This window comes from Haematobia irritans, chromosome 5, assembly GCF_050003625.1.
Source record: "Haematobia irritans isolate KBUSLIRL chromosome 5, ASM5000362v1, whole genome shotgun sequence".
Lineage (NCBI taxonomy): Eukaryota > Metazoa > Arthropoda > Insecta > Diptera > Muscidae > Haematobia > Haematobia irritans.
In genome coordinates, this window is record NC_134401.1 from 53,099,979 (window position 1) to 53,240,884 (window position 140,906).

General features: G+C 28.5%; 1 protein-coding gene across 1 annotated transcript; it reads left to right on the forward strand.

Moving 5' to 3' along the window:
* Positions 1-19,859: 19,859 nt before the first annotated feature.
* LOC142238668 (transcription factor collier) lies at positions 19,860-116,330 on the forward strand. The gene is made up of 11 exons (XM_075310369.1): positions 19,860-20,751; positions 37,463-37,680; positions 39,884-39,939; positions 64,926-64,999; positions 71,071-71,139; positions 107,034-107,115; positions 107,217-107,334; positions 110,913-111,194; positions 111,264-111,408; positions 115,499-115,773; positions 116,132-116,330. The coding sequence occupies exons 1-11, from the start codon at positions 20,516-20,518 to the stop codon at positions 116,248-116,250; spliced, it is 1,674 nt and encodes a 557-aa protein (XP_075166484.1). The 5' UTR covers positions 19,860-20,515; the 3' UTR covers positions 116,251-116,330.
* Positions 116,331-140,906: the final 24,576 nt, after the last annotated feature.

A 140,906-nucleotide genomic window follows, 5' to 3' on the forward strand; every position in this document is an offset into this window, starting at 1 on the left:
ACATTTCAATTAAAAAATTAATTGGATCAATTAATTTGGTAATTGAATCAGAAAAATTTTTTTTGTGTGCAGCAAAGAAATTTTGACAAAATTTCCTAAATAAATGCAATTTTGCGAAAATTTCCTCTGGAAATGAAATCCTGGCAAAAAAATTGTATAGAAATGAAATTTTTACAAAATTCCCTTTAGAAATAAAATTTTTAGAAAATTTTCCTATAGAAATAAAATTTTTAGAAAAATTTCTTTTAGAAATGAAATTTTGACAAAATTTTCTATAGCCAAGAAATTTTGATAAAATTTCCTAAAATCAAAAAATTTTAATAAAATTTCCTATGGCAAAGAAATTTTGACAATTTTTCCTATAGCAAAGAAATTCTTACAGCAAAGAAATTTTGATAAAATTTCCTGTAGCAAAGCAACTTTGACAAAATTTCCTAAGGTCAAAAAATTTTGACAAAATTTCCTATAGTAAAAAAATTTTGACAAAATTTCCTATAGAAATGAAATTTTGATAAAATTTCCTATAGCAAAGAAATTTTGATAACATTTCCTAAAATCAAAAAATTTTGACAAAATTTCCTAAAATCAAAAAATTTTGACAAAATTACCTAAAATCAAAAAATATTGACAAAATTTCCTATAGCAAAGAAATTTTGACAAAATTTCCTATAGCAAAGAAATTTTGACAAAATTTCCTACAGCAAAGAAATTTTGACAAAATTTCCTACAGCAAAGAAATTTTGACAAAATTTCCTAACCAAATGCAATTTTGCGAAAATTTCCTCTGGAAATGAAATCCTGGCAAAAACTTTGCATAGAAAAGAAGTTTTTACAAAATTTCCTTTAGAAATAAAATTTTTAGAAAATTTTCCTATCGAAATGAAATTTTGACAAAATTTGCTAAAATCAAAAAATTTTGACAAAATTTCCTATAGCAAAGAAATTTTGACAAAATTTCCTACAGCAAAAAAAAATTTACAAAATTTCCTAAAGAAATGCAATTTGGAAAAATTTCCTCTGGAAATGAAATCATGGCAAAAAAAATTGTATAGAAATGAAATTTTTACAAAATTTCCTTTAGAAATGAAATTTTTACAAAATTTCCTTTAGAAATAAAATTTTTAAAACATTTTCCTATAGAAATGAAATTTTGACAAAATTTCCTACAACAAAGAAATTTTGAAAAAATTTCCTAACGAAATGCAATTTTCCTCTGGAAATGAAATCCGGGAAAAAATTTCCTTTATAGCAAAGACATTTTTACAAAATTTTCTATAGCAAAGAAATTTTGACAAAATTTCCTATAGCAAAGAAATTTTGACAAAATTTCTTACAGCAAAGCAACTTTGACAAAATTTCCTAAAATCAAAAAATTTTGATAAAATTTCCTAAAGTCAACAAATTTTTAAAAATTTCCTATAGCAAAGAAATTTTGCCAAAATTTCTTACAGCAAAGAAATTTTGATAAAATTTCCTGTAGCAAAGCAACTTTGCCAAAATTTCGTAAAGTCAAAAAATTTTGGTAAAATTTCCTAAATTTCTGATTAAACGTTATGACAAAATTTCCTATAGAAGTGAAATTTTGACAAAATTTCCTAAAAACTCAAAAAAAGTTTACTTTGATTCAAAGATTTTAACCTTCCCTTAAGGATTTTTGTATTGATTCCGAGCCAAAGATGCGGCTTCTTTCAAATAAAAACGTTTTTTAGCGACCTATCTGGCTTTAAATCTAGGACCAACAATATTAAAATTAGGATACAGATCTCATTTATCAAATTTTCATTCTCTTTTCGAGGTTTATTAATAAAATAATACGTGACTAACAAATAAATGCCAATTTAAAAATCCAAATTATAACGGATACCTCAAAGTAAAAAATGTTTTCTTAATTCCAAAAAAAAACTTTAAACCAAAGACGCTACATCCTCAAAATAAGTCTTAGCCTATATTTGAAGCGTTTTTATCTTAAATCTAAAGTTTCAATATTTCAGTTAATTAAAGGAAAATTTCTTTAAATCAAATATGTATTTCGTTTCTTTAAGGAAATTTAGCCTTAGTTCAAAGACATGCGACTTTAACGGAGGGACGCAGATTTACAAAATTTGTGTCCTAAGTTTAATGAAAAAAAATGTTGAAGCTAAGATTATAAACTTTATTTTAATTGAAATTTCATTATTTTAAAGAAATTTTTTCTTGCCTAATCTTTAAAATCACGTATATATTTTTTCTGTTTAGCAAAGAAATTTTGACAAAATTTACTATAGAAATGAAATTTTTACAACATTTCCTAAAATTAAAAAATTTTGACAAAATTTCCTATAGAAATGAAAATTTTACAAAATTTCCTATACAGATGATATTGTGACGAAATTTCCTATAGAAATAAAATGTTCACAAAATTTTCTAAAGAAATGAAATTTTGACAAAATTTGCTTAGAAATGAAAATTTGAGAAAATTTTCTAAAGACAAAAAATTTTGACAAAATTTCCAAAAGACAATAAAATTTGAGAAAATTTTCTAAAGACAACGGTTAGATTAGGTTACGTTATGTGACAGCCCGATGTATCCGGCTCACTTAGACTATTCAGTCCATTGTGATACCACAGTGGTGAACTTCTCTCTTATCACTAAGTGCTGCCCGATTCCATGTTAAGCTCAATGACAAGGGACCTCCTTTTTATAGCCGAGTCCGAACGGCGTTCCACATTGCAGTGAAACCACTTAGAGAAACTTTGAAACCCTCAGAAATGTCACCAGCATTACTGAGGTGGGATAATCCACCGCTGAAAAACTTTTTTGATGTTCGGTCGAAGCAGGAATCGAACTCACGACCTTGTGTATGCAAGGCGGGCATGTTAAACATTGCACCACGGTGGCTCTCGTGGAGAAAATTTGAGAAAATTTCCTATAGAAATGAATTTTTGAGAAAAGTTTCTCTATAAATAAAATTGTGACAAATTTTTCCTATAGAAATGAAATTGTGACAAAATTTCCTATAGCAACGAAATTTAACAAAATTTTCTATAGAAATGAAAATTTGACAAAATTTCCTATAGAAATGGAATTTTCACAAAATTTCCAAAAGAAAATAAAATTTGAGAAAATTTTCTAAAGACAATAAAATTTGAGAATATTTCCTATAGAAATGAAATTATGACAAAATTTCCTATAGAAATGAAATTTTGATAAAATTTTCTATGCAATTGAAATTTTGACAAAATTTCTTACCGAAATCAAATTTTTTTACAAAATTTTAAATTTTACAAAATCACGAAATAAATTGATTGATTTTTAATTGAAATGTTTTCAATCACGAAAATGATAGTATCTCAATCACAGTTTTAATTGGAGATTACAATTAATTAGCAAATTTCCATTAATTTTATAATTAGCAAATTTCCATTAATTTTTTAATTGATTCAATTAAAAATTTAATTGATATTGTTTGCAAACGTCAATTAAATTTTTCATTAAAAACGTAACTATTTTAAATTACTTTTTTAACTGACCCCCATTTTCAGGAAGCTCCGTTAGTGCTACGTTAGCTAACGAACTTTTAAACCATACTATGGACATGTCTGTCATCTTGTCTATATATTCCATATGCCAGTTAGGAACTTAACTGCTAAAAATTTTTCAGTTACAGTTAACCGGAGAGAAGATATTTGCAATTTACTTTCTGTTAACTGGGAGTTAAAGCCTAACGGAGCTACGTGAAATAGACCGTTAGAGTTTTTAGTCGATTGTTTGAAATAAATTTTTATTTAAAGATTAAAAAATTTCCATCACTTTTTATACCCTCCACCATAGGATGGGGGTATATTAACTTTGTCATTCCGTTTGTAACACATGGAAATATTGCTCTAAGACCCCATAAAGTATATATATTCTGGGTCGTGGTGAAATTCTGAGTCGATCTGAGCATGTCCGTCCGTTGAAATCACGCTAACTTCCGAACGAAACAAGCTATCGACTTGAAACTTGGCACAAGTAATTGTTATTGATGTAGGTCGGACGGTATTGAAAATGGGCTACATCGATTCACTTTTACGTATAGCCCCCATATAAACGGACCCCCAAATTCGGCTTGCGGATCCTCTAAGAGAAGCAAATTTCATCCGATCCGGCTGAAATTTGGTACATGATGTTAGTATATGGTTTTTAACAACCATGCAAAAATTGGTCCACATCGGTTCATAATTATATATGGCCCCCATATAAACCGATCCCCAGATTTGGCTTGCGGAGCCTCTAAGAGAAGCATATTTCATCCGATCTGGCTGAAATTTGGTACATGGTGTTGGTATATTGTCTCTAACTACCATGCATTGGTCGAAATCGGTCCATAATTATATATAGCCACCATATAAATCGATCACCAGATTTGACCGCCGGAGCCTCTTGTAAGACCAAAATTCATCTGATTCAGTTCACATTTGGTACGTGGCGTTAATATATGGCCTCAAACATCCATGCAAAAATTGGTCGAAATCGGTCCATAATTATATATAGGCCCCATATAAACCGATCCCCAGATCTGACCTCCGGAGCTCTTGAAGGAGCAAAATTCATCCGATTCGGTTGAAATTAGGTACGTTGTGAAATTTGGTACATTGCGCTAGTATATGGCCGCTAACAACCATGCCAAAATTGGTCCATATCGGTCTATAGTTATATATAGCCGATCCACGAAAAAGAATCTACCGAAATTGTATTTCTATAGAAAATTTTGTCAAAATTGTATTTCTATAGAAAATGTTGTCAAAATGTTATTACAATACAAAATTTTTTCAATATTTTATTTCTATAGTAAATTTTGTCAAAATTTTATTTCTATAGAAAAATTTATCAAAATTTTATTGCTATAGAAAATTTTGTCAAAATTTTATTGCTATAGAAAATTTTGTCAAAATTTTGTTGCAATAGAAAATTTTTCAAAATTTTATTTCTATAAAAAATTTTGTTAAAATTTTTTTTCCATAGAAAATTTTTTCAAACTGAATTACATATTACGTATTTAATCGTATACGTATTTAATCGGCCTTTACGTATACGTATTTAATCGGCCTTTTTTGTGTAATATATACCCCGTATGGACTAACTTACAATTGAGAAGGCGGTGTTAAGAAGTTTTAAGATACCTTGCCATCGGCAAGTGTTACCGCCACCCAATTAATTCGATTGTGGATGACAGTCTTTAGTACAAGTTTCTATGCAATCCATGGTGAAGGGTACATAAGATTCGGCCTGGCCGAACTTACGGCCGTATATACTTGTTTTATGTGTCGTAGACTCTCGAGTTTGATTAATTAATTGTAACAATTAATTTTTTAATTAAAATTTTCAAAATTTTCAATCATTGACTTAATTAATTTAATTTTTCTATATTGATTAAAAGGTTAATTGTATCAATTAATTTATTAATTGAAAAAAATTTTTAACTTCAATCATCTTTTTAATTGGAAATATTTTGTTAATATTTTTTTTTTCTGTGCAGCGACAATAAATGGTCGATGATCTACAATTAGATAAATTTCCTACCACATAAATGGTATTCTATCACAACAATGTCCCCTAATTTTTCCGCAGTGTATTTCAAGATCTTTTGAATTTCACTTCAGTAGTTTCTTGTATATCTTTTGTGGTGGTTTTTATGTCAATATATATCAGCGTTTAATTTACTTTTCGTGGTCCTTTGCAAACGCTAGCAAAAACTTTCCTACGAAAGTTTTATTTTTGTGTGATTTTTTGTTTTTCTTGTTTAACTCTTGTGGAACATTTGAAGCCACAAGATGCAAACATATTCACATGCTCAAGACATAAGAAAAACTTGCCCCCTTGAGTGTAGTTTTGCACGAGGTTAACCTTTTGTTTTTACTATATAAAGAGTCCCCATATCCCCTCGCCCCTCGCCCCATATTCTCTTTGCTACTGCTCAGTAAGTAAACATCATCTTTAAGTTGGGCGGAAAGTGATTGGGGGCTGCTGATATGACCAAAGAAATAAAAATTTGTTTAGTTAACTCCCCCCAGCCCTCATCCCACGAAAGAAATCAAACAATGGCTAACACTCGTACATATGAATCCATGAATACGACAAGACAAGACGGACACCTTCATATTTTGTATGAATGGGCAAAGTCAAATAACTGACTCACACAGGATTAATAAAGCAAAGATAAATACGAGTATACTATGTGATATGGGCTATTCATAACAATCACATTTTATACAAATATAAAGGATAAATAGACAAAACAAATATGTGTAATAAGGCCTCAAATGAATCCTAGGATGTTACAAAATAAATAGCCAATCCTCTATTGTTAAGGAATTCCTTTAGCTTCTTTGAAAACAAATCGTAAAAGTTTAAAGTATTAAAATAAACAATGGTTAATTTCAGAGAAATTGCTAATAAATATAAGTGATTACAACAAATGGTCTCATTTACCACATAATTGTAGTACTAAGGTACTAAGGTTTCATTTCAGATATTGCATTTTTTACGAACGCAGATATCAAAAATAAATATGGAGAGTCTAAAGTAGGCAGACTGCACAAAGAAAAAATTCACGAAAATTTTTCCATTCAAAATTTTAATTGAGTTTTAAAAAATATTCAATTAAAAATTTAATTGATTCGACAAATTTTTTAATTAAAACAAAAATTAATAGTATCAATTAATTTTTTAATTGGATCAATTTATTTTTTAATTGACCTTCAATTAATTTTTTAATTGATACTATCATTTCTATGATTGAAGACATTTCAATTTAAAAAATTAATTGAATCAATTAATTTCGTGATTGAATCAGAAACAAAATTTTGTGTGTGTATTCTATCCTAGAATGTTAATTCTATTCCCTGTGAAAAATATCACGTAAATCAGAATAAAACTATGGACTCTACGGTCATATGAGTGAAAATCGGGCGAAAGATATATATGTGAGCTATATCTAAATCTGAACCGATTTCTTCTTAATCAATAGGGTTATATTCTGACCCACAAACTACGAGTTTACTTGTGCCAAATTTCAAGTCAAGTGGACTCAAACTGCGTCCTAGACTTTGATTACAAAATGGTGTTCATAGACAGACGGACATGGCTATATCCACTCAGGGTCATGGTTGCCACTCGAGCCAAACATTGCCTACCAAAATTTCGAGAAAATGTTACCAAAAAACTAACATACAAAACAATCTTATCTTACAAAATATTATTTCTACACGCACAGAAAAAACATGTTTGGACATGGTTGCCGCATCCATTTAATGCTTATCTAGAGTATGTAACATAATTGTCGTGAAAACCATGTATTTTGTCTTTTTAAAAATAATTTTCGAGCGGAGAAAAATATATGTTGGCAATAAGCATTCAAATGGTTCCCAGATACCGCAAACATGTCCTATTATTTAAATGATAGAATTTGAGACCATTACCTGGTCGGGAAAATCATGTGCCTGACCATTCAAGTTTTTTACTTTTTTGCAGGGAAAAAAGTATTTTTATAAGTTACGTATAGACATATCTAGAACCATTATATGGCCATAGAGACCATGTACATTGTTTTCGTGACCATTTATTTTTTTTAATTTTTTTGCAGCGAAAAGAATTTTATAAAAACATTGAGCAGGTACACACGATTTTCATTTTGCGCGTCAGTCGTGTGTTGATTGTTTCTTGGAATGGACGGAGAATACGGAATTACTGTGTTTATTTATTTATTCAGAAGTGGCACATGGTTTTATGTGAATACAAAAAAGGAAAGTGTAATTGAAAAAATTTACCTGGTTTTTGTTATGCATTTTGATATATAGTATAATTTATTTTTATCTGTAGTTACATGATGTCTGCGTTGATACATTTGATGGGCATAAGTAAATATTGAATGATTTCTTATTATTGAAATTGTACCAAAATAGAGTGTGTAAAATATATGATGTTTGCTTGCACGACATTATAAATACAAATAAAACAATGATTTAATTTATAAATAAATAAAGACCAATAATTAAAATAATTTTGTGTTTTCTTTTCTCAAATGGCGTCCTTTTTTCGTCGACGAAAAAAGTTTTTTTTTCATAAAGATCAAAACATTTTAGATTGTGACCATGTTCTTTTAACTGGAAGAAACCCATTTTTAACGGAGACCATAACATTTTAGATCGTGACCATTTTCTTTTAATTCAAACAAACTTATTTGTATCAATATAATAACATTTTAGATGAGGACAATTTAATTCCTATAGAAAATATTGTCAAAATTTTATAGAAAATATAGTCAAAATTTTGTCACATTTTATTCCTATATAAAATTTTCTCAAGATTTCATTTCTAAAGAAAATTTTGTTAATATTTTTTTCCTATAGAAAATATTCTCAAGATTTTATTTCTATAGAAAATTTTGTCAAAAATTTACTTCTATAGCAAATTTTGCAAACTTTTATTTCTATTAAAAATATTCTCAAGATTTTATTTCTATAGAAAATTTTGTCAAAATTCTATTTTTATAAAAAATCTTGTCAAAAATGTACTTCTATACAAATTTTGCAAAATGTTATTTCTATAGAAAATTTTGTGAAATTTTATTTCTATAGAAAATTTTGTGAAAATTTTATTTCTAAAGAAAACTTTGTCTAAAATTTACTTCCATTGAAAATTTTGTGGAAATTTTATTTCTATAGAAAATTTTGTGAAAATTTTATTTCTATAGAAAATTTTGTGAAAATTTTATTTCTATAGAAAAATTTGTTGTCAAAATTTTAATTCTATAGTATTTGTTAAAATTTTATGTCTATAGAAAATTTCTTAAAGTTTTGGAATTTGTCTACCCAAAAAGAATAATAAATAAATAAAATTCTGTAAACTTTAGAAATTAACGTTATTTGTTGATGTTTTTTTAATTTTAACACATTTGCCTTTTTGCCATCTTAGCGCCACTTTGAGGACTTGTAACAAGAAATTATATCTCTGAATTTCTTTTCTTTTCATTTTTTGATTTTTTTTGTATTTGTTGTTAGTTTTTAATTCAAAAAAAAAAGTTTGCTAATTTTGAATAAGTAGCGATCTGCAACCGTTCCCAAATGACGGACAGTTTGCTATTTGTGTTATCTCACCCTTTTATGCATTCAGATATTTTTGACCCCTTTGTATGGGAGGTAACATACGTGAAGAAGTGCTCCGATCGGTACTAAAATTCACATTTTTCTTAGTTTCGACCATCAAAAAGGTCCTTCAAAGTTTCTTTTTCCTACGATACCTCCTTTTATTTTTGTCCATTCGTGGTATGGGATCGAAGCACTGTGGGACGGTTGGACGGACAGACGGACGTGGCTACATCGACCAAAGACACCCTGTGGCTATCTCGTCTCTTTCTGGATATTGCAAAAGTATGTACTATCTTATAATACCCTGTTCCACAGTGTGGTGTTATTAGAGTAACTGAAATTTTAAATTGGCTTTAGTGAGCTAGAGACTTCACTTTTTTTTGAGTGTACCCAACAAAAACGCTTACATTCTCTTTCGTTTTCCTTTTTGTAGTTTGCCAATTTTACACAAAATTAGAACGTTTATGACGCACCAGAGGATTTATAAATAAATTAATATATTAAAATTTCATGTTTGAACAAAAAATTGTGACCAAAACCGCGAAAATACGAAATTTAATTTTAAGCAGAATTGCTCTTCACGAATAACACAAACGAAAATGCACGAAAATTAATGTTTGGGACTGACTCTTTACGAAAAAATCAAAACGAAATGTCAGAAAATTAATTTTTGGAACTGACACATTTTTTTTTAAAGAGAATAGTGGATCATCTATATGTATTATATTGTCTATGAACTTGGTTAAATATTAGCATTTTTAAGAGAAAAAAGAGAAAACAAATAAATATGAATCTTTACGTAACTCATTTATGCATTTATTTCCATGTATGTGAGCTACTACTCAATTTCTCACTGCATACCAATATCACTATATAAATTAACCTGCCGTTATTTTCTCTTTGGCTTGTTGTTGTGTGGTTGGGGGATTTTCTAGTTGGTTACTCTCACCATCCGTGGTGTTGATAACGATAATGATGACCCCTTTTGTTGCCTTTGCCTACAATTCTAATTGTAGGGGTGTGTTAATCCCATTAGGGAATTTTAACGCTATACTCATGCATACACACATCAAGAGAACTTGAAAAAACCAACAACAACAACAAGAACTTGATACAATGAGAGTATAAAGCAAAAGGGCCAACGACAAAAACCACCAAAGCCACAAAGGCCAAAACAACAAGAAGAAGTCGAAGCATACAAAACAAAAACAAATACCACACTAATGTTGTTGATGTTGTTGTTTTTAATTTGTATACATTTAGCCATTGTGCATACGACACACACACACAAACAGTGACTTGTTCTGTTCAAATCAAGCAGCAGCAAAAGAGGGTACAGAGGAAAAATCTCTCGGTAAAAATCTTCTGTAAAACAAGGATCAAATAAAGACTTACACATTTTCACACCCTTTAAAGCCATGACACATCCCTTCACCGCAGTATGAACCCAAAAATCATCAGCGATGCGAGTGCTGCCGCCACTGTTTCACCATATTCGTTAGTTAAATCAGCAAGTCAGTTAGAGACCCTCCATTTCTTCGTCTGTCCATCAATCTATTCCGCTTCCTGGTGTGCTGTATTTCGTACTGGTTTTTGGGTGTGATTTTTCTTTGTAAAACCACAAATTTTAACTAAGCGAAACAATTCAATTTGTACGCTTATGATGTGGCTTGACTTTTTGCCTGTATTTTGGTTATTCCTTGAAATCCCCTTTCATCGATGAGAGTACAAGTCTTCAGTGGGTTAATGTGTGGTGTATCATCAAATAATCATGAGAGGCGTGAAACGCACTGTTTGGTATATTTTGAGAATTTAGAGTTTCACTCTAAAAGGATTAAAAAGGACAGTTATTTGAAAAACAAAAATCTCCAGTTCATTGAAAACTCCTGCGAGGGTGATCAATGGTTTGTTTGAAGTCATGTTTTTTGAGCGAATCCAAAGAAAGTGTCCAATAAGTTTTGAAACTGAAAAAAGGTCCAGGAGATTGATCCATAATTATTTTGTAAGCTACCAAGCAAAACAAAATTTGGAAGTTCTTCACAAGAAGTGGCTTTAGTGGCTATAAAACACAGCCAGAACTGAAATATCATCACATTTAAAGAATTAATGCGAAATGAATGCAGTGGACGCTTAAAAATATGACTTCTACTCTATAACAATCCCATGTGCAATTGATTGCTTCTGATTCTATTTGGCAGGACTTCTGGATCCAAACAGAACATTTCCATTACTTTTTTGGTGGCACTTTTTTGCTGGGTATCTCTATCTCGTCGCTGTTCTATATCCCTATATGTTTTATAGCCTATATCTATAACATACCTATCCTACCCCTAAAGCTTAGTTCTATCCAATTCCTATCCCTGTTCCTATCCAAATCTCCTCTTCCGAAGATCTGATTCTTTTTCATATTTTTATTGGAGTGTCTCAAAATTTCCTTCGGCCCATGTGACGTCAGTTTTCCGTGAATCATATTCAGCTTTTTCAACTTCCTTTTAATCATCAATTTCGTAATGCCGCATCTTGTCAGCAACGTCATGCTTTGTATTCTCTAACACGATGTTGTTAACTCTTTAATTTACAGCTGATCTGGAATCAAATTCCCGCTATCATCCCTATTCTTACCCTATACTTTCCCTGTACTATCCCTCTCCTATCCCTATCCTATCCCTATACTATCCCCACCCTATCCCCATTTAGGAGTAAGCTTTGATAAATAATTGGATTGGAAGTCATGAAGAGGGCATAGAAAAGCATCCAACGGACATGTTGTCAACTAGAACGGTAAAGGGTGATACGGTCAAAATTTGGTCAATATAAACTTGACGTATTTCTTTCAATTTCGCATTTAAAAAACCTGAACACCCCTCATTTTGAAGGTGTGTGTGTAGAATGTTGCTCCTATTTTGATTTTGGAATTCACTCTTCAGTTGTCAAAATGCCGTCCAAGCAAGAAGAGCAGCGTATCAAAATTTTGCTCGCGCATCGCGAAAATCCGGGCTACTCGCACGCAAAGCTGGCAAAATCGCTAAAAGTTGCCAAATCAACCGTTATAAATATAATTAAAGTGTTTGGGGAACGTTTGTCGACAGCCCGGAAGTCTTGATCGGGGGAAATTGAAAACCGGAAGCCGCTGAGACGACAAAGAGAGTTGCCGGTAGTTTCAAGCGAAACCCTAACCTCTCTCTCCGAGATGCCGCAAATAAGCTGGGTGTATCGTCTACAACCGTGCATCGAGCCAAAAACGAGCCGGACTATCGACTTACAAGAAGGTAGTGACTCCAAATCGCGATGATAAACAAAATACGACGGCCAACGCGCGATCCCGGAGGCTGTACACGACGATGCTGACGAAGTTTGACTGCGTGGTAATGGACGACGAAATCTACGTCAAAGCCGACTACAAGCAGCTTCCGAGACAGGAGTTTTATACGGCAAAAGGAAGGGGAAAGCTAGCAGATATTTTCAAGCACATAAAACTGTCAAAGTTCGCAAAGAAATATCTGGTTTGGCAAGCCATCTGTACCTGTGGCTTGAAAAGCAGCATTTTCATAGCTTCCGGGACTGTCAACCAAGAAATTTACGTGAAAGAGTGTTTGAATAAACGTCTGCTGCCTTTCCTGAAGAAACACGGTTGTTCCATACTGTTTTGGCCGGTTTTGGCATCTTGCCATTACGGTAAAAAGGCCATGGAGTGGTACGCCGTCAACAACGTGCAGAAGTTTCCCAAGGACAAGAACCCTCCCAACACGCCAGAGCTCCGCCCAATTGAGAAATACTGGGCTATTGTCAAGCGGAACCTAAAGAAGACCAAAACAAAACTGCTAAGGACGAGCAGCAGTTCAAGGCAAACTGGCTTTCTGCGGCGAAGAAGGTGGACAAGGTGGCTGTACAAAATCTGATGGCAGGTGTCAAGCGTGAGGCCCGGCAATTCGGATTTGGAAAAGCGAAAGCCTAACTCAATATTTTTCCTGAATTTTATACTAATTGAACTTGAAAAAGAAATTTAATTTGATTTTTTTAAATAAACGATTTCACCGATTTACGCGCGTTTTCCTTTGACCAAATTTTGACCATATCACCCTTTAGAAACGATTAACATTAATATTCAATCATTCATAACGACGATGAGCGTGATACCAAATGTGGAACAGATTAAACTATCAGAGGATAATAGGAGTAAAAATAGGAGACACATCTGATTTACGAGTGCTTCCAAGATCGTATACCTGTAGAAATGCTAGGGACCAAAACCGGAAATTCAGATACCGAAGGGACAATCATGGTTTAACTGAACCCTTATAGAAGCATCTTATATTAACAATTGCTACACAGACGGAGCGAAGTTTGGGGATAGAACGGGTAGACATAGACCATAATACAATTCTGCTACCCGAAATCCGAGGGATCACTGAATGTGTCAAATGGCTAAACACAAATACAAGGCCACTGAGTGTAAATATTCTCGCTGATAGCTAGATGGCTATAAGAGATATAGCATCCAATACAGTGAAATCATTAACCGTTTTGGAAATTTCTACACCAGAATGGTGAGATAGAAGGAGACGAGCGTGTTAATGACACAGCGATAAAAGCCAGGGATACTGGGAAATAAACTTGAGAAATAAAGGCATTGGCAAAGCGAGCACATGTGGAACAGTAAAGCGGTCGGAGAGACTACGAATATCATGTGGGGAGATCCCCTTGAGAACAAAACAAGAGAGCCACTGAAAGAGAATACGGGTACGCTCAGGAAAACTGTTTGAAGAAAAGAGAATAAAATAAGAGAGCTACTGAAAGAGAATAGGAGTACGATCAGCAGGACTGTTGGAGTCATGAGGGGATATTTGCCCCGTCTACGTGTAGTCAATAATATGGTAGTTTATGTGGCACATAGTGATAAGAGAGAAGTTCACTACTGTGGTATCACATTGGACTGAATAGTATAAGTGAGCCTAATACATCGGGCTACCACATAACCTAACCTAACCTAACCTTATGTGGCACATGCGGAGAGGACGACGAGACATTTGAACATTATTTATGTCACTGCCCGGTAGTGTACTGGTCCCAACATCTGGGAGTCGAAAACTCCCTTCTGGAGTAAAATGGAAATAAATCGAGAAATTCATCGAGAGCACTGAATTCTTAAGGGGTATAACCAGAAAAACAATAGTGCACAATAATCCAATTGCTGGCTTAGGTGTAGTCATAGGACATGGGACGGAGTCATATGACTCCTTCTCTAAACCTAACATATCCCCTTTTTTAAAGGATTCGAAGAAATCTCACATTTTTGTTTCAGACCATAGTGAGACGTCCGGGTTTCATGAATCTGATTAACCTACTTCAACTTCCTTTTGGTCGTTAATTATCGCCAAACTGGCCTTTACCTCCTTGGGCATCGTTTTGGTCTAATCATTCTTAGTGTTCTCTAAAACGTTGATAGTACCGCTTTCATTTACATCTGAGCCGAAATCAAAATTTTTCCCCTTAGGAAGTACTTAACCTATCTTATCCCATCCCTATCCTATTGCTACCATATCCCTATTTCTTTCTTTATCATATCCGTAGTCTTATCCAATCCTATATCTATCCTACTCACTTCATATCACTATCATATGCCTATCCCATCACTTTGCTATACCCACCCTATTCCAATCATATTCTCTTGTTCCATAGATCTGATTCTCTTTCCTATACAGGATTGGAAGGAGTCTCACATTTTTCCTTTAGAGCATACTGCGCGGTCAGCTTTTCATGGACCTGATTCACCCATTTCAACTTCCCTTTGATCATCAATTTCGCTATAATATAGGTTATTCCCTTGATTATTTTGTCATCCTTGTCATGTATTGTGTTCTCTAAGACGATGATGGTAACGTTTCCATTTACATCTGAGCAGGAATCATTTGTTTTGCTTCAGAAAAGACTTAGCCTATCTATCGTATCCCTATCCCATGCCTATAGCATTCCTATATTATTGCTATCATATCCCTATATCTTTCTTTATTCCATCCATATCGATATTCTTATCCTATTGCACTCCTATATCTATTGTGCTCACTTCCTATCCTTTACCATCATCTTAGCGCTATCTAATTCTCTTCTTCCGGAGGTCTTATTCCCTTTTATATGTTTACAGGATTGCTTGAAGTCTCAAATATTTCGTTCGGAGCATCCTATCCTATCTCTATCCATCTCCTATTCACTTCTTTCGTAGATCTAATACTCTTTCCTGGAAGAAGTCTTACATAGTCACTTCAGAGCACATTGCGCACTAGACTTTCCATGGTACTGATTCACCTACCATAATGACGCTTAAAGGGTGATACGGTCAAAATTTGGTGAAGGGAAAACGCGTGTAAATCGGTGAAATCGTTTATTTAAAAAATCAAATTAAATTTCTTTTTCAAGTTCAATTAGTATAAAATTCAGGAAAATATTCAGTTAGGCTTTCGCTTTTCCAAATCCGAATTGCCGGGCCTCACGCTTGACACCTGCCATCAGATTTTGTACAGCCACCTTGTCCACCTTCTTCGCCGCAGAAAGCCAGTTTGCCTTGAACTGCTGACATCTCAGAGTGTTTCAAAGCTTTTCTAAGTGGCTCCAGCGCAATATGGAACGCCATTCGGACTCGGCTATAAAAAGGAGGTCCCTTGTCGTTGAGCTAAACTTGGAATCGGCCAGAACTGAATCGTCTATGTGAGTCTAAAATACCGAAAAATTGCACAAAAGTCGAGGATTGTCCAACACCGCCAGATTTAAGACGATAGTGTAGTACATTCTTTAAAATTTTAGGATATAATTCACAAAATTTCAGGATCGTCGCCTTGGTTGCCGAACTTTCTCATTCCGGACAACAACCGAAACCCTGAGACTTTTTCAAAGTGCTTAACGCTGATTAAGTGCAATCCGAGGGATTTTGGGTGTCGTTTCGTGACAGTCGCCGAAACATGTATTCACTGGTTGGCAACCGAGATAACATGCAACGAAGAAGCCAAGAACTCTCTCAGCTGTCGGAAGGTCCATGCCCATCGTTTTATGAAATTTTCTGTGTTATTCGGCAAGTTGTGGGCAAGTTCCAACTGCTCTTCCCAATCCAATCTAAAAATGACAACGCTTTTAGTAGCGAAAGTTTGAACATTGTTGCAACCGCCCCAGATCACTACTCTTCATATATAATTATGATCTTGGGATATCACATCCAATAGCATTCAATAGGTTTTAGCATTTTGGTTCAAGGACCAACCAAACGTGAGGACATCTCAAAAGCATGCCCAATCTCAACGCAAGGTCAGAAGGGGCAAACACCTATTTCTAAATTGGCAATAACGTAGATATTGCTCGGAAACGGAACCAGGATTACTTATGGCAATTGTTCAGGTTCTATATTCATCTTCCGGGTATTTGTATATCAGGAACCTTATTGTAAGAGTATATTCACACTGAGAAAATATTTGACCAAAATGAGGGTCAAACATTTTTCCTTTTTGGCAAAATAATCGTATAACGAATTCGTTTTTGATTTCTGCCAAATATTTGCCCAGTGTGACAGTACGTAACTCACCTACACATACAATTTGTTTTTGACTCAATCTGACTCAATCAGGAAATTAATTGATCCAATTAATTTTTTAATCACGAAAATGATAGTATCAATCACCAAACTCAATGAAAAAAATTAATTGTCCCAATTAAAAATTCAATTGATACAATTAATTGTTGTGTTTGATTTTTCAATTAAAAAAATTTAAATATCTATTTAATTGAATATTTTTTAAAATTCAATTAAAATTTTAATTGGAAAAAATGTGGTGATATTTTTTTCTGTTTACGGTTCTTGCATCAGAACCACCTCTGTGCTCAAGTTCGATATCCACTTTCGAGAGTCCATTCTAGTTTCAGGATGCCATTTTATTTTTTAGTTCACATATGGACCTTGAATTAGAAATTTCTCTGTGCCCCCCTTTCCAACGATTTGCACCGGGCAACAATGGAATTTTGTAAAGATTCAATAGAAATACAATATGAAAAGGATTCATTTATTATTAAATTGAATGAAGAATCCATTAGTTATCATAGCAGTTTCACATAAAAAAAAATAATATTTTAATAAATATTTATTCCATTTCGTTTGTTTTTTTTTATAAATTCCCATGTTGCAATAAATCATACAAAAATATTTCAAAGAAATTCCATTGCAGACAAATGCATGTCTTTTAATCAAAATATATACAAAACAAAATCACTTAATCCTTATTAATACTGGTTCTTTGACTTTCGAATATGCATAGGAGTTTTGCCCAGATTAGTATGTGGTTTGTTCCGCTTAAGTCAACAATTATTTTGTGACTGAATGAATGAATGAAAGGATAATGAATATTTACTCGCCTCACATACCCACGCACACACATCGAGAGACACCCCACAACCCCTGATTATTAAAATTTCCCATATATTCAACTTAACTAACGGGGACATTTTGTGTGTATGTTTACCCAGTGATATGATGTGATCTGCCTTTCTACTCCCACCCCGTTAACTCTCTTTGAGTACACACATTTAATTAGATGTCTTTTGAATCCCAAAACACCAAGGCCCCATATAGCGCAAAGGTGGACAATGTGAAAGCATCTCTGCTTCTTGGGTTAGTCGGTCTATATCAAACGCACAGAAACAATGGCCTTTGCATTTTTAATACAAGCTCCACCCCATATAAGAAATCTTCATTATCTTAGGAATTATTATGGTTTTTGGTAACAAGAAAGGCGTCTTTTCTTGTTAAAATGTCACGGATCTCAAGAAAATCCACATATATATCTTAAAGATCTCAGTCTATGTAAAGAATATGCCTCTTTATTTTTCCCATATATGTGAGTAGGTCTATTTTATTCTCCCTCTCTCTAAGTTTATTGGCCAATGGGAACCAACTTTATGGTTGTTGTAAAATAACGGATTCCATTAGAAAAGGAGAAATAAAAGAAAAATTTCATTTCAAAAATTCCTTTACATGTACAAAAATAGTTTGAAAAAGGGGAAATACAGAAACTGTATTATCGACCTCCCTCCACCCAAAGGAAATATTTCAATTCCCATATTCCTTGCAAGTAAAGCGCATGCTTGTTTCATTTTCTTTTCTATTGGCCAATCACAAGGCTTTATGCCTATACACCAATACCAAGGGAGGTTTCATTATTCACATTGTTCCATGGGGAAATATGACAAAGTGTTAAGGGAATTTCCAGAAAGATTGTATTGGAATTGCAGAAGAAATTTAATTAACTAAATTTTTATAATTATTTATAAAAAAATTAGGTTTTGTTTTTTTTTGCTTCTGTTGATTAGAATTTGTCATAATACAATGGTTAGATTTCCCCTCTTTATAGTATTGTAGTAATATGAATGTCTCTCTTTCTCTTTCCCTCTCTTATACCCTACTCTATGTTGTTTACATTTTAATGCTATCTCTTTTTTTCGTTTTAGACACTTGTTTATTTATATTTCTATCTTAAGTCCCACCAGTTGATGTATTCTTGTTGTTGCCTTATTTAATACCCATGTTGTATGGCGTTTAACGTTTGTTGTAGTTGTTGCTCTGTCTCTTCGTTTAAGGTGGTTGAGAGACTTCGGTATCTTGTGTGTTATTGTTGTTGCTATGTTGCCTGCAAGTAGACACTAGCAATCGTTTTCATTGCGTTTTGTAGCTGTTGTTGCTACTTTCCTGTACTCACTTAGGGCGCATATCTATGGGGATTCATATCAACACGTTTGGTGACTTGGAGTATTGGGCATTGTTGATGTTGTTATAATCATTTGCAATAGGGGGCTAGGCTTTATACTAAACGGTTAATGAGAGGTGGGGTATAATAATCAAGAGTGCCATGGAGTGAGAGTGTGCGAGCTAGTGGTCATTCAAAATACTGTAATGCAGGCTCTATACAACTACAACAGCAAAACAATCTTAGACTATTGAGAATTAACTAAGATCTCATGAGATAGACAAAGAGACAGAGAGAAGAAAGGTCAATGATGATATTAAAAATACCCAAGAAATATGCTTAATGTAATAATGACATGGAAATACCGTTATTCATATTGCAAAACTAATTATAATATTTACTGTGGGTGAAGGGGTAAATGTAACTAGTGTAGTCTTGTCGTTTTTTTAAACTAAGGTCGATAAAAAGAAATTCAAATTCCATTTCGTTTCGTTACCAAGAGTCCTATAACGACCTACCCATAGAGTAGAAATAGTGCAGTCTAAGTAATAACTTTAGTATTACATGATATGGTCGTGGCTTAGTGGGCTACAAAAACACACATAAACCGTATTATCTTCTCTCGGTCTTCCCCTATACTCACCCCCTGTTTTGCTTTTGTTGTTGTTGTTGTTGTTGCCGTTACCATTGTTCATTTTCTACAACGCCTTTGCCTTGCCTTTTGCGCTTATGTGCCACATTTTGCCACTGTGTTCCACCTCTGTCACTGGGTTTTGTTGTTGGTTGTTGCTCTGGTGTGCTGCGCACTTTGGTGGTTGTACTGTATTGCCAAACGAACCAAGTGTGTATTACTTGTGTGTGTGTGTGCTAAAGTGTATGTGCGTGTAGAGTGCGCGCGGCGGCAATTGACCGACAGACCTAACGAGAAAACCAACCAACCTAGGAGTCAGCAAAGCAGCTAGCAGCAGACATATCATAAGATTGTCGTCGTTTCATAACATCATCGCATTGCGGGATTCAGTTGGGGTTTAAATGCCACTCGGGACGGTAGTTCGGCCGCGCTTACAATTGTGTTTTGTGACTCTTTAAACGGGAATTACCAAAAGTGTGTGTTTTGTTACCTCTACTACCATAAACCTATAAATGATTGCTCTCACACACACGCTCTTACAGAAATTGCAAAACCTATAGAGAGTGTGATATTGTTGTTTTGAGTTACCTACCAATACCATCAGCCATAGCAGACAAGTTGATTTGAAAATTCCCAAATTCTCCAAGGGGCATTGATAAATAAAAAACAACCAAACAATTATCCTATAGAGTTCTCCCCTGATCATCACCATTATCTCTCACCCACAACGGTAGTCGTGTAAAGAGACCCATCTTCAAAAGGCTTCAAATAGTGTCGATAATTCCCACAGCTATTAGATATAGTGTACGTGTGTGTTTGTGTTTAATAGTAAAAAACAAAAATTCCCATTAAATCGAAAATCAATCAAAACGAAAGTGTTACGACAACAACAACAATAAAATCATAATCAAATCCCTGGACTATCTCTAATTAATAGAAGAAGGAAACAAAAACAACAGCAAAACATTTAGTTCTCCCAAACTTTGCTCTTTGATCTTCTCTTAAATTTTTATTTATATCTGTGTTGTGTGATCTTAAACTGACAACGCTTTACAATATGCGTTCCGACGAACCTGTGCCGGGTTTTAGCTCGGCTTCACCCTGGCCTACATTAGATTTGGAATGGGGTCGCAAATTATATCCCACAGCGGCTCCTCGTACCGCCAGTGGCCTAATGTTTGGTTTGCCACCAACTGCTGCCGATTTAAATCAGCCCCGGGGACCAATGACTTCATTGAAGGAGGAACCTTTGGGCGCTAGAGCTTGGATGCAACCCGTTGTGGATCAAAGCAAGTATGTATGAGAAATTGATAGTTTGATAGATATTTGCAAAGTGAAATGATAGAACATTTTTATAAAATTAAAAATCGGTAAAAAATTCTTTTCTAAAATAAATAAGTGAATTTACATCGAAATAATTCGAGAGTACAATTTTCCCTTACAATAAAATCAAATATATACACAAAGAAAATTCTAATAAAATTGAACTAACAATTTAGGAACGTTTTCGTTAATATTATGAAGTGCTTGGTTATTAAATTTAATATTTCTTATAATAATATACCAACCTGCATTTTAATGTAAAGGAAATTTCTAGGAAATTTATAAATTATATCTAACGTGTCAAGGCCCCATTAAGATAGCAATAGGTCCATATTATAATAATACAAATATGGAAAAAATATAACAAAATTCTTAAGTATTACAAAATTGTTTTTTGTTTTAATTTTAATTCAAAATATAAAGAAATTAGTTCGGATATTCCATACACAAAGAAAATAGTATCAAAATTAAAAAAAAAAAAGATATGTTCGATTTCATTGAGCCTATGAAAGTATCCGTTAATAATACGAAATGTTTCACTATTAAAATATTTATAGAATATTCATTAGTTTATTGTGCTCAATTTTAATGAAATTCCATAAACAAAGAATATATGAAAAATTTGAAAAGCCACTGAAAATTAAAACTTTATAAGGGGAAAAATTAATAATTAAATATTTTGATTGTGGCAATGAAAATTCATTAATAACAAGAAATGTAACCACAAAAGAAATTTCCTTAAAATTGAGCCAACGAAAATTTTTAATTGACATAATTCTCATTGGCATAATGAAAATGTTCATTACTATTAGAAAATGTTTCGTTATTTAATTCGAAAATTCAAAATATAAAAAAATCTATTTAAAATATCAATTCAAAGAAAATATCAAAATTATGTTATAAAATTATTAAGCCAAAAAAAAATGTTCGCTTTCATTAAGCCAATGAAAATGTTCGTTAATAATACGAAATGTTTCATTATTGAGATATTAATAGAATATTCATTCGTTTATTTGTTCTCAATTATAATAAAATTCCATATAAAAATAATATTTGGTTAAAATTAGGCCAATACAAATTTAAAGAGCCAATAAAAATTTTTATAAGAAGAAAAAAAATAATTATTAAACATTTTGATTGTGAACAAAGAAAATTTCCTTAAAATTGAGCCAATGAAAATTTTCAATTGACATAATTCTCATTTGAAAAAGAAAATGTTCATTACTATTAGGAAATGTTTCTATTTAAAAAATCACTTCGCACTATACTCAAAGAAAATGTTATGAAACTTAAGACATTCGAAATGTTCACTTTCAACTAGCCATTGAAATTTTTCCTTAATAATACGAAATGTTTCACTATTTAGATCTTTATAGAATATTCATTAGTTTGCGGAATTTTTGCCCAATTTTAATGAAATTGCATACGCAAAGGCTATTGGTTAAAATTAAGTCAATAAAAATAAAAAAAAATTATATTATTTGTGCGAAAGGAAATAATATCAAATTCTTTAACAACAATAAATGTACACTTAAAAAATTCATTAAAATTTAGCCAACAACATTTTTTGTTTTTAATTTTACAATTTTTACATTTTTACAAGTTTTTGTTTTTATTGACATAACGAAAATGTCTTATGTTCATTAATGGAATGAAGTGTTTCGTTATTTAATACAAAAATCATTATTATAAAGAAATGTATAGTTGTATATATGAAATTTCGTTTCGAAATTTCGTTAATATTACAAATCTTTTATATCAGTGTATTACTATTTAAACACAGCGTTCCCAGAATTGTTTCACCAAACACCGCTAGATTTTCCCCAAAAAAAAACCTTAATATTTTTTGTACCAAAAATCACGGCGGGAATGGTTGTTAATATTTAAATTGAGCCTTAAAATATATGGAGGTTCATATATTGGTATCAAAGTTTAGAGAAAGCCCCAGATCCATATTTCTTTAAAAACATACCAAAAATAAAAGAAGATCTGAAGACCAGAAAAGCCAAATTGGCAACGCTGCTTAAAAGTAATCTCAAAACTTTAGCCACACAGTCCACAGTCCACAATTTTATTCAAACTCATTTAAATGAAGTCAAAGAAAAATTTCAAAAAATATTGAACGCAATAAAATTACCGTGCTTCTGTCACAATCATAATCGTGACAACATTTCATAGCTGCGTTTAAAGTTGTTAAAGAAGCGTCCAACTCCTATAAACCAGAGATCAATAAATCGTGGAAGCAGTGGACTGCAGCTATTGAATGGGCTCCAAATAAAGCGAAGACTATCCTAAGGAGCCACAATGGCAATGGCCATCGTTTTCGGAGATTTACAAGGTGTAATACCTATCGGCTACCTTCTATGCCGAATCATTGGGCCCTCTCGACCTTGAATTGAAGAAAATCAATCCCATTTGGGGAAGAAGCAAAGGATTTTTTATCTACGATATCTCAACACCTCTTGTCTTCAGCCCCGCCAGGATCAAATTGCTACAATTAGACTCTGAACTTATGCCCATCCACCGAATTCTTCTGATTTGGCGTCATGCGATTTCTTTAATATCAATGGGCGCAAATATCAATAGAATTAGAAGCGCTTATTATTATTATTATTTTTTTTTGATTGAGTTAAAAGTGTGCTATGTAGAATAACAACAACAAAAACAACCGGTAATCTGTTACGATAATTTTTTTTATCCGTTAAATACTTAACGCTTATGTCCATAATTTCTATTTCTTCAAAATTACCACTTTTGCAAGAACATTTTGTTCTTTTTTGTCCGCTTAATATTCAACGCTTATGTCCATAATTTCTAGTTTTTCGTTTGTAATTCCCTTGAAGGCAATCGGCACAACACATAGAGTGGGACCCAAAAAACAAAACGAAGCATTTTTGTCAATGTCTATAAATGCAATTACAATAAAACGCTAAAAAAATATAACGCCAATATTTTTCACAATCAAATAAATTAAAATTCCCAAATCTATAAATTTTAAGTTTCTAGTGCTCCACCTTAATATTTTCACGCCTATTTTAAATAGCTTGTCAAGTAGCTCATTACTTTCAATAAAATATCTTTGATGGTAATCATAACAAGAACTTCACCTACAGCAGTATTTTCCACTTGCTGCGTATACCTCCTAACATACACAAACACACACATAAAAAACTTCTTACCGGCTTTCTAAATATCCACAAAACAAAAAAAAACACGTGACTCTCTTAATCCAGACATCAACAAAAGTCAATGCCTTCTATCTCATAAATATCTCGTTTGAAGTTTCCCTCTTTGCCCTCTTAAGCAACACAAAAAAAATCCCGATTCTTGGGAAAAATCTTACATTCTGAAGTAGGGATTTTTTTCTTTTCGACGCTACAAAACAATTTCATGCTCTTAACAATCATGAGATGAGATGAGACCATTAATATAGACGTGCTAGCTTAAGGTGTTCTTATCAGTTACACAGTTTTTCAGAGTAGGCCTAAAGGCTTTTCTAACAGACTCCCTGTCAACACCATCTAAAAATATGAGACCAAATATTTGTTATATTTACATGGGATTTTTTTGCTCTCATTTCTCTTTTTTGCCAATGAGTGAATAAAAAATTTCATAGTCAAAAAAAAAATCACTCAAAATTACTAAATAAAATTACACTCTCACTCATTTTTTCTTCTTTGCATTCATTCATACCCCCCCAAAAAAAAAAAAACAAATAAACAAAAACTCTTCTTAAGTTTGATATTTGTTTTTATTTCTCGACCATGAAGTCCTTTTGGTTTTGTTGATTAACTTTAGAGAAACCCTTATGGAAAGTCGTAATGTTTATTTGCTTTGCTTCTGTAGAAAGACTCCAACCTTTTTCGAGAGGGAGCCTTCTAAGGAAAAAAGCTTCTTCCTTGAGTATTCAACCAAGCGTATAGCATCTCATGTCATCCCATCGGTATCGGTCGGTATAGCTAACCTAAACCAACCATCCCCCAAAAAGCCTAGACAATAAACGTAAAATGCGTAATACTGCGTGTAGAGAATAAGCGGTGGTGTCATACACTGAAATAAAATAATCACACAAAAATAACATTAAATTAAACAAAACTAAATTAAATTAAACTATATGAAATTGCGGTTTTTTAATTTAATTAAATTAACTTAAATTAAATTAAATTAAATTAAATTAAATTAAATTAAATTAAATTAAATTAAATTAAATTAAATTAAATTAAATTAAATTAAATTAAATTAAATTAAATTAAATTAAATTAAATTAAATTAAATTAAATTAACTTAACTTAAATTCAATTCAATTCAATTCAATTCAATTCAATTCAATTCAATTCAATTCAATTCAATTCAATTCAATTCAATTAAATTAAATTAAATTAAATTAAATTAAATTAAATTAAATTAAATTAAATTAAATTAAATTAAATTAAATTAAATTAAATTAAATTAAATTAAATTAAATTAAATTAAATTAAATTAAATTAAATTAAATTAAATTAAATTAAATTAAATTAAATTAAATTAAATTAAATTAAATTAAATTAAATTAAATTAAATTAAATTAAATTAAATTAAATTAAATTAAATTAAATTAAATTAAATTAAATTAAATTAAATTAAATTAAATTAAATTAAATTAAATTAAATTAAATTAAATTAAATTAAATTAAATTAAATTAAATTAAATTAAATTCAATTCAATTCAATTCAATTCAATTCAATTCAATTCAATTCAATTCAATTCAATTCAATTCAATTCAATTCAATTCAATTCAATTCAATTCAATTCAATTCAATTCAATTCAATTCAATTCAATTCAATTCAATTCAATTCAATTCAATTCAATTCAATTCAATTCAATTCAATTCAATTCAATTCAATTCAATTCAATTCAATTCAATTAAATTAAATTAAATTAAATTAAATTAAATTAAATTAAATTAAATTAAATTAAATTAAATTAAATTAAATTAAATTAAATTAAATTAAATTAAATTAAATTAAATTAAATTAAATTAAATTAAATTAAATTAAATTAAATTAAATTAAATTAAATTAAATTAAATTAAATTAAATTAAATTAAATTAAATTAAATTAAATTAAATTAAATTAAATTAAATTAAATTAAATTAAATTAAATTAAATTAAATTAAATTAAATTAAATTAAATTAAATTAAATTAAATTAAATTAAATTAAATTAAATTAAATTAAATTAAATTAAATTAAATTAAATTAAATTAAATTAAATTAAATTAAATTAAATTAAATTAAATTAAATTAAATTAAATTAAATTAAATTAAATTAAATTAAATTAAATTAAATTAAATTAAATTAAATTAAATTAAATTAAATTAAATTAAATTAAATTAAATTAAATTAAATTAAATTAAATTAAATTAAATTAAATTAAATTAAATTAAATTAAATTAAATTAAATTAAATTAAATTAAATTAAATTAAATTAAATTAAATTAAATTAAATTAAATTAAATTAAATTAAATTAAATTAAATTAAATTAAATTAAATTAAATTAAATTAAATTAAATTAAATTAAATTAAATTAAATTAAATTAAATTAAATTAAATTAAATTAAATTAAATTAAATTAAATTAAATTAAATTAAATTAAATTAAATTAAATTAAATTAAATTAAATTAAATTAAATTAAATTAAATTAAATTAAATTAAATTAAATTAAATTAAATTAAATTAAATTAAATTAAATTAAATTAAATTAAATTAAATTAAATTAAATTAAATTAAATTAAATTAAATTAAATTAAATTAAATTAAATTAAATTAAATTAAATTAAATTAAATTAAATTAAATTAAATTAAATTAAATTAAATTAAATTAAATTAAATTAAATTAAATTAAATTAAATTAAATTAAATTAAATTAAATTAAATTAAATTAAATTAAATTAAATTAAATTAAATTAAATTACATTAATTTAATTTAATTTAAATTAAATTAAATTAAATTAAATTAAATTAAATTAAATTTCTCTCTAAATTAAATAAAAAATATAACAAAAAGTTTTTCTTTAATTTCTCACAGTGCCTTCAGTCTTTTGGGATAAACATTTTATTTTGTTATTTTCTTTTGTGGGGGTGAATTTTGGGGGCTTATTTTATTTTGTGAACTTCATTCATTTCATCCACCCAGAGCGTTCGTTTTTAGCATCCTTAGGCTATCCAAAGAGTGGTGTTATTTGTGGGGGGAATTTCGAAGGCTTGAGAGCGCCAGTAAAGTCATCTTATTTAGCTTTCTTTGTTTTTATTCTGACATTTTTTCTATTTACTGTTTGTGTTCGGGGTTGATTTTTCAAGTTCAATGAAATGTTTTGTGTTCCAAAAATTATATTTCTTTCTATGACCAGCGGAGAGGGCTAACGGAAGGAGAGGATTCCTTGTTTTTTTTTTTTTTTGGTGGTGTTGTTTGGAGTTTATTGTACTCAAAAGCTTTAGGCCTCCTATTAGTAGAAGTAGAGATGTTTAGCCAGTGAGATGTTTGTATTAAGAAACGCTAAACATACAGAAAACGAAAGTGTAAGACGCGAAGAACATAGGCAATACGTAAAAATGACCGCGGGTTTTTTGCAAACGACTGGGCCCAATTCTAATAATACGAATAGGAATACAACCACAAGTGATAGTGTCAATGGGAAATTGTTAAGGTGAAGAAAAAGAAGAAAAACTAAACAAAAACTAAGGCATACAATTAAAAAAAAAAAAACTAAAAATATTATGCGATTGTTTGAAAAAATCCTAAAATTTAAAAATATTAAATTATTTTAAATAGGTTTTCTTTAATGAATCATAAAACAAAACGGTGAACAACAAAACATTTGAAATTTAAACATCACTAGAAAAAAGGAATCGACTCGACTGGTAGCTTTTCCGTTTCCGCTTCCGTTTTATAGATGTATAAAAGAAACGAAAAAAAACATCAACAAACATTTGTAAATGTCAATCCATTTAGCTAGGTTTTGTGCCTCATTGCTTACTCTACTATCCAATTTTTGTTTTTTTTTTTTATTTTGTATTCTTCCATGATATTTTATTTAATACTCTGGATGTCCATGGAAATGTCCTTCATGGTTGTATGAATGTACGTATGTATATATGTTTGTGTATGTTTTGGTGTATTTTTTTATTGTTTTACTTGATATTTGTATTTCATGGCTATAGTCCTTGCTTGAAATCTAACGTTTAATTGGCTTTTCATAAACGCCTTTTTTCCTTTGCCTCACATTGCCAACGTCAACGTCATCAACATTGTCGTCATCTTTATTGTATTTATATTGAAACTTGAAAATTGAATTGTTTTACTGCAAACTTTCAACCAATTCATAAGGAGGGGGCTCTCCAAAGTAACTACAAATCACTTGAAAACTTTCCTCTTTCTTCCTATCCTAAAATATCCTCAATGCAATCGAAAAGAAGGGACTTCGAATGGAAAACTTTTCTCGAATTGTTCTTAACGAGGGCGGCTCTTATGTTTGTTACCGTTATCAAAAAACAGCAAACAATGATGACACTATTGAAGTTATGCGGTTGTTGTTAGAGCATTGTGACTAACGAAGAGAGAAAGAGAGGTTTTATTGTCGAATATGAAGGGTTTCTCCCATTATTGTAGACAAGAAAATCTCGTTTACATAGTATCTCTTTCTATGTTAAGGATCGATCATATATTGAAAGTTAACTTTCATAACTTTGTAGAATTTTGATTTTTTTTCGTTTCGAAAATATAGATTTTCGTTGGTATGAAAATTCTATTCATTTTGATCTAGGAATACAATGATTATAATCAAAGAGAAATCATTCAAGTTCTCTTCTCAGCTCTTCTCTCAAAACAGAGTTGAAAAACATCTCCATGTAAAATGCGAAACGTATCGTCACACAACGTAGCTCAATGATACTACATGCAGTATTGCCAACAATGACTAAAAAATTAATAATGACGATTTTTGTCCCAAAAGCGATTTTTAATGATTTAAGGAATAAGAAGGAAGGCTGTATATAAAAAAGAAATGAATTCAGTCACCCCAGCACAAACGAAAAATATAAATTAAGATATAAATAATGATTGTGACGATTTTTAAATTTAAAAATTTCAGTTTTTGAAGATTTTAAGAACATGAAGGGAGACAGTATGTAAAATCAAATAGATTAAAGTACCCTAGCATAATCTGAAAATATAAATTAGGGAGGGGGATGGCAAATATTAAGGGGCATTGGGTCAGTAGTTTCTGGTTAGCCTCCCCATAGCTATGCCAATCTTAAATACATGTTTTTCAAAATTTAATTAGATTGTCCATCTTTATTGACTTCCCGTTTGTAACACATTGAATATGAGTGTGAGTGTGTGTGACCACAACTTTGATGCTCCAATTTTTTAAATCATTTGAATTAGACATTTATTTGAAGGCCGCAAAGGCCTCTACCGAATTGGGCCAAAATCAAGTTTTACTCTTCTCCAGATGGGCGATACTGATCACAACTAGCGAATCCAAGAAAACTGTAAACTTTCTTGACGATGGGTTAATCTTACCTTTTTGGCAGCACATTCGATAGTTGTTTTGTTCAAAATTTCTTAGATTCCTGGCGAAGGAAAACAATGCAGATCATTTTCTTCTTGCCCTTAAATAGCATCAACTACTGCTCTGAAGTATCACGCTTGTTCTTAATGCGGTACCCAACGTCATGTAGGATATGTCCACAACCATCATTTAAAATGCGTATTCGGCGCTTAAAAAGGGGACGAAACTTCTTAAACCAGTAACGACCGAAAGAGAAGAGTCAAAAAATCATAAAATTTCAAAGACCGTCTAAGAAATCTAGGGCATTTCCATAAACTTCCGGGGAATAGTTAATACCCATGCCAACAGCCCTTAGCCTCGCTAAAAATGAAACAATAACGACTAAAAATTAAAACAAAAAAAATGTCGAAGAGTTCTAAGGGGATCGCTGAATTTAACATGGACATGTCATAGGGCGGATGTCCACCGTTGCACTAAATTTGCATCACTTCTTAAGGTCTGATACTAATTCAGTATATCGGATGTGAATTAAAAAAAAATTATAATATTTTGCCAAATAAATAATTTTTATAACTTTTTATGATTTTTTCAAATATTTTCAACAATTCGCAATTTTTCTAGAATGGATTTATGCCCACAGATATTTAAACGTAAAAACAATGTTACTCATAATTTCTATTCAATTTCTATAAATGTTTGAAGTGATTTCTTTAAAAAAAATACAACTCTTTTTTAACGAATAAAATATCGAACCAAACACAAATAAATGTATCATGAAATAAGTGTTCAATAAATAAAATAAATAAATAAATAACATAAATATTTTTAAATAACAATCACTTACATATATGATTGAGATCATCCTTTTTTTAAATGATTTTTATTTAAATAAAAATAATTGATTTTTATTTAAATAAAAGATCAAAAAACACACAAAAATTAATGTAAATTTTTTAAAATAAAAATCAATTATATATTTGAGATTGAAAACATTCTTTTGTTATATTAAAATTATTATTTTTTAATTTTTATTAATTTATTTTTATTAATTTAATTTAATTTAATTTAATTTAATTTAATTTAATTTAATTTAATTTAATTTAATTTAATTTAATTTAATTTAATTTAATTTAATTTAATTTAATTTAATTTAATTTAATTTAATTTAATTTAATTTAATTTAATTTAATTTAATTTAATTTAATTTAATTTAATTTAATTTAATTTAATTTAATTTAATTTAATTTAATTTAATTTAATTTAATTTAATTTAATTTAATTTAATTTAATTTAATTTAATTTAATTTAATTTAATTTAATTTAATTTAATTTAATTTAATTTAATTTAATTTAATTTAATTTAATTTAATTTAATTTAATTTAATTTAATTTAATTTAATTTAATTTAATTTAATTTAATTTAATTTAATTTAATTTAATTTAATTTAATTTAATTTAATTTAATTTAATTTAATTTAATTTAATTTAATTTAATTTAATTTAATTTAATTTAATTTAATATAATTTAATTTAATTTAATTTAATTTAATTTAATTTAATTTAATTTAATTTAATTTAATTTAATTTAATTTAATTTAATTTAATTTAATTTAATTTAATTTAATTTAATTTAATTTAATTTAATTTAATTTAATTTAATTTAATTTAATTTAATTTAATTTAATTTAATTTAATTTAATTTAATTTAATTTAATTTAATTTAATTTAATTTAATTTAATTTAATTTAATTTAATTTAATTTAATTTAATTTAATTTAATTTAATTTAATTTAATTTAATTTAATTTAATTTAATTTAATTTAATTTACTTTAATTTAATTTAATTTAATTTAATTTAATTTAATTTAATTTAATTTAATTTAATTTAATTTAATTTAATTTAATTTAATTTAATTTAATTTAATTTAATTTAATTTAATTTAATTTAATTTAATTTAATTTAATTTAATTTAATTTAATTTAATTTAATTTAATTTAATTTAATTTAATTTAATTTAATTTAATTTAATTTAATTTAGTTTAATTTAATTTCATCATCAATTATATATTTGAGCTTGAGATCATTATTTTATGGTAAAAGTAATTGATTTTTATTTCAAATTTATTTCAGTTTTATTTAACACAGAAGGAACAAATAAAAGAAAACAATTTAAATATTGATAATTTTCCTATTTATTAAATTGTAGTTTTTTTGCAATATTTATTAATTTTATTGAAAATCACCTATAATTTTATGTATCAAAGAATTTTATGTACATTTCCTCGCCAATCGTAATACCCATAAAAATATTTAATATTGCATTTTATTCCCCACCATTTAAAAGGTGTTTAAATTGTATTTATTTATAGTCCTTTTACCACTTCCCTCCCTAGTCCCTTTGATCGAAATGTAATAAATGTAATTTATATTACAAAAGATAGCAAATACGTAGCAATAACTTTTTATTTAAAAGTTATAAACACAAAAGTGAACAACAGATCACATTTATTTATATGCGTTACGATACGAGTATGATACCGGTAGAATGGTGTAAATCTGTTTGCTTGCTTGCTTGCTATGATGACTGTAATAGTCCTTTATCCTTTACAATAACCTGAACAAAAAACAAAATGAACAAAAACAAAGAGAAAGAAATTTACACCAAAACTGGATGATTGGATGGGACTGCATTCAATTTTTGTTTGTCCATTTTTTTTTTTGTTGCGTCCCTGGTAGTCTTTATAATCTTTGGTGCAATGTATTTTCAATGTTGGAGTTGTTTTTTTTAATTTTTCACATTTTCACCATAGGTCCTCTGCTAGGTCTGTATGAGAAAAGCTTACAACTCTTTACTAATTGACAAGGTCGATAGGTAAATAAATCGTATGCAAAATATAATGAACGTGATTTATGCGAAAAAGAAAAGGGATGACTAAGGGGGGGGGGGGGGGGGGGAGTATTTTACAAAAGCTGTTTCGGTTTCCTTGGTTGCCCTTTATTTACGATGCCTTCACAAAGTTCAGACAACAAAAATATGGTTTAAAAACATTTAACAAACCAACAAAAGGGCATAGCATGCCTCCATTATACCTCGCTCATAGCATATTTCCATATATGACCAGAGTATAGGAACACTTTATGGTAGCACTTGTCTGTTTTCTTCTTCTTAAACATGGTGAACATGGTCCCCATAATAATGCTATTATATGTTTATGTAAATGTTCCTTCCATTTCTCACAATCCTCTGATTGTCTAGCAGGAACGACCCCGGGAACGACAAAGAGCAGCATATTTACATCCATTCACATGATTATAGGTGCCATGTACATACGAGTGTATTTGCCAACAAACATTACACCATCGAAATCTTCCAGAGGGGAAGGACATGTAAACAGGTCCTTTGTTAGCTTTTGTCTTGTCTCCTGGCCGTGTTTAATATCTCATACAGGTTATACAAGTGGACCATCTCCGTGGTAGCTTTGGTTGTCTGTTGGTGTTAATAACACCCTAGGAAAAGTCAATGTTAGCATTCAGAATTGAAAGGAGTTTCAAAAAACACAAACATGGAGTGCTATCATTCTCATTGACATATTCATATAACCTTTAAATTCACATAATTATATTCCAAATGAGTCATTATGTCTAGCAAATAATGTGTCAAATGGTAAAAAAAACATTATTTTTTACTTTCTTTAAAAAAAAATTTATTTAAAAAATCTAAAAACAAAAAATCTAAAAAATTAATAAAATTGTTGAGTGGCAAAAACTTTTTTTTTTATAATTTTAAAGTATAGTTAGTTCTTTTTGCATATTATATGGTATTGCATATTATATGCTATAACATTTTAGTAGAAAATATTATTTTACGTAAAAATAATTATTCTTAACATCAACATAAAAAGAAATAAAATATTGCCAGCATCAGTATTTCAGAAATAATAATAATAAACAAATAATATTTAAAATACAAAAGATAATAAATGCATTTTATAAAAAATATTAAACTTGGAAAAACAAAAATTCAAATAAATTTAGTTAATCTAAATTAATTTCACCAAGAAACAAACGTTTTTTTTTAACTAAGTAAAGTAAATTAGCGGAAGCAACGTTATCTCAGATAATAGTAAAATAAAAAATAATTTTTATTATAAAATAAAAATTAAATAGAAAAAATGTAACAAATTTATATCAGCAAATAGTAAAATAAAATTAAATTTAATTAAGAATATCAATATAAATTTCAACTCAGTTTAATTAATTTAAACTTATCTCAATTAAATTCACACAAAAAAGAAATTAAATTAGATTATTAGAACCAAATTATTTTTGTCAAATTTTTCTAGTTAAATGTTTTTATAATTTGGTGATTGAAAAAAGTGAAATTTAACTGTAATAAATTAATACAAGTAAAAATATAAATTTACTCTTGGCCAAATTAAATTAAAATTAATTATTTCATTATTAACATACCATACAAAAACAATTATTGAGCGACATTATTTCAAACAATTTTATACTTTTTTGAATTCAAAATTTAAAATTTATTGTAATAAAATCATATAAATAAATATATAAATTATTTTAAATGAAAAAAATGTATTGATAAAACCTATCAAAATTAATTTAATAACAATTAATTTTTTTTATATTAATTTTTCTATTAAACGTTTTTATATTTTGATGGAATTGGAATTAAAATATAAGTGAAATGAATAAATGACTAAAATCAATTACAATTAAATTAGTTTATATTATTTTTTTCTAGTAAATAGTTTATGAATTTGATTTGATGGATTTAAATTCATTCCATGTGGTATACATTGGTGAACTTCTCTCTTATCACTGAGTGCTGTCCGATTCCATGTTAAGCTCAATGACAAATGACAATTTTTATACCCTCCACCATAGGATGGGGGGTATATTAACTTTGTCATTCCGTTTGTAAGACATCGAAATATTGATCTAAGACCCCATAAAGTATATATATTCTGGGTCGTTGTGAAATTCTGAGTCGATCTGAGCATGTCCGTCCGTCCGTCTGTTGAAATCACGCTAACTTCCGAACGAAACAAGCTATCGACTTGAAACTTGGCACAAGTAGTTGTTATTGATGTAGGTCGGATGGTATTGCAAATGGGCCATATCGGTCCACTTTTACGTATAGCCCCCTCTAAGAGAAACAAATTTCATCCGATCCGGCTGAAATTTGGTACATGATGTTAGTATATGGTCTCTAGTGACCATGCAAAAATTGGTCCATAGCGGTCAATAATTATATATAGCCCCCATATAAACCGATCACTAGATTTCACCTCCGGAGCCTCTTGGAAGACCAAAATTCATCTGATTCAGTTGAAATTTGGTACGTGATGTTAATATATGGCCGCCAACACCCATGCAAAAATTGGTCGATATCGGTTCATAATTATATATAGGCCCCATATAAACCGATCCCCAGATTTGACCTCTGGAGCACCTTGGAAGAGCAAAATTCTTCCCATTCGGTTGAAATTTGGAACGTTAGTATATGGTATCCAACAACCATGCAGGAATTGGTTCCTATCAGTCCATAATTATATATAGCTCCCATATAAACCGATTGCCAGATTTGACCTCCGGTGCCTTTTGGAGAAGCAAAATTCATCCGATCTGGTTGAAATTTGGTACGTGGTTCTACTATATGATATTTAACAACCATGCCAAAAGTGGTCCATATCAGTCCATAATCATTTATAGCCCCCATATAAACCGATCCCGAGATTTGGTTTTGCAGCCTCTTGGAGTAGCAAATTTCATCCGAGTGAGTTGAAATTTGTGGATGACAGTCTTTCGTAGAAGTTTATACGCAATCCATGGTGGAGTGTACGTAAGATGAGTCTAAATCGGGCGAAAGATATATATGAGAGCTGTATCTAAATCTGAACCGATTTGGCTGATATTTTGCAAGTTTTTCGAGACTCATAAAATATTCGGATGTACAGAATTTGAAGAAGATCGCTTGATAAACACGCCAATTATGGCTAGATCATGGCAGCTATATCTAAATCTGAACCGATTTTAGTGATTGTCTTTGTCCCGAAAAAAGACGCTATGCCAAATTTGAAGACGATCGAACACAAACTGCGACCTGTACTTTGCACACAAAAATACATGAACAGACAGACAGACAGACGGACATAACTAAATAACTAAACTTTTCCTTCTAGGCGTTACAAACAAATGCCCAAAAATTGTTATATTAAATTAAAAGTAAATTTATGAATTTAAAATTAAAATTTAATTGTAACTAATTAATATAAATAAAAATGACTAAACCAATTAAAATAAAATTAATTTAAAAAAAAAACATAAATTAATTTATTTTAACGTTTCTGCTAAAAAGTTATTTTATATATATTTTTTTAAATAAAATTAAAACTTATTAATTAACTAATATAAATTAAGTTCATCTATATTATTTTAAGTGAAAATAATATAAATTGGCTAAACCAATTATAATTAATATATACTATAATATTATTTGGTCTTAAAAAGCTTTCATAATTTCATAGATTTAAAATTTAATTGTAATTAATATAAATAAAATAAAGTATCTATTAAATTTACCTAAATATATTGAACAAAAATAATATAAAGTGATTAAATTAATTAAAATTAATCATTTATATTTATTTGCCTAATAACAAGTTTTTATAAGTTTTTGGGTTTAAAATTTAAATAGCTTGCCAACTATTTTATTAAACATATATTTTTTTATAATTTTTTCCATGATATTTTTGTTATCAAATTTGTTTATTTATATAATATGAACTGTATATTAAATTAAAAAAAAATACTATAAATAAATGTATAGGGTGCTGAGGCTAAATTTGGAAATTTACTGCTTTACTGTAATAGAATTATTAGAGTTATAGCTTTTGCTAAGAACAAATCATATTGTCATAATTCCTCCTTAAAGTTCATTTCAATAAAGGACAATTATGAGATTCTTTATAAAAACCCCCAAAAAATAACAACAACAAATAAATACAAACATATGTATGACATACAAATAAACTCCAACCATGTTAAATTGTCTGCTAGATTTATGTTTGTTTATTTTTTGATATGACCAAGTACTGTGGCTTGATACATATCCGTGCTTGTTACAAACTCAGTATGCAAGTATCTTTACTAGAAAGGTTATGATCCTTGGTATTTAACATTCATTTTTTGATTCTATTTGTTTCTCTACCTTTGGATGACTTACATATGCTGCATTTTTTGTTTTCAGTTGTCTGTTGTCCTATCGAAAGATAGATGGTAATGTTTTCCCAGTTTAATTGTTAGTTAGTGAAAATGTTTAGTTAGTGGAGTAGCTAGGCAAACGTTTGATGTAATCTGGTTTGTTTTAGTAGGAGTTGGTTGTTTTTTTTTGGGAAGTCTAAAGTGTGTCTGCAATTATTTTTGGTTAAAAGGACAATGAGTGAATGAATGAATGAATGAATGGCAAGAAAGACAGACAAAATATTTGCTTAGCCCAGAAAACACACAAAAATAATGGCAAATCCACTAAAAATATAGAATAGTAGACAAAGGACATAACCATAGATGGTTTCACCACTCAACTGTATGTGTATGTTTATTTGTGATAATAAATTTCTTTTATTTGTATTTATTTTGGCCACCAATTGCCCATGCATTGTCAGCAGTTCTTGGTCTAATGTCAGTTTGTGGGGAAAAATTGTCCACAATTACAAAAAAAAACACACACACACAAAATAAAGGATATTATTCATTCATATAACCTTAAAGTATTAATTCATATGGCCTCATTGTTTCTAACTGATCCCAGGAAAGAGTCTTGTCATGTATGTAAAATATCACACTAAATAGGTTACATTCCTAGGTCCTCTTACTTTTGTTTTCATTGTTTGTAATTATTTCTCTATTAGTCACCAGGTTGTTGATTACATAGCCAGGACATCAACTTGAACTGACTACCAGTTTAAGTAATTATCCTGGAAAATAACTTCATTAGGCAGGCCTAACTATGATTATTAGGGCTAAAATGACATTAAATACATGATGATAAATTATTTTAATTGGATTTGTTTTTCTCTCTCTCGCACTCTCTCATTCCAGCCTTGGCATTGGTCGTGCCCATTTTGAGAAGCAGCCACCCAGCAATTTGAGAAAATCGAATTTTTTCCATTTTGTGATTGCCTTGTATGATCGTGCCGGTCAACCCATAGAGATTGAACGTACTGCATTTATAGGATTCATCGAAAAAGATTCAGAATCGGATACAACAAAAACAAATAATGGTATACAATATAGGCTGCAGCTGTTATATGCCAATGGTAAGTGTACAAAAATTTAAAAAAAAAAAAACACACCGGGATGAAGTACAAAATCGCTGGTATTTTTTTCTAATTTTTTCTTAATTTTTAAAAATTGTCCTCTTACATTTATTGAAGACATTTTTGTCACAAAATTTGTTTTGCCTTGAATGTTTGGGCAATTTTTTTTTAGAAAAGTTTTTTGAATACATTTTTGTGACAAAATGTACTACATGAGATTTTTCTCCCAAACATTTCAATATAAAATTTTTGTCACAAAATTATAAAATATTTGTCAAAAATTATTATCTCTATGAAATTTCGCTGGTATTTTTTTTCTCATTTTTTCTTAATTTATAAAAATTTTCCTCCTACATTTATTGAAGGCATTTTTGTCACAAAATTTGTTTTGCCATGAATGTTTGGGCAATTTTTTTTTAGAAAAATTTTTTGAATACATTTTTATGACAAAATGTTCTATATGAAATGTTTGTCCCAAACATTTCAATATAAAATTTTTGTCACAAAATTATAAAATATTTGTCAAAAATGATTTTCTCTATGAAATTTCGCTGGTATTTTTTGTCATTTTTTCTTACTTTATAAAAAAATTTCCTCTTACATTTATTGGAGATATTTTTGTCACAAAATTTGTTTTGCCATGAATGTTTGGGCAATTTTTTTAAAAAAAAATTTTTGAATACATTTTTGTGACAAAATGTTTTATATGAAATTTTTGTCTCAAATATTTCAATATAAAATTTTTGTCACAAAATTATAAAATATTTGTCAAAAATTATTTTCTCTATGTAATTTCGCTGGTATTTTTTTCTCATTTTTTCTTAATTTAAAAAAAATTTTCCTCTTATATTTATTGAAGGCAGTTTTCTCACAAAATTTGTTTTGCCATGAATGTTTGGGCAATTTTTTTTAGAAATATTTTTTTGAATACATTTTTGTGAAAAAATGTTTTATATGAAATTTTTGTCCCAAACATTTCAATATAAAATTTTTGTCACAAAATTATAAAAAATTTGTCAAAAATTATTTTCTCTGTTAAATTTTGCTGGTATTTTTTTCTAATTTTTTCTTAATTTATAAAAATTTTCCTCTTACATTTATTGAAGACATTTTTGTCACAAAATTTGTTTTAACATGAATGTTTGGCCAATTTTTTTTTTAGAAAAATTTTTTGAATACATTTTTGTGACAAAAAGTACTATATGAAATTTTTGTCCCAAACATTTCAATATAAATTTTTTGTCACAAAATTATAAAATATTCGTCAAAAATTATTTTCTCTATGAAATTTCGCTGGTATTTTTTCTCATTTTTTTCTTAATTTTTAAAAATTGTCTTGAAGACATTTTTGTCACAAAATTTGTTTTGGCATGAATGTTTGGCCAATTTTTTTTTAGAAAAATTTTTTAAATACATTTTTGTGACAAAATGTAACACATATGAAATTTTTGTCCCAAACATTTCAATATAAAATTTTTGTCACAAAATTATAAAATATTTGTCAAAAATTATTTTCTCTATGAAATTTCGCTGGTATTTTTTTCTCATTTTTTTCTTAATTTTTAAAAATTGTCCTCTTACATTTATTGAAGACATTTTTGTCACAAAATTTGTTTTGCCATGAATGTTTGGCCATTTTTTTTTTAGAAAAATTTTTTGAATACATTTTTATGACAAAATGTTCTATATGAAATTTTTGTCCCAAACATTTGAATATAAAATTTTGCCACAAAATTATGAAATATTTGTCAAAAACTATTTTCTCTATGAAATTTCGCTGGTATTTTTTTCTCATTTTTTCTTAATTTATAAAAATTATCCTTTTATATTTATTGGAGACATTTGTCAAAAATTATTTTCTCTATGAAATTTCGCTGGTATTTTTTTCTCATTTTTTTCTTAATTTTTAAAAATTTGTCCTCTTACATTTATTGAAGACATTTTTGTCACAAAATTTGTTTTGGCATGAATGTTTGGCCAATTTTTATTTTAAGAAAAATTTTTTGAATACATTTTTGTGAAAAAATGTTGTATATGAAATTTTTGTCCCAAACATTTTTGTCACAAAATTATAAAATATTTGTCAAAAATTATTTTCACTATAAAACTTCTTTGACAAAATATTTGTATATAAAATGATTGTTTGTTTGGAAATTCATTGCAAAAATATCTATAAAATCTACTTTTTTGTGTATTTTTCTAGGTGCCCGCCAAGAACAGGACATTTTTGTGCGTCTCATTGACTCCGTGACAAAACAAGTAAGTACCAGATAACAATGACCCCCATAAATCAGCGGAAAAACTAAAAGCAATTATCATCATCACAAAAACAAAAAGAAATTGCAACATTTTCTTTAGCTCACGTTTTGCAATCAAAGGATAATTTATAAAAATCCTAAGTACTTTTCCTTATGCGTTTTTTCCCGCCGAGGGCAAGAAAAACTCCAATAGGAAATAATTGAGCCATAAGTTGCATACGAAATTGATTGTCACAGTTAATTAAGTGCGTCCGGCACGCATCAAACTCCACTAAAAACCATTCGATGGCATGGAATAAATGGCAGCAGCATTACTACCAGTCGAAACTCTATCAATAAATTGAGTTGTCACACATAAAACAAGCAAACCCCAAAAACCTATAGGAAAAATCCCTGAGACTATCATCAAATACAAGAGGGTCTGATGCCTGTCGGTATGGTTAAAGGTTAGCCCAAAAAAGGCTATTGGTTTGGAAATTAAACCATTACCAATGGTGGAAGTTTCAAGGTAGCGCCCACTAAAAAGGATTAGATCCATTGACCATGCTGACATCTATCCTTTCCCGTTGTAGTACAATACTACTGGGGGTTATCTGCGTTCCATTCATTTTCCTCATTTTTTCCCTTCTATATAAAACTGCATACTCAGCTCTATTTCATGATGTAGAAACGAAGAATACAAGAAAATACAAAAAAACAACAGAAATATGCACTCCTTGTTAAACTTAGGCCATATGTCTTGTGTGGAAGTGTCTGTCCACACACATTTAACAAGGAATTTTTTTCTCTTCGTGAACGATGTGTGGTAATGTCAAGGACTAAATTACTTAGATCAATACACGGAGCAAAACAAATGGCAAATTTTCTGTAAAAAAAATTATAAAAATTTTTGGAAAAAATAATCTATAGAAAAAATTGTGGAAATGTTTCATTAAATGTTTTGATATTTTTTTTTTTTTTTGGAAATCTTGTGACAATTTTTTGAAGACATTTTTGTCACAAAATTGTTGTCCCAAATTTTTCTATAGAAAACTGTTGTCACATAATTTTCTATAGAAAATTGTTGCCACAAAATTTTCTATAGAAAATTGTTGTCACAAAATTTTCTATGGAAAATTGTTGTCACAAAATTTTCTATAGAAAATTGTTGTCACAAAATTTTTTATAGGAAATTGTTGTCACAAAATTTTCTATAGGAAATTGTTGTCACAAATTGTTGTCACAAAATTTTCTATAAAAAATTGTCACAAACTTTTGTATAGAAAATTTTCTAAGAATTTACTACAAATTTTCTGAACATTTTCTATTGAAAATTCTTAGAAAATTTTCTATAGACACTTCTTTGAAAATTTTCTGTGGAAAATTCTTAGAAAATATTTTATAGAAAATTCTTACAAAATTTCCAATAGAAGTTTCTTAAGAACTTCTTAGAAAATTTTCTATAGAAAATATTTTTAGAAAATTTTCTATGGAAAGTTCTTAGAATATTTTCAATAAAAAATAATAGAATATTTCAAATATAAAATGCTTAGAAATTTTTCTGTAAAAAATGATTCTAGAAAATTTTCTATAGCAAAAATTTTTAGAAGATTTTCTATACAAAAACATTTTGTCACAAAATTTTCTATAGAAAATTGATATCAAAAATTCTATATAGAAAATTGTTGTCACAAATTTTTCTATAGAAAATTTTCTAAGCATTTACTATACAAAATTTTCTAAGAATTTTCTATAAAAAAATTGTTGTCACAAAATTCGCTATAGAAAATTCTTTGATAATTTTTATATGAAAAATTATTCGAAAATATTCTATAGACACTTTTTACACATTTTTTTATTTAAAATTCTTAGAAAATGTTCCATAGACACTTCATTCAAAATTTTCTATATAAAATTCTTATAAAACATTCTATAGAAAATTCTTAGAAAATATTCTATATAAAATTCTTACAAAATTTCCTATAGAATTTTTTAAGAAACTTCTTAGTAATTTTTCTATAAAAAATACAAATTTACTATTGAAATTTTTTTTAGAAAATTTTCTATAGAAAATTCGTAAAACATTTTCTAAAGAAAATTCTAATAAAACTTCATATAGAAAATGTTTAAAAATTTTTCTTTAGAAAAAATTCTAGAAAATTTTATGTAGAAAAATATTTTAGAAGATTTTCTATAGAAACAAATTTTGTAAAAAAAATATTCTTTAGAAAATTGTTGCCACAAAATATTCTATAGACAATTGTTGTCACAAATTTTTTAAAGAAACTTGTTGTATAAAATTTGCTATAGAAAGTTGTCACAAAATTTTCTATAGAAAATTTTTGTCACAAAATTCGCTTAGAAAATTCTTAGAAAATTTTCTCTGGAAAATTGTTAGAAAATTCTATAGAAACTTTTTACAATTTTTTTTATTTAAAATTCTTAGAAAATGTTCCATAGGCACTTCTTTCAAATTTTTCTATAAAAAATTCTTAGAAAACTTTCTATATAAAGTTCTTATAAAACATTCTATAGAAAATTCTTAGAAAATATTCTATATAAAATTCTTTCAAAATTTCCTATAGAAAAAAAAAATAAAAATTTTCTATTGAAATTTATTTTAGAAATTTTTCTATAGAAAATTCTTAGCATATTTTCTAAAGAAAATTCTTATAATATTTTATATAGAAAATGCTTAGAAAATTTTCTATATAAAAAAATTTTAGAAGATTTTCTATAGAAACAAATTTTGTCACAAAATATTCTATAGAAAATTGTTGTCACAAAATTTTCTATAAAACATTGTTGTCACAAATTTTTAAAGAAAATTGTTGTATAAAATTTACTATAGAAAGTTGTCACAAAATTCGCTTTGAAAATTTTGTATGTTAGAAAATGTTCTATATTTTTACAAAATTTTTCTATTGAAAATTCTTGGAAAATTTTCTATAGACACTTCATTCAAAATTTTCTATAAAAATTCTTAGAAAATTTTCTATGAAAAATTCTTAGAAAATATTTTGTAGAAAATTCTTCGAAAATATTGTATAGAAATTTCTTAATAAACTTCTTAGAAAATTTTCTATTAAAGTACTTTGCAAATATTCTATTGAATTTTTTTAGAAAATTCTTAGAATATTTTCAATAAAAATCCTTAGAAAAAAATCTAGAAAATGTCCTTTAAAAAAAGAACATTTTAGAAGATTTTCTATAAAAAGAACATTTTGTCACAAAACTTTCTATAGAAAATTGTTGTCACAAAATTTTATATAGACAATTGTTGTCACATAGACAGCTGTCACAAAATTTTCTATAGAAAATTTAAGAATTTTCTAAACATTTTCTATAGAACATTTTTGTCACACAATTCGCTTTAGATAATATTCTATGGAAAATTGTTAGAAAATTCTATAGACACTTTTTACAAAATTTTCTATTGAAAATTCTTAGAAAAATTCTTTCAAAATTTTCTATAAAATATTCTTAGAACATTTTCTATAGAAAATTCATAGAAAATATTCTATAGAAAATTCTTAGAAAATATCCTATAGGTAATGCATAGAAAATATTCTATAGAAAATTCTTACAAAATTTTCTATAGAATTTTCTTAGGAAACTTCTTAGAAAATTTTCTAGAAAAAATATTTAGGAAATTATTTTATAGAAAATTATTAGAATATTTTCTATTGAAAATGCTTAGAAAATGTTGTGTAGAAAAAATTCTAGAAAATTTTAGAAAAATAGAAAAAAAATGTAGAAGATTTTCTAGAGAAAAACATTTTAGAAAATTTTCTTTAGAAAATACTCTATGAAAAATTCTTAAAAAATTTCTGTGGAAAATTCTTAAATAATTTTCTATGGAATATTTTTAAAATAATTTCGCTGGAAAATTCTTAGAAAATTTTCTATGGAAGATTCTTAGAAAATATTCTATAGAATCTTCCTATAGAAAATTCTTAGAAAATTTTCTAAAGAAAATTTTTCTAGATAATTGTTAGAAAATGTTCTATAGAAAATTTGCTAGAATTTTTTCTAATTATTGGGAATTTGTAAATAAGCATTTAGGATGTTTGTTTAAAAGCATAAAAACATAATTAATAATAATGAGAATGAAGAAAGGGAAAACATAAATGAAAAGGGGAATATAACAAATCGGAATTATACGGATTTTGGCAATTTCCATAATTTTGTAGATTTTTATAAACATATTGGGAATTTTTATATATGCTTTTAGTATGTTTGATATATTCTATATCTAATAAATTTCGGTAAATTTTTCATAAATACTAAGGAAACTCTATAAATTCTCCCAAAGTTTTGGATGGATTTGATCTGGATTCTTATAAAAAAATATTGGGAGTTTGTAATTTAGTATGTTAGAAATGTATAACCAATAATTTTTTTTTAATTTTTCATAAGTTTTGAAGTGTTTTCAATGTTTTGGAGGAGTAAGAGAGAAGTTAGGTTAGGTTAGGTTAGGTTAGGTGGCAGCCCGATGGATCAGGCTCACTTAGACTATTCAGTCCATTGTGATACCACATTGGTGAACTTTTCTCTTATCACTGAGTGCTGCCCGATTCCATATTAAGCTCAATGACAAGGGACCTCCTTTTTATAGCCGAGTCCGAACGGCGTTCCACATTGCCGTGAAACCACTTCGAGAAGCTTTGAAACCCTCAGAAATGTCACCAGCATTACTGAGGTGGGATAATCCACCGCTGAAAACTTTTTGGTGTTCGGTCGAAGCAGGAATCGAACCCACGACCTTGTGTATGCAAGGCGGGCATGCTAACCATTGCACCACGGTGGCTCCCAAAGAGAGAAGTTAACCACCTGTGGTATCACAAATTATCGCCACTATACCAAACCTAAACTTTTGAATGGATTTGGATTTTTCTAAAATTTGGGGGATTTGTAAAAATATTGGATATAAGTAGAAGTGATAACTCCACTATCCCTTAATTCTCTATAAATTTTGCATGGATATCAATTTTTCATAAACTCTGTAGAATTTGCAAAGTTTTGGGTGAATTGGAATTTTTCCAAATTTTGGGGATTTTTGTTCAAATACTGGGGAAAAGACGAAGTATGAGTAATATAATACACATATAATTCCAATTTTCATTAATTCATTAAGAATTTTGATTTTTCCATATTTTGGGTATTTTCAAAAAATTTTCTATAGAAAATTCTTAGAAAATTTTTAAAAAATTTTCTGTAGAAAATTCTTAGAAAAATTTCTAGGGAAAATTCTTTAAAATTTTTTCAATTGAAAATTATTACAAAATGTTCTATAGAAAATACAAATTTTCTTTTTCTGAATGTATTACTATTTACTATAACGAATAGCTTGTAATTTTTTTGTCTTTTCTGAACTACACATTTCATCGCCTAATGGTTATATGGATATGTTCCATGAACAAGTCATACAAGGACCGAATACAACATAGAACACATCATTCTAAATGGAATATAAACGCATATTTAACTCTAACCTGGCTCTACCTTCTTTTTTTGTGTATGTTTTGGGATATTTGCCTTTTGTTTTGGTGCATGTGTTTTTACAGGGGAATTATTATCATTCTTGAAGTCCTATTGTTTTCACTGTTGTTCAGTGTTTCAAGGGCAATTAATTTCCAGGGTGACAAATTTTTATAGACTCCCTCATGACATTCATAGAAGAATCATATGGACAAGTATATTTGTGGGTGGGCAAACGGAAGGTAAGGGCGGGGGGGTACATTAATATAGGAATGGGTGCACATGTGTTTTTCAGTTAGTTTTCTTATTGGAAGTGTCGAAGCTTGGACTATTAGATGGTGTAGATACCCCTTTTTTTTCGTGGACAAATGGTTTTTATCGAAAAGACCAAAAGACTCGGAATTGTTATTGATCATGTTTTGGGTGGTTGTCATTGTTATAAATCGATTAGACAACTGACTGGCCTGTGTGGGCTCCTCTGGCCATATAGATTCAATGAGCCATGTGGCTTTTTTCGTTGATAGCCAGAAGTAGGGAGTTCTTCTTTTTTTTTGTGGCAATAAATGGCAATGATTGCAAGATAATTTCGATGGCACAAAAACAATGTGCCAAAATGGGCAAAAAAGATTGACAACTAAAATTGTCGAGTTTAGATATTAAAACAATTTTGCTCTCATCTGGTTCCATTCACTTTTTTATGATGAGGAAAGATTTTAAAATTGTTTTTTTAGCTTATGCAGTCAATTAAAAAGTGATTCTTTTCTATCGTAAAGATAAGAGATTTTAAAAGCTATGATTTTGACATTGAATTTAAAAAAATGGAAATAAAAAATAATCAAAACAATAATATCTTTAAAATTGCAGTCCAAGGTATGTTATTTAAAATCCTCGCAATATCGTCAGTTCGTCCAAAATCCAAAAACAAAAAATGTCCCAAGCTTCCAAAAAGACTACAGTTTCGAATATGTGAAAATCATCCTCCTTGCCTTTTAGAATATCACATGGCTCGGCAATATTCTCTTTACAAAAATGAGCAACTATGTCTTGGAACCTTTCACCATAGCTAACATTGTTACATTTTCCCACATTTTAATTTGTATAAAGGCTTAAGCTTAAAAACACGCTCTACGTCAGGACATGAGGTCTACATGAATCCAAACCTACAAAAAAAAGAACAATCGCTTTATCGGATTACTTTAGATCAAAGTTATATCATTATGATAAGATAAAATAGAGCAATCTCCCATAGTTCTATACAATGGGAGTGTGCTACTTCTTTACTGGTGGTGTTTACTACAAAAATAAGGGTGATTTTGTAAAGTAAAGGGCGTTTGGGTAGTGATAGAAGGTAGGTTGGACGGTAATGGTTTTTAATTTAAAAACATAAAAACATTATTCATACTAATGAGGATGAAAACAAGGACAAAATAAATTAAGGGGGACAACAAAAAATTTGAAAAACAAAAATTTTGCGATTTTTCAAAATTTTGGGGATTTTTGTAAAAATATTGGGAATTTGTAAAAATCCATTTAGTATGTATGGATTTTTAAATTTTGTTACATTTTTCATAAATTCTAAAAAAAAATCCATAAGTACTCGCAAAGTTTTAGATGGAATTAAATTTCTTTACATTTTGGGATTTTTGTAAAAATAATGGGACAACAAAAAATTTGAAAAACAAAAATTTTGGGATTTTTCAAAATTTTGGGGATTTTTGTAAAAACATTGGGAATTTGTAAAAATCCATTTAGTATGTTATGGATTTTTAAATTTTGTTACATTTTTCATAAATTCTAAAAAAAATCCATAAGTTCTCGCAAAGTTTTAGATGGAATTGAATTTCTTTACATTTTGGGATTTTTGTAAAAATAATGGGAATTTGTAAATACCCATTTAGGATATTTGTATAAAAGCATAAAAAACATTATTCACACTAATGAAGATCAAGAAAAGGATAATATAAATTAAGAGGTAAGAAAATTACAAAATAAGGTTTGAGAAAATTTCGAAACTTTGGGGGATTTTTGTAACAATATTGATAAATATGTATTTGTATTTGTTAGAAATATATATCTAATAAATTTCGGTAATTTGTTTATAAATTCTAAATAATTTTCTTTAAAATCTAGCAAACATTTTGATGAATTTTGACTTATCTACATTATGGGGATTTTTGTAAAAATATTGGGAAATTGTAAATATAGATTTAGTAAGTTAGAAATATCCAATAATTTTTGGAAAATTTCTCATTATTTTTTCTGATTATTTTCCTATGAGTTCTCTCATAATTTCGGTAATTTGTTTATAAATTCTAAATAATTTTCTTTGAAATCTAGCAAACATTTTGATGAATTTTGACTTATCCACATTTTGGGGATTTTTGTACAAATATGGGGAATGTGTAAATATACATTTACTAAGCTAGAAATATCCAATAATTTTTGGTAAATTTCTCATTATTTTTTCTGACTATTTTCCTATGAGTTCTCTCAATATTTAGGATGGATTAGCATTTCTCCACATTTTTAGGGATTTTTGTAAAAATATTGGACCAACGAGGCGTTAACTAACTAAACAATTTAAAATGATTAGAAATGTATATAACACAGATATTACCCCAATTTCCATGGGTTATCGATAAATTTTATATGAATTTCGATTTTTCCCCATTTTGGGAATTCAAAAAAAAAAAATGTTGGAATCGGAAAATATTCAAAATTTTGGGGATTTTTAAAATTGTGGGAAATATAACACCTACACTGTCTCAAACAATTGTCCGTATACCAAACTGTTAAGGCTATATCTCACCGTATCTCAGAAACTAGATAATTTGATTTTATTCGTTCTTTTTTTGGTATCAAATAGAAAATAATTATTCAAGCTTGATCTTTAAGATATAGTTTACTTGAAACGAATTGGCCATATAGTTTCCGAGATACAATGAAATATAGCTTTGACAGTTTTGTGTACGGACAATAGTTTGAAATAGTGTATATAACTCCAATAAATCTTAATTTATAAAATTTCCCCAGATTTCTATGAATTCTCGATAAATTTTGTATGGATTTGAATTTTGGGAATTTGGAAAAAAATTTTTGGAAACGAAAAATATTCACAAAAAAAAACAATAATTGGGAATAAATAAGTTTTCGCATAATACATCATAGAGTTTCTTTTTTTGGGGATTTTTGTAAAACATATTGGGAATAAGTAGAAGTGTGGTAAAATTTTGGACCGATTCCAATTTTCTCACAGTTTGGGGATTTTTAAAACTTTGTTGGGATAGGAAAATGTTCATAAAAAATTATTGGTATTGAAAGTTGGTTAATCAAGCTGTCCAGAATTTATCATAAATGTTGCCAAAAAATCAAGAGTTTTCATTAAAACAAATCCTAGAAATTTTTTTATAAATTCCCAATATTTAGAGAACACCTAAATAGTTTTAAATTAATTTATTTAAATAAAATTTGTCATTAATATGAAATGGCATTCATGCCAGTGAAAAAATACAAAAAATACAAAATAATTTATTTAAATAAAATTTATCATTAATATGAAATGGCATTCATGCCAATGAAAAACAAAATAAAAAAGTTCTCCTATAAAAATAAATTGGGAAATTTTAAAAATTATGAGTATTAATGAATATGCTTGGAAAATAACAAGATTGTATCTATGAAATTCTCAGAAAATTTTCATAAATTCCTAAAAAATCACCTTGGATTTTTTGCACATTTTCTAATAATTCCTTGAAATTTGTCATAAATTCCTGGGAGAACATTCCAATATTTATGTTTCATTTATTCCTGTTATTATCAACAAATTTCATTGTCATTCATTGTTACTTGTTCATTGAAAGTATATCAATTTCCATAATTTTCCCAATTTTTGATAAATCCCTAAAAATTTTTAAAAATCCCAAAATTTTCCCGTATTATAAAATTGTGTTTAAAATCTGTCATTTTCTTTATTACTGTTATCACTATAAAAATTAATTGGACCAAATAAAAATTTCCCAAAGATGCCCAGTAATTTCACAAATCCCAGAAAATTTTCAAAAATCACCAAAAATCCTCATATAAAAAAAATTTAAATATCTATCTTTCATTCATTATGTTCTCCAAAAACTCCTTAGATTCCTAATACACCTTTCCTAACATTTTCCCGTCTTTTTTGACAAATCCCCAGTGTTTTCACAAATCCCACAAAATTTTCAAAAATCACCAAAAATCCCCATATAAAAAAATTTAAATACCTGTGTTTCATTCATTATGTTCTCCAAAAACTCCTTGAACTCCTAATAAACCTTTCCTAACATTTCCCCGTCTTTTTTTTTACAAATCCCCAGTGTTTTCACAAATCCCAGAAAATTTTCAAAAATTATCAAAAATCTCTATGTAACAAAAATTTTAAATATCTATCTTTCATTCATTATTTTCATCAAAAACTCCTTGAACTCCTAATAAACATTTCCCCGTCTTTTTTTTTTGACAAATCCCCAGTGTTTTCACAAATCCCAGAAAATTTTCAAAAATTACCAAAAATCTCTATGTAACAAAAATGTTAAATATCTATCTTTCATTCATTATTTTCATCAAAAACTCCTTGAACTCCTAATAAACCTTTCCTAACATTTCCCCGTCTTTTTTTTACAAATCCCCAGTGTTTTCACAAATCCCAGAAAATTTTAAAAAATTACCAAAAATCTATATGTAAAAAAAATTTAAATATCTATCTTTCATTCATTAGTTTCATCAAAAACTCCTTGAACTCCTAATAAACCTTCCCTAACATTTCTCAGTCTTTTTTGACAAATCCTAGGAATTTAAAATAAAATCCCCAAAATTTCCTAATAAGGGAATAATGATTTCTCTCGATTAAATTTAATTTTTCCAAAACAATTGAAACCAAATATTTACGTTTTAATTCTTGCTCCATGATTGCTCTCAATTTCTAAACTTTTCCCGTTTTTTGTTTTTATTTTATTTATTTATTTTTTTGACAAATCCCAGGAAATTAAAATATCCCCAAAATTTTAAATATTTTCCTGCGATTAAATTTCACTTTTCCAAACCAATTGAAACTATTCACCAATCACATTTCCAAAATAATTCCAAATCATATTTACGTTTTAATCCTTGCCACATGATTACTCTCAATTTCCCAAATGTATGGGTTGAAATTCAACACTCAAGGGTTAAATTGGTGGAGGTTTAATATGGCTGGTTTATAACTTAAGCTAGCAGCCAGCTACCGATTGTCACTTATACATTGTGTGACAATGTCCAAGCAATATGCACTCCATGCCCGAAAATGGGAACACTTTAACTACGATCCTGCGATAATAAAAGCGAATGAAAATCTTGTTTCTTTTTTGTGTGCTTGGAAATATTCATAATTACACTTGATCAGATAACATGTTACAAACGCTTTTAAAGCGCTTAATCTATACATAAATTTCTGGTTTTATGGAATGGTGTATAAGGGGGGGGGGGGAATACAGCAGCAGGAACAGGACAATACACAAGGACGGAAGGAAGGAAGGATGCAGTGAAACAAGAAACAACCAAAAAAGGCAAGGACGAACTAACAAAACGGAAGAACGGAAGGCATTTGTACCAATTGCTGTAATTTGAGGACACATGATGCCGCTGATGACGATGCCTTTGACGTAGTCGTTGCCACCACGTGCTGATATGCTACACAGATTATTGGCTACAATAGGATCATATTTCAAAAATTCAAACAAAAAAAAAAACAGAACATCTCTACTCTATCACTCCACCAAAAACCATGACCAGTAAAGTGAGAATGCAATGCCAAATGTTTTTCCAAGAGCAACAAACGACCAACAAACCTACCAACAGACTGATAGATAGACTCATTGCGCCTATTGCCAAATGCCATAAAAAGGGCAAGAGGAAAATCGTTAGCATCCCCACCAATTTATCGCGATTTTACGCATTATAATCATTGGAAAATATTGTATGTCGTCCTTTCATAAAAGAAATCAGCCGTTCTAAATATGAGCAATTCTTTCCCCTAGTATTTGGGCAAGTATTAAAATTGCATTCCACGGATATGAGATGCACAATGCAAACGTTTTATTTTTCCTATTTTGACAAGCTCCATTGTCTGCTGCATTGTATTGCGGTGGGTAGTTAGGTAAACTACTCTAGGATTTTGGCAATCCACATTGCCAGGATTAGCTCTGCGGGGAGGGGGGACATATATTGTCTCCCTTTTTGTTTGAATCCATATGCCATTATCATGCTAAAAACAATAACGATAATGATAGTTTTTGATTATAAGCTTGGCAGTATTTATGCGTAGTAGTTTATTGTATATTGCCCTGAAAAAATTTCTCATTATATTATTTAAAAATAAAGTAAATTAATTTAACTATAAAAATCAAATTAATTTGTATTAAATATTAAATATTTAATATTAAATATTGATTATAATCAATATTAATTAAATTAATATTTAAGAACAAATTTTTTAAAAAATGCATATATATACCAAAAAATATATTTCCAATTCCCCTGGAAACCATTAGTCAAGTCATCCTCAAATATGCAATTCAATAATGTCTACCCATTCTAACATAGACATCCCAAACTAACTGCAATGCATATGAACTATGGAAATTTACCCATTCAAAATTGTAGAAAAATTCAATTAACAAATATTTAAATTTTTGACACTCTACAGCAATTGGTTAAAATTCAAATTGAATTGAATGGCCATTCATCGTAACACAATTCAATTGACAACAATTACGAGGAGTTTGTTAGAAAGCCTATAAAAAAAAATAAAACTCCCCATAGCACAAAAAAATGGAAGAACATAAAAAAATCCTCAAAAAAATCTATACAATATTGTAACTAAAACTGGTGGGTTTTTTTTATCGCAAACCTTCAAATGTTTTTGGGATTTTTCCACCTTATTTTTGAGGGGGTTGGTGTTGGCATTTTTACTATTGCTGCCATTCTCAATGGCAGTTTTAGGCCTATGAATCTAATGGATTTATTGTGTATCAATCAAATTTGAATACTTGATTTTTTCCGCCCATTTCAAATTGGGATACATAGGAATGTAGTTTAATTTGAACTAGCTCTTAATTTTACTGACACTTTTTTCTCGATTGGAAAGTGGAAATTCGCGTTTTCTGTTTATTTTTTGGGGGGGCTACAGCAAAATTAGGTAAAAATTGTTAATCTCTTATTCGACAGCTTTTAGTTTTCATTGTCATGGTATATGCCCAAATTAACATCTATTTCTTTAGTATGGCCTAATGATAATTGACATATGTCCTCAATGTCACATAACAGTGGTTTAAGTTTAATATGAAAATAATATGGGTCGCTTTCATGTGAAATTTTTGATAATTTTATTTTGTACGATGATTCATAATTGACATTTTAATGTTCTCAACACTTTAATCGCGACATCAGTTAATGTAAATTCCGTTGATTTCAATCATGACAATGTATAAATAATAAAATAAAACATGCAATATAAACTATTTATAGAAATCATCATGACATTGTTTGGTATATATGTGAATAGCAATGGAGGAGAATTTGCTTATGGACACAGTGGGTTTTGTTTTTATGCAAGTTAATTTATATTTATTTTTATTTTTTAATTTTTCTTATTTAATTTAATTTAATTTAATTTAATTTAATTTAATTTAATTTAATTTAATTTAATTTAATTTAATTTAATTTAATTTAATTTAATTTAATTTAATTTAATTTAATTTAATTTAATTCAATTCAATTCAATTTAATTTAATTTAATTTAATTTAATTTAATTTAATTTAATTTAATTTAATTTAATTTAATTCAATTCAATTCAATTCAATTCAATTCAATTCAATTCAATTCAATTCAATTCAATTTAATTTAATTTAATTTAATTTAATTTAATTTAATTTAATTTAATTTAATTTAATTTAATTTAATTTAATTTAATTTAATTTAATTTAATTTAATTTAATTTAATTTAATTTAATTTAATTTAATTTAATTTAATTTAATTTAATTTAATTTAATTTAATTTAATTTAATTTAATTTAATTTAATTTAATTTAATTTAATTTAATTTAATTTAATTTAATTTAATTTAATTTAATTTAATTTAATTTAATTTAATTTAATTTAATTTAATTTAATTTAATTTAATTTAATTTAATTTAATTTAATTTAATTTAATTTAATTTAATTTAATTTAATTTAATTTAATTTAATTTAATTTAATTTAATTTAATTTAATTTAATTTAATTTAATTTAATTTAATTTAATTTAATTTAATTTAATTTAATTTAATTTAATTTAATTTAATTTAATTTAGTTTAAACTTAATTTAATTTAATTTAATTTTAAATTTAATTTAATTTAATTTAATTTAATTTAATTTAATTTAATTTAATTTAATTTAATTTAATTTAATTTAATTTAATTTAATTTAATTTAATTTAATTTAATTTAATTTAATTTAATTTAATTTAATTTAATTTAATTTAATTTAATTTAATTTAATTTAATTTAATTTAATTTAATTTAATTTAATTTAATTTAATTTAATTCAATTTAATTTAATTTAATTTAATTTAATTTAATTTAATTTAATTTAATTTAATTTAATTTAATTTAATTTAATTTAATTTAATTTAATTTAATTTAATTTAATTTAATTTAATTTAATTTAATTTAATTTAATTTAATTTAATTTAATTTAATTTAATTTAATTTAATTTAATTTAATTTAATTTAATTTAATTTAATTTAATTTAATTTAATTTAATTTAATTTAATTTAATTTAATTTAATTTAATTTAATTTAATTTAATTTAATTTAATTTAATTTAATTTAATTTAATTTAATTTAATTTAATTTAATTTAATTTAATTTAATTTAATTTAATTTAATTTAATTTAATTTAATTTAAATTTAATTTAATTAAATTTCAAAAAAAAAATAAATTTAATTAATTTCTACTCCTCAATTGCCCTACATTTTTTCACAAATTTTCCCCATTGTCTGCTAGCATCCATGCTATTATATCCATTTAACACAATCGACACACAATCACCCTGTCCTATCCACTTGGATTATTTGTTTATTTTTATTTTGACCATTTTACCAAGCATAAATTTATTGACTTTAAAAAGCCAAACAACGAATGAACAGAGCCACTTGCGCCATTGTGGTTATCACTTAATGTTGCCACCAATATTCATAAGGATGGTGGAATTAATGGTGAGTTTCTCCAAGCCGCATACCAATATACACTACACATGTGGGGCTGCACAACCACGAACACACGAGAATGAAGTTTTTTTTTGTGAATGCTCGCGTGTACAGAACCACTCATCATCAGTGGTATCGAATGGATGGGAGAGAGAGGTAGTAGTACAGATCATCGCCGTCATCATCATCATGAGCTGTAATGTAGGTGTATGAGTGAATGTGTTTGCATTAATATCTCGCAACTTTTATTATGGGGCGTTGCAGTATCCGGGGCATATCATCAAACATACCTGCATATATACTGGACTATTTAACCACATGAATGAACACACAAACATCACAATGTTGCTCCATGTTGCTGGGGATATTATTATTGCCGGCATGTTTGTGCCATTTGGTGTGTGTGTGTGTGAGTTGTATGCAAATTTGCAAAACATATTATGAACGGCCATATTTGATGGTAATTTTTATCAGTGGTAGTGATGATGTTGATACTGTGAACAAACATGGACACTTGATGTTTTTATTTGTTTTCAATACAAGCCTCATACACAACCATTTTCATTTGTTCTGTCCTCGTTGCATTCAGCCATTCGTCCTTTCGTTCATTTCGGTAATGTAAAGTGTTGACGTTCGAATTAATTTTATCGCTTAATTAACACTCAAAAACAAGCGATACAGATAAACCATACTAACGCCTATAGGCCTCTTGCGTATCCAAAACCACATCCATATCCGCCCCCACAACCCTTGCCCCTCCAAACCATGAATCTTACTTCCTACAACCATGCAATTCATACTTATTATGTTGGCAAATTGATAAATGAGCCTGCTGCGTTAATATGCTGCACTTACGTGTGTGTGTGTGTTTAATGCACCATAAAGTTATGAATTTTTATAAGGACCTTAAGTGATTTACATGGCAAATTTTAATGGTGTAAGCGCAATTTAAAAAGAATTTAAAAGGCAAGCTTTTAAAAATGTTGAAGACATTTTGAAACGGAGGAAGTTATTGTTGATAAATTGGAAATAAAATTTAATTTACTGTAATATAAGAAAAATTTTAAAAAATTAATGCACACAAACACATTTTTGCTATACCCAAAAAGCAGAAATGCTTACTTAATATCTGAGGTAAAACTAATCTCCATATCAATTCGCAATTGTAGTCAGGACAACATTGTATAAGAAACTTATATTAATAAATATTATTTTCATATAAGGGGTTAATCCTTTTTCATATAATTTACAAAACTTACCCCCACTTTAATTAAGCTCCGTCAGTGCTACGTTAGCTAACAAATTTTTATACCGCACTGTGGACATATCTGCAATTTTAAATATATATTTCATATGCCAGTTAGAATTTAATTGTTAAAAAATTTTCAGTTAAAATTAACCGTAGTGTAGATATTTGCATTGTATTCTCTGTTAACTGACAGTTAAAGCATAATGGATATACATGAAAATTGCCGTTAGTTTATATTAGAAAACAACTTATAAACATCAGAAAAGGTAGGAAAGCATTTGTCCCAAAAAATAAAAAATCAATTTTAGCCTTTACATTATTTTAATGGCATTTAAGATTAAGGTGTAATTTGTGCACACATAGAAATATTCTTCTTTTCTGGACATTGTAAATAATATACAATTATATAGTTCATATAATTTGTTTACAGCAATTCGTTTGACCGGCTGAAAACAGTTTTTAAATTTTCATATTCTAGAAAATACTGCGATTATAAAAGCTCTCACCCACAACTGAGCCGATTTGAGTGCACACAAAGTAATTGCTGTTGTCTTTAATAGACAATTATATAGTTCATATAATTTGTTCACAGCAATTCGTTTGTCCGTCTGAAAAAAGTTTTTAAATTTTCATATTCTAGAAAATACGGTGATTATAAAAGCTCTCACCCACAACTGAGCCGATTTGAGTGCACAGAAAGTAATTGCTGTTGTCTTTAAAAAACAGAAATTTTGATTTAATGTCCCATGTAAAAACTATTTCCATATCAATTTCTAATTGTAGTCAGGACTGAATTAAATTCAGATACGATATTAATGGAAATTATTTACTTATAATTATAAATACCTTTCTCATACAGTACATTAAAATTAGTTTATATTAAAATTACTTGTACACGAAACATATGGTAGGAAAGCATTTGTCGCAAAATATATCTTATTATCAACTAATTTTCAATGGGAAAGCCAACCAATATCGCTTTTGTACATTATATAGACAGAATGTATTTTAAAACTAAGGCATAATTTTTGCACACATAAAAACAATATTCTTTTCTGTACATTGTAAATGGTAGAGATACAAGATTTTTATGCAGTTTGGTTACAGCAATTGATTTGCTTAGCTAAAAAAATTTTAAAATTTTCATATTCTAGAAAATATTTGAATTATAAAATCTCTTATTGCACACATTCAAATATTTTTATTTTCTGTACTTTGTAAATTCTAGAGTAAATCATAGTTCATACAATTTGTTTATAGCAATTTGTTTGCCTTACTGATATTATTTTAGAAAAGATTATAATTATAAAATGTACCAACCCAATTTCTAAGCTGATTTGAATGCACACATGCGATTTGTTAGTGTTTTTATCAAGTAGAAACATCGAAATAATATCTAAACTAAATGCAATCGCCACATCAATTGTTAATTGTAGTCAAGACTAAATTTATTTAACCCTGGTCATACTTCCTCGAAATGACGACGCGTAATTTAATTTTCCATTTAAAATTCATTTTAGTCGATTGGGAGGGAAATGATAAATTTAAGTTATACTAATTCAAACATTTTAGGAATTTTTGTTTTATACTAATTAAAAATTTAATGGAATAAGAAAATAAACTCAATTTTGGTTCTCATTTATACTTACGATGCACATTATAGCGCCTTGAAATAAGCCGTAGTTAAAATTTCGAAGGATGATGTTAGGACGTTGTCTTTTCAGGGTTAAAAATGCTTACAATGATTTAATTTAAAAAAATAATTTCTTATAGCTTAAAACTGCTTTCACATATAGTACATTAAATGTTTTTTCTTACACTCAATAATCATATGATAGTGTAAGAAAACATTTATTTGCAAAATAGGAAAATCTAAATCAGCTTTAGATGCAAAGAAACATGTTTTAAAAATGTTCATTTTTGGCATCACACATTATTTTGGCATTTTTTCATGCAAGAAGGGGATACAAAAATCATATTACATAAAATATTTAAAATATTTCATATCTAAGATATTTAAGTGCACACAAAACAATGTTTAATGTTTCTACAAAGTAGAAGTAAGTAGTTAATATCTGATATACTTAGAATCTTCATATCAATTGTTACCTGTACTCAGGACTAAATTTTATTGAGATTCATATAATTTTTTTTATCAAAAATATTTAAATTTAGCTAAGATTATTATTAAAAATTTTCATTTGTGGCATCAGAGATTTCCCCATGTTCCGATACTCAGAATCGCAAGAATTTAGTTTTTTTTATATAAAGAAAGAAATTAGATACTACACCCAAAAAATTATCTTTCCTCCCAAACGAAATTTTAGACAAACAAAGTTCGTTTCTCATTTGCTTTTTGCTTTAAGTTTAGTTGGAAGAAAAGTATATACTTTTTGTGATAAAGGTTTATTCCTTTCCAAGATGTAAAAACAATTTCATAAAGACTGACTCAAAAAATCCACGAGATTTTTTAGTCCTTAGCACTTTTTTCTGTAATACAAACAATGTAGAAGAAATTATTCGATTTTATAAATTTTTTAAATTTTACCTTTCGCCTGGACGGAGAATCGCAATGCAATTTGTAAGCCAATACACTATCCAGCTGTTATTGTCATCAATAGACAAATATCCATATAAGTTATATTTATATAGCATAGCTTATGGCGCCCACGAGCCGATTAAACAAACTTTATTTAAAAGAAACATACGTTTAGTTGGGCACCGTGGAGCAGTGGTTGCTGCGTCCGTTCGATCCCTGCTTCGACCGAACACCAAATAGTTTTTTTTTGTTTTTTTTACATATATTCCAGATATGTTCGGAAGATTCCCAAAAAAAGTTCAACATTACATACTACTGTATTAAATTTTTACTATGAACTATAAAATGTGCCTTATTAAAGACTTAAAGTCAAAAAAGAAAAGTGCTTGATATAAACGAAATGGACTGTGTTGGTGGTTCAAAAATATTTTTTTTTATTCAAAAAATAAAAATTGTGTAACAAACGAATTTGTTTGGTGATAAAAGTTTAAAATTTTCGAAGGAATTCAAAAAAACTCTAACATAAGAAAAACGTTTTCGGTACATGTTTTCCAAACGTTTTTTTTTCTTTGCGTGTATCGGCCTTAAATTTAATTTGTACTTGAACATCTTATCAAACAGAACTATGTTGCCAACATTTAAATTTGTATGTTTTAGGTTTAAGAAAATATCGCCAACCGAAAATTTCGGGATTTGCTATTCCGAATATCGGAACATTCCACATTATATTGTTTTTTTTCAAAAATTATATACATAAAATATTGTTATTATCAAAATTGTCACTCAAATCTTAGCTATTTGAGAGCACACAAAAACATGTTTAATGTTCTTCCAAAGTAGAAATAATTAGCTAACATCTGATATAACCACAATCTCAATAGCAATTGTTACCGGCATTCAGGACTACATTGTATAGAGATTCATAACATTTTCAAATCAAAAATATTGAAATTTAGCTTTCCAAAAAAAATCTATTTATACGAATTTCAAAAATTTTTATTTTGGGTATAAAGTCGTAACTGGTTTTATGCCAAAAAACACAATTTTTTTTTGTTACAGTTTATTATATAAAGTCGTAGTATTCACTAATATAACAATGTGATACAAATAAAACTTAAAATAAATTCAGAGCCTAATATTTTTCTATGTTCTACACTGAAAGAAGAGTTTTCTTTTCTGAGGAACGAAATTTTAGACAAATAAAGTTTTCTTTTGACACTAAAAAATTTTCTTTCAAAGTAAATTAAAAATTTTAGAGACAATTGTTGAGTCGATTATCATAAATTCGGATTAATTTGCTCTAAACGAAAATACTTTATACGAAAAGGGAATTTCGTTTGTCTAAAATTTCGTTCCGGAGGAAAGTATTTTTTCTTTAGGTGTATTTCTTTTGGGTATTTTAAATCTTACGGGCAATCTCAAGTCGAAGGCGCAAACATTCAATACTAAATTAATTAATAATAAAATTTTATTTACAAACAAAATTACCAAATACATATGCACACATACAAATGTTTGACTTTTAATGAAAGTAGGGATGTAGAGAGATGTTATCTATGCAATGGTATATCCATATCAATTAGCTATTATACTCAGATCTGGCTTATACATAGATATTAGTAATACTTTTTAAAATACCAATATTATTGAAGAAAAATAAGCTCTTACAAAAAAACTTTTCATAAATTCTAAAATGTTTAAATTGTTGAGCTCTTGGTCCTCAATCCTTTTTCCTCTCTAGTTCTCCTTTTTTCCTATTAATAGTTTAAAATATCAAACTCTCAATTGGAAGCACTTTCAAGTTTTTTTGTTTGTTTTGTAATAGATGTTAATATTCCAACATATGTCTAGCCTTGATATCTCTTAAAACCAACCGGGTCATTCATCAAAATATGACCAATTTTAGCTTGTTAGAATACCTATATCATCTGACAATTGAAATCAATTTTAGTTTCTTTCACAAAAGCCAGAAGCATAGAAAAATGATGCCATATGTAAAACTTTTCCCAGTCTTATGATGCATTTGAATGTGGTTGTTTGTGTTTTTTCTGCTTTCATTAGGGCATGAAAACCACAAGCAAGTGTTTGATATTATTGGGCCAGATGAGTTACCTCATCTAACATGGGATGACACACACTATCTCTTCGCCAAACCACCACCACCACCACCAAAAATAAATTTCCAAAATTTTACTCATCAAATTTCAAGTACTTGTACTTTACGGACAAAACAACACACTTTAGTTGTGTGCCATCAGTTGTAATGCATTTCGAACTACAAACAAACAACCCATTTCAAATTTCCATTATCCTAGGTTCTTGTTAGGATGGGTGCATCGAAGGACTATGGGGTAAATAAGCAACCCACTGTATGGTTAAAATACAATATGGTATACCAGCTACCAGTCTAATTTGAAAATAATTAAATATACAAAAGATCGAAAGCCTTGCAGCCAGACAATACCAGGCAGGCGAGAGGGTAACATGTGTAATCCTATAGCTTGAACCCATCATGCGAGATGGCCAGAAATCCAACAAGAATGAATCTTATTTAGAGGGTGTAATCTGTGCTTATCTCTATGAACATTTTATTATTTATCATCCAAATGTGTTTGAATCCAAAAAAAGGCCTGAGTAGTTATAATTTTTATTTTTTGTTCGTTGTTTTTTTGGGAGTACACATTTCAAGACAGACGGGATGAATAAAGCTAACAGATAATAATTTCTGCACTATAGATTTTTGTAAGGAAAAACAAAATAGAATAACACAAACCATCCACTAATGTAGTAAAGGGTGATTCTTTTGAGGTTAGGATTTTCATGCATTAGTATTTGACAGATCACGTGGGATTTCAGACATGGTGTCAAAGAGAAAGATGCTCAGTATGCTTTGACATTTCATCATGAATAGACTTACGATCTGCCACAACGTCGAATTTTCAGTGAATGGGCCCTAGAAAAGTTGGCAGAAAATCCGCTTTTTTATCGACAAATTTTGTTCAGCGATGAGGCTCATTTCTGGTTGAATGGCTACGTAAATAAGCAAAATTGCCGCATTTGGAGTGAAGAGCAACCAGAAGCCGTTCAAGAACTGCCCATGCATCCCGAAAAATGCACTGTTTGGTGTGGTTTGTACGCTGGTGGAATCATTGGACCGTATTTTTTCAAAGATGCTGTTGGACGCAACGTTACGGTGAATGGCGATCGCTATCGTTCGATGCTAACAAACTTTTTGTTGCCAAAAATGGAAGAACTGAACTTGGTTGACATGTGGTTTCAACAAGATGGCGCTACATGCCACACAGCTCGCGATTCTATGGCCATTTTGAGGGAAAACTTCGGAGAACAATTCATCTCAAGAAATGGACCGGTAAGTTGGCCACCAAGATCATGCGATTTGACGCCTTTAGACTATTTTTTGTGGGGCTACGTCAAGTCTAAAGTCTACAGAAATAAGCCAGCAACTATTCCAGCTTTGGAAGACAACATTTCCGAAGAAATTCGGGCTATTCCGGCCGAAATGCTCGAAAAAGTTGCCCAAAATTGGACTTTCCGAATGGACCACCTAAGACGCAGCCGCGGTCATCATTTAAATGAAATTATCTTCAAAAAGTAAATGTCATGGACCAATCTAACGTTTCAAATAAAGAGCCGATGAGATTTTGCAAATTTTAGGCGTTTTTTTTAAAAAAAAAGTTATCAAGCTCTTAACAAATCACCCTTTACTTAGAGAAGAAAAAATCTAAGGCCATCTGGCAAACAAAAGGGCCTTTTTTGAAATGAAATCACTGTGAAAGGACATAATCAGTTGGTGTAGGGATTGATTTTCGATTCAAACTTGTAAACGGCCTTCCTCAATCACTTCCATGGCGAAGGTGAGTTCGAAGCAGTAAGTTAAGATAGGTTACTTCTGATTTTGGAATTTTTAAAAGGCCTTCTTCAATCATTTCCTTGGGGAAGGTGAGTTTGAAGATAGAATAGGTTTGTTCGAAAAAAGCATTCCGGGAGCACAGTTTTTAATCTCGAAATTCTTCACATTTCGAAAATTGAAAAAGGCCTTCTTCAATCTTTTCCTTGGGGACATAAATACTAAAGGCCTTACTTGAGAATGCCTAAAAACAAATCTCAATTTTATAGTTAAACATTTCCACACTTTTATCAAATATTTCTAAAAATAAATCTAACAAAGACATCGCTTGATGATTGTATATAAATTTCACAGGGCCTTTTTTGAAGGCCTGGTTTTCTCTTTTGGAAATCACCACCACAGTAAACACCATTACCTCTTCCACAATAACAACCCAATGCTTATGAAAAGCAACACTTTGGAAAACTTAAAACTTTTTCCTTCTAAAAATTTTCATCAAGGACAAATGTCCTTGCAAAAATACTAACAGCAAAAAAAAGAAACAAACAGCTACCTAGGTGGTTGAACCAGTAACTGGTACCATATGTGAGCCTTTTTTCAACAATGCATCATCATCATCGTCAGGATTGATACAAAGAGGGTAGCATTAAATGTGACACACAACCAACAAACAGAACATTGCTAAACATTGAAGTACTATGGCTAGGAGGGCGGAAGGACTATCGTAAAGGCTAAACAAAAACATAATCAGAAATTAATTTTTGAGTAAAAGTATCAAACACTAATCACAAGGATTTACAAGGGGTTTTATGTGGCCAGAAAAATGGGAAACGCAATATGAGAGAACAAAAATCCCTTATTGTGATATAGTAAGGACTTTTGTTCCTATATCCTGGATTGTGTTAACTTCTAAGGGCTATAACAATGAATTATGAAAAGACAAGTGTTAGCATTGACAGGTTCATATGCTTTAGATGTAGAAATACCTACGATTTTATTTTCATAGAAAATGTTTGCAAAATTTTATTTTTATAGAAAATTTTCGCAAAACATTATTTCTATAGAAAAATTTGTCAAAATTTTATTTCAATAGAAAATTTTGTCAAAATTTTATTTCAATAGAAAATTTTGTCAAAATTTTATTTCAATAGAAAATTTTGTCAAAATTTTATTTCTATAGAAAATTTTGTCAAAATTGTATTTCTATAGAAAATTTTGTCAACATTTTATTTCTATAGAAAATGTTGTCAAATTTTTTAGTAAATTTTTTCAAACTATTATTTCTATAGAAAATTTTGTCAAAATTTTATTGCTATAGAAAACTTTGTCAAAATTTTAATTCTATAGATAATGATGTCAAGATTTAATTCTATAGAAAATTTTGTCAAAATTTAAATTCTATAAAAAATTCTGTCAAAATTGTATTTCTCTAGAAATTTTTGTCAAAATTTTATTTCAATAGAAAATTTTGTCAACATTTTATTGCTGTAAAAATTTTTTGTCAAAATTTTATTTCCAATAACTTTTCTCAAAATTTTATTTCTATAGAAAATTTTGTCAAAATTTTATTTCTATACATTTGTTTTGCAAAATTTTTTTTCTATAGAAAATTTTATCAAAATTTTATTTCTATAGAAAATTTTATCAAAATTTTATTTCTATAGAAAATTTTGTTAAAATTTAATTCTATAGAAAATTTTGTCAAAATTTTATTTCTATAGAAAATTTTGTCAAAATTTTATTTCTATAGAAAATTTTGTCAAAATTTTATTTCTATAGAAAATTTTGTCAAAATTTTATTTCTATAGAAAATCTTGTCAACATTTTATTGCTATAAAAAATTTTTATTTCCAATAACTTTTCTCAAAATTTTTATCAAAATTTTATTTCCAATAACTTTTCTCAAAATTTTTATCAAAACTTTATTTCTATAGAAAATTTTATCAAAATTTTATTTCTATAGAAAATTTTGTCAACATTTTATTGCTATAAAAAATTTTGTTAAAATTTTATTCCTTTAGTAATTTTTTTCAAACTATTATTTCTATAGAAAATTTTGTCAAAATTTTATTTCTATAGAAAATTTTGTCAAAATTTTATTTCTATTGAAAATTTTGTCAAAATTTTATTTCTATAGAAAATTTTGTCAAAATTTTATTTCTATAGAAAATTTTGTCAAATTTTTATTTCTATAGAAAATTTTGCCAAAATTTTATTTCTATAGAAAATTTTGTAAAAATTTTATTTCTATACAAAATTTTGATGTTATTTCAAATCTTGTCAACATTTTACTTCTATAGAACATTTTGTCAAAATGTTTATTCTATAGGAATATTTGTTAAACATTTTTTTATATATTTTTTATATCTTTTTCTTATAAAAAATGTCACATAATTTTACTACTAGGGAAAATTTTGACAAAATTATATTTCTGTAGAATTTTTTCATTGTAGGTTTGTTCTTCAATCATATTTGTTGTTTTGATTTCAGCTTAAAACCATTGCGTTGACTAAACTAAATTTTATATTTTTATTGGTAATATATGAAATATAAAATTCCCTTTAAAGACCCCGGTATATAAAAATTTACTTTGTTTTTTTTCTATTTTAGGCTATTATCTATGAAGGCCAAGATAAAAATCCAGAAATGTGCCGGGTCTTGTTAACACACGAAGTTATGTGCAGGTAAGAGTCATCCCCACTTTTATATATATATATTTTTTTTTAATTTATTTAAATTTTTCCACCTTTTGCTTTTGCTCTATCCAACTCGAATTTTTGTGAGTTAACTATCTCTGGATTATTTGCATAATAAACTTATGAAACCGAGTGAGAAAACAAAAAAACGAATAACGAAACCAAATCATCTCTTTGGGGAAGCAAATATACAACCCCTTGGGTAAAGAAGAAGAGGTAAAAAATGGCATAGAAAGAATAGAATGCAGAACACTGAAAAAATCCAAAATCAGGAGCGATTAATAAAAAAATATCGAAATAAATAAAACAAGTGAAAAAGAAAAGGAGTCTATGGTTTATAGACTATTAAACGAAATTTCAACCAAATGAGATTGGTTTAGTGTGTATGTCTTTTGTTTGGAAATTCAATAGGAATTTTTTCAAAATTTAATTTCTAAGGAAATTTTCTTAAAATTTCATTTCTAAGGAAATTTTCTTAAAATTTTTTGAAAATTTATTTTCTGAAAATTTAATTTCTCTAAGAAAATTTTCAAAATTTCATTTCAACAGGAATTGTTTTCAATATTTCATTTCCCTAAGAGAAAATTCTAGAAAAATTATTTGATTCTTGTTTTTATACGTTAATCATACGAACTTGTCAGAGTTCATTTTATATTTTTCCATTTCCCAATAATTTACTACTATTTGCATAATTTTATAATTTTGTAGAAGCGTTCACTTTATATTTTTCTATTTCCCAATAATTTTTTAGAAGTGCTCACTTTATATTTTTCTATTTCCCAATAATTTACTACCATTTGCATAATTTTGTAATTGTTTTTACAAGTGTATGGGTTCTGTCCTTCCATCCTTGATTTGTGTTTCTCGTGGTATTTGCATTCGGGGATTGTTTTGCTTTCTCAAATTCAAGTCTATTAAATCTACTGTGGCAATCTCTTCTATTTGTGTCTACATTTTCACACTTTTAAAGGTAGCCGTACTTGTTTGCCATAGACCAAACATCTTAGATTTTCACGTGCCTACAGTTGCATGAATATCCTTTTTGTGATCCTTTTACCGTAGCATTTTCATGATGGAAATTTTCATTTTGTATTTGATTTTCGTTAGTTCGAACAATGTATACTTTTTATCCGTTCGTCCGTCTGTCCTTTTAGCGTTTACTCATTGTTTAGATGCGGTTTTCTGTGGTATACAGAGATCGTCGAATATGGAAACTTTTTTAAGATTGTTGACAAATTTTTAAGAATTGTTAAGAATTTTTGGAATAGATTACATTAAATGTAAATCATGAATATACAGTGAAACCTCTGAAAGCTGGACACCCACGGTCGCCTAATTTTGTCTACTTTCCCAGCGAAAAATGGAGCTCTATTTCAGCAGGATTGTAAAGGAGAGAGGCAGTACCAACTGTTTACAAAACAACCGAATCAACGCAGATTTTTGTGGGCGATGTCCCCATTTAGAGCAGCTTCTTCATAGCGCTGATATAATTGCTCATTTTAATAGAAATATTGCTTAGAAGTGATATATAATCTTGAGTATAGCATTGTTGACGTGAAGGAAAACAGCACTACCTTTCATGCATCTATATTGCATGAATTGGTTGCAATAACGTAAACGAATGATCATAAACTAGTTTGATTACTCGTTTACTTTATTGCCACCGATTCATACAGTGGGAATGCACTGCCTACTTTATTGTATACCAAAAAGCGCAACTAAACTCTTACTGCTGAAGTATTTTTTGCTGGATTTGAGAGGTGTCCAAATACACACAATACAATATATATATATTTTTTTTTTGATTCAATCACGAAATTAATTGATCCAATTAATGTTTTAATTGAAATGTCTTCACAAAAATTATAGTATCAATTACCAAATTGATCCAATTAAAAAATTAATTTATATTATTAATTCTTGTAATTAATATTTGTTATAATTAAAAAATTCGTTGAACCAAATAAATTTTTAATTGAATATTTATAGAAAATTTCCTCAAACTTTTATTTCTATGGAAAATTTTCAAAAAATTTTGTTTTTATATAAAATTTTGTCAAATGTCTTTTGGCTATTTTATAGTCATTTTCATATACAGAGAGTGTCAAAATATAATACTTATTTTTTTAACTTATATTTATCTTTTTTTGTTTAATATTTTGCCAATTTATAATAAATAACCCAATTACATGAAATGAATAATTAGAGCAAATTTTGTAAAAATCACCATAAAATCTTTACAATACATTTTTTAAGTCGGGAGTTTGAACCCAAAGTGTCAGTTTTCCGAATTGGGTTCTTATACCTTACGCTATGAGGGCTCCTTATTTAAAATTTTTTTAGCCCTATCGGTGTCTTCCTGTTAGCTATTTTGTAGTACACGGAAAGTATACAGAGAGTGTAAATATCCAGAACTTATTTTTATTTATTTGAAATTTTTAAATTGAGAAAAATAAATCCGCCATTACAACACTCTGATGACTTCACAAAATACAATAATCATTTTCTCAGTATTTTTGTTCGTTTTATCCTTTGGTCATTTGATAATCTTTATCGGATACAGAGAGTGTCAAAATATAATACAATTGTTGATTTCTTCAAAAAGAGTTATTGCAATCATTTTTGCTCTGTTTTTGTCAATGTCAAATGTAAAAATAATATTTTGACACTTTCAGTATAGATTGTCATAATATTGTTTTTATTTTTTCACATTTTTCTATTTAAAAAATAAAAAAAATAAAAGAATTCTCAAAAATATTCTTCCAAACAACAGAATTAAGAAACAAATTAAATGACTTTTCGTTTTGAGTTTTCCACAACGACGATTTCTAAATATTTTTATTATTGTTAAGATCTTTATATACAGAGAATGTCATAATACTATTTTTATTTTTTTTTCACATTTTTCTAATGAAAAAATATTAATGATGAAATTAATTCATCAATTTTATTTATTTCCAAATATTTATCAATTTTCTTACAATTTAAAATATCAAAAAAAACCCTTTAAATAACAAGGGGATTTGTGGGTATTTTATTGCTACTTAAAACTACAAATTTTGGACTCTCATGGTATAGTTTTTTTTTTTTTGTCAGGCTTTAACGATTTTGCTCTCGTTAGTCAAACAATTTACACAATTTCGGACTAAACCTTAGCAACATAAAAATATGATTCTCGCATTTTTTTTAAATCTTAACAGGCTACTTTCTTTTCTCAGATATTGGCAATAAGGAGTCAAGGTATTCATCATTCTTGATTTTTTTTTCACAAGATTTTCAACCGAATTAAGAAACAAAGAAAATAGCCTTTTCTCCGCAGCCTTTCATAACGAGGATTTCGAGAATTTCATTGCCTTTTCTTTCTTCTCTACTGTTTCTGCTCATTGCTGGTCAAGCATCCCTTGTTCTATATCAATGTCCTGTTTTTGTGTCCACTAAAGTATTTAAGCTAACAATATCCTGGCTACTACTACTACTGCTGCAACTACGTATAAGAGGGTATATATCCATAAAATGGAGTTAACTTGTATGCTATGCTCTACATAAAGCCATTATGAAGCAGCTACCATGTTGTTAAAACGATGAAGGGAAGTTTTTTGTTTTTTGTATCATCCTTTTTGGCCATGTTTGGCCATCCCATAGATTTACAACAGCATCCTTGTAATGGTTGTTTAAGCTTTAGCCCAAGTATCGTGACAATGGGACCATGTCCTTGTATGCGTAACCATCATAAGGTTGTAAATGTATGTATGTCTATATATATGTGTGTGTATAAATTTTATTCTTGGTCCTTATCCTTACAACATAAACGCATTTTGTATATCATGAGCTCTGGCTGAAGTTTATCTGAGGAGTCACTCCTTTGGCGATAGTAGAAAAAAAAAACACCAAACAAACCTGAGAAATTTCAATGGATGTCATACCACAAAATGGCAAAAATTCTATGTATAGTCTCTTTCATCTCCATCATCATTATCGTTGTTAAATTCTTATTCTACTATGCAGTAAAGTTAATGTCCTTGTTTCCCGTTGCACATCGAGAATATGGTGATAACAAAATTCTATTGTATTTGGCTTTTGGCCATAATTTTACGCATTAAAGTATTGACTGATAGTAACACAATATAAGGTAGCTATCACCAATGGAAAGGACTTGAGGTTACCAAAAAAATAAATATAAAAAGGATTATGTCTCTGATCCTTTTTAGTAATACTGGTATTACATATGTTGGTGTTTAGAAAATCTATGGGGAAAAATTTTTGTTGACTTAACTATGATAAAAACCCAAATAATTTAGAATATTCAGAATTTTATAACTAAAAAATGTTAAAAAAATTTTTAATCACAATTAATATGTAGAAATAATTAAAAAAATATATTGGTGTTTAGAAAATCTTTGGGGAAAATTTTATTGGCTTAACTATGATAAAAACCCAAAATAAATTAAAGAAAAATTGACCACAATTAATGTGTGGGAATAATCTAAAAACAAGTATATATGGCCGTAAGTTCGGCCAGGCCGAAACTTATCGAATTACTTGAGTTGTGGTAACACTTGCCGATGGCGAGGTATCGTAAAACCTCTCAACACCATATTCTAAATTGTAAGTTAGTCTATGCGGGACATATATTAAACTAAAAAAAGCCAATTAAATACGTATATAATTCAGTTTGACAAAACTTTCTATAGAAATAAAATTTTGACAACTTTTTCTATAGAAATAAAATTTTGACAAAATTTTCTATACCAATAAAATTTTGACAACATTTTCTATACCAATAAAATTTTGACAAAATTTTCTGTAGAAACTAAATTTTGACAACATTTTCTATAAAAGTAAAATTTTGACAAAATTCTCTATAGAAATAAATTTTTGACAAAATTCTCTATAGAAATAAATTTTTGACAAAATTTTCTATAGAAATAAAATTTTGACAAAATTTTTTATAAAAATAAAATTTTGGCAAAATTTTTTATAGAAATAAAGTTTTGGCAAATTTTTTTATAGAAATAAAATTTTTACAAAATTTTCTATAGAAATGAAAGTTTAGCAAAATTTTCTATAGAAATAAAATTTTGACAAAATTCTCTATAGAAATGAAAGTTTAGCAAAATTTTCTATAGAAATAAAATTTCGACAAAATTCTCTATAGAAATAAAATTTTGACATCATTTTCTATACAAATTAAATTTTGACAAAATTTTCTATAGAAATAAAATTTTGACAAAATTTTCCATACAAATAACATTTTGACACAATTTTCTATAGAAATAAAACTTCGACAAAATCTTCTATAGAAATAGAATTTTGACAAAATTGTTCTATACAAACAAAATTTTTTATAAAAATAAAATTTTGGCAAAATTTTTTATAGAAATAAAGTTTTGGCAAATTTTTTTATAGAAATAAAATTTTGACAAAATTTTCTATAGAAATGAAGGTTTAGCAAAATTTTCTATAGAAATAAAATTTTGACAAAATTCTCTATAGAAATAAAATTTTGACAAAATTTTCTATAGAAATAAAATTTTGACAACATTTTCTATACAAATTAAATTTTGACAAAATTTTCTATAGAAATAAAATTTTGGCAAAATTGTCTATAGCAATAAAATATTGACGAAATTTTCTATAGAAATAAAATTTTGACAAAATTTTCTATACAAATAAAATTTTGACAAAATTTTCTATAGAAATAAAATTTTGACACAATTTTCTATAGAAAAAAAAATTTCGACAAAATTTTCTATAGAAATAAAATTTTTACACAATTTTCTATAGAAATAAAATTTCGACAAAATTTTCTATAGAAATAAAATTTTGGTAGATTACTTTTGGATCGAGTGGCAACCATGATTATGAACCGATATGGGCCATATATATATTTGTAGTAAGCATATTAATTATGGCAATCATTTATTAAATTTTAATTTTTTTTTTAATTTATCACCCTTTTTTATATCATAGCAAATTAAAGTGCTGGCATAAAATATATAAAATATCTCTTTCCTATGAAAGCCTTTAATAATAACTCGTCTGTTTTCTTCTTCTTTCAGTCGTTGTTGTGACAAAAAAAGTTGTGGCAACCGCAATGAAACACCCTCAGATCCTGTCATTATTGATCGGTAAGTAACCCTATGCTTAAGCTCTATATTAGTTGACAATAACAATATCCTTTCATATAAACATCAATATCATCAATGAACTGCTCTTGACATCCTAGAAGTGAAGTGAGTGAGGGCTTTTCGCATAGACAGTGTCTTTATTCTCGGTGTCCTTGTCTTCTACTGGTGCTGGGGTTCATGTAATTTTGTGTGTGTGTTTTTTTAAGATGACATTTTAAGCAGCTTTTCATTGTAATAAATACATCAGACACTGGTAGATATTCAAGGATATGCATAAAGACGCAAAGATATGAAATATTCTTACATATTGATACCAACTATGATAGGATACTGCTCTTAGTCTATTACTCTAGGAGAAGAGTATGCTTTGTGACTGTAGACACAAGCTCCTTTTTGCTCCTTATTTATAACAGCACTTTGGCTGAAGTAAGAATATATTTTACATCCTTGCTGTGAGGAGTCGAAGTTTCCTTTGATGATTTATGCCAATAAAATTTCAATAGATTCAAGTTTTTTTTCGACTCTAGCAATGCAAGTTAAAGCAGGGATGGCACAAATTTTAGAAAAAATTAAATTAAATTTAATTTAATGTATGATAATTTTTTTAAAACTATATAATTTGCTTTTTAATTTTTATTTAATTTTTTAAAACTACGTAATTTGTTTTTTAGTTTTTATATAATTTGTTTTTAATTTTTATTTAATATAATTTAAATTTAAATTAAATTATATTAAATAAAAATTAAAAACAAATCATATAGTTTTTTGAAAAAAATTAATCATACCTTAATTTTGGAAAAAATATTGAATTTCTTCTTCTGGCTTTTTTCATACCTCGTGCCTTTGGCTTTTTAACATTTTGTGGGCAATCATTTTAGTCAAACTTCATGAGAGGATGTCACGTGTCAACAAATTATTTTGGAAGAACAACATCATCAACATCCTACAACGATGACTATGACACGGTAGGACATATCTCATTTGTTTTATATTTTTTCCCCCCGAAATGATATAACACTCGTCATACAAATCGACAATACCAACCAAACAAAATTCGTGAATATTTGCAAAATATATATCTCATTGGGTTGCAGCCAAACATTGTCGATAATTTCTATGGCTTTATGGCATGGATCATGGGGTAGACAATTTAAATATTAGTTGGTACATTTTTATATTGGGCATAAATTGCCAACGCATGTCCTCAGTTATGTTTAACATGCAAGCTGGGAGGTGGTATGGCCAGAAAATGGAAACACATGCACACACACACACACTCAATCGTTTGAAATTGAAACCCACAGCAAGGAAGGAAGGACGTTTAGTTTGTTATATTTAGTATTGCTATAGGCACACTTCCACCTCCATGAAGACACGGAAATGGTTAAGTTATTGTTAGGTTAATTGGTTACCAAAAAACAAAAAAACAACAACAAACCATAAGCAATTGCAGCAAAACAACGAAAATTTCATTAAATGGCCATGGTTAAGGCATAACGCGCGTCGCACACAGGTCACGTGAATTGTAAATTTTGTTATCAAAAAGCGTAACACCACAACTTGTAGGCAATTTGTTGTAGTCCCATAGTCCTATTAAATGAAATGGGAGAACATTATAAAGAAAACAAAATCGAAATTAGTGGAGAATTATTCTCCCTTCAAATGAGTGAATGAGTTTTCCTTTTGATTTTGGTTTATAGGAAAACAAAAAAGAATAATTCTTATAAATTAATTAAATATGTTTTAAAATTATAAAGAAAAAAAATCGAAATTAGCGGAGAATTATTCTCCCTTCAAATGAGTAAATTAGTTGGCCTTTTGGGTTTTGTTTATAGGAAAAACAAAAAAAGAATAATTCTTATAAATGTATTTTAAATATAATAAATATTTTAAAATGTATGTAAAATATTTCTTATAAGCGATGATTATTAAAATAAATGAATTGCTATAAATATACCAATATTATAAGTAGAGCCTTACAAGTCCTCACTTTTCAAATAAATACATTACGGTGATGTGTGCAAAGTTATAACCATAAATTTCCATAATTTTCTATAACCCTATGTAATTAGACCAAATATGTTAAAAGCACATGCTATTAACTTGAGTAAATGAATTGATATGGCCACATAAGTGTTGTTAGCTTTCTTTATTGGAACTCTTTTTGTCAACATTAGTCATATCAGTCACGTGTGCAAATGATTCCATTTGTAGTTTCAAAATTTCAAAAATTAAATTATCTCATATTTATTTCTGTATAATAAAAATTATCTCCCAAACGCACACTTTATTTATTTAATTTTATTTAAAATAGTTTTTGTATGGGATTTACATATAATTATGTGCGATTTTTAATGAAATACATTTTTAACAATTATTACTTTAAAAAATTTAGAAAATAATTTAATGACAAATTTCATTAATCCTATATCTGAATATTTGCTTTAAACGAATTGATATAAATAAATCCATATTATAAGTAGAGGCTGACAAGTCCTCACTTTTCAAATAAATATGCTACGGTGGTGTGTTCAAAGTTATAACGTTAAATTTGCCTAATTTTCTATGATTTTGTGTTATTAGACCAAATATGTTAAAGGCACATGATATTAAATTGAGTAAATGAATTGATATGACCACACAAATGTTGTTAGCTTTCTCTATTGTAACTCTTTTTTTTTAATCAGTCATATAATTCATGTGTGCAAATGATTCCATTTGTAGTTTCAAAATTTAAAAAATTCAATTATCTCATATTTATTTCTGTATAATAAAAATTATCTCCCATACTCACACTTTATTTATTTAATTTTATTTTTTGTATGGGATTTATATATAATTATGTGCGATTTTTAATTAAATACATTTTTTAACAATTATTTCTTTAAAAAAAAATTAGAAAGTTAAGTACAATTTTCATTAATTCTTTTTCTGAAATATCTGCTTTATTACAAATAAACGAATTTATATAAATATACCAATATTATAAGTAGAGGCTGACAAGTCCTCACTTTTCAAATAAATATGCAACGGTTATGTGTGCAAAGTTATAACCTTAAATTTCCCTAATTTTCTATGATTCTGTGTTATTAAACCAAATATGGTAAGAGCACATGATATTAACTTGAGTAAATGAATTGATATGGCCATACAAATGTTGTTAGCTTTCTTTATTGTAAGTCTTTTTGTCAACATTAGTCATATCAGTCATTTGTGCAAATGATTCCATTTGTAGTTTGGATTTCAAAAATTCAATTATCTAATATTTATTTCTGTGTAATAAAAATTATCTCCCAAGTCACACTTTATTCAATTCATTTAAAATAGTTTTTGTATGGGATTTACATATAATTATGTGCGATTTTTAATGAAATACATTTTTTTAACAATTATTTCTTAAAAAAAAATTAGAAAAAAAGTTAAATGCAAATTTCATTAATTCTATATCGGAAATATTTCCTTTATTACAAATAATCGAATTGATACAAATATACCAATATTATAAGTAGAGGCTTACAAGTCCTCACTTTTCAAATAAATAAATTACGGTGATGTGTGCAAAGTTATACCCTAGAATCTCGTTAATTTTCCATGATTCTATGTAATTAAACCAAATATGGTAAAGTAACATGATATTAACTTGAGTAAATGAATTGTTATGGCCACACAAAAGTTGTTAGCATTAGTTATTGTATCTCGTTTTTTCAACATTGGTCATATAAGTCATGTGTGCAAATGATTCCATTTGTAGTTTCAAAATTTCAAAAATGCAATTATTTCATATTTATTTCTGATTAATAAGAATTATCTCCCATATTGTACACACTCACGCATTATTTCATCTCTGACAAATCTTCAAATCTCAGATAACTCCTTAATACATTTTAGGCTTGACCATAGGAGAATGTCTTTTATTGTGCTGTGATGTTTACCTTTTTGGCCCTTATTTTTATCTGCAGTCTATACTTTCTATTCGGTATAGTAAATGACAATAAACAGCATTTGCGAAGCTCCCTCTCCCCCGCATCATTGTCTTCCATGTTACGTATTTATTATTCTCTTCGTCAGACTTGCTTTCATTTTGTTTTTGCCAAAATCCCAACAGCATGAGTTTGAATCCCAAAGCAACCCCCAAAAAAATATAATAGCAAATATTCTTTTGATGCGTAGCAAAACAAATAAAAAGCACCCTTTTTGAAGATAAAAACAAAAAACAACACCGGAGACGAAATATTATGCGTAAAGAAAATTTGGCAAAAGGGATTTTTTTTGGGGAGGAGAGAGGGAATGAAAAAGGCCTAATAGGAAGAGTATAAAGGAAATAGGCTTATATTTGTGGGAGGATTTGGTTAAGATGAAAAGGGAGTTGTGTTTTACAAAAGAGAGCAAAATAAACTCAAATAACTCACATAACTTTGAGTGAGATTTTAGGGAAAATATAAACAAATAAATTTTATTAAAAATAAAAACAAAAACATATAATTATTTTTCTAGATAATATCAAAAAAGTAATTCATTATTTTTATTTTTATTTTTTATATTAAAAATTATTTGTTTTGCTTTTGTTTTTGTTTGTTTTTACTCAAGAGAAGCAACAGGATATTTTCGGATTACTCTCTCATATCTCACAACCTTTACAAAATTTGTACTCAGAGAGTATTTTATTTAACAACAGTAAAAGTGAAAGTGTCTTTCGCATTTTATAAAAGAGCGTTAATAACCAAGAGGAAAAGCTTTTCATTGTCATCATATCATCAAAGATTTGCTACAAGTAACCTTAGGCTCTAATCTCTCAACAAGTCTGTTAAAGCCAAAAGGCACAAAAACATGGAAAAATAAAGCAGCCAAAAGGGGTTTCTTAAGAAATAATAAGCATACACACACTCACACAAAGGCAAAGCTCTCTAAGGATATTGGGAAACAAGAAGAAAAAAACAAAATGGTGGTGGTACCACAATGGCGTAACGGTCTACGCACAAAAAAACATCCAAATCACTCTTTCAATTTCTTCTTTTCTATTCGATTGCCATTGTAAACAATTTCGCACATCAGCAGAATGGCGATACCGCCGTTTCTAGAATCCTTATCATCATAGTCCTTTTTTTTGGTGGGGGGTTCCTACGGGGTTTGTGTGTTGGTGTTTTTGGGGATATACAAGAACGCATTTTCTTGCTTTACAGTTCATTTTGTTATGCCTTCAACTTCATTTAAAGTGCTTAGACATTGAATACTGCTAGACCTTCCCTTCTTACGCTTTTAAAAGCCATAGCATTTGAAAAATAACCAAAAAAAAAAAATAAAATGGTCTTAGACATAGAGAAAAAGCAATCGCCCATTTCGATTTGAAATTGTAGTTTGTGCATCATAGATATATTTACATGTTTCTCTTTTTTTATATCTTTCTTTGACCTTTAAATTAAAGGTCAATTTGTAATAGAGTGTAGAACCCATCTGCTTACCTAGATTTGTATGGAGAAAAATCAAATTTTAAACACGTCTTTGAAAACTCATTACACACATCATTGATTTCTTGTTTTTTTTTTTTTCTTCTTTAATTTATATGGTCATAGTCACAAGTTTGATATTTTTCCAAACCAAATCTAACTCTCTAGGAGATGGAAACTTTAGGGGAATTGTTTTTTTGCGCCAAAAATGCAAACGTGTAAGGTAATTCTTAAAAGGATCGATAAGAGTAAATTTATCTAAATGTTATGAATTAAATCTATATTCCTTAATTTTTTATACACACAATAGGTAAATTTTATACAAAAAAAACATAAATTGAAAATATTTGTGTTTCGGCTTAGCTTTAGCTCCATTTTTCGAAGCTAAATTCTTAACTTACTGGTAAATATGGATTACACACATACCTGTTCTTTTAAAAGATAATTAGCTAACCTTGCTCCCATGGAGCTTTATGAAAATAAGAATAACTAAAATACATATAAAATAAATTAATGATTTTGTTTATTATAAAATAAAAAAAATAAATATTCCCCAAAATCCGTGGAATGTCATTAAAACGGACATTATTTGAAAAGAAAAAAATGTGCATTATTTAATTTTGCCAATTTTTTATACAAATTAGTTTGTTCTCCAAAAGATTACAGGTCCTTAGAAAGCCTTAAAGTAATAAACGGCATAGCATAAGTAAGACTAAAAATAACGTAGAACACGGTCTTAACTTTTCATGAACAAAATGTTTTTTTTTCATATTTTAATCATTTAAAAAAAAAATGGGTACTATGATGCGTATAATTAATTCAAATTTACAAAATTTTATAAAGAATAAATTATTAAATTTTTATTAAGCTGCACACATAAATTTATTTACATTCATACTAATGAAAATAAAAGCATCTATCAATAACTTAACAAAACTTGTCAATATCAATTCATTTGCATTTCTAAAATTCTGAATAATATTTGTACATTCCATAATAAAATGTAAATGAATTTGAAAATTCGCATTTTTCTCACATAATGGAAGGCACACATAGCAACCGATAAAATACAATGAACACATATGCTTCCAGATATTATTTTCAGGATACATATTTCATAAATCAATTCAATTATTTTATTTTTTTTTTTTACATTTTATTAATAATATATTTTTTTTAATTTTCTTAATTGTCTTTTTTATATGAAAAATAAAACCCTTGCATTTTAAAATGAATGAAAATGGCGACTTCTTAAGAAATATTTCACATTTCATCTGTCAATTTCTTTCCTAAATTTTATAATATTAATTAGAACTCATATTTTAATAAGTTACTTCAAACTTTTACTGTGTTGCTTATAAGTAATTTTAATTAATAAAGTTTAACAAAAAAACATATAATAATTTTACAATTAATCTACACGCGCTTAATGTATTTACATCCCTAGATAAGAGAAAATCTCTGGAGAAAAATTATCAACATAACTTATTGAATTTTAAATTAAATTCGTACTACGAGTCTTGACAGTATAGACTTTAACATTTTCCAAAATATGCTGCACACATAACCAGTAATAAAATAAAAGTATAAGCTTGAAAGCGTTCCTTCCTGCATACATATTTGATAAATCAATTTTCGTAAAGTTTAAAATCCAAAAACATATTAAAATATATTACATCCCAGCAACAAAAAAATATGGAAGGCAGTTAAAAGCACTTCCAAAAATGTCCTCCCAAAGATGTTCTTTATTTTAACTGCACAGGAAGTTCATTTGCGTCAATTTTTTATAACTCGCTTTTTTCATGTTTTTAATGAGAAATTTAAAATTTTACTATTTCAAATGGGTTAAAAACAGATTAAAAATTAATAAAAATAGTGCAAATTATTTAAATTTTGCCGAAAAATAACTCACTTTTTCATGTTTTTAATGGGAAATTTAAAATTTTACTATTTCAAATGGGTTAAAAACAAATTAAAAATTAATAAAATAGAGCAAATTATTTAAATTTTGCCGAAAAAACGCTAAATCCTTTCTAGAAAAATGGCGAATTTTTGAAAATATTTGATGTCAAATGTTCCAGACAAGCGTTATAAAGCATTAAAAATCATAAAAAATTTTCAAAATTATTTATTCGTCAAAATATCACAAAATTTCTTTATTCACATCCAAATCACTAGATTCGCATCACATCTTAAAAAGTGATGCAAATTCAGTGCAACGGCTGTTGAAAATGTGGACATCTGTCCTATGACAAGCCCGTGTTAAAATCATCGCTTCTGCACCAATTTTCTACCACTTCCGGATCCAAAAACAACATTTTCACAACTTTTTTGGCTACGCTTTTTTGCTGGGATGTGTATTACAAATGGTCATAATTTCTCTTTTTAATTGTTTCGTTTTTAAAATGAGTGCGTATGGTTTCTTTAATAGATTTTTTTGCATTAAACTTTAGTTTCACACATCTTTCACATTTTACTCAAATGCCCAAAATATTAGGTTGTCTCTATAAGTAATTTGAATTAATTATGTTATATAAATAATATATGATTTCGTTACAAATAAGCTGCACACATGAAATTTTCTATAGTCAAATGTATGATAAAATAAATCTTGATTTATAAATTAACAAAACTTGCAGAATCAATTCGTTCACATTTAGGGAAATCTAAATAAAATTGACACTTTCATTAGTACAGGTACCTTGGAAATTTCACAAATATCTCACACAATTTGCAGCACACACATATGCCAATAATTAGTAATGAAAGTTTATATTTTAAGAAATCATATCCTTTATAAATAATTTCTAAATCAATTCATACCAGGTTTTAGGTTAGAAATTAAGTTTTGTATTTATCTCCCATTGAATGAAAATGCCCTCCCTGTATAAGAAACACTTCACATTACATCTCTCACTTCCTTTTCTTGTTGTTTTGGTTTTATTAAAAAAAGCGGCCAGAGCTCTTGTTTCCCAACATGCTCCAGTAAAACCAATAAAAAAGGAGATACAATAAAATCAGACTTTGACTCCTGATACTGTGGTTGGCATGAGACATGCTGGGACAATCTAGCTAATTACACCACTTGGGTGGTCTGCATGTCTCTTAGTGCCCAGTTGCCTGCTTTGGCTACCAACTAGCCAGCTAGCTGGCTAGCTCCACAAAGGCACAGCAGTAGTGCGCAACAGACAAAACATACAATAAAGCGATTGCTCCAGGGATGTTCACTAATATGGTAAGCGCGGCAATCGCTTGAAGTGTGCCGTAACCCAGGCGTACACACACGCACGCACACACTCTAGAATTAGATTATACATCAACAACATTCGAATAAAAGTTAAGGAATTTCTGAAAATTTTAAATGAAAAAAAACAAAAACGAACAATGAAAAGAGTACTGAAATATCTGAAATTTTGTGTGACAAAAAGGATTTGAAATAAAAAGCCAAGTAGCCATCAAACAAACACCCCATAAAATGCATGCACGTAATAAAGAACTCGAGCGCAACAATTCTTAAAAAACACCTGAATATTTTCAATACTTAAACAAGCTGGAATCGTTTCTGTATGTCCGTCGCTCCGTAAAACTTGAATAAGCCCCATTGGTGGACGGACTTATGAACATGAAACGGATTGAATCCAAAGTCTAGACTCAAATTCCAACAAAAATACTATTAAAACACATGTCTGTTGGTGCTGATAGTTGGTGGATTTTATTGCCTTAGTTTGATTTGCTTTTTGTTTTTCATTATCATTTCTTGATTTGTAATTGCATTTTTTCTCTCCAATTGTAAAACATAATGATTTCATTACCCAACGTGATGTTATTAGCTAAAGTTAGTAACATTTGTAATTATCCCATAACTGGCATATTAATTAAATGTTTTATTCTCCATACGATGGCTACGAGATGACTGCAAGCCAATAATGCTTTTGCACATTACTAAGTATGTGAGTATCGTATTAGCCGTATTTATATTTTCCACATAATTGTTGATTGGCAATTTAACGCTTGATGTTGTTGCATTTTTTTCTATACTTACCGGCATACTTGCTTGCCGCTTGTTCTCTTGTCAACTTGGCGTTTTCTCCTTTTTGCAAATTGGCCAAGTTTACCAATGTGTCAAAGTGACGATGAGATAGATGGCTCATCATTGGCATAGCGACAAAATCATGTTGTGTTCACCTTTTTCATCATTTGAGGTTGTATAGAAACGAAACGATTCTTGTGCTCTGGGGTAAAATATTTTTGTTTCTATATTTTTATATATTTTTTAATGATCTCGTTTCAAATGTGAAGAAATTTCATGCCACCGCACAGATTAAATCCTTTGAAGAAGAACAAAGTTTTTTTTGTTTTGTGAAAACAGAGGCGAGAAACGTTTGGCACTAACCAATAAAAATTGTATATTATTAATATAAAATAATTTAATATATAATAGACCATAGGAACTTTCATCATTTCAAAATTCTTATACCCATATAGAAAACAATTTAATGACAATTTATCGAAGAAATTTATATGGGAAGTAGGTTGATAGATTAATCTAACATTTTTGTATAAGTTGCTATGTTTTTGAGAATCAATTTGCACTTTTTGTAAAAGTTTTATTTTATGAAAGTGGTTTTATTTGCTCATTATTCTTTAACTAAGGCACACATAAACAATATTGGTAAAACCTAAAACCTAAGAAACCATTTAATTAGAATACACCATTAAATTTTCAAAATCAATTCATTTGCTTGGAAAAACTCCTATAGAAATTAGAAGACCTAGAATATAACATTTATGAAACTTGTTTTTTTTTTTTGCTAATTATTCTCTAACTTAGGCACACATAAACAATCTTGAAAAATCCTAAAACCTTAAATGCCGTTTCATTAAAATGTATCATGCAATTTTCAAAATCAATTCATTTGCTTGGAAAAACTCATATAGAAATTAGGAGACCTAGAATATAGCCTAATCGGAATATAGAACGGATAATTCGTTGTACAAAATCAAATTAGAAAAAAAAACTCCAAAAATATATGTAATTGTTAAGAACTCCCATTTAGTTATAGTTACAAAAGAAAACAAATAGTTCCCACTATGCTTATGAAAAAATCATCAAAACAATAAATCGAAAACAATAATCGAAAATTGTTAACTTTCAATGACTGGATTTCTATAAAAGCGAATTGATATTAACTAATTGCTAACTCAAATCGTATACAGAGATCTTATAATTTCAATTTAGAGTCATAATTGTTATGTGTGCGAACACTTGTAAATATTTTAATATTTCGTTCTTGATAGAATTTATTTCATAATTTGAGATATAATCATAAATGAATTGATATGGAGAAATTATATGCAACATGGAGCTTCTATTGATCTCTCAATTCAAAACTATTGTAACAAGATCATGTGTGCATTGTTATTAAGAAATAAATTTGCCACAAATAATTGATTTCCCTCAAAACCGTATAATACATAAACGAATATAGCTATACAAAATAAAAAGAATTGATGTAGCAAAATGCCAACAATAAATCTTTACAATACAATTTCAAGCTACAAAATCACTCACAAATATTTATGTGTGCGCGGTTATATTTGTTCTAAATTTTATTTAAACCTAATGAACTATAGTCATACAAATTTATGTATGAAGTTTAATAAGGGCAAATTATTATTGACAAATTGAGTATGAAACATTTAGCAGGACAATATTTACAACAGTATTGTTTTGTGTACGAAAAATTGCTATTTGTCTCTCAGAAAAATGTTTGTCCATTTTAAAATATTGTCATAAATGAATTGATATCGAAAAATTGTATAGATCAAGGAATTTGTGGTGATCTGTGTTCCATGTGTGCATTGTCTTCAAGGAAATTTGTTAAACCTTTATTGTCTCTCAAAATTGGTGAACTTCTCTCTTATCACTGAGTGCTGCCCGATTCCATGTTAAGCACAATGACAAGGGACCTCCTTTTTATAGCCGAGTCCGAACGGTGTTCCACATTGCAGTGAAACCACTTAGAGAAGCTTTGAAACCCTCAGAAATGTCACTGAGGTGGGATAATCTACCGCTGAAAAACTTTTTGGTGTTCGGTCGAAGCAGGAATCGAACCCACGACCTTATGTATGCAAGGCGGGCATGCTAACCATTGTAGACTTTTATGTAGACTTTTATTTTTTTTTTGCATTCGACATCTTTTTATTTAATTTAACTTAACTTACATTAATTTAATTTAATTTAATTTAATTTAATTTAATTTAATTTAATTTAATTTAATTTAATTTAATTTAATTTAATTTAATTTAATTTAATTTAATTTAATTTAATTTAATTTAATTTAATTTAATTTAATTTAATTTAATTTAATTTAATTTAATTTAATTTAATTTAATTTAATTTAATTTAATTTAATTTAATTTAATTTAATTTAATTTAATTTAATTTAATTTAATTTAATTTAATTTAATTTAATTTAATTTAATTTAATTTAATTTAATTTAATTTAATTTAATTTAATTTAATTTAATTTAATTTAATTTAATTTAATTTAATTTAATTTAATTTAATTTAATTTAATTTAATTTAATTTAATTTAATTTAATTTAATTTAATTTAATTTAATTTAATTTAATTTAATTTATTTTAATTTAATTTAATTTAATTTAATTTAATTTAATTTAATTTAGTTTAATTTAATTTAATTTAATTTAATTTAATTTAATTTAATTTAATTTAATTTAATTTAATTTAATTTAATTTAATTTAATTTAATTTAATTTAATGCACTTCGTTGTCCATTTGATGTTGTCCTTTCGACGTTGTTCTTAGACATAGATCTTTCTATTTATTTTCGTTATTTTATTTAAATTTTCAATAAATTGAAATTCAGTGTGCACAATTAGATTTATTCTGCGAATAATGATATTTTCTATATCTTTATATGAATTGGTATAAAAAAAATGGTTATATCATCAATTTTATATTAATCTGGTATTTTAAAATTACTATAACATATCCATGTGTGCCATTGATTTCAAGAAAACTTTTATAAATATATATAAACTGCCTCAAAGGCAGGTCGAACATAGTAGAATATTACTTTAAAAGACAAGGGAAATTAACAAAGCAAAAATAAAAGTACTTGTCATTAGATAAGAGTCTTGGGATTTAATATCATTCTTATATGTTCATGTGTGCAATTGTATTTAGGATAAATCCTATGTAGACTTCAATGTCCTTTTTAAATTTTTCCTTTAGACCTTTGGCAAATGAATATGATATTTAATACAGTTCTTCTCCAGTTTCAATAGATTTCCACAATTTTATTATTTACATCAATGAAGTTAATGTTCTGTATTTCTTTTAAAATACAAAACTAAGATTTTCTTTTTCATTATTCAAAGTCCTTAATAGGCAAGTTTTGCCCTATCTTATTATAGCCATTTTTTCTTTGTATTCTTCCTCAAAGTAATCTCATTGCCTTCATTAAAGTTTTGTACCTTAGGTTGGTCAAGACATTTTGATTGTCACAGGATTAATAATAAAACATCACAACAATTGGACGTTATGGAATGTCGCACGTTTCAAAGATTGAAAATTGTTTGGTATTGACAGCCGGGATGTTGGACATTCGCTCACACACTCTCACTCAACATCGGGTCCATCGATACACTATGCTACAAAAATATTTAACGTTAATAATAATTTCATGTATTTACATTAAGGCCATATAAAAGAATGTTGAAAACATGCAACAGACATTCAGTAAAATAATAACGACACATGCATTATATGAATACACACACACACCTATATATGTATGTATACATACATACGTACATATATTAAATATGATCTGCTCAAGTTTTTCTTAACAAGTTGAAATCTACGAAAATGGTTAATCCGCCAAACCAAATATGACTAGAGTGGAGTAAAGTCCACAAGGCCTGGATAAATGTTATTATGCTCTCACAGTTATACCATAACTATGTTAACTTTTACCACCAACCAACAACCCATAGCTATATAGATGGTTTTGGATCTTTGATTTTAGTCTAGGAACTAAATGGGGAAAACTCATGGTTAAAATAGCCATGTTTGTCATGTTGTTTGCTCAATTGCTGGTCCGATGGTGATCACCAGCATCACCATCAGTATCGTTGTCTTTGTCAGAATGATGATCGTTGATCGTTACTTGAAAAAGATTGTCGGCGGCATCTTAGCACTCGTCAATCAGTTGTGAGACCACAGTGGCTTAACACACTCACGACATGGCCCGGGTAGCATATGAACGTATGGATGGACGAACGGACGGACATACGGACGAATCTAGTTAAACTCAACAAAATAGCCTTTGAAAAGCCGCCTTTTTTAAAACCCCACCAGTTCGCAAAAAAAAACGAAATAGATATGTATTACACATATATAAGTACCTAACTTTGTCCACGGGTATCTACAAAAATCCTCTTGATTATGGATTTTGTTAAGCTAGAGTTGTTGGCTAGAGAGAGAGAGAAAGGCTAGGGGACACTCAAAAAAAAATTAAGCTCAAATAAACAAATTAAAATGTTTTTAAATGAGAAGAAAAAAAAATTATTCAGTTTTCTGTTCAAAATTTAGTAAAACTCTAATTCGGTTTTAATAAAATGTCATGTCATATAGTTTTTTTATTATAATAATTTTTATACGAAAAAAAATATATTAATTTAAAATAAATTCAGATTAAATTGTAGTTTAATTTTTTTACACTTCTATAACATTTATTAAAAACAAAAAATAGAAAACTTATAAATAAATAAAAATTAATAAATCATTAACCCTTTTACCAGCGAAATACACCTAATGTTAAAAACTTTAATTTTTCTTTTGTTTCTGTTATTTTGAGGACCTACCTCAATTACTTTAAAAGTTATATGTGTTTGTTCTGAAAACTTGATTCTTAAATTGTGACCAAATGGCCTTACGAAAATGAACGCTTTTTAGCCTATAATATCTTTTGAAGTGTGAGGAAAAATACAAAAAAGAAACCGAAAGAATATTGGCTATTGGTTTTTATATGAATGTCCATTTACTAGAGACATACAGCAGAAAAATGGTCTCAAAATTTCGTATTTTTCGTTTATTGTTAAAAAAAAGTTTATAAAAATGAATTTCAGTGCTCACCAATATGGAAAATACTTATAGCTTATTTAGATTAAAGCCTCTACTTTAAAATAACATGGAGAAAGAAATCAAAACTAAGTGGGGAAATAGAGTTTGGTATCGTTTTCGAATGTGCTCCTAAGTGGACATCGGTAGTCAAAGGGTTAAACTAATAAATAAATAAATCAAAATCATAAATAAAAAGATATGAATAATTTACAAAAATTTTTAATGCAAAAAAAAATCATAAAAAAATTATTTAATATCATTTAAAAAAATGGAAATTATATGCATGCTAAATCTTATGTTGATTTCACTGTCTTTTTCGTAATGGACTATAATCATAGAAATATAAAAATTTCAATAAAACAAATTAATAGTAGCAAATTGAATATACGAACCTTATCAGGACAAACTCAAGCTTAAATATATATTCAGATATCTTTTGTGTGCGAAAAATTTCTAATTAAATTAAATTTATCCCTCGGAAAAATATTTGCTCCATTTAAATTAAAAATTTTTCTTAATAAGAAGAATCAAAATTTAGTGAAACCTGAATACAATATTATACACTTATTTATTATTTTCGTAAAATTAAAAAGAAATAATAATTATATTAATTTAAAATAAATTTTTAATATATTGTAATTTCCAATTTTATTACATTTTTGTAACATTTATTAAGAACGAAAATAAAAAAGCAAAAAAAAAAGATAATAATAAATAAAAAAAAACGTAAACGAAAAAATATATTAAAAATGTATCATACATTAATAATAATTTTATTAAATATCATTACAAAATGCAAATTGCATACAATAGAGTCGCGTGTTCTAAAAATATTTATGTTTGCAATTATATTCATGCTCAATCTTATGTAGATTTCATTGTAATTTTCGCAATGAACTGTAGTCATAGGACTTTTTATAAAAAAATTCAATAAACGCGAATTAATATAAAAAATCTGAGTATGCAACACTCATCAGGACAAGCTCTAGCTTAAATATATTTACAGAGTTTTTCTGTGTGCGAAAAATTTTTATATAAATTTAATTTAATTTAAATTTATAGGTCGTAAAAATGTTTGCTTTTAGATTTCATTGTGATTTTCGTAATGAACTGCAGTCATAGAACTTGCTATAAAAAATTCAATAAACACGAATTAATATGAAAAATCTGAGTATGCAACACTCATCAGGACAAGCTCTAGCTTAAATATATTTTCAGAATTTTTCTGTGTGCGAGGAATTTCTATATAAATTAAATTTAATTTAAATTTATCGCGCGTAAAATTTTTTGCTTTTTTAAGAACAATCAAAATTTTGTAAAACTCTAATTCGATAGATACAATGTCGTACATTTTTTTTAATATTTTCATAATATTTATATAAAAATTATGTTATTGTATTATTTAAAAATAAATTCTGATTTAAATTTTTAAAATTTTGTTACATTTTTCTAACATTCATTAAAAAAAAAAAACAAATAAAAATCTTATAAATAAATAAACTAATAAATATATAAACACTTATAAGGACAAGCTCCAGTTTAAATATATTTTCAGTTTTTTTGGTATGTCAAAAATTTCTATTTAAATTTATTCTTCAAAAATTTCTATTTAAATTTATCCTTCAAAAATTTTTGCTAATTTTAAGTTAATTTTTATTAATAATAAGAATCAAAATTTAGTAAAACTCTAACTCAGTCTTAATAAAATAAATACAATGTTATATATATATTTTTTATATTTATACAGAAAAGTAAATATCTTAATTTAAAATAAATTTAGATTAAATTATTATTTCAAATTTTATTATATTTTTATAACATTTGTTGTTAAAACCCAAAATAAAAAACTAATAAATAAAGAAATAAATAGATAAATCAACTAATAAGTAAATAAATAATTAAAAACAAGATAAATAAAAAATATATTAAAAATTTATAATTTACATTATAACCCAGCAAAAAAAGCATCGCCAAAAAAGTAGTGAAAATGTTCTTTTTGGATCCGGAAGTGGTGCAAAATTGGCGCAGAAGCGATGAATTTAACATGGGCTTGTCATAGGACGGTTGTCCACCATTTCAACAACCGTTGCACAGAATATGCACCACTGCTTTAGATGTGATCCGAATTCAGTGTTTTGGATGTGAATTAATTGGTATTTTGACAAATAATTAATTTTCATAATTTTTTTGTGATTTTTAATGCAATCTAACGCTCCTCTGAAACCCTTGATCTCAAATATTTTCAAAATTTCTCAATTTTTCTAGAATGAATTTAGAAATTTTTTCGACATTTAAATAATTTATACCATTTTATTAATGCTTACCCTGTTTTTAACATATTTGAAAAAAAAAATAAATTGCCCTTTAAAAGTATGAAAAAAGCGAGTTATAAAAAATTGAATTAAAAGAACTTCCTGAGTAGTTAAAATAAAGAACATCTCTGGAAGGATATTGTTGGAAGTGCTTTTAAAGTTGTGCCTTTAAAAGTACTTCCAAAATTTTTTTGCTGGGAATTTACCAAAATTTTAAATGTAAAAAATCATTAAAAATTTTATTAAATACCATTACAAAAATGCAAATAAAATTCATTACAATTTTAATAATATTAACAAAAAATATAATATTTTAAAATAAATATAACTTAAATTTTAATTTTAAATTAAAAATTTTACTAAATATTACTAAAAATTGCTTTATATTATATTTTTATTCTTTATATTATTATTTTTTTTTTATAAAAAAGACTCAACATATTCTTTTTATTATTATTTTTTTTTTAAATAATTTGATTTTTGCATATAATATTAACAATATTATAAATTTCGAATTAGATTTTATGAAACATCATTCAACGTTAAAAAATCATATATCCAAGAAAAAAATTATTAAAAATTGTTAAAATATCATTGCAAATAAAAACCATTATAATTTTCATAATATTAAAAAAAATAATTATATTAATTTAAAATAAATATAAATTAAATTTTTATTTCAAATTGAAAATTTTACTAAAAATCACTAAATAATGCTATACACAACATATTAATTTTATTAAAATTTATTTTTAAATAATTTTATTTTTAGTAAAATTCATATAATATTGTTAATAAATTTCCAATTAGAATTTATGAAACCTCATTCATCATTAAATAGAAATAATATAAGCAAGAAAATGAACATATGATTTTTTTAAGAATTTTCTTTATATATAATATTTTAAAGTTTAGATTTTCTTTAATTTAAGTAAGTTTCATATTTTCTCCAAGTGTATGTATATAAATTCTTTTTCATTGTTGTTTTTTTTTCTACTTGAATTAATTCATTTTATACAATTGCACAAAAAATACCGAAAAAGCTTAAAGGCGCATAAAAATACAAAAGGATACACATCTCGTTATAATCTAGCACGCGTTACAATTCATAAGCTACACGCATTGTTGGTATGTGGGGGCAAGCATGGTGACATTGCCACCATACACATGAGAGCATATGGTATGTGTGTATGCTGTTTATGAAGGAAATAAATGTTGTATAGAAGATGTATCCTTAAGCCTATTGCATGAAATGTATTCTTGTGATCCATCGTTTATCCGCCACAAATCTTTGTTATATTTTTTTTGCATTTTTTTATACACTTTTGGCAAAGTGATCATCCATCGACTATCGATCAATCTTTGGATCAACCGTCTTGCGATTACTTTAAGTGAGCAGGCATTGAAATTCAGTTTGTTTTATCTCCCTGCCTCTTATGCTTCTCAGCCAAATATTGACTTCCCTGGTCACCGAAGATCAGGAAGTTTTATTATTATGCCGGCGATTTAGTGATTTGATCTATGTTCATGTAGAGTAGTGTTGCAAATAGCGCGTAAAGCGCAAACTTCAGTGGAGGTCCCTGCCACTTAGATGATGATGATTCGATTCGTTTCGATCGATCGATCGATCGATCGTTTGGTTGCTGATCAACCATTGCAAGAAATCGCATAAATAATGTTGAATCTAGAGTTACGGCTACTACTATATGGCAAAAGGGTAAATGTTTTGCGTTGGTGACTTGTCACCCAGCTTTCTGGGCCTCACAACTGCCAGGTATTGTTATTACCAAACAATTGTTAAGACCAACAGTTAGCGATGGTAGTAGATGCGCAGCAGCAGCAGCAGCAGGAGTCACTGAAATACTCACTCAAATGACCAAATGTCGTATTGACAGTCAGTCATCAATGCTTAAAGGTGAGTGATGAGAGGACAGGGCACAGTGGTTGGTATGGGATGGACAAATATGGACAAAATCATTAATAAAAATTAATAATAGAAAATAAAACCATTTACTACCTTATTATAAAGGGAAATGTGCACATTAAATTTTATTTTTTAAATAAAATTCTATATTTTGCAATAGAGAAAGCTGTCGAGAGCTAATAAGAATTTTTGTGTATAATGATTGTCTTATATATCATGTACCTCTGAGGAAGCAATTCAGCGAAAATTGCGAAATGTTAGGACGGATGAATTGAAAAAATAAAAAATAAAACAAAAAGATCTCAAGTTTGGCAAAAATATAGAAATTTATTTAAACAAAAAAGATCGAATAAGAAACAAAATAAATCAAGTTATTTTTTAAGCTATATAACAAAATTCTATAAATTTGTTTGGGGGGTTTTAAAGATTATGTATTACTTGTCAAAGAATTTTTGCACTTGTCAAACATTCGTAAAAATTAACCCAAATCAAATCCTTGAGTTTTTAATTTTTATAAAGGATTTACCTAAAACAATTTGAAAATTATTTTTGCACACAAAAATATTTCTAAGATTTTTAGAGAGAAAACTTCACCTTCCAGTTTTTAGGATATATCACAAAATCATAGCAATTTCGTATAGTCTTTAAAACTAGGAACATTAGCTATCTCAAATTAAATAGAAAATATTTCTCAGATAAAAAAATTTCCTTACATTATTATATTCATAAATAAGTTTCTTTCTGGCACATAAATATATTATTGACATTTTCATAACATAAATACAAATCACAGTTTTTGTAGTAATGGCAGCATTTAACATCAATTCATTATTATAATAATTTCAATTCAAAATCCCGATAATTTTCTTATTCCTTAAATTTCGCACACATGAGCAAGCGCTAGATAAACTCACCCAGATATATAGGAGCTGCTAGTTCTATAGAAAAGTTTAGCCCAAACAATTAGTTTATTTATACCAGGTCGATTTTTTAGCATTATTGTCTCTAAAAATATTATATATTCGCACACAAAAATATTTGTAGCATTTTCAGAAAGTTAACTTCAGTTATTAATATTTGTGATACGTCTTGACTTCATATCAATTCCGTATAAACTTTACAATCTCCAAAAGTTAAGTATTTTAAATTACCAATAAATGTAAAAAAATTACAAAAAGAACGTTGCTTATATAATATAAAAAGTAATGCACACAAAGAAATCTTGTTCATATTCTGAAAGATTATTAAGACTGTTATGTTCTATTCTATGCTTACATTTTATATCAATTCTTAATTCTAGTTTTAAGGTGCTTGATTACACCTGAACATACTCAACATATACATATATAGAAAAAAAATATTTTGTCTTTAATTTCTAAACTAATTGATCCAATAAACTTTTATGTAAAATTTCATCATCTACAGAAATGATAGTATCAATCGGCAACATTATTTAATTAACCCAATTTAAAAACTAATTAAGTTTAATTTTAATGTGAGAATTGTTGTTTATTGAAATAAAATTGTAATTGGAGAAATTTCGATGACGTTTCTTTTAAGTACCATGAAATCTTAAACTATTAAAGAATATATTAAATAGCTTCACTAAAGCTTGTTGTATTATTATAATTGGCTAGTGTAGGTACACAAGAACATTACAAAAATTATAATTTGAATTCATCACATTAGCTTTTGTTATAAAAACATTTTTTATTTTTTTCATATGATTTGTTAATCAATAAAAGATATTCAAGTAAAAAATATTCTAGTTTCAACAAAAAATAATTTTGGCCTCCACAAAGGTTCTAGGAGAATAAAGATCGAAAAAGCAAAAAAAAAAAAATTATATATATATATATATATATATATATATATATATATATATATATATATATATATATATATATATATATATATATATATATATATATATATATATATATATATATATATATATATATATATATATATATATATATATATATATATATATATTATATATATATATATATATATATATATATATATATATATATATATAATATATATATATATATATATATATATATATATATATATATATATATATATATATATATATATATATATATTATATATATATATATATTTTTTTTTTTTTTTTTTTTGCTTTTTCGATCTTTATTCTCCACATTTGGGAGTTGTCCCACTTACGAGAGGCTAATTTTAATGTTTTAATATAGCAAACGTCCCCGAACAACTGTCCACCTTTGGGAGGTGTCCGGTTTTCAGAGTGTCCAAATTATTAGTTTTAGCACAAAAATTATGATGAAATTTTTTCTGAAATCTTTAAACAATTAAAGGGGGCGTTAAATAACTTCACTAAAACTTGTTAATTATTAAAATTATTAAATTAAGTATTAATTTTAATTTTTAATTTTTTTTAGCTAAGACAGCAAATATTTTTTTTATTTTACTTTTGCCCAAAGGTTTCTTATTGGTTTGCAAATGTTGTTTTTATTAATTTTTAATGTAAATCTCTGCACACATAACATCAGCTAACACATGTTTACATCCAATCATATTTAGTTGTACTTCTATAAGGTATTCGAATAATATCAATTTATTTGAAGAACATATATCTTATTATATTACTTACTCAAAAAATCTCAAAGAGGGTTCTACTTTTTTCCAAAATAATATGCACACACAAATGTCGTTTACTAAACCTTATAGCAGAATCGATATTACTTCAGTACTAAGAAGGTGTTTACTGAAATCAATTCGTATGGAATCTTAAAATTGTTTAGAAATTTTCTGTGAAAAACTTGTTTTTTTTTCAATGGTTTGATTTTTTTATATTTTTTTAGGTGAAATATTTGCACACATAAGCATAATTGGCATATTTGTATACGTAAACAAATATGCTCCTACATAACAAAAACGGTTTAGTCATGTTAATTTGTAAATTCAAAAAATCTGATATTTGTTTTTTGAATACAATCTTAAAAGCTTTTAAAAACAAACAAAACAAAAATTTATGCATTGTTTTGAACACTAGGTTAGGTTAGGTTAAAGTGGCAGCCCGATTAAGATTCAGGCTCACTTAGACTATTCAGTTCATTGTGATACCACTTGCAAGACTTATAAATTCAATTAATTTGTGTCAGGTATATTTGAGTATTTTGCAATTACAATTAAATTTGTAAATGAAAAATTTTGGTTACAGTTTTTTTTCGATGCAGTCAGGATAATTTTGCCCACTGTCTTCTTTAATGTTGCAAAACTGTTTTCCCTTCACCAAATACCCAAGTCTTAGCATTGACTGAGAGATTGTTACTAATGTGAAAACTTCCGAATACAGATCAATCAGGCAAGAAGAATAACAACAACGACATTGAGCATAACATTATTTACTCAAGCATCATCATCATCATCATGATCATCATCAGCTGCAATAACAGCAGCAGCATCTCATCATGTTATACAACATATGTGCGCAAGTAACTCTTTGGTCTTGATGGTTCTCCCATCATAACTGGTTGCCCAGAATAGTCATCACTGATGGTTTCTTGATACCTTTAAGGATTTTCCTTTGGAGATATGATCCCCCTAGTTCCTCATACCTTCATCTTATTGCCAATGGATGCTGTTACTGTTGCCTTTGCACATGTTTTATTGATGAATTTGTTTGTTGCTTTCATCTCAGGGCTCCAGATAAATTGCAATTGTTTTAAATCACCCAGAAAAACCGAATTTCAAATTATGCCACTCCGAATGCAATGGAAAAGCCGTATAGTGAGCGAGTTTGGGGGAAGCTAAAGCAAGCTGTCTTAAGATTGTGCAAGTGACATTGTAGCGAGTGTCGGCGGCGGTCTCATTTACCATTGGAGCAGGATTTTTTTTTTTGGTGCCCTTCGTTATTTTTGGTTTTGTTTATGATTTGTTAGTTGTTCCACTACTGCATCAACTACAACAACGGCGACACTTTTGTCTCACAATTTTTTCTGGTTTGTTTAACGACTAGCATTTCTTTGGGATTTTTGACTTCACATCCAATCGACGTTGCCGTTGACGTCGTCTTGGTGGACTCCCTTTTTTGTTTTTTGAGGCGACTTTTGAAATTATTCCAATGTTTTATGGGGCGATGAAAATATGCGTGCATCGTGTGAGTTCAAGAATTAAATGAATTTAAGGATTCACCACTATTGCTTTAATGTTGTATTATTGTTCGCATTTTCACGGTTGTGGTGGTTTCATCATGTAAACCCTTTTGTCCATCATCGTAGTCGTCATCATCGTCGTTTGTTTTTTGCTTTATATTTTCCATAGTTTAGTTGCTCTGCTCCACTCCTCTTTATTGCATTTGTCAAGGCATTGTTCTTGCCGAGGATGCGCGAACGCTTGTTGACTTTAAAATTATGGGAGTTTTTCTTGGTCAAGTTTTTATTTGAAATTTGTGTGCGGTTTTTTTTTTTACTTCTGTATACTCCTGTTGCTTTGATGACGGATTTTAATGTCATTAAAGTGGTCACCACCAAGGTAGTGACATAGAAATTAGTTTATGTACAAACTGATGAAGTTGTGGATAATGTTGTGGTGCTGATGACGATGATCATGATGATTCAAACGAACAGATGGCACCAAAATGGAATCTGGAATTGTAATTAAGGCATAGAGGGTTAAAGAAACTACCAAAGATTATACAAATTACAAAAAAAAGAAGAAACAAAAAATGTTATAAGCAAATGTATGGAGTATTTTGTTTAACTTTATTTTAATACATTCCCAGAGTTTGCTCGTTATGCTATAAGTTACTCTGTTTTGTTTATTTAAGTCAATTTTTTTTTTATACATTTTCTATATTTTTTTTTCTGAACCAATCGGCACACATCATTGTGACTTGCATATTTTGATGACACACGGTATCCTTAAAATGCCCATCTATAATGTTATATAATATCAATTCGTTTCCAAGTTCAAATTTATATTAAAACATTTTTACTCTAAACGAAAAAAAGTATACGCCTAAGTTTCTAAAAAAAACACTACGCACATATTAAATTCTTCAATGTTTTCGTAGAAATAAACTGCTGTCAATATTTTCTACATCACACATATTTCCATATTAATTCGTTAAAACCCTATAAAAAAAAGTATTTCGGAAATTTATGATGTATTTCCTTAACGGTTCTCTCATTTATTCTTAGAGAAAATAGATGCACACAAATATATATTTTATGCATTCTTACAGTTTAATTATTATGCTAGAGGCCACACTGTTTTATTTATTTAAATCAATTTTTGCTTTGTATATTTTCTATATTTATTTCTTCCTCTTCTTCTTAGAGAAAAAAAATTCTAATAAATATAATTGATTTAACTCAACTTTTTTGTACATCTTCAAATTCTTTTTTTTTAATTTTTAACAATTGGCACACATCATTGTTTCTGGCACAATTGGAAAATACATATAATGCTTAAAATTTCCAGACATCATTCTTTTCCATATCAATTTGTTCATGCGATTAAATGTAATTTAAAACTATAAAAACGAAACATAGAAATATATGAATAAAAATTTATAAAACTTTGCACACATAATATTTTTACGAATTTTTCTAAATGTAAGCTACTATCGATATTTTATATATACCATAAAAATTTATATCAATTCGTTCAATTCCTAAGGAAAGTGTTTTTGCAAAGTCTTAAGGAAAAGTTTCTACACAAATGTCAATAAAAATTAAACTATTATTGCATTTGGCAAATTTCTAATTTTTTAGTGACTGAGCCTAGGTCAACAAAAAAAAACTAAGCACACATCAATTTGTTACGAATTTTTCTAACAATAAATTACTATCGATATTTTACATATCCCATAAAAATTCATATCAATTCGTTCAATTCCTAAGGAAAGTGTTTTTTGAAAAATCTTAAGGAAAAGTTTCTATACAAATGTCAATAAAAATTAAACTATTATTGCATGTGGTGAATTTCTATTTTTTTTTTTGTGACTGAACCTAGGTCAACAAAAATTTAAAAACTAAGCACACATCAATTTTTTATGAATTTTTCTAATAATAAACTACTATCGATATTTTACATATCCCATAAAAATTCATATCAATTCGTTCAATTTCTAAGGAAAGTGTTTTTTGCAAAGTCTTAAGGAAAACGTTCTATACAAATGTCAATAAAAATTAAGCTATTATTGCATTTGATAAATTTCTAATTTTTTTCGTGATTGAACCTAGGTCAACATCAAAAATTACACCCTTATAAATTCTATTCTCATAATACAAAGTGCAATAGATATGGTAATCATCATAGTATGCCAAAAATGCAAAACATTTATTAAAGTAATTGAAAGTTTCATATATACGTTTTATTTTTTGGTTCTTGCCTCAGGCAATTATTACAAATATTAATTTACCTAAAACATACCAAAACCAAATAAACTTCCATATCATCAACTCTGAATTAAATCGATTGCATATACATCGTAGATATTCAACAACATATAATTGATATGCTGATGGCTAGTCATAAGGATATACTTAGTATGGTTTGTTGTTTTTTTTTTTTTTTTTGTTCACTGCACCATAACCTCTTTCCCTACACGACAATTTTGAATATACATATATCGCGTGACCAACCATGGCCTTCTCGTAATCGCTTTAAATGATGACAAAACTTTTGCTGACTTCTTGCTTCTGTTTTCCACACTACAACTACCGATAGTCCTTCCATATAACTACAATATTAGATATTGGAGTGGGTTTGTCTTTTTTTTTTTTGTTTTTGGTAGCAAGAATTTTTTAATTTTCTAAATGCATTTTTCGAGTGAGAACAAGAGTGAGGTAAAATGTATATGAACAGAACAACTATTATTATTGTTACGACGAGTATTATTAAATATTTGCATTTGAAACGCGGGCATTTTGTCAAAGTAAACTTTGTGCATATGATGATGATGATGGTGATGGTGATGACTCTGGATATGAGTCCTTTAACATGGTGTTTAGAAAATTCACCTCTAAACGTTATCTCTGTTTACACCAATTGCCATGTGCACAAAAACGACAAACTTAAAGGACTTTTAACAAAATACAAATATTGTATGAGAGTTCAGTGTTAGTAAAAGGATTGGGGTTTTTGGTGAGCAATGCAAATACTACTAACATTTTAATAACTTGTGAACATATCAAAACATGTGACATTGTAGACACCATCATGGGGTAAAGAGGTGAAGGCAATTTGGCATTCATTCATTTAGAGACAACATTTATGCATTCATATATCTTTCATATATTCATATGTGGTCATTTTGGTTATGACATACACAAAAAAACGAAAGAATGCTCTATATGTAAATGGAGGACATTTCATTGGTTACTCTTTAGTTTATTTTACAATTTTAGAAATGAATATAAAATTGTAAGTGACAGTAGTTTGAAAATGTAAAATATATATTCTCTTTTGAAAAGGAGCGTTTATTTTCTGTTGTAAGAGAAAAATATAAATCTTTTAGTCGCACTCGGAGAAGCTCTTATTTAAATAAGAGCATACAAATTTTTAGAGAATATGCACACATAACTAAATTAATAATTTTAAGATAAAAACTCATTTAGGATTCAATGTAGAATTATTCCTTAGCAATTCGCTTAACCGATGCCGGAAGCAGACGGAAGTTGAATGTTGTTTATAATAATATTGTGAGATACGTTTATGGATTGAGTCGCTTTGACCATATCACCAGATACAGGAAACTTCTTTATGGCGTGTCATTCGATAACTTGTTGAGAATCCGACAACTTTTGTTCCTTCATAGAATTATTTATACACGCGAACCTAGGTACCTATATGAGAGGCTTCGGTTCGCGAGGTCTAACAGGGGTAAGAAATTAGTTCCTTTGCGGCATCGAAGTCTGGTTTCAACTTGGCATTTCTTCACACATGCGATAAGTGTCTGGAATGTACTCCCTCATAACATACAACGAAACAGCAACACATTAGATTTCAAAAACATATTATTTTCCCATTATTCAAATTTATTATCAAACTAATCTTAACAGCATATGCTATATTTCTTTTCCTTTGTCTTAATAATTATAATCATTTAATAATTATTTTTGTAATTAATTTTTATAATTATTTTTGTTTCCTTTTAAATTATAATATTTTCTCTTAATTCTTTAATTGTATTTTTAGATTTTTTTGTTTCGATTTTCTTTATTTATATGAACCTAACGTAACTTGTTATTAAATTACTAAGAGGAAATACTTTTTAATGAAAATTCCTGTACAGTAAATATAAGTCGTAAGTCTTGTTGTGCAGGATAAATAAATAAATAAATAAAAATAACCTCATGGACTCATTGCTTTTTTTTTCAACCTAATCGAAACGAGAATTATAGTTTTAGTTTTGATCATATGAGAAGTAATTACCCAAAATTCATAAAATTCATAAAATTCAAAATTCATATTTAAAGAAAATCCAATAAAACTACTATTAAACTGTGTAAATAGATTTTAGATACCAATTAATTTTAAAGAGCAAAATAAATAATATTTTAACAAGTTTAAAATTGTTTCAATATATTTGGACTAATTACCCAATATTCAAAGGAATTTCTATGCTCACAAAATGAAGGCATAAAATCAAACATAATTTCCACACATAAATAAATTAATGGAATTTAATATAAAAAAACATTTAGGCTTTTATATTTAATATAGAATTATAACCTAGCAATTCGTTTAATTTCATAGACTGATTTTTTTCAACTAATCAACTAATCGTCATGAATTAGAATTGTAATGTTAGTTTTGGTCATATTTGAATTAATTACCCAAAATGCATAAGAATTTCTTTGCACACATAATTAAAGACTGTATTTAAAGAAAACCCAATAAAACTACTATTAAACTATGTAAATAGATTTTTTAAAATTAATTGGTAAAGAGAAAAGTAAATAATATTTTAACCAATATAAAATTGTTTCAATATATTTGGACTAATTACCCAATATTCATAGGAATTTCTATGCTCACATAATGAAGGCATAAAATCAAACATAATTTTCACACATAAATAAATTAATAGAATTTAAGATAAATAAACATTAAGGCTTTTATATTTAATATATAAGTATTCACTATCAATTCGCTTAATCTCATTGACTCATTTCTTTTTTTTTTCAACCTAATCATCATAAACGAGAATTGTAATTTCAGTTTTAATCATATGTGAAATAATTACCCAAAATGCTTAAGAATTTCTTTGCACACATAATTAAGGGCTTTATTTAAAGAAACCCCAATAAAACTACTATTAAACTATGTAAACAGATTTTACATACCAATTATTTTAAAGAAAAAAAATTAATAATATTTTAAGATACCAGTTTAAAATTATTTCAATATATTTGGACTAATTACCCAATATTCATAAGAATTTCTTTGCACACATAATGAAGGATTACATTTAAACAAAGACCAAGTAAAATATTATAAAACTATGTAAATCGATTTTACATATCAATTCTTTTAAAACACACAAAAAATTAAAAATACCAATTTCAAATTTTGCACACACGAATAACTTTAGTTGTATAGGATAGGCTACATAAAATTGTACTTTTCGAATAAAATACTGTTACCATAACAATTCTTATTTTCTTAAATAATTATAAATATATATTTTTTCAATTAATTCGAAATGTTAAACAAATATTGCTCTTGACTTAAAAAATAAACGAACAAAACTATGACTAAAATTTTATATATCAATTCTTAAAAAAAAAAATAATAATAATATTACCAATTTCAAATTACTTTAATTTATTCAGCATAACTTTGCACACACGAACGACTTTTGTTGTATAAGATAGGCTAGATAAAATTGTACTTTTCGAATAAAATACTGTTACCATAACAATTTTTATTTTCTTAAATAATTATAAACATACATTTTTTCTTCAATTAATTCGAAATGATAAACAAATATTGCTCTTGACTTAAAAAATAAACGAACAAAACTATGACTAAAATTTTACATATCAATTCTTAAAAAAAAATAATAATAATAATAATATTACCAAGTTCAAATTACTTTAATTTATTCAGCATAACTTTGCACACACGAACGACTTTAGTTGTATAGGATAGCCTAGATAAAATTATACTTTTCGAATATAATACTTTTACCATAACAATTCTTATTTTCTTAAATAATTATAAATATATATGGTTTTTACAATTAATTCGAAATGGTAAACAATCATTGTTTTGTTGACTTTGTTCTTTAACGAAAAAAATCATGACTAAAATTCAAAATAAAATTTAGAAATGAAAGACCGCAAACAAATATGACCAAATATTTGATACGATTAACAATTAAATTAAATTTCTAAAAAAATTCAAATAATTGTTTTTCATGTTTTTTTTTTTAATTTATTTTGAACTTCTAGTAAAGTTGATATTTCGTCTTTGTTAAATCGTGGAAACATGGGTTCTCTATTTCCTAATGACTAAATTAACATTTATTTCTGATTTCGATAAAATGTTGCCAAAAACGATTACAGTCTAAAATTTCGATCGAAAAAATCAAAGTCTTGACTTTAAATATTTTCAGCCCATATAAAGCTATGCATTTTCATATGTGCCATTCTAACTCTTTTGGCAAAACTTTTGGCCTATTTTGATTTCCTTTTTACTCAGTGGAAGAAAAAACATCAACAAAAAAATGCTATGATACGTATGCGTAAAGTTAAATGTCAAATGACTCCTTTAAAACATAGACTTGCAATTTTTTTTTGTTCTATTTTGGAAAGGACTATTCCACTTTCCACTAACCAGTGACGGTATGATACAATAAATCGAACAGATGTTTGCCTTAGGGCAATTAGTTATTTACACTCCAGTAGCAGTAAAACTGCTACTACTACAATACGTAAATAAATACTTTACCTCCACAAATATGTGAAACATGGATATATCTTCCAGGCAGCAAATACGATTTTTTCCTATTCTGTTGGTAGGCCATAGTCAAACGTCATCATTGCCCTTGTTTGCCGGTTTTATTTCAAGTCGTAAGAGGGGGGTTTTGTTTTTGGTAGCTTGTGGAGGTATATCAAGTGCACCCATTAATAAACCCCAGGGCGACAAATTGAATTCACACGGATAAATAAATTTGCCTAAGGTTATAAGGACTACCAGTAAAAGGACTATGATATGGACAAGGATGACTTTTGTAGCCAGCCACCCTAACGGGCAAAATCATGGAGTAACAGTAAACAAACATCGAAATAAATATGACACAGCGGGTAGCCGGTTTTGTGTAGCCCAATGTTAGATTTTTTCCATAGGTCCTTTCGTCCATCCATCTGTCCGTCTCTGTAGTCTGAATTGAATTGGTATAAAAAAATAACATATCATCATTTTAAATAGTAAAAAGAAGTTTGCAATGATATCCACGGCGAAGGACGATTCATAGGCAATACGATGGCCTAATAAGGGAGGCTAACATAAGCATCCCAACAAAATGAGCAATGCCAACAGGAAATAAATGTGACAAACTAAAAACGGAAGAAAAACGGAAACATAAGATAATTTTAATAACAAAACAAAACATCGAGAACAAAAAATCATATAGAAAATACAAATGAAATTAAGAGGGTTTGTGTTTTCTTTACATTCGATATTGTGTTGACACTCTCACTCATTTAAGGCACTTGGCATTTTGCCTTCAAGTGCCCATATAAGTGCGCCGCAGGATATCACCATTGTGAAATTTTCTATAGGAAGGGAGAATTTGTTTTATCACTCTCACACAGGAAATTGACATTTGTCAGCAATTATGGGCGAATAGTGTTGGGATGACATTACTAATAAATCTTTTAAAGCATCCCAGCGTTTGGAGTGAGAAGTTTTAAATTAACATAAATAATGATTTGTTTGAAGGCCAATGAAAAACAAAAACAAATAAATTAGTTATTATGTTAGAAATAACCCGAGGGTGGATATTACACTTTTTATTTTTATTCTAAAGAAGGCAGATGCTAAGGGGTTATCTTTAAGAATTTCTAAAAAGGCATTGCACTCATTTAAAAAAAGGTAAAATAAACAAGTACATACGGCCGCAAGTTCGGCCAGGCCGAATCTTATGTACCCACCACCATGGATTGCGTAGAAACTTCTACGAAAGACTGTGATTTAGTCCATACATGGTATATATTAGACAAAAAAGTTATGTATAGTTAAGTCTACAAATAATAACGAATCGATATGGACTTTTTGTACGCAGAGAGCAAGAATTTAAATATGGGGGTCGCTTATATGGGGCCTATATACAATTATGAACTTGATATGGACCAATTTTTGTGTGATTGGGGATCGATTTATCTGAGTGCCATATATAACTATAGACCGATATGCCATATATAACTATAGACCGATATTAGGCATGGTTGTTAACGACCATATACTAGCACAATGTACCAAATTTCAACTCACTCGGATGAAATTTGCTCCTCCAAGAGGTTCCAAAACCAAATCTCGGGATCGGTTTATATGGGGCTATGTACAATTATGGACTGATATAGACCACTTTTGGCATGGTTGTTAAATATCATATACTACCACCACGTACTAAATTTCAAGCTGATCGGATGAATTTTGCTTCTCCAAAAGGCACCGGAGGTCAAATCTGGGGATCGGTTTATATGGGAGTTATATATAATTATGGACTGATAGGAACCAATTCCTGCATGGTTGTTGGATACCATATACTAACATCACGTACCAAATTTCAACCGAATGGCAAGAATTTTGGTCTTCCAAGGGGCTCTGGAGGTCAAATCTGGGGATCGGTTTATATGGGGCCTATATATAATTATGGACCGATATCGACCAATTTTTGCATGGGAGTTTGAGGCCATATATTAACACCACATACCAAATTTCAACTGAATCAGATGAATTTTGGTCTTCCAATAGGTTCCGGAGGTCAAATCTGGTGATCGGTTTATATGGGGGTTATATATAATTATGAACCGATGTGGACCAATTTTTGCATGGTTGTTATAGACCATATACTAACATAACGTACAAAATTTCAGCCGGATCGGATGAAAATTGCTTCTCTTTGCGGCCTCGCAAGCCAAATCGGGGGATCGGTTTATATGGGGGCTATATATAATTATGGACCGATGTCGACCAATTTTTGCATGGTTGTTAGAGACCATATACTAACACCATGTACCAAATTTCAGCCGGATCGGATGAAATTTGCTTCTCTTAGAGGCCTGGCAAGCCAAATCGGGGGATCGGTTTATATGGGGGCTATATATAATTATAGACCGATGTGGACCAATTTTTGCATGGTTGTTAGAGACCATATACTGACACCATGTACCAAATTTCAGCCGGATCGGGTGAAATTTGCTTCTCTTAGGGGCCTCGCAAGCCAAATCGGGGGATCGGTTTATATGGGGGCTATATATAATTATGGACCGATGTGGACCAATTTTTGTATGGTTGTTAGAGACCATATAGTAACACCATGTGCCAAATTTCAGCCGGATCGGATGAAATTTGCTTCTCTTAGAGGCCTCGCAAGCCAAATTTTGGGGTCCGTTTATATGGGGGCTATACGTAAAAGTGGACCGATATGGCCCATTTGCAATACCATCCGACCTACATCAATAACAACTACTTGTGCCAAGTTTCAAGTCGATAGCTTGTTTCGTTCGGAAGTTAGCGTGATTTCAACAGACGGACGGACGGACGGACGGACGGACGGACATGCTCAGATCGACTCAGAATTTCACCACGACCCAGAATATATATACTTTATGGGGTCTTAGAGCAATATTTCGATGTGTTACAAACGGAATGACAAAGTTAATATACCCCCCATCCTATGGTGGTGGGTATAAAAATGTAAATTCCTCTAAACTACAATAAAATATAAAAATATTAAATATAGTTAACAAATTAAAGCAATTTTAATTTATTTACAAATAAATTAATCTATGTTGGGTTAATTTAGTTTTAACTCATTTTAATTTAATTTTAGTTTATTTAATTTAATTTTTTTTTAATTTTTATTTAATTTCAACTTTTATTTTATTTTATTATTAAATTAAATTAAATTATTATTGTAGTTTTAGTTTTGATATTAATTGAACTAATTACCCAAAATTAATAAGAATTTCTTTGCACACATACTTAAGGATTGTTTTTGACGAAACCTTAATAAAGATATTGTTGAACTATGTAAATAGATTTTACATAACAATTATTTTTAACGAATAAAAATAATTTAAAAAAATTTAGTTTAGTTTTAACTCATTTTAATTTAATTTTAGTTTATTTAATTTAATTTTTTTTTAATTTTTATTTAATTTCAACTTTTATTTTATTTTATTATTAAATTAAATTAAATTAAATTATTATTGTAGTTTTAGTTTTGATATTAATTGAACTAATTACCCAAAATTCATAAGAATTTCTTTGCACACATACTTAAGGATTGTTTTTGACGAAACCTTAATAAAGATATTGTTAAACTATGTAAATATATATATATATATATATATATATATATATATATATATATATATATATATATATATATATATATATATATATATATATATATATATATATATATATATATATATATATATATATATATATATATATATATATATATATATATATATATATATATATATATATATATATATATATATATATATATATATATATATATATAAACCAATTTCAAACTTTGCACACACAAACGGCTTTTATTGTATAAGATAAGCTAGATAAATTTGTACTTTTCGAATAAAATACTTTTACCATAACAATTCTTATTTTCTTAAATAATTAAAAACATAAATTGTTTCTTCAAATAATTCGAAATGGTAAACGACCATTCCTCGTGACTTAAAAATTAAAAATTTGTTCTTTAACGGACAAAACTTTAGAAATGAAAGACCACAAAAAATATCACAAAATAGTCGATACGATTTACAATTATAATCAATTTCTACATAATTTCTACATAATTAAAAATATTCTTCTTTTTTGTATGCTAAGAACCCAGCAAAAAAAGCGTCGCCAAAAAAGTAGTGAAAATGCTCTTTTTGGATCCGGAAGTGGTGCAAAATTGGCGCAGAAGCGATGAATTTAACACGGGCTTGTCATAGGACGGATGTCCACCATTTCAAATGCCGTTGCACTTAATTTGCAGCATTTCTTAAGGTGTAATGGGAGCCACCGCGGTGCAATGGTTAGCATGCCCGCCTTGCATACACAAGGTCGTGGGTTCGATTCCTGCTTCGACCGAACACCAAAAAGTTTTTCAGCGGTGGATTATCCCACCTCAGTAATGCTGACATTTCTGAGGGTTTCACAGCTTCTCTAAAGGGTTTCACTGCAATGTGGAACGCCGTTCGGACTCGGCTATAAAAAGGAGGTCAAAGGAGGTTAAAAAAAATTTTGCAATAATTTGCCAAATAAATACTTTTTTATAAATTTTTATGATATTTAAAGCATTGTACCGCTTTCAAAAATTGGCAATTTTTTAAGAACGGATTTTTTTCGAAAAACTTTTAATAATTTGTACCATTTTATTAATCCTTATTCTGTTTTAAACCTATTTGAAACAGAAAAAGTTAAAATTTTCTTTCTAAAATATGAAAAAATCGAGTTACAAAAAATTGAATTAAAAGAGCTTTCTGAATAATTAAAATAAAGAACATCTTTGGGAGAACATTTTTGGAAGTGCTTTTAAAGTTGTGTCTTTAGAAGCACTTCCATTTTTTTTTCTGGGGAACTTATCGGTGTACCCTAGTGATTTAATTTATTAATATATTTAATTTTATATCAAACTACAATAAAATAAAAAGAATATAAAATTGGTTAACAAATTGAAATAACTTTAGTTTATTTTATATAATTTAATTAAATTGTATTTACATTAAAATTATTTAATTTAGTTTACTTTAAGATAATTTAAGTTTAGTTTTTTAATTCCATTTTTTTTTTGTATTTTAATAGTATTATAAATCTGTTTTAATTTCAACGTTTATTTTATTCGTACATTTAATTTATTTTATTTGAATTTAATTTTTTTCTATTTTACTTAATTTAATCTAATTTATTTTAAATATAATTGTTAAGTAAATTTTATCTTATTTAATTCCGTTCACTAATCCATAAAAAAGCAAGTGTAACTCTTCAACAAACAAATGACACATTGTCCTACTAATTAGCCATAAGTACCTATAGAGATATTAAAAAACAAACACTCTCACACAATTCAGTATTGAAAACTTCCCCTCAAAAATTCTCACTGATTTCATTAGATAAAACTACAAATAGATTATGGACGAACAAAGAAGGAATTTTTCATCCCTAGAGTATACATGATCTAAAAAAGGAAAGATATGAACAGTTGTTCATCCTACATACTAGACGAAAGGATATGTGAATCATTCACGGGTGTGTGTGTGTGTGCGTTTGATCCTTCTATCATACATAGTGAAGTGTATCGTTATCATATTACAATGGCAGGGTATTGTTGAGAGATTTTTTTTTTGAAATTGAAATTTGAATACTAAACTAACTTAACATAAAAATACAACAAATTCGATTATTACCCAGAGATATTTCAAAGTGCTTACATGTACTTACTTCCCCTTTTTTGGTGTGGTGCACAAATGCAAGTATGTAAATTTTAGACTCTCTTCTTTTTTTTTTTTGAATTTTTACTTTTACTTGGTGTCGAAAGAAATACATTTTCAAAATCTGTTGTTCAATATTTTCATTTTAAGGTAATAAATTTTAAAGATTTCTTAGAATAAAGGGCATGAATCGTAACTCTGTGACAAAATGCTATCACCACTAGGGTGTCATATTTTTATGACTTAAAAAAACATAAAATTTTCTTTTTGAAAAGGAATATTATGACACTTCCAAGAGCATATGTTTTATTTTTTTTCTACACAAAACTCTTGTAATTGATACTAATTATGATATTTTTTTCTTTTATCTCATTGCAGTTTCTTTTTGAAATTCTTTTTGAAATGTAATCAGAATTGTTTGAAAAATGCTGGAAATCCACGAGACATGAGAAGGTTTCAGGTAATATAAAATTAAAAAAAATTGTTTAATTTGACATTTTCTCTATAATATATATTTTTTTTTTTTGAAAATTATTTAATTCCCCTTTCTTTTTCCCTTAGGTTGTCATATCCACCCAAGTTAGTGTGGAGGGCCCCTTGTTGGCCATATCGGATAATATGTTTGTGCACAATAACTCTAAACATGGTCGACGTGCCAAACGTCTGGATACCACGGAAGGTACAGGCAATCCCTCCCTGTCCATAACGGGACATCCCCTAGCGCCTGACAGTACCTATGATGGTCTGTACATCAAAATTTCATTAGATTTTTGTTTTTGTTTTAGTTTTTTTTTTTTTTTTTTAATTTAAAAAATAGAATCAGAGATAGAACTAGGAAGAAGAATATGGGATAGGTTAGGAAATTCGAAATAGAAATTTTCGTAAAAAAGGAGAAACTTTTGCTACAATCCATTACCATAAGTTAGGTGGCAGCCCGATGTATCAGGCTCACTTAGGCTATTCAGTCCATGGTGATGCCACATTGGTGAACTTCTCTCTTATCACTGAGTGCTGCCCGATTCCATGTTAAGCTCAATGACAAGGGACCTCCTTTTTATAGCCGAGTCCGAACGGCGTTCCACATTGCAGTGAAACCACTTAGAGAAGCTTTGAAACCCTCAGAAATGTCACCAGCATTACTGAGGTGGGATAATCCACCGCTGAAAAACTTTTTGGTGTTCGGTCGAAGCAGGAATCGAACCCACGACCTTGTGTGTGCAAGGCGAGCATGCTAAACATTGCACCACGGTGGCTCCCATCCATTACCATATGGTAACAATTTTTTTGGTTTGGAAAGTAATATGAATCCCTACACCCAGAAAAAAGGGGCTCTAATGCCAACTGAACTTTATTTTAGTTCATGAAGATTAGTTGATTTTAGTTAAATTTTGCACAATATGAGTAAATGTTCCTTATTTGAATATTTTTGTGCTAACTTTAATGACGTGAACTAAACATAACTTTTTTTGGATGTACCATTCGGTATTAACACTTTTAATTTTCATTCAAAAATTTAGTTAACTTGGTACAAAAAGGTATCATCTTAATATCAGATGGTATGGTACATTATCGACACCAAATGATATGCACCACTAACATATGACATGAAAGTTTTACTTATGTTCTTATTTTTGAAATTTATAAAAGCGCTACATTGTTTTTATAATAGCATGGGGTGTAGATTCACAATCGATACTAAATAGTACGGATTTAAGTACCCATGATATAAACTTTTCTCGGAGTGTAGTACTACATATATTTCTAAAACTAAATGATATATTTTTTTATACGGAATTATAGAATAAATCCGCTATATCGGCATAGCAAATTTTAATCGTCAACATCAACGTTTTTCAAAAAATAAACCATTCACAATAATCCATTCACCATTAGTCATATATCATACAACCAGAAAATATCAATACCAATATAGTAGACCAATGTGGTATCACAATGGACTGAATACTCTAAGTGAGCCTGATACCTAACCTATAGTATAGAAATCCTAAATAGCGCTTGGAATGTAAAGTATTAACCGTTTTCCGTATTTTCACTTCTAGCATAAATATCGAATTATAGAAAAAATATTTGTTGTCATGAAATTAATTGACCTTATTCAATATTAATTAAAATTTTTTAATCACAGAAATGATAGCATCAATCACCAATGTCAAATAAAAAATTAATTGTTCCCATTACAAAATTATGATATAATTCATTTTCGTGATTGATTTTTAATTGAATTACATTTTCTTTTTTTTTTTATTCAACTTATATTTTAATGATATTTTTTCTGTGTATATCAAAAAAGAAATTTCAATTCCGTATCAATACCTAAAATGCTCTGTGCAAATTATTACCTGGCGGTATCTATCTATCACATTCTTCATTAACCTTTATTTTGAGTTTTGAATCATTCACAATAAGTCTTCACAAAAAGGTGGTTAGTGCTGTAAGATAATAATCTTCAATAACGATTGCTATTGAGATTAAGAATAGCGTTTTATACCATTTCGATAATGGAGAGAATTTTAGTCATATTTTCTGCGTATGTCAAAACGACATTTAAATTTTGTATCGATACCCAAAAAGTATTTAAACACGGTAAAAAAAATATTACCATACGGTATCGTATTCTCCATTAACCTTTATTTTGATTTGTTAAACAATAAATCATTCACCATAATCCATTCAGAATAAGTCTCTACATAAAAAGCAATACTGCTTTGATGATTTAGGTTAAAGTCGGTTTCAGGCTAATCTGCAAACCCTTTTGCAATTGAGATTATTACCATTGTGTTGTATTCATGCCTTAAAACTACAAAATCGATACCTAAAAATATTTAAACTATGTGACAAATTGTTCCCAAACGATATTGTTTCCTTCGTTTACAATTTGTCATTTCTCAAGCAATCATTCATTCACCATAATCCATTCACAGTGTATTACAAGTCATCCTCCACAAAACTATCAACACAGCTATGAAAGCATATCATCATCATATAAAATATAAAAATTTCGATATCGATACCGAAAATAAAGAAATAAACCATGGACCCCCAGACATAAGTCAATCTCTACAAAAGTAATCAACCATTCACAATATAGCACAAAAACCATTCACTATAATCTATTCACAATATATCACAAACTTTTCAATACAAAAATATCAATGCTAATCTGACAGTAAATAATCAATACCATTTGGGAATAAATTTTCCATTGAGCTACAAGTAGAATTTTAAAAACAAAAAAAAAGAATTTTTAATTTTATTATTATTTTTTTTAATTTATTACAAATCATCCTCCACAAAATTATCAACACAGCTATGAGAGCATATCATCATCATACTATTTGGAAATATTTTTTAAGCCTTTAATACCATTTCGTTATATATATGTTTTAACAATTTCGAAATCGATACCGAAAATAAAGTAATAAACCATGGACCCCCAGACATAAGTCAATCTCTACAAAAGTAATCAACCATTCACAATATAGCACAAAACCCATTCACTATAATCTATTCACAATATATCACAAACTTTTCAATACAAAAATATCAAAGCTAATCTGACAGGAAATAATCAATACCATTTGGGAATAAATTTTCCATTGAGCTACAAGTCGAATTTTAAAAACAAAAAAATAAGAATTTTTAATTTTATTATTTTTTTAATTTATTACAAACCATTCACCACAAAACTATCAACACAGCTATGAGAGCATATCATCATCATACTATTTGGAAATATTTTGTTAAAGCCTTTAATACCATTTCGGTATATATATGTTTTAAAAATTTCGAAATCGACACCGAAAATAAAGAAATAAACCATGGACCCCCAGACATAAGTCAATCTCTACAAAAGTAATCAACCATTCACAATTTAGCACAAAAACCATTCACTATAATCTATTCGCAATATATCACAAACTTTTCAACACAAAAATATCAATGCTAATCTGACAGGAAATAATCAATACCATTTGGAAATAAATTTTCCGTTGAGCTACAAGTAGAATTTTAAAAACAGAAAAATAAGAATTTTTAAAACTCTGATTGCCAGGAAAAAAAACTTTTAAGTTATTAGGGTAATTTCTTCCAATAGGGAAAATATTTTTTTATTTTTTAATTTTCACTGAATTGGCATAATCCCCTCATATGTAAAATATTTTTTATGTTGGTTTTTTCCAACCTCATGATAATTCCGATTTTAACTATAGCGCTTCTTCTACTTATCATTAATTTTAGGTCTTTATCCTCCTCTACCAGTGGCCACACCCTGCATTAAAGCTATTTCACCCAGTGAAGGTTGGACAACAGGTGGTGCTACCGTCATCATTGTGGGTGATAATTTCTTTGATGGCCTACAAGTGGTGTTTGGCACAATGTTGGTTTGGAGTGAACTAATAACATCACATGCCATACGCGTACAGACCCCGCCACGTCATATACCCGGTGTTGTTGAGGTTACGCTATCGTATAAAAGTAAACAGTTTTGTAAGGGTTCACCGGGACGTTTTGTTTATGTTTGTAAGTATTTGCACAAAAAGTAGAGATGTTTGCAAAATGTAATTCTTTATTTTTCTTATGATTTTTCAGCATTAAATGAACCCACAATTGACTATGGTTTCCAGCGTCTACAGAAATTAATACCCCGCCATCCTGGAGATCCGGAAAAATTGCAAAAGGAAATTATTTTAAAACGTGCAGCTGATCTTGTAGAGGCTTTATATTCAATGCCAAGGTAAGAAATGGGGGAAAATTTGTTTTCTCTTCTGGAAGTATAGAGGAAATATGATCTCAAACATACGAAAATATTTGAAATAGTTTAACATTTTTCCGCAGCGAGGATATTAATAAAATGGGAATATTACAATCAGCTGTTATCAGCTGATAGCTGAAAAATGTCTAATACACAAAACACAGGGTTGTCAGTAGTTGTAATCTTCATTCGAACAGAAATATAATTTGACGCAGGGATGATAAATGATGTTGACGAAAAAGTACTAAAAATGTATTAAAAATGTACTTTTCAAAGCCAAAAGGTGCTAAAATTACATAATATCAAATTTAAAACTATTATAAAAGTATATGTATATTTAAATATAGGCCGATTTCGACAATTTTTTTAGATTTAAAAAAAAATCTTATTTTGCAAAATTTTATTTCAATAGAAAATTTTGTCTAAATTTTATTTCAATAGAAAATTTTGTCTAAATTTTATTTCAATAGAAAATTTTGTCTAAATTTTATTTCAATAGAAAATTTTGTCTAAATTTTATTTCGTAAAAATTTTATTTCTGCGAAAATTTTGTCAAAATTTTATTTATGTAGGAAATTTTTTCAAAATTTTATTTCTATAGAAAATTTTGTCAAAATTTTATTTATGTAGGAAATTTTTTCAAAATTTTATAGTCAAAATTTTATTTCGTAAAAATTTTATTTCTGTGAAAATTTTGTCCAAATTTCATTTATTAGGAAATTTTGTAAAAATTTTATTTCTATAGAAAATTTTGTCAAAATTTTATTTCTATAGAAAATTTTGTCAAAATTTTATTTCGTAAAAATTTTATTTCTGCGAAAACTTTGTCCAAATTTTATTTCTACAGAAAATTTTGTCAAAATTTTATTTATTAGGAAATTTTGTAAAAATTTTATTTATTAGGAAATTTTGTAAAAGTTTTATTTCTATAAAAAATTTTGTTTCTATAGAACATTTTGTCAACAATTTATTTCTATAGAAAATTTTTTTGTAAATTGTATTTCTATAGAACATTTTGTCAAAATTTTATTTCTATAGAAAATTTTGTCAAAATTTTATATCTATAGAAAATTTTGTCAATTTTATTTCTATAGAAAATTTTGTCAGTAGTTGTAATCTTCATTCGAACAGAAATATAATTTGACGCAGGGATGATAAATGATGTTGACGAAAAAGTACTAAAAATGTATTAAAAATGTACTTTTCAAAGCCAAAAGGTGCTAAAATTACATAATATCAAATTTAAAACTATTATAAAAGTATATGTATATTTAAATATAGGCCGATTTCGACAATTTTTTTAGATTTAAAAAAAAATCTTATTTTGCAAAATTTTATTTCAATAGAAAATTTTGTCTAAATTTTATTTCAATAGAAAATTTTGTCTAAATTTTATTTCAATAGAAAATTTTGTCTAAATTTTATTTCAATAGAAAATTTTGTCTAAATTTTATTTCGTAAAAATTTTATTTCTGCGAAAATTTTGTCAAAATTTTATTTATGTAGGAAATTTTTTCAAAATTTTATTTCTATAGAAAATTTTGTCAAAATTTTATTTATGTAGGAAATTTTTTCAAAATTTTATAGTCAAAATTTTATTTCGTAAAAATTTTATTTCTGTGAAAATTTTGTCCAAATTTCATTTATTAGGAAATTTTGTAAAAATTTTATTTCTATAGAAAATTTTGTCAAAATTTTATTTCTATAGAAAATTTTGTCAAAATTTTATTTCGTAAAAATTTTATTTCTGCGAAAACTTTGTCCAAATTTTATTTCTACAGAAAATTTTGTCAAAATTTTATTTATTAGGAAATTTTGTAAAAATTTTATTTATTAGGAAATTTTGTAAATGTTTTATTTCTATAAAAAATTTTGTTTCTATAGAACATTTTGTCAACAATTTATTTCTATAGAAAATTTTTTTGTAAATTGTATTTCTATAGAACATTTTGTCAAAATTTTATTTCTATAGAAAATTTTGTCAAAATTTTATATCTATAGAAAATTTTGTCAATTTTATTTCTATAGAAAATTTTGTCAAAATTTTATTTATTAGGTAATTTTGTAAAAATTTTATTTCTATAGAAAATTTTGTTTCTATAGAACATTTTGTCAACAATTTATTTCTATAGAAAATTTTTTGTAAATTTGATTTCTATAGAAAATTTTGTCAAAATTTTATTTCGATAAAAAAGTTTATCTAATTTTTATGCTATAGAAAATTTTGTTAAAATTTTATTTCTATAGAAAATTTTGTCAAAATTTTATTTCTATAGAAAATTTTGTTAAAATTTTAGTTCTATAGAAAAATTTGTCAAAATTTTATTTCTATAGAAAAATTTGTTAAAATTTTATTTCTATAGAAAATTTTGTCAAAATTTTATTTCAATAGAAAATTTTGTCAAAATTTTATTTCAATAGAAAATTTTGTCAAAATTTTATTTCTATAGAAAATTTTGTCTAAATTTTATTTCAATAGATAATTTTGTCAAAATTTTATTTCTATAGAAAATGTTGTCAACATTTTATTTCTATAGAAAATTTTGTCAAAATTTTATTTCTATAGAATATTTTGTTAAAATTTTATTTATGTAGGAAATTTTTTCAAAATTTTATTTCTATAGAATATTTTGTCAAAAATTTATTTCGTAAAAATTTTATTTCTGCGAAAATTCTGTCAAAATTTTATTTCTATAGAAAATTTTGTCAAAATTTTATTTATTAGGAAATTTTGTAAAAATTTTATTTCTATAAAAAATTTTGTTTCTATAGAGCATATTGTCAACAATTTATTTCTATAGAAAATTTTTTGTAAATTGTATTTCTATAGAAAATTTTGTCAAAATTTTATTTCGATAAAAAATTTGATCTAATTTTTATTCTATAGGAAATTTTGTCAAAATTTTATTTCTATAAAAAATTTTGTCAAAATTTTATATCTATAGAAAATTTTGTCAATTTTATTTCTATAGAAAATTTTGTCAAAATTTTATTTATTAGGTAATTTTGTAAAAATGTTATTTCTATAGAAAATTTTGTTTCTATAGAACATTTTGTCAACAATTTATTTCTGTAGAAAATTTTTTGTAAATTTTATTTCTATAGAAAATTTTGTCAAAATTTTATTTCGATAAAAAAGTTTATCTAATTTTTATTCTATAGAAAATTTTGTCAAAATTTTATTTCTATAGAAAATTTTGTTAAAATTATATTTCTATACAAAATTTTGTTAAAATTTTATTTCTATACAAAATTTTGTCAAATTTTTATTTCTATAGAAAATTTTGTCAAATTTTTATTTCCATAGAAGATTTTGACAAAATTTTATTTCTATAGAAAATCTTGTCTTTGCAAAATCTACCAGAATCAAGAATTCTACCAATCTACAAAACAGTAAAAAATTTACCATTTTTTGTAGAATTCTACCAACTGTGGCAACTGGGTCAGGGGCAGGCTCTAAGCATTACTGCAAAGACACCATGTGTGTATTTCGTCTCCTTCCGGGCGTTTCAAATATATACACTATCTTATAACAATTTGTTCCTCAATGTTGAGGTCGAATGGGGTATAGAAAATATTCCTGTCAAAAATGTTTAGATCCTGTAATAAAAACTAAAATATTCTCATTTTGGTATATGTTTATTTCTTCAATGTCCGCTATTTACAATTTTTAGAGTTGAGTTGAAATCTGAGAAACGTTCACATCATAATTTTCATCACAATTGCTCCATATGGAATAATTGTGATGAAAAAGTACCAAATGGCTCGAGGCTCGTGCCAAAAAAAAGCACAAAAGTGTCAACTTTATCAACCCTGATTTGACATTTCAATGTATTTGGACATTGTTGTTGTAGTAATACTAATACCTTGTTGTCTTTTAATGTGGGAAGAATTGGGTACCCACTTGGATTTCTGAATCTTTTTCGGTCAAAATCAAAGGAAAACTTTGTTTGTCTTAAATTACGTTCTTCAGAAAAGAAAACTTTCAGTGTAGGGAATATTTTTTGGAACTTTCCTCTTTCGTTAACCGACATATGTTTGATATCTTTAACATTTTTATTTTCCTTTACAGATCTCCCGGAGGTTCAACCGGCTTCAATTCCTATGCCGGTCAATTAGCAGTTAGCGTTCAAGATGGTTCTGGTCAATGGACCGAAGATGATTACCAACGCACACAATCGAGCAGTGTGAGTCCTCGAGGTGGATATTGTAGCAGTGCATCAACACCACATAGTTCGGGAGGTTCATATGGAGCTACCACCACGGCTGGTTCAAATGGTTATGGAGCCACCACCAATATGGGTACGTTGTCAACTTCCCCGGGCAGTGTCTTCAATTCCACTTCAAGTTAGTAGAGTCAATTAAAGTAGAGAACCAAAAAAAAAATTTAGTTAGAAGAATTCCTTTCCTAAATATGGTTTTGTTGTTGTATGTTTTTGTTATAAAAAAAGGAAAAAAAATAATTTTATTGTTTTTTTAAATTTTTCAAAAAAATCCTTTTTAAAAAATAGTTTTGGCTTTTGATCTTTGATTGTTTGCCTCTATCTTTTTTGTTTTAATATAATTTCCATTTTTTGTTCATTTTCTTTTAATTTAACACAATAAAAAAAAATCATTGCAAAACATACCAACAAAAAACCCCCTCAAATTAAAAAAAATCAAATCAAATGCTCAGCAAGTGCCTTTTCGCCATTAATTTCAACAGTGTCCAGCACCTGGCATCAAGCTTTGGTACAACACCATCATACACATCCGCATCATTATCATCATCCCCACCAGCCTTGGCATAATTCCACAGTATCAGCAGCCACTGCAGCAGTTTAAGTAGACAATCCACACCAAGCAAGGAACGAGGGAAGGAAGAAAGTTTAAAAATCCATAGAATTTGTATGGGAAATTCCAGTCCAAAACAAATTCTAACAACTCCAAGCCTATTAAAAGGGGGCAAGCCAGGACAGAAGCGTTGAGACTTTCTCAACAACTACAGCTACAGCTACAACACTTTAACACTCAAATAAGACTCCTAGGTACTATGATTTTCTATTGCTTTCCTTTGTATTGTATTTTATTTATTTTAATTTAATTAAATTTAATTGAAGATAAGAATTGAAGAAAACTGTATACTTGTTTTTAGAATATTCTTTTAATTTTTTTATTATTATCTTTTGAGCACCAATATTAAATATATGTCCTAATCTAATTTTTTTTATTTATTAATTTTTTCTCTTTTCTTTTTTGCAGGAGTAAGCAGCTTAAGCTTTAATCCCTTTACCTTGCCCACTTGTAATACCCAAGGCTACACCAGTTCACAACTTGTGACTTCATCTAAATAATATTACTACTAAAGTGGAAATATCCTTAAGAAGAAAATACGGCCTGGAATCCTGTATCCTTTGCTATTGGCCATGAAACCAATATGGAGTTCTATGTCCTTGAGAAACTTCCGCGAATCTATACGATACTACCTAAAAAAAAACCAATGGAAATGTGCAATATATAATCTCGGATCTTCAATTATTTTAAAATCACTTTATAATAACCAGCCATATCGAAAAAAGACAAAAACAATTAAAAGCTTTCAAATAAGTTCGTTATTAAGATACATATCGTTTTCATGAATCATTATGTGGATATTTTGTTTTTATTATTACTATTTACTATTTTTAATTTTTTTTTTTAATTTATGGTTATTATCTGTTATGGGCATTTCAGATTATAAGATTAGTTGGACAATATGTTTGACAGTTATGAATACAATTTTGGATCATTCCGATCAAAGAATGAAGCCGACACACTGTGGTCGACGGAAGCTTAACGACTGCACCGACGCCAATATGTCTTCGCGATGTTGGTAAATTATCCATTAAAATATTAAACTAAAAGTATACGAAACACTATGAGATTATTTGTATAATCAATCTTAAACTCAAATTTACATTTTATTCATATATGTTGTGCAAGATTTTTGCTGTTTTTTATAGAATCAGAGCACTGAAATAGCTTGGGTGAAAAATTAGCATACCATTTTTCATAGCCATAACGAACGCTTTCGTTCGACCGAAAAGCCAAAAACTGGTGATTTTTCTTTATAAAATCAGCTGTTTTGGGCGTCCTAGTCGAATGAAAGCATTCATTTCGGATATGAAAATTTAACGTAAATTTTTCGATAGGAAACTTAAAGCAATTTTTCAGATTTTAAGGTTTGTAAAGGGTGATTTTTAAGAGCTATAGAAATTTTTTTTTAAACAAACATCATAAAATTCAGTAAAATTCATAACAAATTATAAGGATTGGAAAGGGTAATTTTTTAAGAGGTATAGGAAAATTTTCCAAAAAATCGATAGTGCGGTCCATATAATTCAATATTTGAAGAATATTTCATGCAAATGTTGACCGTGACTGCGCTTCACTTGAGCCATAAATAATCTACCAAAAATTTTACCAAAAAACTACCAACTGCTACTACTATTTATATAAAAATGTATTTCTATAAAAAAATTTGCGAAAAATGCATTTCTATAGAAAATTTTGTCAAAATTTTATTTCTATAGAAAATTTTGTCAAAATTTTATTTCTATAGAAAATTTTGTCAAAATTTTATTTCTATAGAAAATTTTGTCAAAATTTTATTTCTATAGAAAATTTTGTCAAAATTTTATTTCTATAGAAAAATTTGGTTAAAATTTTATTTCTATAGAAAATTTTGTCAAAAATTTATTTCTAAAGAAAACTTTGTCAAAATGTTATTTCTATAAAAAATTTTGCCAAATTTTTATTTCTAAAGAAAACAAAATTTTATTTTTATGGAAAAATGTTGTCAAAATTTTATTTCTATAGAAAATTGCTCAACATTTTATTTCTAAAGAAAATTTTGTCAAAATTTTATTTCTATAGAAAATTTTGTCAAAATCTAATTTCTAAAGAAAATTTTATCAAAATTTTATTTCTATGGAAAAAAATGTTGTTAAAATTTTGTTTCTATAGACAATTTTGTCAAAATTTTATTTCTATAGAAAATTTTGTCAAAATTTTATTTCTATAGAAAATTTTGTAAAAATTTAGGATCTATCGAAAATTTTGTCTAAATTTTATTTCTATAAAAAATTTTTTTAATATTGTATTTCTATAGAAAATTTTGTCAAAATTTTATTTCTAAAGAAAACAAAAAAAATGTTGTTAAAATTTTATTTCTATAAAATTTTCTACATTATATCTTATTTCTATAGAAAATTTTGTCAAAATTTAATTTCTAAAGAAAATTTTGTCAAAATTTTATTTCTATGGAAAATTTTAACAAAATTTTATTTCTATGGAAAATTTTGTCAAAATTTTATTTCTATGGAAAAAAATGTTGTTAAAATTTTATTTCCATAGAAAATGTTGTCAAAATTTTATTTCTATAGAAAATTTTGTCAAAATTTTATTTCTATAGAAAATTTTCTCAACATTTTATTTCTAAAGGAAATTTTGTCAAATATTAATTTCTAAAGAAAATTTTGTCAAAATTTTTTTTCTATGAAGAAACATGTTGACAAAATTTTTATATAGAAAAATTTTGTTAAAATTGTATTTCTACAGACAATTTTGTCAAAATTTTATTTCTAAAGAAAATGTTGTCAAAATTTAATTTCTTATGAAAATTTTGTCAAAATTTTATTTCTATAGAAAAAAATGTTGTTAAAATTTTATTTCTATAGAAAATTTTGTCAAAATTTAATTTCTAAAGAAAATTTTGTCAACATTTTATTTCTAAAGAAACTTTTGTCAAAATTTTATTTCTAAAGAAAATGTTGTCAAAATTTTACTTCAATGGAAAAAATGCTGTTAAAATTTTATTTCTATAGAAAATTTGTCTAAATTTTATTTATTTTGTCAAATTTTAATTTCTATAGAAAAATTTTGTTAAAATTGTATTTCTATAGAAAATTTTGTCAAAATTGTATTTCTGAAGAAAATGATGTCAACATTTTATTTCTAAAAAAAAATTATTTCTATGGAAAAAATGTTGTCAAAATTTTATTTCTATAGAAAATTGCTCAACATTTTATTTCTAAAGAAAATTTTGTCAAAATTTTATTTCTATGGAAAAAAATGTTGTTAAAATTTTATTTCTATAGAAAATTTTGTCCAAATTTTATTTCTATAAAAAATTTAGTTTCTATCGAAAATTTTGTCAAAATTCTATTTCTATAAAAAATGTTGTTAATATTGTATTTCTATAGAAAATTTTGTCTAAATTTTATTTCTAAAGAAAATTTTGTCAAATTTTTATTTCTATAGAAAAATTTTGTTAAAATTGTATTTCTATAGAAAATTTTGCCAAAATTTTATCTCTAAAGAAAATGTTTTCAACATTTTATTTCTAAACAAAATTTTGTCAAAATTTTATTTCTATAGAAAACTTTGTCAAAATTTTACTTCTATGGAAAAAATGTTGTTATAATTTTATTTCTAAAGAAAATTTTGTCAAAATGTTATTTCTAAAAAAAATTTTGTCAAATTTTTATTTCTATAGAAAAATTTTGTTAAAATTGTATTTCTATAGAAAAGTTTGCCAAAATTTTATTTCTAAAGAAAATGTTGTCAACATTTTATTTTTAAAGAAAACAAAATAGTATTTCTATGGAAAAAAATGTTTTCAAAATTTTATTTCTATAGAAAATTTTGTCTACATTTTATTTCTATATTTAATTTCTAAAGAAAATTTTGTCTAAATTTTATTTCTATAGAAAATGTTATCAAAATTTAATTTCTAAAGAAAATTTTGTCAAAATTTTATTTCTATGGAAAAAAATGTTGTTTAAATTTTATTTCTATAGAAAAGTTTGTCAAAATTTTAGTTCTATAGACAATTTTCTCAACGTTTTATTTCTATAGAAAATTTTGTCAAAATTGTATTTCTATAGAAAATTTTGTCAAAAGTTTATTTCTATAGAAAATTTTGTCAAAATTTTATTTCTATAGAAAAATTTTGTTAAAATTGTATTTCTATAGAAAATTTTGCCAAAATTTTATTTCTAAAAAAAATGTTGACAACATTTTATTTTTAAAGAAAAAAAATTTTATTTCTATGGAAAAAATGTTGTCAAAATTTTATTTCTATAGAAAATTTTGTCTAAATTTTATTTCTATAGAAAATGTTATCAAAATTTAATTTCTAAAGAAAATTTTGTCAAAATTTTATTTCTATGGAAAAAAATGTTGTTTAAATTTTATTTCTATAGAAAATTTTGTCAAAATTTTATTTCTATAGAGAATTTTCTCAACATTTTATTTCTATAGAAAATTTTGTCAAAAGTTTATTTCTATAGAAAATTTTGTCAAAATTGTATTTCTATAGAAAATTTTGTCAAAATTTTATTTCTGTAGAAAATGTTGTCAATTTTTTTCTATAGAAAATTTTGTCAAAATTTTATTTCTTTAGAAAATTTTGTCAAAATTTTATTTCTTAAGAAAATTTTGTCAAAATTTTATTTCTATAGAAAATTATGTCAAAATTTTATTTCTATAGAAAATTTTGTCAAAATTGTTCTCTCACGAACATCCAGTACAAATGTCTAGTAATTAGTATTAGAATCTGAATAGCCCATAATACGAAGACATCTCCGTTTAATCTGTACATCTGAACCACCCATTAATTATTATTTCATATATCCGCTATACAATATTTTATAATTTCTTAATTAAATTCTTAGAACAACACAAAACGATGGAATAAAAAACTGAACAACAAGTAAATTCAAATCAAAATATCACATAAAACAAAATCACATATAAATTCAATAAAAAAAAAAACAAATAATTAAAGGAAAAACAAAACGAACAAAATTTAATGTATACGAGTTATGATGAAACCAATTTTTATTAAATTAATAATAGTAATGCTACAAAAATATCATTAAAATCAACTCACGTTTAACTCTAAAACAAATACTACACATACACAATTTGATATTTAACATAGAACTGAAAAATACAATATTTTTTTATAAAATCAAGAAAAGAGAAAACTGAAGACACAACAACAACTTGGATAAACAAAACCTTCTTTCCAATGTTATTAGCTAATAAATAGAAAAAATTTAACAAGAGAAAAATTAACAAAGAAATCAGTTATAACGAAATGAATGAAAATTGGGTGATTTTATTAGTTACAAACAGAAATTTTTTATTTTAGTATGTGTATAAATATTTTCAAGACTTTGTAAAATTTTCAAAACTTCATTTTAATCACTAGTGGTCATATATTAAAAATTTTACAAATTTCTTAATTTTCCAAAAATATACAACTTTTTAGTAATTTTCAATATTTACTACATATTTAAGACTTTGTAAAATATCCAATCACTACACACACAAAATATCATCAAAATTTTTCCAATTAAAATTTTAATAGAATTCTAAAAAATTTTCAATCAAAAAATAATTGGTTCAACAATTTTTTTAATTGAAACAAAAATCAATCACAGAAATTAATAGTATCAATTAATTTTTTTTATATGATTAATTAAGTTTTTAATTGACGTTTGTGATTGATACTATCATTTCCATGATTGAAGATATTTCAATTAAAAAATAACAATTAACAAAAACTAGTGCTTTTTCTGTGTAATACTTTGCAAAATTTCTAAAAGCTAATTTTAACCCATATTGTAAAGATTACAAAGTATTAATTTTATTTCTATAGATATTTTCAATATTCACCAAAAATATGTGAAATTTCATAAAATCAAAATTTTCCTATTAGATTTCAAACCCATTTACCATGTTATTTATTTATTATTTAATTTGTTATTTATTTTTTTTTTTTTATTTTGATAAACATTTGAATCCCCCAAGAATATCCCATTATGCAAGTAGAAAACAAAAACAAACCCTACCAGAGAAATATTCTATGATATCTACACCAAATATCAAGAAAGTATACACATACATATCGTTAAAATGTAAACATTTCATGAAAAAAAAAAAAAACAATCTTTTTTCCTTCTTACAAAATGAAAAACATCATAGGAAATAAATAAAGTGATCTTTTTTTTCTAAATAAACTAGAAACAATTTGCAATCATATATACATATACGTCATGCATAAAAGACACATCCCTTTACATCTCTCATAAATTTATATATAGATAATATATGATACAATTTAAATTGTTATATAAATAAAAACATGATACACTTTGTATTAAAAAAAAACTTGTATTTGTTGTTAAAAAAAAATTATTATTTGATTATATTATCGTGTTCTCTATTTTCAATTTATCTCTTAAATTATAAGAATGAGATTATTTATACATATATAGATATACATTTACTCTTATATATAATAAATTAATATTAGATGTAAGAATTTTTTATAGTTTTAATTATAATAAATATTAATGAAATATTTAAAATGAAGAAAATCATGAATTGTAAAATATTTAATTATAATATATAAACAGACATACATACATATCTTCGGATTTAGTTCATTTATTGATTATAAGAAATGTAAAAATAATAATAAATGCATCATTAAAAAAATACAAAATAATATTAACGAAAATTTGGATTTGTTTTTTTTATTAACCATGGAGGCAAAAAGGAGTAAGAAATTTTGGAAATAAATGTTTGTATTCAGGCTTCGCGGAACAATTTTTCCATATGGAGTCTATGGCCTTTTTCATTAAAAAATCATTATCGTGCAGTTTAAATCAGTGATAGCAACATCTCACTCCTTTTTTATACCCTCTACCATAGGATGGTGTTATATTAACTTTGTCATTTCGTTTGTAACACATCGAAATATTGCTCTAAGAACCCATAAAGTATATATATATTCTGGGTCGTGGTGAAATTCTGACTCGATCTAGCTTTGTCTGTCCGTCTGTGGAAATCACGCTAACATCCGAACGAAACAAGCTATCGACTTGAAACTTGGCACAAGTAGTTGTTATTGATGTAGGCCGGATGGTATTGCAAATGGGCCATATCGGAACACGTTTACGTATAGCCCCCATATAAACCGATCCCCCGATTTGGCTTTCGGAGCCTCTAAGAGAAGCAAATTTCATCCGACCAGGCTGAAATCTGGTACATGGTGTTAGGTTAGGTTAGGTTAAAGTGGCAGCCCGATTAAGATTCAGGCTCACTTAGACTATTCAGTCCATTGTGATACCACATTAGCTAAAAGTACCTATTACATATGGGCACTTCTAGTTTTAACCGCTGAACCTTCTTGATTATTTTTCTTTGTTGAACCAACCAGATTGTTCCAAAAACATTAGCAGACTGCTTAAGTTAACGTTTTCCCGATCCGCCAGTAATCTGAAGCTATATGCTCCTAAAAGTTGCTTGCGCTTTACACAAAATGCAGGACACTCACACAAGAGGTGTTTAATTGATTCTTTTTCCTCCGCATCATGACAGCTCATACAATAGTCATTATACTTCGCGCCAACAGTTTTTGCAAAATCGCCTATCAGGCAGCGACCCGTTATAGCAGATATCAGGAGTGATATCTGACGTCTCGAGAACATTAGCATATCTAGTGTGCGGTTTAAGTTGAAATGGGGCCATATTTGCTTGGTGTCGTTACAACCCTTGCAATTCTCCCATCGAACATTTGCCATCATAACAGCCTTCTCACGCAGCATGAGCTTGCAGGTAGCTAGGGGCATACCAACAAATTCTAGTTCCCCTGGAATATGTATGGTAGTCCCTAGCCTTGCCAACTCATCCGCTTCGCAGTTCCCCGGTATGTTCCTATGGCCAGGCACCCATATTAGGTGAATATTGTACTGCTCAGCCATCTCATTGAGAGATTTGCGGCAGTCGATGGCCGTTTTCGAGTTGAGGAACACAGAGTCCAAGGATTTTATTGCAGGTTGACTGTCTGAGTATATATTAATGCCCACATTTTTTGGAACATTACTTCTCAGCCAATTCGCCACCTCTCTTATTGCTAATATTTCGGCCTGAAACACACTACAGTGATTAGATAATCTTTTCGCTATTCGAAGTTCCAGATCATTAGAATATACTCCGAATCCCACTTGTCCATCCAATTTGGAGCCATCAGTGTAGAAATCTATATATTCTTTATTCCCCGGGGTCTGTGTGCACCACGCCTCACTGTTGGGGATTAGAGTCTCAAACTTTTTGTCGAAAAGTGGACTCGCCAAAGTGTAATCCACTACGTTAGGCACATCTGGCATTATTTTGAGGACAGAACTGTGACCGTAACCTTTTTCCGACCACAGCGATAGTTCGCGCAACTGCACAGCCGTTGTTGCAGCTGACTGTTTGGCCAAAATGTCTAAAGGCAATAGATGCAGCATGACATTAAGGGAATTTGTTCCTGTCTTGCTGAATGCACCTGAAATACACAAACACGCCATACGCTGAACTTTATCTAAACAAGTCGGTTTCTGAAGTGCCGGCCACCAGACTACAACACCATATAGCATTATAGGTCTAACCACTGCCGTGTATAGCCAATGCACAATTTTTGGTTTTAGTCCCCACTTTTTATACCCTTCACCACTACTGTGGTACAGGGTATAATAAGTTTGTGCATTTGTATGTAACGCCAAGAAGGAAAAGTCTGAGACCCATCGTTTAGTATACCGATCGTCTTAGAATTAAATTCTGAGTCGATTTAGCGATGTCCGTCTGTCTGTCCGTCTGTCTGTTGATGTATTTTTGTGTGCAAAGTACAGCTCGCAGTTTTAGTCCGATTGTCCTAAAATTTGGTATGGGGTCCTGTTTCGGCTCAAAGACGATTCCTATTGATTTTGGAAAAAATCGGTTCAGATTTAGATATAGCTGCCATATATATTTTTCATCGATCTGGTCATAATTGGCGTGTATATCAACCGATCTTCCTCAAATTCCGAACATCCCAATATTTTATGAGTCTCGAAAAACTTGCAAAATATCATCCAAATCGGTTCAGATTTAGATATAGCTCCCATATATAGCTTTCGCCCGATTTACACTCCTTTGTCCACAGAGGCCAATTTTTTGCTCCGATTTAGTTGAAATTTTGCACAGGGAGTAGAATTAGCATTATAGCTATGCGTGTCAAATTTGGTGGAAATCGGTTCAGATTTAGATATAGCTCCCATATATAGCTTTCGCCCGATTTACACTCATATAACCACAGAGGCCAATCTTTTACTCCGATTTAATTGAAATTTTGCACAGGGAGTAGAATGAGCTTTGTAGCTATGCGTGCCAAATTTGGTTGAAATCGGTTCAGATTTAGATATAGCTCCCATATATAGCTTTCGCCCGATTTACACTCATATGACCACAGAGGCTAATTTTTTGCTCCGATTTAGTTGAAATTTTGCACAGGGAGTAGAATTAGCATTGTTGCTATGCGTGCCAAATTTGGTTGAAATCGGTTCAGATTTAGATATAGCTCCCATATATATGTTTTTCTGATTTCGACAAAAATGGTCAAAATACCAACATTTTCCTTGTAAAATCGCCACTGCTTAGTCGAATAGTTGAAAAAATGACTCTAATTTTCTTAAACTTCTAATACATATATATCGAGCGATAAATCATAAATAAACTTTTGCGAAGTTTCCTTAAGATTGCTTCAGATTTAAATGTTTCCCATATTTTTTTTACTAACATTGTGTTCCACCCTAGTCCATTAGCCGACTTAAATTTTGAGTCTATAGATTTTGTAAAAGTCTATCAAATTCTGTCCAAATCGAGTGATATTTAAATGTATGTATTTGGGACAAACCTTTATATATAGCACCCAACACATTTGACAGATGTGATATGGTATCGAAAATTTAGATCTATAAAGTGGTGCAGGGTATAATATAGTCGGCACCGCCCGACTTTAGACTTTCCTTACTTGTTTCCTATTGCCTTTTTGCACGAGTACAAAGCTACCGTTGCTTTTCTCGCCCTTTCTTCAATATTAAGCTTAAAGTTCAGCTTCCTGTCCAAAATAACGCCAAGGTATTTTGCACAATCACCAAAGGGAATTTCAATACCCCCTAAGGAAATAGGCCTAACCGTGGGAGTTTTGCGATCTTTGCAGTACATGACTAATTCTGTCTTTGCTGGATTTACCCCAAGACCATTATCTTTCGCCCATTTCTCAGTCATCCGGAGGGCCCTCTGAATAATATCTCTGATTGTGGATGGGAATTTTCCCCTGACTGCCAGAGCCACATCATCTGCGTATGCCACCACTTTTATCCTTTCTTTTTCTAGAGTAACCGGAGTAATTCCATCAGGTCCGGGGGATTTGAATGGTCCAAAGCTATTTAGCGCCCATCTTACTCTAGTTTCCGATACAATTTCCTCGACAGGAAACGACCGCTGAGCAACTGTGGCACCGCCAGTACATGGTTCAACCGTCTGATTTCCAGGAAAATGTGTGTCCAATAGTACCTCCAGCGTCTCCTCACTGGACGTTGTCCAATTGCCCTCCGATGTTTTAATGAAACCTGGAGCGGAGTTGGTGGATGCTAGTACCTTCCGTAGTCTGGAAGCCTCGTACGTATTCTCAATACTGCTGCAGTAATCATTCCAAGAGTTATGCTGAGCCTTTCTCAGTTCTCGCTTGTATCCTCCCAGATTCTTCTTGTAAGCGTCCCAGTCCTCAGGGGCTCTGGTGGACTTTGCCTTGTTAATGAGCTTCCTGCAGGATTTCCTCATATTACTTAATTCCGTAGACCACTAGTGTTGTAAATTTTGATTACTTTTGACTACTCGTTACTACTCGTTACTTTTGAATTGAGTACTCGTTACTACTCGTTACTTTTATAAAAAAAAACTAAAAAAGACATTGTGGGCACTTTTTAATAATATCTTCCTCTTTTTTAAATTTAAAAACAGTATATTCTAGTGTTATAAAATGTGGTGTTGTAGATATATGGGTCTCGTTAGAAAAAGATTTTCACCAATCATTCAAATTTTTAGAGCCAATCAGGGTATATCTAAATGGCATTGTGTATTACTGATGCTTGCAATTTGCAAACTTTTTAAATCCACCATTGACAGTGGATGAAAATATTTAGCGATCATTTTTATCGTGAGACCCAATGTTGAAATTTTCCAAGGGTTTTTGAATAAGCTTGGGTACCTTCTCTGAAAACAATTGGATTGAACCAGCTGAAGTCAACGACATTATTATTCATACTATTCGCATGAGACGTGATCCATGTGATGCTTTAAATTATAGCTCCCACCTACACCCAATCTAAATTTTTTCAAATGCAAACGTTTTTAAGAAATCAGATAAATTTTTCACTTTCTTCAAAGGTGAAGCCATATATCCTTTTCCTGTTATTTTAACTGATAAAACGATTTTCGAAAACTTCAATTAATATTTTCCAAGAAGTCAAGAATTTTACTTCCAAACCGCCAACTTACTTACCGTCAGAAGAAAAAAACTGGCATTGAAGATATTGAGTACTCTTTTAGTAGTAACGAGTACTCAAAAAATTAGTCAGTAACGAGTACTTGTAATCAAATACTCGTTACTTTCCCAACACTATAGACCACCATGGTGATCGATGTTTCCCCCTTGGCTTTCCTCTAGGGCATGCAGCTTTCAGTGAGATGTTGAAGGCCTTAGTAATCCGCTCCACTGTGTGTTCGATATCTTGCACATTTCTCATATTTGTCTCTGTTATTTCCGGTATCGTCATATTGAACGATTCCCTATACCTATTCCAGTCAGTTTTCCAAACATTTGGCGGAAATATGGTCTTGGTGATATGAACATCAAATTTGAAACTGATGTAGCGATGATCTGAGAAGCTGTGTTCACTTAAAACCTGCCACTCAGATATCATTTCATTCAGTTCTTGCGAGGCCAAGGTGATGTCCAAAACCTCTTGCCTGTTTTTAGTGACAAAGGTTGGGGCATCTCCCTTGTTGCAAACTACCAGATTAGTACGCAAAATAAACTCTATTAGCGACTCTCCCCTTGCATTAGTATCACTACTTCCCCATATACTATGATGTGCATTCGCATCGCATCCCATAATGAGTTTCGTCTTTATTTTCAGTGACTCCTCCACTGAGGTCTTAACGGCATATGGAGGCATCTCCCTGTCATGTCCCATGTAGACCGAAGACACCCAATATTTGCATTTGGCTATTTCTAAACTGGCAACGACAGTGTCTGCATTGCACATTGAAGGAAGCAGAAACAAGTTGAGCTCGTTTTTAGCAATTATACAGGCTCGATTTACATCATTACCAGTATACTGCAATAGTTTGAACCCCGGAGAACTTAATTCACATATTTTGTTTCTATAAACATATGGTTCTTGAATAAGAACTATATCTATGTCCCCTTTCATCAGGAGAACTTTTAAGGCAGCACATGCAGCAGTAGGACAATCGAGATTTTCAACAACCGTCACATCAGCCGCTTCAATCGAGTCATCAAGAATGTTCTCTTCAGAGATCTCGGTGACTCTCGCAATAACCATAGGTTCAACTTTGGTGAGTTCTGAGGCAATAGAAACTTCCTCTCGCATACGGTGTCTACACCCAGAAAAAAGTGACCCCTTCTTTAAGTTAAAATGAACTCATTGTGAAGAAAGTTGAACTTCGTATAGCGCCAAAGACATTTTTATTTGTTTGAACGATGTGATTTTCGTAGAAATTAGGAATAATGCATTCCATATATTAGTTAACATTTTCCTATATTTATATACCACTATACTACAGAATGAAAAAATTTAACTAATTTGAATTCATATATGGAATGATTTTATTGAAATTTTTTCATTCATTTCGACAAATCTTACACATTTGTGGTAAAACTTTTACTTCATAATTAGAACTGCTTACCTTCGTTTTTAAATACAATTTTATTTATTTCTATAAGCAATTTTATCTTCAATAAAAGACATGTTTTATTAATATATTGAATATATTTATTAAGAATCAACAGCATCGAATCTCTTTGAAATATTAGTTTATTATTCCACTATTTCCAATTTCCGTGTGATATTATCAACTGTAAAACGCACTTTTTCTTCTTCTTGTACTTTTCACTTTTAATAAGTTGCTGCCTAACGATTTTGTCCTCCTTTTACAATTTCAATACCTACAAATATAAAAAATCATAAACCATTTTTGTTACAAAAGGTTAGCGTCACTGAATATTACCTGATAATTGAAGATTCCAAAATGAAGACAAATGAAAGGGTTGTTATTCTGCTGGTGTTTTCTTTCTTTATACACTATCACGAACATTGATAGATTTATTTAAAAAAACGAAAATTTTTCTCACTAATTTAAAATAACAAATATTTTATATATTTTATTTGTTATTTATTATATTATTTTACCATATTATTTTTTAACAATCGCTCCGTATACCAAAACAACGCGATTCCAACTAAAAAAACAACCGACGCGCAAATATATCGATTACACCCACGCGCAAACACATCGATTACGATGACAGGTATCGATTACAGGTAGACAATAGAAATTTAGGAAAATTTCCTATATTCTAACAAGTGTGTTTCCTTAAGTTTTGAAAGGATTGCATACTTCTTAGTACGAATGAACTAAAATATTTTTCTATGCCAAGTGTTGTTCGTATGTATGAATGTCCGTCGTATGTCCGTCCGTCCGTCTGTTGAAATCACGCTAACTTCCGAACGAAACAAGCTATCGACTTGAAACTTGGCACAAGTAGTTGTTATCGATGTAGGTCGGATGGTATTGAAAATGGGCCATATCGGTCCACTTTTACGTATAGCCCCCATCATTAGCGTAGCTAGACAATTTTCCTAGGGGGGGCTATAGCCCCCCTAGCTAAAAATTTATAGACTGAACTTATAGGTTCAATTATTGTTTTATTTCATAAAAAAGAATAAAAAATAGACATCAAAATAATATATAATAAAGCAACTAAAAGTAGTCCCAAACTTTTCCCAGCAAAAAAATTGGGATTTGTTTTAAAGGCACAACTTTAAAAGCACTTCCAAAATAGTCCTCACAAAGAAGTTAATTATATTAACTACACAGGAAGTTTTTTACTTCAGTTTTTTTATATTTTAATGCGTAATTTTTTCTTTTTTCAAATAGTTTAAAAAAGTTTAAGTATAAATAAAATGGTAGAAATTATTCAAATTTTGCCACAAAAATGCTAAATCCATTATAGAAAAATCGATAATTTTTGAAAATATTCAAACAAGCGTTAGAATGCATTAAAAATCATAAAAAATATAAAAATTATTATAAACTAATGTTTCTTGAAGCTCGAGGTCTTTATAAATATTTATATAATTCTAACAAAAGGTCGACCAAAAATCAAATAAAAACCGAATAAATAAAAATTATTTATTTGGGAAAATATCACACAATTTTTTAATTCACATTCAAAACTCTGAATTCGGATCACAAATTCGGATGCAAATTTATTACAGCGGCTGTTGAAACGGTGGACATTCGTTCTATGACGAGTTCCTATTACATTCATCGCTTCTCCGCCAATTTTGCACCACTTCCGGACCCAAAAAGAACATTTTCACTTCTTTTTTGGCGACGCTTTTTTGCAGCATTATTAAGATATTAATTTATGAAAGAATAGTTTTAATACCAACTACTATTTTTTAATTAAGATGACTAAACCAGACTAAACAATATAATAAAGGAGCTTTACAGCCTGTTTCTGTATGTCGAATGAGCTCTGTCGATCGACTAAAATGGAAACAAACAGCTGAATTTATAACCAAAAACAGCTGTTTCTATGCATTTCAGTCGATCGATTGAACTCGTTCGACATACAGAAACAGGCTGTTAGTTATTCAACTAAACCATAAGTTCAATCACAGCTCTATTTCATAAATATCAGACTTCAAACATTGCCATCGGCAACTGATACCACAACCCAAGTAATTCGATTGTGCATGAAAGTCTTTAGCGGAACTTTGTGCGGTTGTATATACTTGTTTAATTTTTATAAGAATGTAAAATCGTAAATAGGTTTTCAAATTCTGGGGGGGCTAAAATTTTTCTGGGGGGGTCTAAGCCCCCTCCCCAGAGGCCTTCCTACGCTTATGGCCCCCATATAAAGGGACCCTCAGATTTGGCTTGTGGAGCCTCTTACAGAACCATATTTCATCCGATCCGGCTGAAATTTGGTATATGGTGTTGGTATATGGTCTCTAACAATCATGCAAAAATTGGTCCACATCGGTCCATAATTATATATAGCCCCCATATAAACCGATCCCCAGATTTGGCTTGTGGAGCCTCTAAGAGAAGCATATTTCATCCGATCCGGCTGAAATTTGGTACATGGTGTTGGTATGTGGTCTCTAACAATCATGCAAAAATTGGTCCACATCGGTCCATAATTATATATAGCCCCCATATAAACCGATCCCCAGATTTGGCTTGCGGAGCCTCAAAGAGAAGCAAATTTCATCCGATCCGGCTGAAATTTGGTACATGATGTTGGTATATGGTCTCTAACAACCATGCAAAAATTGGTCCATATCGGTCCTTAATTATATCCCCCATATAAACCGATCCCCAGATTTGGCTTATGGAGCCTCTAAGAGAAGCATATTTCATCCGATCCGGCTGAAATTTGGTACATGGTATTGGTATATGGTCTCTAACAACCGTGCAAAATTTGGTCCACATCGGTCCATAATTATATATAGCGCCCATATACACCGATCCCCAGATTTGGGATGCGGAGCTTCAAAGAGAAGCAAATTGCATCCGATCCGCCTGAAATTTGGTACATTATATTGTTATATGGTCTCTAACAACCATGCAAAAATTGGTCCACATCGGTTCATAATTATATATAGCCCCCATATAAGCCGATCCCCAGATTTGGCTTGCGAAGTCTCCAAGAGAAGCAAATTTCATCCAATCCGGTTGTAATTTTGAACATGGTGTTAGTATATGATCTTTAACAACCGTGCCAGAATTGGTCCATATCGGTCCATAATTATATATAGCCCCCATATAAAACGTTCTCCAGATTTGACCTCCGGAGCCTCTTGGAGGAGCAAAATTCATCCGATCCGGTTCAAATTAGGAACGTGGTGTTAGTATATGGTCGCTAATAACCATACCAAAATTGGTCCAATCACACCAAAATTGGTCCATATCGGTTCATAATCATGGTTGCCACTAGAGCCAAAAATAATCAACCAAAATTTTATTTCTATAGAAAATTTTGTCAAAATTTTGAGAAAGATTTTCAAAATTTTATATCTATAGAAAATTTTGTTCAAATTTTATTCGGTTCATAATCATGGTTGCCACTCGAGCCAAAAATAATCTACCAAGATTTTATTTCTATACAATATTTTTTTTTTTTTCAAAAGTTTATTTTTATAGAAAATTTTGTCAAAATTTTTATTTCTGTAGAAAATTTTGTGAAAATTTTATTTCTATAGAAAATTTTGTTAAAATTTTATTTCTGTAGAAAATTTTGTCAAAATGTTATGTCTACTTTGTCAAACTGAATTTTATACGTATTGGATCGATCTTTTTTGATTTAATATATACCACGTATGGACTTACATACAATTTAGAAGGTGGTGTTAGGAGGTTTTAAGATACCTTGGCATCGGCAAGCGTTACCGCAACTTAAGTAATTCGATTGTGGATGACAGTGTTTAGAAGAAGTTTCTACGCAATCCATGATCATTAGCGTAGCTAGACAATTTTCCTAGGGGGGCTATAGCCCCCCTAGCTAAAACTTTATAGACTGAACTTATAGGTTCAACTAATGTTTTATTTCATAAAATTGAATAAAAAATAGACATCAAAATAACTCGAGAATCAATTTATAATAAAGCAACTAAAAGTTCCCTACGGGAAATTGGTGCAAATTGCCACTGACGGACCTATCACAGAACTGGTACCTGTGCTCCAGTTAGTTGCAATTTTCACATTTAGTGAAATAAAATTATCAGAATAACCTTTTGTTCGACATATTTCAAAAAAAAAAAATTAATTTCGGGTTCGATTAGGAGCCCAAATTGAAAGAGATTTCTAAGAGTTTGTCCGAGACTGATTCCTGTGGACCTGTTTATGGGTTGCTCCTGCTAAATTGTCCCAGGACGTGTCCTTTGGGGTGAGTCCAAGACGCGTCCTAAAATGTAAGTTTACTCCGTCAATGACAAACCCATGTTAAGGTGGACGGTTCCTTCCATACGTTTTGATCAGAATTGGGACTGGTCCATACACACCAGGGACTAGTCCTGTACCAGTTCTGTGGTTGATCCATTTCCCGTAGGGTAGTTCCACACTTTTCCCAGCAAAAAAATGGGAGTTGTTCTAAAGGCACAACTTTAAAAGCACTTCCAAAAATGTCCTCACAAAGAAGTTAACTATTTTACTTCATTTTTTTATATTTTAGTGCGTAATTTTTTGTTTTCTTTTTTCAAATAGTTTAAAAAAAGGGTAAGAATAAATAAAATGGTACAAATTTTGCCTCAAAAATGCTAAATCCATTATAGAAAAATCGATAATATTTGAAAAAACGTTTCAAACAAGCGTTAGAATGTATTAAAAATCATAAAAAAGTAAAAAATTATTTATTTAGGAAAATATCACAAAATTTTTAATTCACATTCAAAACACTGAATTCAGATCACACCTTAAGAAGTGATGCAAATTCATTGCAACGGTTGTTGAAACGGTGGACATTCGTTCTATGACAAGTTCATATTACATTCATCGCTTCTCCGCCAATTTTGTACCAATTCCAGACCCAAAAAGAACATTTTCACTTCTTTTTTGGCGACGCTTTTTGCAGCATTATTAAGATATTAATTTATGAAAGAATAGTTTTAATATCAATTACTATTTTTTATTCAACTAAATCATAAGTTCAACCACAGCTTTATTTCATAAATATCAGACTTCTAACACAACCCAAGTAATTCGTTTGTGCATGAAAGTCTTTAGTGGAACTTTGTGCGTTGTACGAGTATATACTTGTTTAATTTTTATAAAAATGTAAAATCGTAAATAGGTTTTCAAATTCTGGGGGGGCTAAAATTTTTCTGGGGGGGTCTAAGCCCCCTCCCCAGAGGCCTTCCTACGCTTATGTCCATGATGGAGGGTACATAAGCTTCGGCCTGGCCGAACTTACGGCCGTATATACTTGTTCAGTAGTAAATTCTTATACCCAGCGAAGAAAATAGTATGAGTAAAATTCCATGCCTTATTCTAGTTAATGAACTATTCCTAACTGCTTACAGTTTAGGATTTTTTTACTGAAACGAGTAAATTTTATTATTTTTCACAAAAATTTACCTTAATGGAAATAAAATGGATAAACTATATTGATGAAAATTTTTTCCTTTAGTTTCGAAGGCACTTTTTTCTGGGTGTATCCATGTCTTCAACTTTGGTATCTCCCTCGACTTCCGCTTACTTCTGATTCAGACAGAGGCTTGTCCATTTCTGAATCCTTTAGCTGATCGTTTTTATATACCTTCATTTGGATATAATGAAACCCATAACATACACGGCCCTGAGACTTTGCTAGATGTGGCAAAGACTGAGTGTTCAATATAAACACTGCATGCCGTCTTGGTCCATCCAAACGGCCAACCTTCCAATCAGCTGTTGGAAGATCTGGATTGCATCGTTTCAGTCTATTTAAAATAGATTCAGGGTCAGAAGGGTTTGCAGGTATCCACGCATGTGCTCTAGGTCTATCCGGTATGTCTTTCTTCTCGACTAACTCTAGAGCAGCTCCTTCCCAAACTTCACCAATTAGTATCAGAGCAGCTTTAAAACATTCTATAGACCTCTGGTCCTCAAATGCGACTAGCATAAATCGTCCTTGATACCAACCAGCCTCTTGGTGTCGAGGATCTGGGCCGGGAAACTTTTCCAGCACCTGTGAGTAGACGACAGACAGAGCATTCTCAATTTCCCCCCCATTTTTGCTTTGGAACCATACCGTCCAATGCTCCTTTATTAATGGTAGCCATCACAAGGCTGTCTTTAGCAACTGAGGCAAACGATCTTTGATCCCTTTTGGAGGATGGCAGCTCATCCGGCGATCGTTCCCTTTTTCCAGTCTCAAGAATTCCTTGAGCCAATTTTAAGGAATCGCTTTGTTTAGCCGACAGCGTGCTTGGGTCGACTGATCCTAACTTCTTTAGGATAAACAAAGCATTTCTGCGTTCCTTGAATCTCTTTCGTGAGGGATTACCTCCTTTTTATGTCGTTACCTTAGAAAAAGTTCATAGTGTCGCCACCTAACTAACTCTTGGTCATTGCCCAGATTTATAACTCCAGTCGATACCCGTCCACTGGGCCCTGAAGTTAGCAACCCAGTGGATGACTTTGAATTTGGCTGCATGGTGGCTTAATATCCCACCACACTTGAAATTCTTAGTAGGTACCTATTACGATGAATTTATCCGCTATTAAAAAAAACACGTCCGTTCCGTTCGACGGTTGAATAGAGATATACAGATACATGGTGTTAGTATATGGTCTCTAACAACTATGCAAAAATTGGTCCACATCGGTCAATAATTATATATAGCCCTCATATAAACCGATCCCCCGATTTGGCTTGCGGAGCCTCTAAGAGAAGCAAATTTCATCCGATCCGGCTGAAATTTGGTAAATGGTGTCATGATCTCTAACAACCATGTAAAAATTGGTCCACATCGGTGCATAATTATATATAGCCCCCATATAAACCGATCACCAGATTTGACCTCCGGAGCCTCTTGGAATACCAAAATTCATCTGATTCAGTTGATATTTGGTGCGTTGTGTTAATAATGCAAAAACTGGTCGAAATCGGTCCATAATTATATATAAACCGATCCCCAGATTTGACCTCCGGAGCCTCTTGGAAGAGCAAAATTCATCCGATTCGGTTGAAATAGTATATGGTATCCAACCACCATGCAGGAATTGGTTCATATCAGTCCATAATTATATATAACCCCCATATAAACCGATCGCCAGATTTGACCTCCGGTGCCTTTTGGAGAAGCAAAATTCATCAGATCTGGTTGAAATTTGGTACGTGGTGGTAGTATATGATATTTAACAACCATGCCAAAAGTGGTCCATATCAGTCCATATTCATATATAGCCCCCATATAAACCGATCCCGAGATTTGGTTTTGGAGCCTCTTGGAGGAGCAAATTTCATCCGAGTCAGTTGAAAGTTGAAGTTGGTACATTGTGCTAGTATGTGGCCGTTAACAACCATGACTAACTTGGTCGATATCGGTCTATAGTCTCAGATAAACCGATCCCCAATCACACAAAAATTGGTCCATATCAAGTTCATAATTGTATATAGCCCCCATATAAGCGACCCCCATATTTCAATTCTGGCTCCCTACGTAATCCATATAGATTCGTAATTATTTGTAGACTTGCCTACACATACCTTTTTTGTCTAATATATACCACGTATGGACTAACTCACAATTTAGAAAACGATTTAAGATACCACAACCCGAATAATTCGATTGTGGATGACAGTCTTTCGTAGAAGTTTCTACGCTATCCATGGTGCGTATGAATTGAATTAAATTATCTGTTTTTAATCGCAGTATTTTAATAAAGTAACCGCGGAAATTTCAACGTGAAAAGCGAACATAAATAGTACCCACCCTAAGACATATTTTTTTTTCGTATTTCCGGAGAAATTAATAACCAAATTAGTCTATCTCAAATTGCCAGCGCTTTTTAACTGTTAGTTTGACAACACTGCTTTCAAGACTGCCATAAAATCATTGTACAGTTCAGCCATGAACCAATGCCTACGATAAAAATATTACGACGTTGGTTTTATTTATGCTGTGCCCTTTCCGCAGAATTGCCAACTACTTCCACAAGTTGGTAACGTGTTAGTGACGACATAAACCCGATTACAGCATTTCCAATCGTAATATTCGCTTTGCAGTTCAGAAAAAACATATTCATAGACACCCTGTAAATTTGGCACCACTTATACGCAGTCCAATATATAAGTTTTTCTGGTGGAATGGAGATTTCATTTATTTGAGAATTTAACAGCTGGTTTTTCTTTACAAATAGAAAATATTTGGGCGATTTCGTTTACGGTGAATATTATTATTTTAAAATAAAATTAACCATTGAGCTGTTGGTTTCTTTTCATTTAAGTTATGGACAAGACTATAAGTTTTTCCGAACGGAATGTCTTTGTTTGAAAATAATCTTACAGTGTGGCCAATCGATACGAATTGTTGGCGATGTCTAACTAATCGGTAAATGTGTTATCGATCACATTAACAAGCAGCAGTATCGACTATAGGTCAGTATTAAGTTGGCATTATTGCGCTAAAACAACAATTTCTTCACGGTTATTTTTCTTTATGCGTCTTATGCGCTTTACAGACTATCAGTTATTCCGGACGGAATGTCGGTGTTTGTAAAGAATCGTACAGTGTGTCGGATCGATACGACTTGTCGGCGATGACTAAATAATCGGTAAATGTGTTATCGATCCCATAAACATGCAGGAGTATCGATTATGCCTTCGGACTTAACTTATAATGTGCACAATATATGGGATATGTTCATTAGCGTAGCTAGACAATTTTCCTAGGGGGGGCTATAGCCCCCCTAGCTAAAATAAAAAAAATTTATAGACTGAACTTATAGGTTCAATTATTGTTTTATTTCATAAAAAAGAATACAAAAATAGACATCAAAATAATATATAATAAAGCAACTAAAAGTAGTTCCACACTTTTCCCAGAAAAAAAATTGGGATTTGTTTTAAAGGCACAACTTTAAAAGCACTTCCAAAATGGTCCTCACAAGGAAGTTAATTATATTAACTCAACGGGAAGTTTTTTACTTCAGTTTTTTCATATTTTAATGCGTAATTTTTGTTTTTGTTTTTTCAAATAGTTTAAAAAAAGAGTAAGAATAAATCAAATGGTAAAAATTATTCAAATTTTGCCACAAAAATGCTAAATCCATTATAGAAAAATCGATAATTTTTGAAAATATTCAAACAAGCGTTAGAATGCATTAAAAATCATAAAAAATATAAAAATTATTATAAATTAATGTTTCTTGAAGCTCGAGGTCTTTATAAATATTTATATAATTCTAACAAAAGTTCGACCAAAGAGAACATTTTCACTTCTTTTTTGGTGACGCTTTTTTGCAGCATTATTAAGATATTAATTTATGAAAGAATAGTTTTAATACCAATTACTATTTTTTAATTAAGATGACTACACCAGACTAAACAATATAATAAAGGAGCTTTACAGCCTGTTTATGTATGTCGAATGAGCTCTGTGGATCAACTAAAATGGAAACAAACAGCTGAATTTATAACCAAAAGACAGCTGTTTCTATGCATTTCAGTCGATCGATTGAACTCGTTCGACATACAGAAACAGGCTGTTAGTTATTCAACTAAACCATGAGTTCAATCACAGCTCTATTTCATAAATATCAGACTTCAAACATTGCCATCGGCAACTGCTACCACATCCCAAGTAATTCGATTGTACATGAAAGTCTTTAGCGGAACTTTGTGCGGTTGTTTAATTTTTATAAAAATGTAAAATCGTAAATAGGTTTTCAAATTCTGGGGGGGGGGCTAAATTTTTTCTGGGGGGTCTAAGCCCCCTCCCCAGAAGCCTTCCTACGCTTATGGATATGTTCGACACGAGCACTGCGTCCGGAATAACTGATAGTCTGTAAAGCGCATTACAGAATATAACTTTTTCCAGACGGAATGTCTGTGTTTGTAAACAATCTTACAATGTGTTCAATCGATACGACAATTCGTTGATGACTAAATAATCGGTAAATGTGTTATCGATCCCATAAACATGCAGCAGTATCGATTATGCCTTCGGACTTAACTTATAATGTGGCCAATATATGGGATATGGTGTTGTTGTTGTAACAGTTTATTGTGATTTCATCCATTTTTATGTTATACGCTTTCCCTGCCAGCATTTCAAAGTTCCATTTCATCCTCATCGCTACTACAGACTCGTAAATGTCACCACAACCATCGCGAACTGTGATGGGGGAAGCATATCAAAAAGTACAAAATGTACATGAAAGTATTTTGCCATCACTACTGTTAGAAGAGCCATTTTATTTTTTGTGAAACGCCAAGCGCAACCAGCTTGTTATATTTTATTTAAATAAAAACGAAAATAAAGTTCTGAAAACATAGATATTACGCTTAAAATTGTGAAAGGTATATGGTGAACAATTTTCGACTTTCCAAATAGAATAAAGTGATGTTGATGTTGAGTTACAAGTTGCAAGTTACATGTTGTAGAGTCGATCAGCCAGTGTTTTTATTCCCAATGGAGGCAGCGTGTCTGGAAAAATATTTGAAAAACTATCACTTTATTCCATTTGGAAAGTCAAAAATTGTTCACCAATATGCCTTTCACAATTTTAAGCGAAATAACTATGTTTTTAGCACTTCATTATCATTTTTATTTAAATAAAATTTAAGAAGCTAGTTGTGCTTGGTGTTTCACAAAATATAAAATGGCTCTTGTAACAATAGTGATGGCAAAATACTTCCATGTACATTTTGTACTTTTTGATATATTTACCCCATCACAGTTGGCGATAGTTGCTGTGTCACTTACGAGTCTGTGATAGCGATGAGGATAATATGGAACGTTGAAATGCTGGCAGGGTAGTTGTGTCTTCGCACAGGGATGATCTTTGTCTCCACATAATGGTGATCCAGGGGTGTGCTGCGGAGACACCCAGTCGCAGTTCTAAGTGCAGCGTTCTGACAGGTTTGAATGGTATTCCACTGCGTATCACTAGTCTGCGGTGTCCACACTGGCGCTGGATATGGTCGACACGACCACTGTCGTCCAGATAAATTTATAGTCTGCAAGGCTCATCAATAATTCATTTTAAAGATAACAACATTTTTTCAATTGTTGCTTTGGATCTTTCTCCACCAACTTTTAATAAAAATTTCCAAAAAAGTTATAATGATATGCTGCTATAACAGATTTATTTTTGATTTTAGCAGCTAAACTCGATCTTAATACCTACCTTATGCCGTTAGACATAACTTATAGTGTGGCCAACACCTTTTCGTGAGTGTGCGTCCCTGCCAACATTTTTTGAATTTGACGGCGCTACTTATAATCCCCACCAAGTCGAAAACAATCCTATACGACATCAAAAACTCGTCGGAAAAGCGCCGTTACTATTGAGAAGTTGTACCACGCCAAGTTACTACAAACAAGTTTCTCATCAGTGCAGTTATTAGTGGCCTTTTTAGATCAATTTACAACAGTCCTTTTTAAGGTAGTTGTAAAAGATTCATTGTGGTCAAGTAAAACACGACTGTGTAGATGTTTATTAATTTTATTAAACATTTATAAATTCTTATAACGGCCATGTTCATGTATCTCCGTTAGACTTTAACTCCCAGTTAGCAGAAAGTAAAATCGAAATATCTTCTCTCCGGTTAACTTTAAATG

Coding starts and splice junctions, on each gene's coding strand:
- LOC142238668 (XM_075310369.1), top strand. CDS start 20,516: ATGCGTTCCGACGAACCTGTGCCGGGTTTTAGCTCGGCTTCACCCTGG. Junction 107,335..110,912: donor ACGTCTGGATACCACGGAAG/GTACAGGCAATC, acceptor CATTAATTTTAG/GTCTTTATCCTCCTCTACCA. Junction 115,774..116,131: donor TGTCTTCAATTCCACTTCAA/GTTAGTAGAGTC, acceptor TAATTTCAACAG/TGTCCAGCACCTGGCATCAA.